Genomic DNA, 119,868 nt, shown 5'->3' with positions numbered 1-119,868 from the left:
ATTGCAGAATACGATAAGGATTAGGCCAACAGATTATGATAAGGATTAAGGACGACGTGGACCCTACGTAACATCCTGATCCAAGTCCTATAAATAGGGAGGGCTAATCGACGTTTGGAGGTAGACAAAAAACCCTAACTCAATATCTCGATTTCTCCAGGGAGATTATCATTCACACTTACTTATTCGTCTTTTCCCTATTCTGTCATTTTCCCTATTTCGTCTTATCTCCGTTTGTCAGTTTTTGGCACAACCTCACTTCTTGCGCTCGGAGTTGGTTTTTGACTTCACGTATCCTTATCGTGAGTGGTTTCCACGAAATACGTATCTTTACTTTTGCAAGAAAAGTACTATGGTTGCTCCCGGTGCCCATAAAGGCATAGATGCATAAAATCTTTGGAATTAATTTCATTTTTTGGGGTATTTTTCAGAAATATCTTTTGAAGATATTTTATTTCAGGGGCATCTAAGAAAATATCTTTTGGAAGATATTTTTATTCTAGGGCAGTTTCGCAGTTAACCCTTTTTGTAGGGCCCATTGTGCAATTAACGAAAGTTATTGCAAAATGTCTTGTCTGGAGCCTTAATCCTTGTACGGGATTCATTTTCACTTTTTGTTGACTTGTAAATTCATAGAATTCCATTCTGGTCGTTTTTCTCCAATTTTAGAGTTTCTGGACCCGGTTGCCGCCGAACTTGTTCGGAGCATAACTTTCTGCTCGGGACTTAGTTTTTGACGCCGTTTCTTTTGTTGTTCATATTTTCTCATTTTGAATCTTTTTCGTTCATGGAGTTTTACTATTTGAGCGCGTTTGTTCAAAATTCACTTTTCCGGACCTGGCGGGTCCCTTTCGGGGCACTTTTTGTGATTTACTATAAATAGGTGCCTTAAAGAACAAAAATCAGATTTTCTTCTTCTTCCTCCTCTCCTTGCACGACCAAAGGCAGCCATGGATGCCCATGGAGATGCCATCTTCTCTTTCCTCCTTTAACCTACTTTTCCTAAGTGAAAATCCTTCGGCCTTTGCATTTGTTGTTCGCCTCGTCGTACTCTACCATTACCCCTTATTAGAAACGATTTCTGACCAAATTTTGAATTTGGGATTTAGGCCAAGTTTGGATTTTCATGGGGCTTCTTGGAGATTCATATAGATCGTGTTGTCCCTGACAAAACCTAGGAGTTTCGTCAGATTCGGAGCCGTTTCGTTTTGATGGCTTTTGAGATTTTCATCTCAAATTGAGGTAGGGGGTGTTTTAGGATTATATTTGTATTGTATTGATGATTATATATGCTTATACAACTTGTATGCATGTTTTGTATAAATCTTGGAATTTAATTTTAATTAATTTCTTTATAAATGATTTAATGCTCAAGGATATGTATGACTTGGAATTGAATTGTAACATACTATAAAATTTTACTTGGATATGTTGGTTAACATATATTAAATTTGGCTCATTTGATTAAGAATTATAACTTTTATTTAATATTTATCTTTAGTGAGAGTGTAATTCACATGGTTGTATCAAGCATGAAATCAAGTTTTAATGTGGTATTTAAATAGGCCTTGGCATGTTCTCTAACATAGATTAAATTGAGGGCATTTGCAATTATTTAAAAATTTAGAGGAAATTAATTAATTAGCTTGATTAATTTTGTTTTAAGTGCTTTAATCACTTAAATTGTCATTTGATGTTATATATGTGATGACCATGACATGCCCTTCAATATATATTAAATTGAGGTTATTTGGGATTAACTTGGAATTTAGAGAATTTAACAGTTTATGCCTAATTAAATTCTATTTTATTACTTCATAGATTTAATTGCATTTTGGAAATTATTTTTATATTTAAATTATGGATTTGGATTTGGTGTATGTTCACTTGACTACTTTTGAGCATTGGATAACATAGTTGTTACTTTTATATTCATGAGAATATGTTTTTCCTTATTGAATAGATTGTTGCTATGTGTAAGGAATTGCACACTTTGTATTTGACATTTTTCATGCCACAGTAGTTGTAGACTTTGAGCATGTATTGTATATGTTTCAAAAATTGGGTTGTGCTTAGTAAATGGTTGATATCTTGTATATACATGTTGATATATATATATATATACGTTGTTGCACAATTTGTTGATTTTGGAAACTTGGGGATGTAGTTGTTGGCTACGGCTAGGACTTGGTTCTAGTACGGGGGATTGTCCCTCTATATAGTCTAGTGCGCACATAGGGAAGTTACCCATGGGCTAGTAACCCTAAAGTAACTATGTTGTCGGTCTGATCCGGCGTGACATCCGAGTATCCACTTTGTTTGATTTCGTATTTCATTTCAAGTTGATAACTAGATGATATCGTAACTTGTGGTTCCTTATTTGATTTTCTATTTTGAGCTTAAGATGTAACTTTGTGAAAGCATGCTTTGTGCGTTGTATTGGAAGTTCCATTGTCGGTTAAATTACATTGATATCATAAATTGTATTTTGATGTTCAAATGTAGTTTAGGAATGATCCTATAGATTCATTTTGAACATAGACGTTAGGTGGCATGACCCACTTTTGTTATTTTCGTATCTTGGGTTTCAATTTAAAGACTTTGAAAATCTATATCTTGTTGCTTTGTATAACATGTTTCTATGTTATTTGAATTGCATGAACAATGTGATTATGCTATAAATGATCTAGGTAGCTTAGGATGCTCCCTGAGTCTCACTTGACATAGACGTTAGGTGGCATGAGCTCCTTTAACATGTTTCACCCTAAGGTAATAAAACTGTAAAACGCTAGGTCGATGCATGCTCACCTCCTACGAGTAGTTTTATGTTACTCACCCCTACGTTACTGGGGTATATTTCAGGTACAGGACTCAAGACTTGAAGATTTCATTGCCTTGGATCGTTTGGTAGCTTTATGTATCAAACTTGTATTCTTTGATTCTACGTATGTAAAGTGTACATAAGTACACTCCTTTTAATGCATTTTACATGTATGACATGAGGCCAAGGGCCATTAACTTGAAAGGTTACAAGTATGTTTCCTCTAAAACTCAAGTATTGCCATTGTAGTTTATTTGTGAGAAATGGAGGCTTTGTATGCTAAAACTTGTTAATGGAATGTAAAGAGGTTTTAGGCCATGTTGGTACATCTATTTTATCATATTTCATGCACTTGCATACTCACTTTGGCGAACAACACCATTCTTGATGAAACAAAAACTCTAAGTAGCATTTTTAGGGAGTTTTACCCTATTCTGTTCCAGGGGCATTTCGGGTATTTCACAATACATTTTTTTCATTTTTCCTCACGAATCACATATAAAACTCAATTTTGAGGGGGGTTTCTTCTTTGTGTTTTTTCAAAAAATGCCATATTGGCCTTCAAAAATTCATATTTGTCCGGAAAATCCTTGCTGCCAAGTTTTGCAGATTTTTAGTGCAAATGTACTTGGTACTATTCATCGACTTTTTTTTGAAAAGTGTGACGACCGATCCGAAACTTCCGGGGGTCTTGTGGGTGTATTTTAAGATTGCATTTTCAAATTAGGCAATTTAAAAACCTCCCGAAGCCTTATTTCCTTTCTTTGGGCAGCAACTCGGAGAAATTTTTACCCCCTTGACCAGATTTTCTTGGGGGCATTCTGGGCATTTTACAATGCATTTTTTTTTTTTATTTTCGTTCGCTATCGGGGTAGGAAACTTGATTTTAGGGGAGGTTTCTTCTTTGAGTTTTTCCAGAAAAGTCCTTTTAGATGCCCGTTTTTACACTTAGTTGCAGCAGTAGTGGGTTGACGGCACTGTAGCTGTCACGGCCTTCGTCGGGCCGCCGCAACGTCGATTTTATTTTTGACCTTTCTCCCTCATCCGGACTCCAAATTAAGTGAATTTTTTTTTTTAAATTGATTAATTTTTCATTTTCTATCCAACGGTGTACTCAGTTGCACCCATATATTTTTAGATAATTACTAGTTTACCCCTTTTAGCTTTATTGCTCGTTTTTCTTTGTTTTGTCGTTTCTCCTTCGTCCGGAATCCGAATAATGAAATTCTTGAGTCCTTCATGATTAGTTTTTCATTGTCTTCCCAGTGGTGTGCTCGATAGCACTTGAATCCACTTTTTTGCAAAATGACCATTTTGCTCCTAGGTTCCTTTTTGTCCGTTTTTGAAACGACACTTCCGCATTTGTTTTCCTTTGGGTTCCATGACCTCATTGAGGGTCACATTGGTGTCTTAGAGATGCATTGTATCTCTAGAGACCATTGTTTCACCTTTCGCTTTCGCATTTCGAATCCGTTATCGGGTCATCTTTTGGTCATCACTGACGCACCGGGTTTACAAAACTTGGGCCGTCACACTTAGGGTGTGTTTGGTAGGGTTGATTTGGAGGGATAGTGAGAGAAAAGAAAAAAGAGGATAGTGTGAGAGTATGTTTGGGTAACTTGATTGGAGAGAAAAGAGAGGATAGGGAGGGATAGCTATCCCTCTCTATCCCTTATAAGCTTTCTCTCATAATTTTAGAAGATAGGGAGAGATAGGGAGGGATAGTAAGTTGTAAATTCTTAATACCAAAAACACCCTCCACAAATCAATATAAAGAAAAGTTATTCCATTTATGTCCTAATTTTGTTTTCATCCATTATTTTTATTTTTTTATTTTTTACTTTTGTTTTTACCCATTGTATTGAACTATCACAAAGAAACATTCCAAATATCCTATGTGAGATTTTGGAAATGGATAATATGTGAAGTGGTTATGAAAGGGTAGGATAGTAATTTGGTCACTATCCTTTCTTTTCTTTTCTCTCCTCTATCTTATCCAAATAAGAATAATTATCCTTTCTTTTCTTTTCTCCCCTATCTATCCAAACACGAATTAAAATTATTACTATCATTTCTTTTATTTTCTTTTCTCTCATAACTAATACTATCATTTCTTTTCTTTTCTCCCATGTTTATCCAAACACACCCTTATTAGGCTTTATTTGGATTGAGGGATTTGGAAAGAAAGGGAAGGATATTGAATAGGGTGTTTGGATGGGAAGAATAAAAGAGAAAAGAAATGATTGGGAGGGATTTGGAGGGATAGCTATCCCTCCAAATCCCTCATTTGGAATCCCTCCAAAATTTACAAGATTTGGAGGGATTTGGGGAGAAATGAAGCAAATTACAGAAGGGGCAAGAGAGTTGAGAGACAGCTGGCTGAAGCTTTGCGAACGGTGACCGAACTGGAACAGCGGGTGATGGAAACTAATAGATATGGGTTTTGAATTTTTTAACAATCTGAAATGATATGCGGATATGGGTGTTTAGCTTTTTTTTTTTTTTTTTAGGGGCGTGCTAGAGTCTTTCGACCCAAGGGGTTGGATAGTCAAACTTTCATTGGTGCTGACCGAATATGAAATCGGCCCTTAGTGAATCAGGCGACTGCTGGAAGGCAAGGATGACTCCTTCCTTCAGGTTCTTCAACGCCTCAATAAAGAGGACTTTCGACAACAAGGGCTGGAACTTGAGAAGGGAACAACAAAAATTTTTCAAGCGTTCTTCTATTCCAGATTTTAGAATAAACGGAGGAGACAAAACAAATTGTCCAAGCGTCCATCTAATCCAAGAAAAACTTATAAAAACAAAATGGAGGAGACACGAGATCCAAGCGTCCACTTTATTTAATAAGTAGTAGCCTTATACAAAAGTACAAGAATAAAAATTCTATTCTAACACTAGTCCTATGGAAAAAGAGAAGTACAAATAAAATTACATTGTAATAAAATGCAGTAAGAATAGAAATTGCAAAAACAAGAAATTTGTTGTGGCTGGGGATCTTTTGCACAGAGCCATCCAGCGTTATTTATAGAAGATTCCATCAGCGGTTGAAAACAGGTGCACCCTTTTTGAATTCAAACTCTTTGTTTGAATTCAAACTTGTCTGAAACTTATCCAAAGTTTTGTCTCTACGTAGGAAAAACTCAACTGCAACTCATTTTTTGTAAAAATATATAATAAGTAAATTATATCTCTCCAATCAGCTTATACCATGTGTTCCAAAGATAAGTTTTACATATGCCAATAAATTATTGTCCACATGATCAATCATTATTCACTAAACTATCACCATAATTCTTATTGCACTGTGAACCTTCTTAGTTTTTGTCACATAATCATAAATTGAATATTAACATATAGTGCAAATAGCCAGGTTGCCCAATAAAAAATAAAATTTTATTTCAGGGTGCAAACAATGGGTTTTGATTTTTACAGTTGCACAGAGAAAGAGGGAGGCTGAGAATGAGATGGAGGCTATTGGGGAGGCTGAAATATATATATATATATATATATATGTAATTTGCAGTTGGAGAGAGAGAGAGAGTTGCAAAACAAGAATTACAGACCTTGATTAGTTGATTTTAGAGAAAAAAAAAAATTAAAATAAAACCCATACGAGAATAAAGAGATGGACACACACACACACACACACACACCCACACACACACACACACACACATATATATATATATGTAGTTTGGTTTTGATTTTTGGAACAATCTGAAATGATCTGCCGATATGGGTTTTGATCTTCTGATTCTTGTAGATTTTGTAGTTCCAGTTGGAGAGAGAGAGAAAGGAGGATCTGTGAGAACGATGGAGGCGATTGGGAGGCTGAAATGATTTTGCCCTACTAACCCTACCAAAAAAGTTAAGATGGTAATTTCATTATTATCCTTTCCCTTCTTTTCTCTCATATGTGTTATCCAAACAACAATATTGTCAATTCCTTATCTATCCAAACATGAATATAAATTATAGTTATCATTTCCTTTCTTTTCTTTTTTCTTATAATCTTTTCATATTTTTTCTCTTCTGTGTATCCAAACGAAGCCTAAATTTAGAGTTCTTCTCTCCCATGACGGAGTTGTCTCAGTTTACCTAATAATGCTTTATGATGATGTATTATACACAGAGTGGAGGGCAAACAAATTTATCACGAATTAGAATGTTTACGTGATCTTTTTATTGAGATTATAAATGTGATGGCTTACATCTCCCTAATTTTTGTTGTTCTCCCTTAACAAAACTTGAGTCATTGTTAATAATCTTCATTATCAAAATTTTAGCTATTTTAAAAAAATTTAATAAATCAAAGTCTGAATCTGAAATATAAATAGAGCAGTAAATAAATCTAAGTAACAAATGAACTAATAAAAAAAATTAAAAAAAAAATTAAAAAATTTATGGCACGTAATCAGGAGGAATTGAGAAAAACTTTGAATTTTAGTTTTATCAACATTAGTTTATAAATAATAATACAACTAAAACATCATGTCTATTTTTGACAGATATTGCAAACTTATAGTTGCAGGTAATCGAAAGGTAAATAAAATTTATATTCTCAATTAAAATTAGTTACACAATACTAAATTAATCTTATATGCATGCTATGCAACTTTTTAATTTAGAATTTATCTCTCCCACGTGCGTATACTCAAAATATTCATGCAAGGCCCGCTTACTTAATGATGCTTACTGGAAGGTTTCACATATAACATGGGCAAACAAATTTACGCAAATTGAATATATTTTTTTTCAGGTAAAATATTATTTTATTTTTACTTTGTTTGTATTTGATAAGGGTTTACGTTGAGGTTGAGGTCAAGTCCATCGGGTGAGTTATATAAAATAACTTGCCAAAAATTTATGAATAATTTATTTTTGTTAAATTTTAAGATTTTTTTTCCTTCGTAAATATTTTACGACAACCAAACACCAGAAAATAAAAAAATATTTTACGTCCAAGCAAACGGAGCTTAAGTGCCACTAGTTTTTGTTGATTTCTATTATCAAAACTTTAGCTATGTAAAAAAAATCAATAAATTAAGTAGCCTGGATGTGAAATATAAACAGTAAAATAAATAAATCTAATTAACAAATGAACTAATAAATAAATAAATAAATAAGGCAAATAATCAAGAGGAATACTTGTGGCAAAAAACTAATAGATTTGGTATAACAAAATCAATATAATTAAAGGATTAATACACGGGAAAAGAGAAAAAGTATTCATGAACTGATTTACAAACAGCTACATTGTAACAATTCAGAAATGCATTCACTGTAATAAAAAAAAAAATTTTAAAATACCAATCAATTCATGAATTTCTAAAAGGACCTATTCTATATCAATTTATTCAATTAGGAGACGAAAATTCAAGACAAAGCAAAAATATTAGTCTTAAAAATGTTAGAGAGAGTGTATTATAAACAAGCATATTTATGTATTCATACAGACTATACAATATTATATACATTTTAATAATTATTCTTTAATTTATTAACATGAGGTGGGAATATAACCATAAAGTAATTTATCATATTATCACAATACACTAAGTAGACAAAATCTTAGTCAAGTCAGTCAATAACAAATGATTGTAAAGTCTACTACTAAGTCTTAAATTAATTTTTAAGTCTTGGTGGACTTTAATAAATAAAATCAAAAGTTTCTCTTTTCACTCGTAATATTTTAGAAGATTGCATTTACATTTCTTAGGCCTAGCCCATGTTTATGGTGTTGAGATACGGTGCAACAGAGCACAAATATTGTACTCGGATGGCTCGTAACTCAGACACGTGTAAGTTATGGATCATTCGAGTTATGAACACGGTCCAATATATAGTAAAATACATGTGCTCTATTGCACTGAATACGGGCTCATGTTTAAGATATGTACATATAATTATATATATACATATAATTATTTATTGAGATGGAATATAAGAAATAATATTCTAACAGAACCACTTACTTTGAAAAGTGCTGTGAATGCCTACTTTGTTAACTATATGTTCCAACTCTTGCACTTTGTTAATATTATTCTTTTAATTCAATATTTTCAGACCCAGTTAATGTTTAGTCTGTTATTATTTTCAAGGTTTAAAATTATAGATAATTTTTTTGAAGAAATATAAGGAAAAAAATTATCGTGGCTAGCAAGCTATATGGTATTATAACTCAACTTTTACTATGTTATAAAATGGTGAACATATTTATAAGTATAAAGTTTTTTGGTTTTTTTTTTTTTTTAAAAAAAACAATTTTATACATTTTCGTCTAAAAACTGCAAAATATAAAGAAAATAGAAGAATTGGTTCTCTAAAAAGTTGATAAAAATCCAATCTAATGCTACAACTATGTGTCCTTTAGTCAACCATTCATATTTGATGTTTCTGTAAAAAAAAAATTATAAATTATATTTGATATTGACATTTTTGTATGCACTCGAAGTGACCTGGTGCAGGATATACAAAGACCAAGTCAAGACCCTTATATATATATATAATATTATCAAGTTGATGGCTTGTGATCATCAACATTAGTTATTTTTCAACCTAATGTTTTATTTTTTATTTTTTTATTTTTTTAACTTTTTGTTTGATTGTAATGTCTGGTCTTTCAAAACATCTCATAATTTATTATCGAGTACATACCAATCTAGCTCACATGCAACGAGCAAAATAATATATTGAAAGAGTATAATTTATTAAAAAAAAATTTAAATTAAGTAATGAGAGGCATGCAAGATGCGAGCACTGTCCTAAACTTGGTTGGTCTCCTTAATACGGCTCTAAGATACAACTCATGTCCATTTCTCAAGGCATGTTCAAAGAGAGATAATTTGTATCAGTTTTGTCTTCAAAGTTGCCCCAAACACAATATAATATAGTCTCATAAAAAAATAAAAAGATAAAGAAAAAAATAAAAAGATAAATAAGTAGTTTTTCTAAGAATAGTAAGGTGTGAGTGAGTACCAACTAGGAAAAAAAGAATAGTAAACTCAGAACCTTACACAACTCTTAACCCAAAAATATCACACATTTGGGTTATTAACTTTTTGTATATAGGTGCACATGGTTCCGGTTCCGATTCCCAACAGTTCCTATGAATTGGAGTCGAAATAAGAATAGAAATCACTGAGACATAAAACCAGAACATAATCGAACTGGTTCTATGATTCTGGTTTGGGGGAGGGGGGGAAGTCAATGTATAGTAACAAAAATTAATGTACAATAGTAAAGGCTATAACAAGCAAACCGAAAAACAAAGCCTAATGTCACGGTTCTAGAGATTTGGCGCAGCGGCACGGCTCGTGCGGCACCAAGGCGTTGCTTCAGCTAGTGTAAGTGCCTTGGTTAGCCACCATAACTTGCCTTCCCAATGATACATGCTGACAAGTTTTGGCCTGCCTTAGCCTCGTCAGGGAAACGGCTCTAACTCTCGACCAGTTTGTGCAGGATGGCCAACTTCCTTATTCATAGTCAAGTCCACGACCAGCGACAAACATCTCGAACTGAATCAAGTCGACCTGCCAGAACTCTGAAGAGGTACCATCCTGTGGTACTACACGTCCCTTCCCTGGAACCATTTCCCAGTCAATCTGTGCTCTTTACCAAACAAATTGTGTGTCTTATGCTCATGGGTCATTAGGAATCACAACGTGACACTAAGCCCAACAACAGACAACAGAGAGCAACATACGCTCTACAAGCAAACACAACACAAGGCAACTAGCCATACAACCAAACCCAACACAAGGTACTTGGGCCACATTTTTAGCCGAACAAGTATCAATAGGCATAAATATATATTTTTAGTAAATATAGACACATATATATTAGTAATTATATAATTTTAAAAATAATATAAATAATTGTTAGAAAACAGTTTCGGTTCCGATTTCGGAACCGAAACTTTTGGAAGCGGAATCAGAACCGAAGTACCGGTTCTTTGTGCACTCCTATTTTTGCTTAGACAATAAAAATATATATATTTTAGTCCCTAAAAATGATAGAGAAAGGGGGACATTGTAACTGATGGGTTTAAGAGGTGAAATAATGTAATTAATTATTAGACAATAATGATCAATGAAACTTTTATTAAAAAAGAAGAAAAATGTTAAAGAAACAAAGAAAGGAACTTACACTTTTACTAGTATATAATAGATATATAATATATATATATATATATTGTTGGAAACGGCATTAGAAAACGCAAACTTTGGAAGGATTTTTAAAAAGATTCCGCTAAGAATTTTTTGCGAATCTATTGATGAGCGCGTTCCTCTCTGCGAGGAGATGAACATGGTATATTTATTTTCTCAAATCCGTTTCCGGGTGAATGAGAAATTGGCTCCAAAGTAAGTGATTTATAAAGCCTAAATGGGTGTGAATAAAGTGGGAAATGCTTGTCCCACATCGGAAAAGTAGCAAAGCAACCTTGAGTATATATATGTCTAGTATGGGATTTGGGTTTGGGCCCAAGGGCACCCAAGTTTTTAAGAGGGGGAGGACCTAGGCTAGCCTGGATCCGAACCAACTACCACACGCGCGCGCCGCCCGCCCGACCCGACCCGGTCCGGTCCGGGCTAGGGCGGGGCGGGGCTTGATTGTGAAATGGGTTTAACTTTTTACCCAAAGTTAGGATGGGCCTGTGTGGTAATTTTATTTTGTTGCTGGACTTATCAAAATGGGCCTATTTACTGGACTTATTTAAGTGGGCTTGCGGGTGGAGCACGCTGGGCTGGGCTGCCGAAGTTTGCTTGCTGGGCTTAATCTGTTTTGGGTTTAAATTCAAATCAAAAACTGTTTTTTTTTGAACCAAGGGTTGCACCCTTTACAAATTAAAAACCATTGGTCAACAATGGTTGCACCCATTCGGACTATGGGTGCACCCATTCAGAATAGGCACCAACAAGCCTATAAATACCCATCATTGGGTTCATTTCAATTTACACCAAATTCAGAAATCTTCTTCTCTTCTTCTGAATTTCTTCTTCTAATTCTTCTTTGTTCGGTTCAGCCACTGGTTTGGGTTCAACCTAAACTGGTTTGGATTGGGTTCGAACCTTGGTTTCCAAGTTTAGGTTCAATCTTGGTCTCCGAGTTAGGATTCAATCCTGGTCTCCGAGTCTGAGTTCAACAGAGAGTGCTACACCGAGTCGGTTCGCCTATTCCATTGGTTTGAAGTGCTACTACCAAAGGAAGAAAAGTCGTTGTATCCTGGGAGATAGACGCCGAAGAGTCCGTTAGCACCGTAGCGGGGCGTATCTGTCTTAAGGCTATAGAATTAAATTCTAGCCTCGACTTTATCAGGTTCTTTTATAGTTTTATTTTCTTGATATTATATAGATTATTATAATAAATATTATATTTACAAATAATATTTAAATAAATTATACTATAGTATATGATACATTATTAATTATTTTTGATTAACAATCTTAAGACAGATAACTTTATACTATAGTAATAATTATTTAATTATTATTCTTCTTATAATTAATTATAATTTGACTCGTGGTCTGTATATCAATATATAACAGACAAATGGCAAGTACGAGTATTACCGTGCCTAATGTTCCCGTCAGTCATGGGGAGAAGCCCGAAAAATTCAACGGGACAGAGTTTAAAAGGTGGCAACAGAAAATGATGTTCTACCTTACAACTCTGAATCTAAGCAAGTATCTGACTGAGACTGCTCCAGTGTTAGATGAGGGTGATACAGACATTACCAAGCTTGGAGCTGTTGATACATGGAAGCATGGAGACTTCCTATGCAAGAACTACATCCTCAATGGATTGGACAACACCTTATATAATGTGTACAGTCCAATAAATACTGCTAAAGAGCTTTGGGAGTCGTTAGACAAAAAGTATAAAACAGAGGATGCTGGATTGAAGAAATTCGTGGTTGGACGATTTCTGGACTTCAAAATGATAGACTCCAAGACAGTCGTGAGCCAAGTGCAGGAGCTCCAGCTAATCCTACATGAGATACATGCTGAGAAGATGACATTGAGTGAATCCTTTCAAGTAGCTTCAATCATTGAAAAGCTGCCACCTACTTGGAAAGATTTCAAAAATTACTTGAAGCATAAGCGCAAGGAAATGGGGCTCGAAGACTTAATTGTCAGGCTGAGAATTGAAGAAGATAACCGTACATCTGAAAAGAGAGCCGGAAATTCTTCAATAGTGTCAAAGGCAAATGTAGTAGAAGCAGGACAGAAAAATAAGAAGAGGAAGCACTCTGGAGAAGGTCCTAGCCAAGGAAACTACAAGAAGTTCACCGGGAAGTGTTTCATATGCGGTAAGCTAGGACACCGAGCTAAAGATTGTCGTAGCCGCAAAACACATCATAACCCCAAGAAGAAGACCACTGAGGTGCACATAGCTGAAGAAGATAAGTTGACAGCTGATGTATCAGAGTTAAATCTTTCAGCTGTGGTTTCTGAAATCAACCTGGTAAGCAACAACAGAGAATGGTGGGTGGACACAGGAGCTACTCGTCATGTTTGCTCTGAAAAGAGGATGTTCACTACCTATGAAACTATAAATAATGAAGAACAACTCTACATGGGGAATTCTTCTACTGCAAAGGTTGAAGGACAAGGAAAGATCAAGCTACTAATGACCTCAGGAAAAGAGCTCACTCTTAATAATGTGCTGCATGTACCAGACATCAGGAAGAACTTGGTCTCTGGGTCACTACTAAGCAAGAATGGGTTCAAGCTGGTCTTTGTATCTGATAAGTTTGTGCTGACTAAGAATGGGGTGTATGTGGGCAAAGGGTATCTAAGTAATGGACTATTTAAGTTCAATGTAATGACTGTTGTACCCAAAGCTATTAATGATAATAATAAAGCTAGTGCTTCTTCTGCTTATATTATTGACTCATCTGATGTATGGCATGGTAGGTTAGGACATGTTAATTATGATACTATTCGTAGATTGATTAACATGGAATCTATACCTAAATTTAATATTGATTTAAATCAAAAATGCCAAACATGTGTAGAAGCAAAATTGACTAGAACCTCATTTCACTCCATAGAACGAAGTACTGAACCTCTAGCATTAATTCACAGTGATATCTGTGAATTTAAATCTGTGCCAACTAGAGGTGGGAAAAAGTATTTCGTTACTTTTATTGATGACTGCACAAGATATTGTTATGTATACTTGTTAAGAAGTAAAGATGAAGCCTTGGAAATGTTTAAACATTACAAGAATGAGGTTGAGAATCAACTTGGAAAAAAGATAAAGATGTTTAGAAGTGATAGAGGTGGTGAATACGAAATACCATTCGCTGACATTTGTTCAGAACATGGTATTATTCACCAAACTACCGCTCCTTATTCACCTCAACAGAACGGTGTTGCTGAACGCAAAAATCGTACCTTAAAAGAAATGATGAATGCTATGTTGATAAGTTCTGGTTTAACCCAGAATTTGTGGGGGGAAGCTTTGCTCTCTGCTAATTATGTTCTCAACAAGGTACCTCAAAAGAAATCAAAGGTGACACCTTATGAATTATGGAAAGGTCAAAAACCTTCCTATAAATTCTTAAAAGTATGGGGGTGTTTAGCTAAGGTTGCGGTTCCTACTCCTAAGAAAGTTAAGATAGGACCAAAAACCTTTGATGGTATTTTCATAGGCTATGCACAGAATAGTAGTGCATATCGTTTTCTTGTGCATAAATCAGACATTCCTGATATCCATGTCAATACAATTATTGAGTCAAGGAATGCTTATTTCTTTGAGGATATATTTCCTTGCAAAAATCCTCTTAAAAGAAATTATGATACTGCTAATAGCAATATACAAGAGAATATAGACCAAGAGTCTATAGATGATGAAAATGAGGAAGAACCTAGACGTAGCAAAAGAGCTAGAACGTCTAAGTCATTCGGTCCTGACTTTCTGACATATATATTGGAGAATGAGCCACAAAGCTACAAGGAAGCTATGTCTTCTCCTGGAGCTAATTTATGGAAAGAAGCCATAAATAGTGAAATTGAATCCATCATGCAAAATCATACTTGGGAGTTGGTGGATCTTCCTCCTGGTACTAAACCTTTAGGGTATAAGTGGATTTTCAAGAGGAAGATGAAGCCTGATGGTTCAATTGAAAAATATAAAGCCCGACTTGTTGCTAAGGGATATAGGCAAAAAGAAGGCCTGGATTATTTTGATACATATTCACCAGTCACAAGAATAACATCCATTAGATTGTTACTAGCTATTGCAGCACTGCAAAACTTAGAAATACATCAAATGGATGTTAAGACTGCCTTTTTAAATGGTGAATTAGAGGAGGAAATCTATATGGAACAACCTGAAGGGTTTATAGTTCCAGGGAAAGAAAAGAAGGTGTGCAAACTTGTAAAATCCTTATATGGATTAAAACAAGCACCTAAACAATGGCATGAAAAATTTGACAAAGTGATGTTGTCAAATGGTTTTAAAATTAATGAGTGTGATAAATGTGTGTATGTGAAAAACACTCAAAATGGATATGTCATTGTGTGCCTATATGTGGATGATATGCTTATAATGGGTAGTAATGATGTTATAATCAAAACTACTAAAAAGATGTTGACCAAAAATTTTGATATGAAAGATTTAGGCATAGCAGATGTCATACTAGGAATTAAGATTTCTAGAACATCAGATGGTCTAGTATTATCTCAATCTCACTATATTGAGAAAATATTAGAAAAGTTTAATAAAGGGGATAGTAGTCTTGTAAAGACTCCTGTTGATGTAAATCTTCATTTATCGAAAAATACTGGTCCTAGCATATCACAACTTGAGTATTCTCGCATTATAGGAAGCTTAATGTATTTGACGAATTGCACACGCCCAGACATAGCATACTCAGTTAATAAATTGAGTAGATATACTAGTAATCCAGGAAAGAACCATTGGACTGCAATAATTAGGGTTCTAAGGTATTTAAAATATACTATAAGTTATGGATTACATTATTCTAGATATCCAGCAGTACTTGAAGGATACAGTGATGCTAATTGGATATCAGATACTAAGGATTCTAAATCCACAAGTGGCTATGTCTTTACTATTGGAGGAGGTGCCATATCTTGGAAATCTTCAAAACAAACTTGTATTGCCAGATCCACTATGGAATCTGAATTTATTGCTTTGGATAAAGCAGGTGAAGAAGCTGAGTGGCTTCGTAATTTCTTAGAAGATATTCCAAATTGGCCTAAACCGGTGCCCGCTATATGTATACATTGTGATAGTCAATCAGCAATTGGAAGGGCACAAAGTAATATGTACAACGGTAAGTCTCGACATATACGTCGACGACATAATACCGTTAGACAATTGCTCTCAAGTGGGATAATCTCAATAGATTATATCAGGTCAAAAGATAATTTAGCGGATCCGTTTACAAAAGGTTTGACAAGAGAGCAAGTATATAGTTCATCGAGGGGAATGGGATTAAAGCCGAAAGCTAACGAGTCATCTTAATGGAAACCCAACCTAATTGACTGGAGATCCCAAGATTTAGGTTCAAAGGGACAACAGAAATTCTGAATGGCTCACCAGAAGCACTGGGAAGATTCAATCTTCTACCCATTTCTATGATGAGACAGTGTTACCTACAGCGATGAATAGGATAAGCTATGCTTTTAATGACTCTTATACCTTGAAAATTCAAGTGGGGTATGGTAGGATACTCTTAATAAGAAGTCACCTATATGAGTGTGAAGTGGGGCCGCTTCTATGAGAACTTCTAAGGCTAAGTTTTCTAGAGCGCTCATGAAATACCAGGCGTTGTTCAGGGCCATATGAACACAACCGTGAGAACCGACTTTGTGTGGGAAGGAATTGTGTGTTTGCTATTGTCTTGGTTTACATCAACGGCTGAACAGTTCAAGACATAATGTTCACTGGTTAGCTAGTAAATCCGATAGTAATACACTAGGGAAGGTTCAAGGCCAAAAGCTACCTATCCCGATGTAGTAACCTTCCAATAGTACTCTCTATAGTGTCTGTATCTTCTCCTTTGTAATCTGCGAAAATTTTCATTCATGTGGGGGATTGTTGGAAACGGCATTAGAAAACGCAAACTTTGGAAGGATTTTTAAAAAGATTCCGCTAAGAATTTTTTGCGAATCTATTGATGAGCGCGTTCCTCTCTGCGAGGAGATGAACATGGTATATTTATTTTCTCAAATCCGTTTCCGGGTGAATGAGAAATTGGCTCCAAAGTAAGTGATTTATAAAGCCTAAATGGGTGTGAATAAAGTGGGAAATGCTTGTCCCACATCGGAAAAGTAGCAAAGCAACCTTGAGTATATATATGTCTAGTATGGGATTTGGGTTTGGGCCCAAGGGCACCCAAGTTTTTAAGAGGGGGAGGACCTAGGCTAGCCTGGATCCGAACCAACTACCACACGCGCGCGCCGCCCGCCCGACCCGACCCGGTCCGGTCCGGGCTAGGGCGGGGCGGGGCTTGATTGTGAAATGGGTTTAACTTTTTACCCAAAGTTAGGATGGGCCTGTGTGGTAATTTTATTTTGTTGCTGGACTTATCAAAATGGGCCTATTTACTGGACTTATTTAAGTGGGCTTGCGGGTGGAGCACGCTGGGCTGGGCTGCCGAAGTTTGCTTGCTGGGCTTAATCTGTTTTGGGTTTAAATTCAAATCAAAAACTGTTTTTTTTTGAACCAAGGGTTGCACCCTTTACAAATTAAAAACCATTGGTCAACAATGGTTGCACCCATTCGGACTATGGGTGCACCCATTCAGAATAGGCACCAACAAGCCTATAAATACCCATCATTGGGTTCATTTCAATTTACACCAAATTCAGAAATCTTCTTCTCTTCTTCTGAATTTCTTCTTCTAATTCTTCTTTGTTCGGTTCAGCCACTGGTTTGGGTTCAACCTAAACTGGTTTGGATTGGGTTCGAACCTTGGTTTCCAAGTTTAGGTTCAATCTTGGTCTCCGAGTTAGGATTCAATCCTGGTCTCCGAGTCTGAGTTCAACAGAGAGTGCTACACCGAGTCGGTTCGCCTATTCCATTGGTTTGAAGTGCTACTACCAAAGGAAGAAAAGTCGTTGTATCCTGGGAGATAGACGCCGAAGAGTCCGTTAGCACCGTAGCGGGGCGTATCTGTCTTAAGGCTATAGAATTAAATTCTAGCCTCGACTTTATCAAGTTCTTTTATAGTTTTATTTTCTTTATATTATATAGATTATTATAATAAATATTATATTTACAAATAATATTTAAATAAATTATACTATAGTATATGATACATTATTAATTATTTTTGATTAACATATATATATATATAGAGAGAGAGAGAGAGAGAGTGTACAACAAATGGGACTATTACTACCTCCGTCCCAAAATAGAGGTCCATTTTTAAAAATTGGAGTTTTTAAGAGGACATATATTTAATGCATTGTTCCCTTTTAAAATTACCGATTTATCCCTTCTAATTTAAATATACACTATATAATTACAAAGTTTGAATTTTTAAAAAAGATAAAGGACAATGATGAAAATATAGAATTTATTTACTTTGACTTTTTAAATAGGACAACTAATTTGAGACATGTAAAAAGAAAAAAAAAAGACTACTAATACGGAATGGATGGAGTATTAATTTTTTTTGGGATTGGGGTTGTGGAAACATGAACCATGGAATTTGTGGGTATTAAATATTTATTGGGAGTTAAAATTTGATGAGGTGAACATGAATCATTACGTGTTTGATGAGGCTCTTTAATGAAAAATTGTAAGATTAAAAATATCAAGAAATAAAGAAAATATATGAAAATACAATGAGATGGCTATCCAGGGCTCTTATGGGAATACGAAGACTCGCAGCACTATTAAAAGAGCTCTCTTATGAGTAAGACTAACTTTTTAATTTATTTTTATTTTTAAGGACTAAAATCATAAAAAATTTCTCTTATTTTTAAAATTTATCAATTAAAAAATTATCATATTACCTCTTAATGTTTAAAAAAAATTATCATATCATTTCCTTTTCGTTGCAATTATGACACTATAATTTTAGTTTAATAAAATATTAATATACTGTCAAAAATATTATTATCATTTCCTAACAATTTAACCGTTCCACGCGAAAAGAAGACAGCATTATAGTTTTTACTAATTTAGTAAGTTGTTTGATAATTGAAAGAATTATATGACTTTTTAAAGACAAGAGAGAAGTCTTATGAATTTAATCCTATTTTTAAATGTTCGTTGCCAAGAAACTTGACTTTTTCCTAAAAAAAGGGTGAAGAATTAGCAATGGATTCTCGAGGCCTTTCCTCGATGCCTTACTTTAATAAGACCCGTTACTTGGGATCCGAAAGTAACGTCAGCTCTCAAAAGCCACAATTTTCTACTACTTTTTTTACTAAAAATAATTTTAAGTAATGTTGTCGTAATTGTCACTCTTAATATTAAATATATGAGAAATATATAATTGCGCAAATTATATTGATGACATAGTATTATTAGTTTATTAAATATTGATGTGTAATGATAAGACGTATTGAAATAAAATATTTTTATTTATTTGGCAGGATATAATTGATTTATTGTACATGTAACGATGTATTAAAGGTGCTGATTTTTTTTTTCTTTTTTAAATATACATTGATTTTTTAGTTTACATTTTAATTCTTGTTATTAATTCCAATGGACCAGTTTTTTCCTATTTAATATCATTCTTTACAGCCTCCCGATACTACAGAATCAAATCTCTCATGAGCTTTCTTGTCTTTTGCATTCAAATCATATAATTCAACTGTGATTCTAAGTATATTAGAATAAGATGTTGATAAATTATTTTTATTTTTATTTTTATTTTTATGGGTTTAGTTAGGAAATGAAAATAAATAAATATTTTTTTGAAAACTTTTTATGGGTTTGGATAGCAGGGGAAAAGAAAATTTTGTGAAAAGTAACTTTTCATAACTACCTAACTTTCTCACAAAAAATTTCTACAAAAAAACACACTAAAATTTTGCCTTTTTGAGAAAAATAAATTGTACCCCTCTTTTTATAATAGGTTTCACCCTATTTAAAACATAAAATGGTAAATTTTTATTTTTATTTGTTTTGAAAAAATTTAGGGAGACAATATTCTCACTCCACTTTTCTCTAATTGCACTTTTGTCTTGTCAAAAGAGACCTAAAATCTAAAAAAAATGAAAGGTCAATTTTGTAATTTGAATAATAATAATAATTTACTTATAAAGTTAGAATTATAATTGTCATTTCTTTTAAAATGAAGTCTAAACGTGAAAAAGTGAAGAAGTGAAGAGTAACCAAAATTTAATACTAATCAAACACAAATGTAATTTTTTTTTCTCATTTTCTTTCACTTTTACTTTCCACTGTCAATTTTTATCTAAGCAAACACGCCCTCTATGATTTTTTTCTTAGAAAATGTTACATTTGCATTGAGTTAGGAGTTCTAAATAGCAAATTGATCTAGTTTAAAAGTTTATTTTTTATTTTGGTTGAATTAAGAAAAGTATTACATATACACTGGAAATCATTGTTTCGATACTTTTTAAATCAAATAATTCATTCGCTAAAGAAATTGAGCAAAATATTGAAAATCATTCTAACTCAGTTTTTTTTTTTTTTTTCTTTTTTTTTTAATTGTTCAAATTTGAACGAAAGAAATAAACATAATAAAATTTAGGTTTGTAAGAGAAGAGAATAATTTGGTATTGATTCCAAGATGATTAGTATTTTACTGGTGTGCTCACTTTGATGGGTTTCTTCTATAGTTCTATATTCTTACAATTTTTCAAAAATCAAACTGAATTCCAAAGCTTGAACAAAAATAATAAAAAAACTAAAGTTTAGAGTGAGTCCAATATGTTACTAATTTTATCAAATTAATGGATTATTTGATTAAAGAACGATAATTTGGTATTTAGGAATAAGAGTGAAGGGTGCTTTGGACCGAAGATGTAATATTTGTTTAATTAAACCAAAACACGATAAATGGGTTTATGAAATTACTCCCCAAAATCCTATATTTTTATGATTTTCAGCCTCTTTCCTGCTTTGAATGTGTATATATAAGGAATGTGTATATATAATGGACTTGAACGGTTATAAGGGTATATATGGTATTTTGTATTTTTACTAAGGCATACGGGTCACGTGCCATTACTTAACGTTAACTATCATATGGTCAACTAACGGACTTTCATTTTTTGCAATAAATAGGATAATATAGGGGGTTAAATGTATTCTTTAAAATTCAGGGGGGGTGTTTTGGAAAAGAGAAAAAAGTACAAGGAGTTTAGTTGGAAACGTTACTAATTTGATGTTTGAGAAGATGAATGAGCAAAGTTGCAAACGTTACAATGTCATTTCACTTGGGTTAACTGTGGGGTTGGAAATGACCAAAATTCCAAACTTGTCACCTGTTTTATTAAATAGAATAGTTTTTTTTTTTTTTTTTGATAACCCAGAACTCCCCACGAAGCGGTCCTTACAGACCCCAACATGTGGCACCAAACTGGAGGTGTAGGGCTGCCTCCACCATACACCGGGTGAGTCGAGAGAATCTTAACATAGGAGAAGGCTCGAACCTGGGCCGAGTGATGACCCAAGCCAACACCTTACCATCACTGCTAGGCCCCCGGGGGCTAAATAGAATAGTTTTGTTCATTTTGACGAGGGCATTTTTTTTCTTTTTTAATGTTAAAAAGGCCAAATACTATTAAGGGTAAAGTGCACTAAACTCCTTGTACTTTTTTCTCTTTTCCAAAAAACCTCCCCTGAATTTTAAAGAATACATTTGACCCCCTATATTATCCTATTTATTGCAAAAAATGAAAGTCCGTTAGTTGACCATATGATAGTTAACGTTAAGTAATGGCACGTGACCCATATGCCTTAGTAAAAATACAAAATACCATATATACCCTTGTAACCGTTCAAGTCCATTATATATATACATTCCTTATATATACACATTCGAAGTTGGAAAGAGGCTGAAAATCATAAAAATGTAGGATTTTGGGGAGTAATTTCATAAACCCATTTTCTTATCATTGATAATTGGAGTGTTGGTGTGTAAATCTGGGAATGAGGTAGCTATTTATGCTATTGAGTGAAAGATATAGAACTTTATAACTTGGGTATAACCATCAGGAAGTGAAGTTTTGATTGGATCCAATAATACAATAATAGGGGTCGATTCAGAACCGAAAATCTAAAAATCGGTTTTTGTAAACCAAGGTTGTGATAGCTTCACATCCGTAGCCAAACACTATTCTTCGTTCTGTGGAACCGGGCCGTAGCCAAACACTATTATTCGGTCTGCAGAACCTGAACCTGAACTCTGCAAACTTGGTTTTAGTAAACCAAGGTTGGGATAACTCCACATCCGTAGCCAGACACCGCTCTTCTTCTTCACTGTCAACGCCGACGAGGACCACAATCTGCTGCCGACAACAAAAAAGAAGATCTGAGGTCCAGAATGGAGAATCGAGACCACAACAAGTCAATTAACAGCCCTCTGCAAATCTCTCGGCTACAGCAAAGAACCACACTTAGTTTCAAACGAAGCCACCGACAACAAAATCAGTCACAACGGCGACTACACACGACAGCCACCGGCGTCAGCAAACGGAGGGGTCGTCGGTGGGTTACACAGCACATTCAATCTCTGCAAACTTCGGATCTGCACACTGGTTCCCGACGAAGGCACAGTGATGACAACAACTCCTCGTCGACAGTCTAAAAATGGTCGTCGATCAAGAAAAACGTCCACAACATAATTTCAACCGCAAGCCGAGTTCGTCGACGCATGGTGATCTCTTCACGAACTAGTACACACCTTAGCACCGCGGTAGCAACGTTAATGGCCGGATCTCTTCACGACCTAGTACACACCCAGCAATCATGGTTGAGAGAGAGAAATTGGAAGCAAGAGGGAAGGAAAATTACTGGAATTTTCAGACCGAGAGTCAACATAAGACTTGTTAGCCATATTGTTAAGCACTATTTTGGTACTTTTTGGCGCGAGAGAAGGACACGTTTGGCGCCCATTAGATACAACCGATGTTATTGATAAGGTTAGGTGTGTACGTGTCGCTTCTTTATTAGTTCTAGAGATTACAATGCCACATCATCATCTGTTGAACAAAAATACCACGAAGACGATGTCGTTCAATTAAGGGCTAAAAGGTAACTTCATTTTTCTGTTAACGGCTGCTTCACGGCTGGTCACTGAGTGCAACAAATTGATAGTTTAGGAATTTTTGCTTACTTCAGGTGGGTTTTTTGCAATAGGGTCATAGTTTAGAGGGGTTTAGTGCACTTTACCCCTACTACTAATAATATCATCTACTTTTATTTATTTATTTATTTATTTAATAAAATAGTAAAAAGGAAGATAACTTGAATTAGGAGGGTTCAAATACTTCCAGATGCTCACAATTTTTAAAACACATGTACACGATTAAAAATATCATAGTGTCATCGGGTAGCGATTTACTAAATGCATACAATCTTCCGCCACCATGTCCAGCCGCTGGTAGAGTGTCCCCAAAAAAAGAGGCCCCAAAGGAAGGGGAACACCATTGGCTATCTTGACAGCCACCTGACACCATCGACCCAATGATGCATCATTTGGAATCCATGAGAATACGCACTTGGACAACCAACACAATACATGAGCTACCAAATTGGTAGGATGCCTAATCTTGTCCCCATCAAATAAAAGACGCTTCGATTTGTCTGGACCCTTGAAAGAGGGTTACAGATCCTTAAAAAAATACCTTATCCAAGCGTTAGTAGTACTCTTCCTTCTCATTTTGCTCTTCTCGGCGCTTATCACACCACATGGACCAAAGTACGACCCATAACTTTTAATCTTCTGCTGCCCTTTCTTAAGGACCTCGAGCATTGTTTAAGGAAAAAAATGGCAGGCCCGTGGTCGCTAAGAGGGTCACCCAAAACGGCGAACCATTCCCAAATCCAAATGGTGTGGCCCAATTTCGGCAACCGACAATGGAGTAGATTGGGTCGCAAAAATGGGCCTAAATTGCTTAAAAGGCCACAATTGGACTTGCTATACCATGTCAAATATTTAATTAACATTTTAAAATCAATTGTCAAATATTTATACACACACACACATAATAATTTATATTTAAACTTTATCAAGGATATATACAAAATTACTTCGAAATTAGTAAATTTTTAGTAATAAATTAATCATTTTAAAAAAGGGTAGTTATAAATTTTAATTTTTTTTTTTTTTTTATCAAAAATTGATACTAATAAATAAATTAAACTAAATGGTATAATTAAAATTTAGATAAGAGAAAAGATAATAAAAAAAAGGATTAAAATTATAAAATCTCTATTAATTTCAAATTTTAATCATAAAATCTCAACTCGTTTAAGAAAATTCTTACACTTTAAAAAATTGATGACATTACCCCAATAACTGTTAATGGAGCTATAAAATGATAAATTTAACCTTGCTATTTAATATTAAATTAAAAATTATCTTTTCAAATTACAAAAAATATGTTTAAGAGGGGTGAATAATAAATTTAAAGGGTATTTTTGTAATTTTAAAAATAGTTTTTAGTTTTAAATTTAGTGTATAAGTATATACTCTCTCTGTCTGAATATAAGTGTCGCTTTTGGGGAGGAGTAATTTTTATCGGGACATGTGAAACATGCATGTTTGTCTAAAAAATTACTAACTTGCCCTTTTAATTTTGAGTATATAAAATTCAAAAGACATATCTGAAAAGCTGTGAAGTATATTATTTTAAAAAAGTAAGTGAATTATTATTTTAGGACATATCAAAAAAAATAAAAATAAATAATAAATGACAGTTATTTTGAGACGAGATGAGTATAAAAAAAATCTCCCAAGCCCTAATATGCAACCTTCCCTAATATCTCCTCCCCTCTCATAATACCTTCTCTCTGACGGCGAAGATCGAGGATGGCCAATGATGTTAAAGTCGGAGTCGGAGTCGGAGTAGGCGTCGACGGCGTCATTGGTTCTCGTCATCGATGATGATCTGGTACTTCCTCCACCTTTCCCTTTGTAATATGTATGTGTGAATATATTTTTTCCCCCTAATTGACAGTAAGTGTGCACGCGCGATCTTCTGCATTGATAGATAGCTTCCTATCTAAGAATTTCTATTTCAATCGAACCCAAATTTTTTTTTAATTTTGGGGCTTTGGTGCGGAGAAAAAATTTATGCATTAGAGCCAGAGAGATGATCATATTAAGAAATTTCTACTCCTATTCCTACTCGGATCCGAATACTATGAGGTCGGTCCTGTATATTTAATCTTTTCTGAAGCAGTACGGTGAAGATTGAAGTAATTGGCATACTATTATTTACGATGAGGATAAAGAGAAGAAGTTGCTTGCCAAATAGTAGATCAAGAAGAAACCGAGCCAGAGCCATGGTGGGGTTGAAGAATAAGAAGAAGAAGAAGGCAGAGATCATTGCAAATCATAAAGAAGAAGAAGCCATGCCTTTGCCTTTCCTTCCCGAACATCCTGTTGTCCAAATACTCTCGAAACTGCCTGTCAAGTCTCTGTTGCAATTCAAGTGCGTATCGAAACCATGGCGCTCTTTGATCTCCGATCCATGCTTCATCAAAACCCACCTCAGTCAGTCAGTCACAAAGTCCGTACTCATAGCCACGTCCCACCCTCCATACCGTCTCTACACCATAAGCTTCGGATCAGCCGGTAATGACATTGTGGAAGCAAAGGTTGAATTTTTATTTCAGAACATTAAGCCTCATCCCAGGTGTGAAATTATTGGTTCCTGCAATGGGTTGATAGCCATGGGCGTAGAATCCGATGATATTTACCATAAAGGAAATTATGGGGTTTCCATATATGTATTCAATCTTTCAACGAGGGAGTCCAAGGAAATACCAGATTGCGATTCCCCTGGTGGCCTAATTGGATTTGGGTATGACCAGTGCTCTGATGATTACAAACTGGTGAGCGCACGCAGCGATAGCATCTATGTATATTCACTGAGAATTGGTTCTTGGAGAAAAGTTCACGACTTTCCGGACCACTTTCATGTTGTACCTTATGGGACACAGCTGAATGGAGCCCTTCATTGGCTTCGTTTCAGAATGAACAACAATTTAGACATGACATTAGAGATTGCTGCTTTGAGTTTGGCGGATGAGAAGCTGTGGAAGATTCCTTTGCCTACTTCCTTCACCAAGTTCCAACTAAGGACATGCCACATGGGGGTGTTTGAAGGATGCCTTTGTGTACTATCTGGTTGTGGTGATGCAATTTGGGTTATGAAGGAATATGGGGTGAAGCAATCTTGGACTAAACTTGATATCAAAGTCCCCTTTTCACATAAATTGGAGCCGTTGGGTTTGTTGAGGAATGATGAAGCTCTGCTGTTGATAGACTACACTAAGTTAGTTTTATACAACAAAAGAGAGGGAACATGCACGGATCTTGTCATACACGGCATTGAAAAAGAAGAGGAAATTCATGCAACCATCCATGTAGATAGTTTGCTTTCACCCTTCATGAAAATGTGATAGAGGGTAGAAAAAAGTAAAGCCAAACAAAAGTGTTACTTTGATATATATGCCAGATGAACTTTTTATTTTTCACCCATTATGGCATTATAATGATTCATGTTGCATTGTCTCTATACTTTTGAACTGCCTTGTTTTCATTCATTGATTTTTCTTTCGTCCTTCTTTGAACATAGCAGTAAGCGGCCACTTTCCTGTAGATAAATATTCTCTAACAAGGGTAAAAAGCAAAAGGAGAGATTTAGCAACCCTATCTCAACCCTCTTTTAGGTTGAAAATACCCAAGAAGAGTGCCATTCACTAGAACAGAAAACCACAGCCACAGGACTAAGGGCTGGGATAATATTCTTGTTAATAAATTTTCATTTTATTGTTCTTCATTGCTTGTGAAAATATAGCATCCAGATATTACAATATGTTTAACATATGTCTTTTTAAAGTTTTCATAACTAATTATTTAAATTCTAAGAATGTAATTATTTGACAATGAGAGATGACAATCAACTTAATTGGCACTTTCTGAAACTGAGATTTGATCCTTTATGAGAACTGAAATTTTCTTTTTATATGAAATGTTTAATGGTGGAGTTCACCTTATATGATGTGCACATCATGAAATGCAGTGTCCAACAACCATAGTGTCACTCTCTGGAGATCAGTTCTTCTGGGGTGAGAGAATTTTTCAGAAAGGACTGGGACGCTCTCCAATCCCTATATCTCAGCGCAGCATTGAAAGCCTATCAGATGCCATAAGATTTATGCTCGAGCCAGAGGTAAATAAAACTCGTATTTGTTCACTTTTCGTTTTAAAGCAGATCAGATGTTTAATAGATTAGACCTGTCATTGTTTTCCTCTTCAAATATAAAGTGCAAGTTTAAGGCATTACAAAAATATCATTTAAAGGAATAATTACTTAACTTTACATCAGTTATTTATAAATTTATCATTCTGATAGTGTTTATGGCTGTAGTTGCACCTTTGATGTCTCACCAACAAAAAGTAATGTTTTTAGACAATTTCAGAATCAGCAGAGGCTAGGCAGCAAGTGGGAACCTCACCTAATATCAGTGCCAGTGATGCTCAGGAGGATTAAGAAGAGATGAACATAATTATTTTCTAATTACTTTTATTACATGATCTGTGCTTGACTGCTATACTTGAAAGTAATGATTTTGTTTATTTGATTTGATGAACACGATTGTTATTAAAGTTAATTTTACCCTTTTCTATTGTTAGGGGTTTGATAAATTGAGTTTGTGTGATGAGTGAATGTAGATCTAGAAGTTAGAACAAACAAATACTCCACAGAGTAGCAATATTTTCTTCTCATGGAGTGGTTTCTCATTATCATGGCTAAATACATAATTTGAACAAACTTGGGGGCAATTAGTGAAGATAAACCTGAGTTTGGAATGTTGGATCTATCAAACGCTAATTGTTTCTGCAAGGAAAATGTTGACTTGACGAAGGAAAAACCAAGAAAATTTATAGATTGGCTGGTTTCGCTTATTCTATCTGCTATAGTTTGAGAATTTTTGTTTTCATTTGTTTTATGTTCTAAACCTTCATGTGATGGCTGCTGTGTCCACTATGTCCATCCTGCTTACCATAGCTCTCTCTTGCTTGAAATGAGATATCACAAGTTTTCTGTACTTATTTTTCACAAAATAGTGCTTGATGGAACTTTGACTATCAGGTGAAATCTGTGTAATGGAAGTAGCGAAGTTGATAGAGAATGAAGATGGTTTTGCGGCTGCAGCTGATGCATTTCGCCGGCATTTGCCTCCAGAGCTATGATTACAAACTGAATCTTAAGAGGAAGATGATCATCCGTATCCTTTGCAGTGGCTATTTATTCAAATTGGGAAATTGTGTTCTCGTGGTTAGTAGGCTTTTAGTGGTAACCTGCTGTGTTGTATAGTTTTTTCTTTTCTTTTCTTTTCTTTTCTTTTTTTTTTTTCTTTTTTTTTTCAATTGTTTGCATATGTTCAATATTTCATTCATTTTATTCATGGCTTTTCTGTATGGTTTTAATAACAATAAAATACTTTACATAGTTTCCACGATCATAAAGCAGCTAGTGTAGGCTTCTTTTGTCTTCATTTCTCGGTCAAATGGGATCAATATTTGAGTGTATTAGACTTTTAAATTGTTATTGGTTATTATAATTCAATTCATGTTATTATAATTATATATTCTTGAATGTCTCGGAAGGATAATGGTTGAATTTGATAAAAGGGTAATAGACGCCCACATTTCAATTGTTATGTTATGATTTTAAGGGTAATTTGGATATATTGTCTTTTGCTCTTTTTTCTTTACCATTATGATTTGTCCTTCCTTGCACAAATTGAAAACAAAGGGTTTTTGGATCAATAAGGAAGTAATTACACATTTTGCATATTACAAGAGAGATTTTTTACACTTAATCCTTATTTATATTGTAAGAATATAATTACACGAAAAATAAGAGTGAATTGGTGCTTTTGAAATCGAGATTTGATCCTTATGGAAGCTGAATCTCTGTTTTTATATTGTACCCTTAATGGTGGAGTTCACCTTATATGATATGGGCATCATAAAATGCGGTGTCCAACAATCATAGTGCATCATGGGACTTGCAAATTTTTTTTTTTATCGAGTTGTTACTCACATAGTTTGCAATCGCGGTATTCGTTGTAATAATTATAGTGGTATTGATATAACGGACTCGGAGGAATATCAGTTCAAATTTGTCGAACTGAACAGTTCATAAATGTGTGTAATGATATAGGACCCTTGAAAAAGAGTTAAGAACTGAACAATATGTCTGTGTATCGGTCGATGACCATAATTTCTCATTATCGAAGCTATATCCAAAATTATTTCAAAATTAGTAAATTTTTAGTAATAAATAAATCATTTTAAAAAATAATAGTTATAATTTTTTTTTTCATTTTTATCATAAATTGATACTAATAAAAAAAATTAAGTTAAATGATATAATTAAAATTTAGATAAAAGAAAAGAGAATAAAAATAAGAGTTAAAATCATAAAACCTTTATTAATATTAAATTTAAATTATAAAATTTCAACCTGTTTAAGAAAACCATTTCATTTTTAAAAATTGATCGCATTATCTTAATATCTGTATCTGACCGTTAATTAGACTATGAAATGTCAAATTTAACCTTACAATTTAATGTTAAATTAAAAATTAAAAATTATTTTTAAAAATTATAAAAATACCCATTAAATTACAAAAATTATGTTTCAGAGGGAGTGAATAAGAAATTTAAAGGGTATTTTTGTAATTTAAAAATAATAATTTTTAGTTTTTAATTTAGTATATAAATATATACTAAAAAAAACATCTCCCAAACCCTAATATGCAACCTTCCCTAGTACCTTCTCTCCTCTCCAATAATACCTTCTCTCTGACGGCGAAGATCGAGGATGGCCAGTGATGTTAAAGTCGGAGTCGGATTCGACGGCGTCATTGGTTCTCGTCATCGATGATGATCTGGTACTTCCTCCACCTTTCCCTTTGTAATATGTATGTGTGAATATATTTTTTCCCCGTAATTGACAGTAAGTGTGTACGCGCGATCTTCTGCATTGATAGATAGCTTCCTATCTAAGAATTTCTATTTCAATCGAACACAAATTTTTTTTATATTTTAATTTGGGGCTTTGGTTCGGAGAAAAAATTTATGCATTAGAGCCAGAGAGATGATCATATTAAGAAATTTCTACTCCTATTCCTACTCGGATCCGAATACTATGAGGTCGGTCCTGTATATTTAATCTTTTCTGAAGCAGTACGGTGAAGATTGAAGTAATTGGCATGCTATTATTTACGATGAGGATAAAGAGAAGAAGTTGCTTGCCAAATAGTAGATCAAGAAGAAACCGAGCCAGAGCCATGGTGGGGTTGAAGAATAAGAAGAAGAAGAAGGCAGAGATCATTGCAAATCATAAAGAAGAAGAAGCCATGCCTTTGCCTTTCCTTCCCGAACATCCTGTTGTCCAAATACTCTCGAAACTGCCTGTCAAGTCTCTGTTGCAATTCAAGTGCGTATCGAAACCATGGCGCTCTTTGATCTCCGATCCATGCTTCATCAAAACCCACCTCAGTCAGTCAGTCACAAAGTCCGTACTCATAGCCACGTCCCACCCTCCATACCGTCTCTACACCATAAGCTTCGGATCAGCCGGTAATGACATTGTGGAAGCAAAGGTTGAATTTTTATTTCAGAACATTAAGCCTCATCCCAGGTGTGAAATTATTGGTTCCTGCAATGGGTTGATAGCCATGGGCGTAGAATCCGATGATATTTACCATAAAGGAAATTATGGGGTTTCCATATATGTATTCAATCTTTCAACGAGGGAGTCCAAGGAAATACCAGATTGCGATTCCCCTGGTGGCCTAATTGGATTTGGGTATGACCAGTGCTCTGATGATTACAAACTGGTGAGCGCACGCAGCGATAGCATCTATGTATATTCACTGAGAATTGGTTCTTGGAGAAAAGTTCACGACTTTCCGGACCACTTTCATGTTGTACCTTATGGGACACAGCTGAATGGAGCCCTTCATTGGCTTCGTTTCAGAATGAACAACAATTTAGACATGACATTAGAGATTGCTGCTTTGAGTTTGGCGGATGAGAAGCTGTGGAAGATTCCTTTGCCTACTTCCTTCACCAAGTTCCAACTTAGGACATGCCACATGGGGGTGTTTGAAGGATGCCTTTGTGTACTATCTGGTTGTGGTGATGCAATTTGGGTTATGAAGGAATATGGGGTGAAGCAATCTTGGACTAAACTTGATATCAAAGTCCCCTTTTCACATAAATTGGAGCCGTTGGGTTTGTTGAGGAATGATGAAGCTCTGCTGTTGATAGACTACACTAAATTAGTTTTATACAACAAAAGAGGGGGAACATGCAAGGATCTTGTCATACACGGCATTGAAAAAGAAGAGGAAATTCATGCAACCATCCATGTAGATAGTTTGCTTTCACCCTTCATGAAAATTTGATAAGAGGGTAGAGAAAAGTAAAGCCAAACAATTGTGTTACTTCGATATATATGCCAGATAAAGTTTTTATTTTTCACCCATTTTGGCATTATAATGATTCATGTTGCATTGTCTCTATACTTTTGAACTGCCTTTTTTTGATTCATTGATTTTTCTTTCGTCCTTCTTTGAACATCGCAGTAAGCGGCCACTTTCCTGTAGATAAATATTCTCTAACAAGGGTAAAAAGCAAAGGAGAGATTTGGCAACCCTATCTCAACCCTCTTTTAGGTTGAAAATACCCATGAAGAGTGACATTCACTAGAACAGAAAAAGTCGGTGTAATGATCAACTAACCAATTTTGAATCACTGATTGATCTGTAGAATAATAGCATTAGTGTTCACATGCTGTGTTTCTGAAAGAACCTGGTGCACCTGTCAGCCTCTCTCAGCCATAAATTATAGATTTCTGGGCTTAGAGAAGCTCTTCATTAGATATAGCCTGCTCCACTGTTCTTCTACAATCAGCTTTATTTTTATAAAATTCTAAATTAAATTTAAATCACACAATTGTAGTCCAAAAACGCTCACACCTTCTATAATTATCATTGAATTCTTCCACTTTATGGGTGACATATTGTTTATTAAATTAAAATGACAATTGTCATTCAAAAGCACTCACACCTTCTATAATTATCCTTATAAACTCCACTTTTACAGGGAAATTGTGTCATTTCATTTATTAGTTGTCAAAAAACAAAAAAGTGTTATTCATTTATCACGAAAAATCAAGTTAAATGTAGGAGGAAAAACACTATGAAGTTGGAGTAAAAATATCAAATTCTGTAGCACTGTTAAATGGAAATTTCAAATTATTTCGGAATTCATGATAAGACCCAAAAATTCCTAGTTATGAGCGTCTCGATGAGAAAGACCTAGAGATGAATTATTTATTTTGCTTATTTTTTATTTTAACTAAATTATTAACAAATAAGCAACCAAAACAAATAAATAAGGTTTAAAAGTAAAAGAGATGACAACAGAAATTTTTACTTAAAAAACCTCAATGAAGAACACCACGGAGATTGTTGTCTCAGGTGAACTCATCCCTATAAATGAGAAGTTTCAGTAACTTCAAAACAGTTCTTCACAATCCCTGATGCTCTGTGTTCTCCGATTTACGCCAACAAACACCTCATGATGAGTTGCTTCTAAAGTGATCAATCGCCTTTCTCCTTCCCTAAGAAGCACGGACATGGATAGACATGACACAGACACTGCGACATGTCAAATCCTAAAAAATTAGGACACGGTCTCGACGAATAATTAAAAAAATTGTGCTTTGCCGGGTAAAAGAGAGTGATAGAAAGAGGGTTAAGAAAGAGGAGAAACAAAGAAACATAAATATGCAAGAGTTTGAACCTTGGAACTAAATATAAAGCATAAATATATGATTGTTTAATATAAAATTGTTTTTTAAAACAATAACTTTTAAGTAATTAAATAATGATCATATTGTTAAAAACTATTAAACAACTCCCCATAGTTACACTTCAAACTTGCTTTCTTTCTAAAACTTTCTTAGAATCCCCAAGTGCCCTGCTTAATAGGGGCGGGGCGGGGCGGGGCCGGGCCGGGAACAAATTGCCATCCCTAACTGTTTTGGATTGCATCGAACCAGTAGCCTCATGGACTGGTGCAAGAGTGCACTGCTTAATTTCGTACTTGGTCAATTTTCCAACTTTTGACACTTCAAGGAAGGATGTTGTTTCGATACGAGGAATAAATTGAGAGTTGTCTTGACATGATAAATGGTGCAGGGACTCTATTGAAGAGTGTTCATGGAGAAATGTTTAACATGACTTTAATAAGGATGCAGCACTTAGTCAGCTGGACTGGTTGTGGCAAGCCACATTGCAATTGACATTTGTAAAAGCTTTAGCTAACTGGGAATTATATGTATGGATTGGATTCTTTGACTAAGTTTACCCGGCATCAAATGAATTTGTGTGAAGAGGATGCTAGGAGTTGTGGATGCATTTAGTTTGCTGTTTAGGAGAAAGTCTTCATTCTGAATTTTGAGGGAATTCTGGAAGAAGAGTTCGAATATCTCCTTGGAAGCTTAAATTTTACTGTGAAGTGATCATTAAATGTAACATGGGTTTTTGAGTGGTTGACTATCTAGTTAAAAATCGTTGGTTGCATATACTAGTATATAGAAAGATATTGCACCATACATCATTTTCAAATCCAGGATGTGCTGCACTTGAAGTCTGGTGTCCCATTTTCTCTTTGTTTAGAGTTGCTTCGGTAAAGCTGGAATAGTCTCTTATAAGGGTCAAGGGTGGTTGGTAAAGGTGTCTAGGCCTCATAACTGAAAGTTTGGAGAGCACTGCTCTACGCTAGATCCTCTGATGTATGTGGAAGGATCCTAATAAGATGATATTTCTAGATTCTTTACCACTGCCTTACACCTGAAAAATCTTTTTGTCCAAATTTGCACTTTTGGCTATTCACTGGAGTAAAGTGGAGATTACTGGTACTCTTTTGAACTAATCTCACACCTTTCTTTGCAATAACCAAATCACAGCTTGAAAATTAAGTCCAGGATCCGAAGTCAGCTGTCCTGTTTTTGGAGGGACCTTATTATCCTTTAATAGTTACTTATATAAGCTGAAGTTGCTTAGGGACCTATCTCCGAACTGTCTGATTTAATCGAAAGGGCCTATTTCTATGGTTTCTTGCAATTCTAAATTCTGAAAGGAGAAATGCTCTTTTTTCAAGGGGTCTTTGTTGCTTTAATGTTAGTTGGCATTGTTAAAGTGTCTTCTTTCAGATGGGTCTCAATTCTCACTGAAGTTAGAAGGCAAGATTCTCTTATTTCAAAATTTCAAAATTATTAGCAGCGAGTGTGGATTGCTCTGAAGCTGTCTCCTTACTTTTTACCTGGTACAAGTATTTCCTTCTTTTTTGGAGCATTGTGCTGCACAATATTACTAAATTGGCTTTTCAAGCATACTTTCATGTTCCCTCTTCATCAATGTGGTGGCTAATTATTTTAGACAACTCTTTTTTGGTATGCCACAAATATACTACTAATTTAACCTTTTTTGTGAGGTTGATGAACTTCAAGTCTTATCACTTGTTTGTTTTAATTCATCAGTTTGAGTTTCCTATACAAATTCTTTTTTTGTTTCTTTCCATCGCCATTGGAACCTCGTAGATGCACCAAATTTGCTATGTTTGAGTATTATGACTGCTGATTTTTTTTCCCCACTACTTATGCAACCTCTTGTATTTGCCATTTTTAGGTATTGTTGGATTACCAATATCAACGTCCTTTAATGATGGTTCATTTGTATGTTTGGGCAATAGGTTGAAGCAAACATTTTCTTCCTTTGATGATTTATTGACAAATTCTGGCAAACCCGCACTGGTTGACTTCTACGCAACTTGGAAAGTCCCCCCCCACCCCCCTCTTCTTCTCTTTCCCTCCCTCCCTCTCTATCTTCTAGTCTTATTTAATTGTCACCCTCTCTTAGCTAAATAAATCACAAATGGGGCCATTTGATAACAACCCTGTGCAGGCAGAGATCCTAGGTGAGTGTTTCCTGGAGACATTATGGTCTGGTGATTATTACCTGAGCTCTTATTTGCAGGTGTAGTTCATTTCAATTCATGGCTCCTATTCTTAATGAAGTCTGTGCTTCAATGAAAGATATGATCCAGGTGGTGAAATTTGATACTGAGAAGTACCCAAGCATCGCTGATAAGTACAAAATAGAAACATTGACAACATTCATCATATTTAAGGATAGAGAATCCTATGATAACTTTGTTAGTACAATAATCTTATTTTTTGCCTCTGGAAATTCCAGCTTATCTGGACTTTCATTTTATATTGAAAGATGCATACTTTTAATTTAGCTTGCATTTTTTTTCGTTCTAGTAAAATCTATCGTGAAAATGTCTGCGATGGTCTATCAAGGTGTATTCCTTACTCTAGGAGTCTTTTTGAATTTAAGTTGTTGAAATGTCTCTTCTCGTTTTCTGCAAAGTTTACTGAACGGTAGACTGCTTCAGCAACATTATCCGACAGGGAAATTGACTTTCCAAGTTATTTTATTTTTCTCAAATTTATGATTTTTTGGTTTTTATTAATTTTAGTTTTGAGTTATAATTCTTAGTAATTTCTGCCTAAAAATTTTCAGGAGGGCACTTTGACTTCAGGCCATCTCATCGAACGGATTGAAACCTCACTAAAAGTTAAGCAGTAGCTAGAAAGCCTAGAAGTTTTCATGTTGAGTCTTTTTTTCTCTTATCAGCTAAGTTTTTTGCATTCACTTTTGAGAAGGTATATTTTGTTAAAGACCCTTGCAGCAGTTCTTTTTTATATTTACGTTTTTTGGTTTGTGCTCAGGATAGACTGGGAAATTGATAATCAAACAATTACAGTTGGAATACTGGAGCTCATAGAAGAGGATATGCAAGGTGATCATTTCATCATCTTTTGAGTCACTGATATTGTATTTATGGAATCATTGTCAAAATTCATTTATGCAATTATGGATTGATCAAAGTAAATAAAATGATTACAGTTACCATTCTCCTCCATCTGACTTGTTTTAGAGTTGACCATGGTTGACTTTTCTCTCTTCTCTCTTTACCCTTTTTGACGTCGGAGTCTTTCACTCCGGCGTCTGTCGTTTTTTCTGGTTGTGCTTTCTGTCGTTGGATCTCTGGGTTGTTTGGCGGGGAATTGTGATATGCAAAGATCATATCTCAATGTGGCGACTCTACCACGCCTCAACTTCCATGGAGAAATGAAAAGCTGCTCCATCGGCAATGATATGGTTTTTAGGGTTGATCATCAAAGTATAACGGAACAAGAATCTGCCCTGCGATCATGTTTGGTTGGCCGTTTCGATCGTGACGTGGGGTGTATTGAAGGGATTGAGGCGTGGGCGACGAAATCTTGGAAAGTATCGAGTGGGGTGAAAGTTTCTTCCCTACCCGACGACCTACTCCTGTTCAGGTTACCATCGGAGGCCGAGGCACTAAGGGTATTGGATGAAGGGAGGAAGAGATGGGGCGATGCTATTTTATCCATGGATGTTTGGTATTTCGCGGTGGGTTGTTCTGCAGTGAAAGATCGAGAAATACGAAGGGTGATGTTGTTTGGTTTGCCCCTCCATCTTTAGTGTCACAAGTTGTTTGAAGCAATTGGAGACTGATTGATCTGTAGAATAATGTCCTTCGAATTCTGCAAAACATTAATAGCACTAGCGTTCCTATGCTGTGTTTCTTTTTTATGTACGATCCTGGTGCACTTGTCATGCTCTCTCAGCCCCAAAATTCTAGATTTCTGGGCTTAGAGAAGCTCTTCTTTAGATATAGCCTGCTTAATCTGAGCAACCTCCAACTCCTTTCTTGCCTTTGCTAGATTAATTTGAGATGTTGCCAAAATGATCTCTATTCCAACACTTGACAGCATCTTGCACATTACTCAGTCGCTTATGAAATCTCTATGTAATGGATTACCTGTCACCAACATATGCCAGGCATTGGCCACTATCTTTAGGTTCTGGGAAGCAGACGTCATAATAATCCCATGATCTGATAATATGGGAAGCAGACGTTATAATAATCCCGTGATCTGATAATCTCTCAGTATGCGCAGAAGCCTGAGCATTGGGGATATTTAGCTAACCAGAGAATGTTGATAAAAACTCTATCGAGTCTAACATAAATTATTTTCTGAACGCCTTTCCTATTGCACCAAGTCCAGGGAATATTGATTTCTTAATGGAAACGCAAACAACCTATATTTTATATTTTCCAAGCAAAAACAAATTAAATTCCTAACCTATCACTGCCTGTAGTGAGAGGATATTGGGATCTCCATTTTTGTATATAATCATGAAGGGAATATTTTCCTGCCATTTTTTTTTAAAAAAAAAATGATTGTGGATTTGTATAGAAATTCCTAACCATTAGATGCTATCGTAATTCCCTTCACATTGCGTCTTTGACACCATTATCTACATTTCTTCTTTATTAGAAGTATGATATTGTGGTCGTTGTGAACCCTTCATTAGTACTCTCTTGTAGCCCAATATATAAGGGCGTTTAGGGCTTGGAGTGGGATATTGAGAGACACTAGAAATTGCAGAAAAGAGAGTGAGCTAGAGTTTTGGGACTGAAACTTGTAATCTCCAGATTTTCGCATAGTGAATTCATTCGCCAGATCTTCACCGTGGATGTAAGCTTTTGCCAAACCACGCTAAATCTGTGTGTTCTTTGTGTGTGGTGTGTTTTCTTTCCATTGTGTTACTTGTTTGTTGGTTGGGTTCGTTGCGGTGGTTGTAACAAGAAGCATGCTCCCTCCCTTTTTCTATTGCATTTTCAAAGTTCCGAACAATGTTTTCCTCCTAGAGGATTGTTGTTGCAAGGGGTTCTTGTCCCAAATCGGATCCGGATGGGGAAGTGATTGGGTATATATGGGCTGGGTGTGAGCACCACTTAATAGCTTAAGCTTTTGGGTCAGAACGAAGCACCCAGCGAGTTTCAATTGTCCTCATGATTGGTTGTTTCCTCAATGTTCAGCTGTGGTGGTTCTATTTTACTCTACCTTCAAATTGGTGAACCTTTATTTATTTATTTTTATTCAAAATGGGTCCCGGCCGAGCACTACCAGTAAACTCTTGAAAATAGGTAATTGTGGATGCTGAGATGTGTATATAAATTTCTGGTGTGCAAAGTTATATAATTATCTTTTAATGAAATTGCAGTTATCTCTTCTAAATATAGTGTGAAATTATGGGAAATGCCGAAATGATGTATTAATGCATACATTTGTTAGCATTGTAAAATTACTGACCTGTTTATCTATCATTAACCAGAAGGTATATTTATCAAATATTCAGGTGCACCATGGATGTGCTGGAACCACAGCCACAGGACTAAGGGCTGGGATAATATTCTTGTTAATAAATTTTCATTTTATTGTTCTTCATTGCTTGTGAAAATATAGCATCCAGATATTACAATATGTTTAACATATGTCTTTTTAAAGTTTTCATAACTAATTATTTAAATTCTAAGAATGTAATTATTTGACAATGAGAGATGACAATCAACTTAATTGGCACTTTCTGAAACTGAGATTTGATCCTTTATGAGAACTGAAATTTTCTTTTTATATGAAATGTTTAATGGTGGAGTTCACCTTATATGATGTGCACATCATGAAATGCAGTGTCCAACAACCATAGTGTCACTCTCTGGAGATCAGTTCTTCTGGGGTGAGAGAATTTTTCAGAAAGGACTGGGACGCTCTCCAATCCCTATATCTCAGCGCAGCATTGAAAGCCTATCAGATGCCATAAGATTTATGCTCGAGCCAGAGGTAAATAAAACTCGTATTTGTTCACTTTTCGTTTTAAAGCAGATCAGATGTTTAATAGATTAGACCTGTCATTGTTTTCCTCTTCAAATATAAAGTGCAAGTTTAAGGCATTACAAAAATATCATTTAAAGGAATAATTACTTAACTTTACATCAGTTATTTATAAATTTATCATTCTGATAGTGTTTATGGCTGTAGTTGCACCTTTGATGTCTCACCAACAAAAAGTAATGTTTTTAGACAATTTCAGAATCAGCAGAGGCTAGGCAGCAAGTGGGAACCTCACCTAATATCAGTGCCAGTGATGCTCAGGAGGATTAAGAAGAGATGAACATAATTATTTTCTAATTACTTTTATTACATGATCTGTGCTTGACTGCTATACTTGAAAGTAATGATTTTGTTTATTTGATTTGATGAACACGATTGTTATTAAAGTTAATTTTACCCTTTTCTATTGTTAGGGGTTTGATAAATTGAGTTTGTGTGATGAGTGAATGTAGATCTAGAAGTTAGAACAAACAAATACTCCACAGAGTAGCAATATTTTCTTCTCATGGAGTGGTTTCTCATTATCATGGCTAAATACATAATTTGAACAAACTTGGGGGCAATTAGTGAAGATAAACCTGAGTTTGGAATGTTGGATCTATCAAACGCTAATTGTTTCTGCAAGGAAAATGTTGACTTGACGAAGGAAAAACCAAGAAAATTTATAGATTGGCTGGTTTCGCTTATTCTATCTGCTATAGTTTGAGAATTTTTGTTTTCATTTGTTTTATGTTCTAAACCTTCATGTGATGGCTGCTGTGTCCACTATGTCCATCCTGCTTACCATAGCTCTCTCTTGCTTGAAATGAGATATCACAAGTTTTCTGTACTTATTTTTCACAAAATAGTGCTTGATGGAACTTTGACTATCAGGTGAAATCTGTGTAATGGAAGTAGCGAAGTTGATAGAGAATGAAGATGGTTTTGCGGCTGCAGCTGATGCATTTCGCCGGCATTTGCCTCCAGAGCTATGATTACAAACTGAATCTTAAGAGGAAGATGATCATCCGTATCCTTTGCAGTGGCTATTTATTCAAATTGGGAAATTGTGTTCTCGTGGTTAGTAGGCTTTTAGTGGTAACCTGCTGTGTTGTATAGTTTTTTCTTTTCTTTTCTTTTCTTTTCTTTTTTTTTTTTCTTTTTTTTTTTCAATTGTTTGCATATGTTCAATATTTCATTCATTTTATTCATGGCTTTTCTGTATGGTTTTAATAACAATAAAATACTTTACATAGTTTCCACGATCATAAAGCAGCTAGTGTAGGCTTCTTTTGTCTTCATTTCTCGGTCAAATGGGATCAATATTTGAGTGTATTAGACTTTTAAATTGTTATTGGTTATTATAATTCAATTCATGTTATTATAATTATATATTCTTGAATGTCTCGGAAGGATAATGGTTGAATTTGATAAAAGGGTAATAGACGCCCACATTTCAATTGTTATGTTATGATTTTAAGGGTAATTTGGATATATTGTCTTTTGCTCTTTTTTCTTTACCATTATGATTTGTCCTTCCTTGCACAAATTGAAAACAAAGGGTTTTTGGATCAATAAGGAAGTAATTACACATTTTGCATATTACAAGAGAGATTTTTTACACTTAATCCTTATTTATATTGTAAGAATATAATTACACGAAAAATAAGAGTGAATTGGTGCTTTTGAAATCGAGATTTGATCCTTATGGAAGCTGAATCTCTGTTTTTATATTGTACCCTTAATGGTGGAGTTCACCTTATATGATATGGGCATCATAAAATGCGGTGTCCAACAATCATAGTGCATCATGGGACTTGCAAATTTTTTTTTTTATCGAGTTGTTACTCACATAGTTTGCAATCGCGGTATTCGTTGTAATAATTATAGTGGTATTGATATAACGGACTCGGAGGAATATCAGTTCAAATTTGTCGAACTGAACAGTTCATAAATGTGTGTAATGATATAGGACCCTTGAAAAAGAGTTAAGAACTGAACAATATGTCTGTGTATCGGTCGATGACCATAATTTCTCATTATCGAAGCTATATCCAAAATTATTTCAAAATTAGTAAATTTTTAGTAATAAATAAATCATTTTAAAAAATAATAGTTATAATTTTTTTTTTCATTTTTATCATAAATTGATACTAATAAAAAAAATTAAGTTAAATGATATAATTAAAATTTAGATAAAAGAAAAGAGAATAAAAATAAGAGTTAAAATCATAAAACCTTTATTAATATTAAATTTAAATTATAAAATTTCAACCTGTTTAAGAAAACCATTTCATTTTTAAAAATTGATCGCATTATCTTAATATCTGTATCTGACCGTTAATTAGACTATGAAATGTCAAATTTAACCTTACAATTTAATGTTAAATTAAAAATTAAAAATTATTTTTAAAAATTATAAAAATACCCATTAAATTACAAAAATTATGTTTCAGAGGGAGTGAATAAGAAATTTAAAGGGTATTTTTGTAATTTAAAAATAATAATTTTTAGTTTTTAATTTAGTATATAAATATATACTAAAAAAAACATCTCCCAAACCCTAATATGCAACCTTCCCTAGTACCTTCTCTCCTCTCCAATAATACCTTCTCTCTGACGGCGAAGATCGAGGATGGCCAGTGATGTTAAAGTCGGAGTCGGATTCGACGGCGTCATTGGTTCTCGTCATCGATGATGATCTGGTACTTCCTCCACCTTTCCCTTTGTAATATGTATGTGTGAATATATTTTTTCCCCGTAATTGACAGTAAGTGTGTACGCGCGATCTTCTGCATTGATAGATAGCTTCCTATCTAAGAATTTCTATTTCAATCGAACACAAATTTTTTTTATATTTTAATTTGGGGCTTTGGTTCGGAGAAAAAATTTATGCATTAGAGCCAGAGAGATGATCATATTAAGAAATTTCTACTCCTATTCCTACTCGGATCCGAATACTATGAGGTCGGTCCTGTATATTTAATCTTTTCTGAAGCAGTACGGTGAAGATTGAAGTAATTGGCATGCTATTATTTACGATGAGGATAAAGAGAAGAAGTTGCTTGCCAAATAGTAGATCAAGAAGAAACCGAGCCAGAGCCATGGTGGGGTTGAAGAATAAGAAGAAGAAGAAGGCAGAGATCATTGCAAATCATAAAGAAGAAGAAGCCATGCCTTTGCCTTTCCTTCCCGAACATCCTGTTGTCCAAATACTCTCGAAACTGCCTGTCAAGTCTCTGTTGCAATTCAAGTGCGTATCGAAACCATGGCGCTCTTTGATCTCCGATCCATGCTTCATCAAAACCCACCTCAGTCAGTCAGTCACAAAGTCCGTACTCATAGCCACGTCCCACCCTCCATACCGTCTCTACACCATAAGCTTCGGATCAGCCGGTAATGACATTGTGGAAGCAAAGGTTGAATTTTTATTTCAGAACATTAAGCCTCATCCCAGGTGTGAAATTATTGGTTCCTGCAATGGGTTGATAGCCATGGGCGTAGAATCCGATGATATTTACCATAAAGGAAATTATGGGGTTTCCATATATGTATTCAATCTTTCAACGAGGGAGTCCAAGGAAATACCAGATTGCGATTCCCCTGGTGGCCTAATTGGATTTGGGTATGACCAGTGCTCTGATGATTACAAACTGGTGAGCGCACGCAGCGATAGCATCTATGTATATTCACTGAGAATTGGTTCTTGGAGAAAAGTTCACGACTTTCCGGACCACTTTCATGTTGTACCTTATGGGACACAGCTGAATGGAGCCCTTCATTGGCTTCGTTTCAGAATGAACAACAATTTAGACATGACATTAGAGATTGCTGCTTTGAGTTTGGCGGATGAGAAGCTGTGGAAGATTCCTTTGCCTACTTCCTTCACCAAGTTCCAACTAAGGACATGCCACATGGGGGTGTTTGAAGGATGCCTTTGTGTACTATCTGGTTGTGGTGATGCAATTTGGGTTATGAAGGAATATGGGGTGAAGCAATCTTGGACTAAACTTGATATCAAAGTCCCCTTTTCACATAAATTGGAGCCGTTGGGTTTGTTGAGGAATGATGAAGCTCTGCTGTTGATAGACTACACTAAGTTAGTTTTATACAACAAAAGAGAGGGAACATGCACGGATCTTGTCATACACGGCATTGAAAAAGAAGAGGAAATTCATGCAACCATCCATGTAGATAGTTTGCTTTCACCCTTCATGAAAATGTGATAGAGGGTAGAAAAAAGTAAAGCCAAACAAAAGTGTTACTTTGATATATATGCCAGATGAACTTTTTATTTTTCACCCATTATGGCATTATAATGATTCATGTTGCATTGTCTCTATACTTTTGAACTGCCTTGTTTTCATTCATTGATTTTTCTTTCGTCCTTCTTTGAACATAGCAGTAAGCGGCCACTTTCCTGTAGATAAATATTCTCTAACAAGGGTAAAAAGCAAAAGGAGAGATTTAGCAACCCTATCTCAACCCTCTTTTAGGTTGAAAATACCCAAGAAGAGTGCCATTCACTAGAACAGAAAACCAAGAAGGCGGCAAACAAGCTCTTACGTATCTCATCAAGTTCTGCCCAAAACCCAAATTTATGAAACAATGGAAGAAACCGAGTCATATGCCTTTGTCAAGTCAATTTTGAGAGCCATAGCAGGATGCCTAGAATTATTGAAATTCCTCACAAGCTCATGAGGCATAATAATGTTATCTTGAATTTTTACTTATCAAAATAATAATAATAATAATGTTATCTTGAATTTTCCTGCCCCTCGAAAGCTAATTTCTCCATCCCAACATCTTTGGAAGTACTCCAGCAAGTCTATTAGCCAAAATCTTTGTTATAATCTTGTTAGTGATATTTCACAATCTTCTTTGAAATACAACAAATAAGGAACTGTTAATGCTCTGCATAAATCCCATCAGGCCTAGGAGCCTTATCTGGATGAAAAAATCTTCACTAGACGCATCAACTTCTAAACACTGATGACCTTCATCGCTACTATGAAAAAATACAGTGTAATAATCAACCAACCTATTTTAAATCACTGATTGATCTCTAGAAACCTGTCCTCTAGAATTCTGCAGAACAGTAATAGCATTAGCGTTCCTATGCTGAGATACTTTTTGATGAAAGAACCTGGTGCACCCTGCAATGCTCTCTCAGCTGTAAAATTTTAGATTTCTGGGCAAAGAGAAGCTCTTCATTAGATTAGTCTGCTCCGCTATTCTTCTAATCAGCTCTGCGTTGGAAGGAAGGTTGTTGCTTTGAAGCAAAATCTGAGCATCCTCCAACTCCTTTCTTGCCTTTGCTTAGATTATCTGAGATGTTGCCAAATGATCTCTATTCCAACACTTGATAGCCCCTTTCACATTCCTCAGTGGCTTTTGAAATCTATGTAATGGATTACCTGTCACCTCCACACGCCAGGCATTGGCCACTATCTTTCGGTTCTGGAAGCGGACACTATAATAATCCCATGATCTGATAATCTCTCAGTATGCACGGAAGCCTGAGCATTGGGATATTTAGCTAACCAGACAGAGAGTTAATAAAAACTCTTATCAAGTCTCTAGCATAAATTCTTTTCTAAACCCCTTGCCGCCGTTTGTGTTTCTTCCATTAAGCCAGCATCCAAAATGCACCGATCAAATTCATCTAGAACAACACCCCGAGGAATCAATCTTGTTTCAACCCATCCTGTGCCCATGAAATCGAACCACATTCCAATTCATGGCTGATCAACTAGACAAGCATACATCTTCAACTCCTTTCAAATATCTTTCCTTTCAGTCACTGTTTTTGCTGCAAATACAGGGCTTACCAGGAAAGATTCACCAGAATTAACATGTAGCACTTTAAGCAGCATACTCTCACTACCCTCAGAGATGGACCGAAACTCAGAGAACGTTAAAGGAGGATCCCAACCACACCAATTTCTTCCACAACCAATTAGGAGCTAATTTATTAGAATTAACAGAAAACTTTCCAACTCGTAACTCTAATCCAAATAAAATTCGAATAAAACTCAGCTACAACTCTGCTAACTTCCCCCTGCATTCTCGGCCTATTCAAGCCCCTAACATTCCACCTCTCAAGTCACCACCACCACCGACTTTGGGAGGAAACCCCCGTTTTACTCCTAGTCACTCCAGAGCTTTTCTTCAACGGCAACCATCTTTCCCTTCCTTTTCATCACCCATTTCTCTGCAACTTCCTTTTTAAAACCCTCAATGTGTTTTCTGGGCTATTTATCTTCTGGTGATCTTTCCAACTACAATATGTGCATATCAAATATCGCACCCCTATATATCTATCTAATTTGGTAAGAAGAGTTTTTAATTTGCCAACGTAATCTATTTTACGGTGACTTGAAGACGTATTGGTTTATTTTATTTCAGAATTTACGTATTGGTTTATTTTAATTCAGAATTTACCTCAAGGTCCACCATGTAGATGAAGGTTTCTTATATAACGTAGTAGGTAATTATTTTGGGGTAATGAGAATGTGAAAGGAAAAGCTAAAGGAAGGAGGCAATAATTGTGGCAGAGGAGAGAGATGACGATAGAGTGGATTTGCTTGCTACTTACAAGTTTTATTGCAAATCATATGTATTGCGATTGTTTGGTCCCTTCCCCTTGTAATTTTGGTAACCAAATAGTAGAAGTAAATATGCTATCTTAGGGTTCGTTTGGCAACTATTTTTGTTTTGCGATTTTAATTTCATACAAAGCAGAAGCAATGTTTTTGTTGTGCTATAATTTATTATAAAACAAAAACATGTTCGGTAACTAAATTTGTTGCACAATGTTTTTCAAAAATTTTATAAAAAGAAAGAAAGAAAGAAAAAGAAAGATGTTTGGATGTTTGTAAAAAAATATGGCATTTACACATTATATTGGATCTTTTAAAAGAATCTCTTCACAGTTGTTGTTCAACTGTAGCAAGCAAAATCAAGTTAAAACATATTTTTCTAGCTTCCAAATTTGGGCCTTTTTTTTCTGAAGCAGATTCAATACCGTGCAAAAGGCAAGAAATGTTGTCAAACATGTTTTTGCAATTTCCTTGTGTTAACCGATTTGGCAACAAAATGGGGCAACAAAATCACAAAGCAAAAGAGGTTGCCAAACAGGCCCCTAATGTTTCCTTGCTAAAGCAACAATCATTTAAGGTTTTGACATGTACCGGAGGAAGGAGATGGGAGGAAAGTCCACAGAAAGATTTATACTTCATAGTAGTATCTAATTACTACTATTGTAAATTGACTACTAGCCAATGGGACTTACAAACTTTGGATACTCCCCTTAAAAAATGGGGTTTGAATTTCATTAATGAAAAAAAAAAAGAAAAAAAAGAAGAGTACGACAGCTACATAAAATTGAAATCTTGAAATTAGAATTTAGTCGAACATGACTATATTAACTTTGAATTAAACTTTTCTTCAATTCCATGCAATCGAACTTGATTCAAGAGAAATTAAAAAAAAAAAAAAAAACTCATTTCCACCTGAGGCCATAGAAAAATGACTAATTAAAGAAAACAAACATAGATAAAACTAAAAAAATACATGAAAAATCAGATACTAAAATATTCAAAAATGTCACAGCCTCCAAAAAAAAAAAGACATATAACAGCAATGGCAAATACTGAATTTCTACAGGCAATAGCATTCTGCATTTGAAAGAACAAATTTAAGAGAAAATTAGCAAAACAACCATATGCAAAAAAATATAATAATAATAATGAAAGGGAATACAAATGCAAAAACAAGAACTTGCAGAACATCAAGATAGACTTAGTAAAGCAAGACACACGACAGAAACGAAGAAGGGTAGTACAAAGGCAATAAGCAAGTATCTAACATACTTATTCATGGCAATAAAATCATTCCAAACACTTTGTTGGTCTCCTTGGAAAACCGGGAATAAATCCATGAAAATACTATTGTAAATCCCCATCACACGTGTTCAAAGAATGACAATCAATGACTACTACCACATTAGGTAACAAAGGAAGGTTTTAAGAAGCTGCAAAAGTAGCAACAGCTATATGGCTTTGTTGGGGGACCAAAAATATACAGCACTAGAACAACTACCAAAGCAATTATAAGACGTCTAGCCGTCAGATTGTGTGTGATTTAGCCAAATCAAAATTTCCTCAAATCCATGAACTGAGCAACAAAAAGGTTAAAACCAGCCACATGAAGCCAAAGATAAGCGCTTCAGTTCAGATCGCCCTCACTCTGCAAGAGAAATAACAAAAAAAAATGTGTTAGAAGGAACACACACTATCTACTCTTTATAAAGAAAACAGACTGTCAAAACCAAAATGCAATCTAAGAAAACCATGCATAACCAGAATGGCAATTGAGAATTCAGAAGGGCAGCAACAGGCAGTAAATTACACTTCCAGAAGAAAAAAATTATAGACTGACCCCTTTAATGGAGGTAAAATGAACAAGTTAACACCCCATAATAATAACCCGAGTCTCTTCTATCTCTTCCTCATCTCTTTATATTCTCTCCTCTTCCTCTCCTTCCTCCATAACCACCCGCTCCATGCCTCCACCACCACCCGCTCCATGCCTCCACCACCACCTTTCTCTCTCCTCTCACTTTTCTACTCTATAGGCTACTGCCGCCACTCCTTCACCATCACCACTTTTCCCTCTCTTCTCTCCTACCACTTCCTTTACTTGATCAATTTCCACACTGTTGCTTTGCTCGAACTCCAACAAGCTGGCTCTTACCACCCTTACTTTCACCTTTAGCATATCTATATATACACACACACACACATGCACGCACGTGTGTGCACACACACGCAAACAGAAACAGAAAGATCTGTATGCGCGCGTGCACACATAAATATATGTATATATACAAAAAACAGAAACACAACATATAGACATATATGTGTATATAAAAATAGATTCTAGTTTAAAATTATTTTCTTTTCCCTTCACTTTGGGTAGGTTATGTCCGTGGCAGCCATGGAGATTCTCCCACTAAATTACAGTGACCACACTTCCTCTATAATTTCTCTCTAAAAGGGAATTAAAGTGATCTAATTAGTATCACCATCCCCTCTCTCCAAGTGGGTTTTTTTTTTTTATCTCTAACTGAGTCTCTCCCTCTCTTCTTGAATTAGAAATCAACTAAATCTATATATTCAAAACTCATAGGGGTCTTAATAGAATATGAATAGTGGATGGTGGCATATGAATGGGAACCTACCTCAATGACAAAACAAACTGAATACCAATAAGGTGAGGGGTAGCACCGTTGAGTTTAAATTTATTGTGAAGCTTTGAAGTTCAAGAGCGTGAATGCACACAAAACAAACATAAACTCTGTCCTCCCTTGATAAGAGTCCCACTCTGGGACCCCAACTTTTGAAGGGGACATGCACCTAATGCATTGTCCTCCCAGAATATTACAAAACCCAACAAATTTTAAACATTCACGTTATTGATTTGAAAGGGTTTTCAAAAACTAAGGACAATATGGGAATTTTAAAATTTGAAACAGGAAAGTGAATACTTATTTGGGACATCCCAAAAAGAAAGCAGGACATTTAAATGGAGTGTATTTTTTGAATGATTTGACAAACTTTTTTCATACAATGCAATGAAGCACGAAAACTAAATACAAAGATTCACACATAAAAAACAGAAAACAAAGTGATATGTTTTAACAAACCCGATTAACCAAGTTAAATACACGCACCAGACACAGTATTGATGCCACTGTGGTTGGTGCCGTATGACTATCACAAAAACTAAATACTGGACACCAACAATATAAAGAACAAAATTGAACATATGATAGAGACACTTTCTCATTTTTGACAGGGCATTGTAACTAAAAACCCTTGAGCATTTTCTTAAGAAAAATACTTCGTACTCAAAGAAATTCAAACAACAAACAGAAAAATGTATTGATTCTAGCAATGAACATCTAATTTGTCATTGTTACATCAAAATTTAAAGATAAATTGAGCAAAACCTATACACTTGTGTATGTATGTAGATATATATATATATATATATATATATATATATATATATATATATATATAATATAGCTAAAGAAGTTTGATTGAGGTGTGGGCAGGGATGACAAGAAGAAGAGTAACACAAGCTCCAGGTTGAACAATATGAGTTCAAGCCCAAACCAAACCGGTTCTTGAGATCTCCTTAGTTACTTTAACAGAAACAATAACAACATCATCAACCCCATCCTAGCCCCTCTTTACCACTCTTCTGTCGCAGGTTCATCCCACCTCCAACAAACTCAAACCCTTATCGAATCGCACAACTCGTCAAACCCATCACAGAAACATCAAAAAAAAAAAAAAAATTCAATAAAAAACCAAAAGAAGCAAAATTAAATCAGTTGTTCCAAAATGCTTATCATGTGAATTACTAATTTCACACAGAAATCAATCCTCAAGAAAATTGAGTACAGATTAAAGTAGCCATGTGAAACGTGTTCGCAAAGAGAGAGGGAGAAGCGATCGGGATGAGTAAAAGGGTAAACCCGAAACAAACAGATATCGAAATGGCCTGCAGGAGTGTACACGTTATTTCATGGAGCGTGGGGTTTCAGTGTTAGAAGACGGGCAATCTTCTGGTATAACGTGAGGTTTCTGTCACGCTAGGGTTTGGGAAGAAGAACACGGTCTCTTTTATCGGGACCAGGTTGGCATTTCATTTTTTTGCTGGGTAATAAAAAGGGTGTAGTTGTTATTTTGAAAGTTTCATTAAAACATCAGCTTCCCGTGTCTTTCAAAAGAGTGTTTTGGAGAAGCCAAGTACCCCCTAGCTTCTCCAAAATGCTCTTCTAAGACACAAAAGCTCTTTTTAAAAATTAGCCGAACACTATTCAAAATAGCTTTTGAGTTTAAAAAGCCAAAAGCAGCATGTAAAAAGCCAATTCAAACAGGGCCTCAATAAGCTAAAGTTGATTACGCAATGGTGGAGAAAGAGAAGAACCTTGGGGATCAATCAACTTAAACAGAGAAATGACCTAAAAATACAAGCTACAAACTCCTACTTTTGCAGCATCAGAGCTTAAACCAGCCCAGACACATCAGACCTAAAATACAATGAATAAGCAACCCCTCCACTACTTGCATATTTTTCACAAACTGTACCAGGTTAGACTGACTTGTAGTTGATGGCTATATAGCTGACATGCATATTCCAACCGAACCAGACCATATTGCCTAAGAAATGTTCAGGATGAATGGTAGAATGACAAAGTAAATAATATTTCACAAACTGGACTATGTTAGCTTCCATCTCCTCCATTTAACGGTCACATCTTTTAAATTCCTATTGTAGTTCATTTTTCATGCTTCTTGTTCATTTGCATTGAATAATCACTTTATCAACCCCCATCAAGTTTCAGCTCTGCGTATAACTCAAGTATCATCAGTAGCATTCTGCATAGTTGCTTTTCAATTTTCTTGCACAACCAACATATATTTCGTTTTCTAAATTCTTTGAATGAAAATACTAAAATTATCTCTTGCTAACATCGACTCTAAGGAGAAAGTAAATCCCCATCTCCAGCAAGACTCCGGCTTTCTTAATCCAGAGGAGAGTGAAATGGACAGGGAAATTGGGAGATATTGAGTAGCTTCGTAAGTCCTAAATCAGCTTTTACTACTTATAGCAATCTTGCTATACAAGTCCCATCTTCCTTCATTAAAGAAACACACGCACAAATAGACAAGTTAATGAGACTCTCCATTCTAATGCCCTTCGTACAAAAGAAACTAAGTAAAGAGGGATTGACCTGGACTCATTAAGTCAGCATAAGTGACAACCACATCCCATTTCTCTCTCACACAGGCTGTCCTTCCCTTGCTAATTAGGCATAAGCGTAAAATTTTGTTTGCTAAACTATATAAATTCAGTTTTGAACATTAAAATAAAATTTTTGCTTAGTGAACTACGCAAATTCTAATTTCTAAATGTTTACTAAACTATTAGTTTTAGTCAAAGAAGTTTGGGTCCTATCCTTGATTCAGCAGTAGCAGTGGCATACCTGGCAACACAACATCTCTACTAATACAGATTACCACTATTATGCATGCCAAATAAAAACCACAAGTTATCGGTCACGAAAAGAAGCGAGTAGATATGTTCACCCCCCTACTATAAGGAATCACTAAATCAAACTATATCAACTGTTCACTTCCTCATAGCGCAATTCTCAAGATCTTCTCAGAAGATTTCTCCATGAATTTCTCCCCTACCTTTTCTCTATTTTCCCATTTAAAAGAACCCTAGTATATAGATTGAAATTTAAATGACTTTGAGATAAATTAGGAAGTTTTTGGAGTTGTAATTAAATAAAAAGACATCAAATAGAGGTAGTGGTGATGGATCAACTTTGGTGGTCGGCAGTGATGGAGGTTTTTGCTCTGTTACTCCACTGCCACAAGCAAAGATTCAAGATAAATCAGTTGCAGTTGAGAAAATTGACGTTCAATCTGGTTCGATTGTGGTTGAAACTACTCCAACGACTATGAATTGGTCTCAGATGGCTGAGGAAGGTGAGTTTGTTCCTGAAGAGGCTCTGGATCTTGAAAGACAATATGGTTCGTTCTCAGCGGACACTTCTTTCTTTTTTTTTTGCAAAGTCTATTTCCAAGAAAGCCATTCGAAATGTCATAAATCACAGAACTGGAGTTGGAAATGGTGTTGCTGGTGGTCGGAAGACTCGGAACCATGGGAGCATGGCACTGAGGGTTGATTCCACGGTGGCACGTCAAGCTCACGTGCATGAGGAGCATGAAGAGGTAATTCCTGTAACAGACTCTGTTATCTTTCCACCTCTTAGTCACATGAGGCCATTAAGCCCAAATGCCCAAATTTCTACTCCTGACCGTCCACGCCAAAATTCTAATCCTGTCCATTCTTCTGTAATGACCAATGTGGAAATATTTAAACAACCCAACAAAGGTTTGTCTGACGCGGGGAAAAACAAATCCTAGAGCTCTGTTGTTGCTTCAGACTCCCAGCCTCGTATGGTATTGGAGTATATTGACCCTGTTACATCAAAGATAAGAGATTCAAAATCTTTCCTCCAGAAGATGCTGTTTCTGATAAACGGAAAACTACCCTAGTGGGATATTTCATTGGCAGAAACTTGCTTCTCTCTTTGGTCAAAACCCTTGCCATGAAATTGTAGGGAAAAGCTGAGTTGTGTGATGTTTTTCCTCGTAGCAGTGAATTTTATTTGTTTCAATTCTCTTCTTCTCCCAATGCTCGATCCATTCTAGAGAGTGGTCCTTGGGTCCTTGCCAGTTGTTACTTGGTGCTAAAGCAATGGATGCCAAAGATGAGTTTAGTGAAAGAATCAATGGAGAAGATTCCTATTTGGGTTAAAGTTTTAAACCTTCCTCTAGAATATTGCACTGCTAAAGGCTTTAGTTGTGTGACAAGTGCCATTGGAAGGCCGGTATATGCTGATTCTGTCACTGAAGCCATGTCTAGGATCAGTTTCGCCAGAATTTGTGCCGAAATTGATGTGAACTGTCAATTTCCAGAATCTGTTGATCTTATGGTGGGAGAAAAGAAGTGTGTGGAAGTTAAGTTTGAATATCGGTGGGCTCCTAAACCCTGTGATCATTGCCAGATACTCGGTCATTCCTCAAAGCAGTGCTCGAAAGCTCCTGTTAGGTGTGGCGGCCAAAGAAAGCTGAAACTTCTGAGAATGGAAATGTAATTGGAAAGGGTAAGGGTGTGGCAAGTGATATTAATTTGGAGCACCAGAATGGTGAATGTTAAAAGACCCAACAAGTCCCCATCGCTATTTCAATTCAGTCGCAATCTGATACAAGTGATGAGTCAGTGGATGTGCAGTATAATCAACCTACTATTACTACTGGCAAGAGCTCTATTTCTGTCAATAGTAATTCGAACAGATTTCAAATTTTGGATAATCTTGCTAATGATGAACAGAATAAGGTTATAGTGGACCACACGAAGGTATTCTTGAAGGGTATGTGAGGGATAAAGTTCAGAAGCTATACTCTCTGCCTTTGCAATCTTCAGATGGTAACGCCAACACAAAGGATTAAATGAAAGGGCTGAGTACCTCTCCAAATGCAAAGAAGAAAACTTCAGTTCAGGTTATGGAAGAAGGTAAAGCTGAAAATGATGGTCCTCCTCTTGCTAAATATCAGAACAAACATACAAGAGCAAGGAGGAAAATTATGAGCTCTTCTAGAATTACTAGGGCTATGATAAATGGGGGTGCCCCAACTCCTTCTTCCTCTTCTATATGTTAGGCAGTTGGAATGTTAGGGGGTTAAATAGACCCTCTATGCAAAAAGAAGTTAGAAATTGGATTGGTATGTGCTCTTTAAATTTGTTTTGTCTTTTAGAAACCAGACTTAGAAGTCATAAAATTGAAGGTGTTGAAGAGAAGTAACTCATATTGGTGCTGGATTAACAACAGTAGTTCTCACCCTCTTGGCAGAATTGTGGTGGGATGGAATCTGAATTATTTCAGGTTTTGCAAGAAGGGGACCAGTGGATGCTTCTCAAAGTGTCTCAATACTCTGATAATAAATGTTTCTTCCTGACTCCCATTTATGCAGCCAAATGTGTTTCACAGAGGAAAAACTTATGGAGGAGCCTAACTCAATGTAAATCACTTGTTGATGGACCATGGGTTATCATTGGTGATTGGAATCTTATCAGCTATCGAACAGAAAAGAAAGGGGGTGTTTGTGTCCCTCATAATGTGCTGATGGAGTTAATGAGGTTCTTGGGAGGTTCCACACTAGTGTTACTGCTGAATTGGGTGGTTTGGTATTCACACACTGTTTTTATGCTGATGATCTTTTTCTGATTGCTAAAGCAAGTGTGAGGTCAGTGAAATGTATTTTGAATAACTTTGACAAGGTCAAAACCCACTCTGGTCTGGATGTGAAGTTTGAAAAAGTAAGGTCTTCTTCTCTAAAGCAGTTAGAAGGAAAAGAACTCTATGCAGAATCTTGAAGATGAATTGTGGTTCTTTACCTCTTCAATACTTGGGGCTTCTTATGATTGATAAAGCTTTGAAAAAGAATGATTGTAAAGCTCTGATTGACTAGATTTCTACAAAACTCAATGGGTGGAGTTCTCTTAGTTTATCACTTGCTGGAGGATTGAGCTGATAAGGTCTGTGATCTATTCTATTGTTCATTATTGGTGTGCTGCCTTCAAATTGCCAGCTGCAGTTGTTGCTATAATTGAGAAAATGATTAAAAACTTCATTTGGGGTGGTAAAATTAATTCTAAGAGACTTCCTCTTCTTAAATGGAGTAAGCTTGCTTGTCCAAAATCTGAAGGAGGATTTGGTTTAAGAAGGGTTGCAGAAATAGATAAGGTCATCAAGTGCAATTTATTCTGGGATTTCATTCAAGGAAAGGATAAAATCTGGATACCATGGTTGAAGAATCTTTATCTTAAGCATGATTCTATTTGGTCCTGTTCATTGATGAATAATAACTCCAACTTCTGGAAGAACCTGTTAGAGGTAAAAGAATTTATGTTTGAAAATGTCAATTTTTTTATTGGGGATGGGCAGTCTCTGAAATTTTTTTAAGACCCCTGGATTGGTACTTCCCTAGTTCAGACTTATGGACACAGGATTGTCCGATTGTTTGATATTCCTAAAACAGCTAAGATCAGTTCACCAATTCAAAACGTAGAGCATAAATTATGGCAAATGAGGTTACTGAAATATGGAATCAGATTACTCATGTTCCAATCAGTCAAGGCTCTGATTTCATTAAATGGAAATGTGGTCAAGCTTCTTTTAAGTCTTTCTGGAAATACTATAGAAATTTTTCATCTAAATGTAAAGAGGGTACAATTGTTGACTAAGAAAAATGTCAATCACTTTGCTGATTTTACATCGCAATTTAAGGTTAATGACATCTTCTCAGTCCGTCAATGATTAAATAGTAATCGGTCCTTCCTAGTTTTCTGGTCCTCAAGTGTCAATCTCAATGTGGTTTTGACAACAACAAAACCAAGCTAGTTAAGTTACTAACAACCTACCCAGACTTCATTTCAACAAACAAGCAACCTAGCTACCTCTTATATTAAGAATGCCACATAGCTAAGAACCATGAAACACAAATAGCAACCACCAACAAAAGATTTCACATACCACATGTATATACACGAATCAGAATTCACATATATGGCTACAAAAAGAAATACATGAAAGAATGGGAAATACTAACCTGCAAAGAACTTTTTCCAGTACTTTACGTCTGCGTCACAGCTATCAGTACCAAGGGGGTTGTCCTTCCAATGTGCAACATCAGCTCGAAAAACACCGATGGTGCTGGACACCTTTTTAAGGTGTGCATCAAAAGAGTTACTCATTCTGCGACTTGGGTAGAGTCTGTCATTCATTGTTGCCAAAACCCCTTTTAGCTCTTCTACTCTGCGAGAGAGATCTGCCTTCTCTTCCTCAGTCAACGGGTCCTTCAACCGGACAATCATCTCATTTAAGTCTTTAGCATGCATTTCCATATCACACAGCTCACTAAGTAACCCAGAGCAGTTCACCTTATCCGCCCTCTTCCCAACAATGTCAATTTTGTCACGTAGCAAAATCAAAGGGGAAAACCAAGTGTATCTATAGACAGAATTCCGGCGAAATACTGCACCACTAGCCTCTCTATCTCTGCAAGGAATCGCTGCCGCCAACGCCCACATAGCAAAAAAAATTACATAACCCATCGAAAAAAGTGCATGGGCAAGACCTCCAGTTTTAGCAATCTGAACTTGTGTGGGGGTTACAAAATGCTTGCCAAAAAGAAATAATTCTCGTGCCACGGAGAACTCTTCTTCAGTGTGCCAAGTGAATAATCTGTATGGATGCAACCCCAGTCTACCTTCAATCCTAAACCTTTGAATAGCTTTATTGCTCTCTTTCTCGTGATTCATAATCTCCATAAACTCATCCAAGGAGGCTCTTGCACTCAGAATGGTATCAAATTTTTTAACATCTAAAACAGAGCAAAAGACTTCCAAACTAGCTTTGCTATGTCTTATGAATATTAGTCCGTCCAAAGTAGCTTTGATCACCATCAAAGCTTTGTCGCACCTTAGTTTATGAAGCCAAATCAATTGCTTCATTTCTATTTCTTTCAAATATGACCTGTTATCAGAAATTAGAGAGTTGAATTTTCCCATGATCAAGACCAATGAATCTAACAATTTTTGAACCCAGGATATACAAAGAAGATCAGGGCGGTCCAGCAATTCACGAAAGCATGCAGTGACGTATTTTTGGAAGGCCTCAAGCCCTTCTTTTAGGGCTGCCATATTCTGGGGATGAGAGAAAGATTGAATGAACAAGTAATAAAATTAAATAACTAATTAGGGGGCAAAATATCCGATTGATTGTGAAAAATCAAAAAAAAAAAATGAAATCTAAAAACAAAAAAAAAAATATCAAAAGTATAGTAAATGTATGGTTGAAAACATAACAAATTGCTTACCGTAAAGAACCCAGAATTCTGAAAGACGACCACGATGAACTCAGAATTCACGATGAATCCAGAACTCTGAAAGACGATCACGATGAACCCCCAATTCTGAAAGACGATCACGATGAACCCAGAATTCACGATGAACCCATAATTCTGAGAGACGATTACGGTGAACCCAGAATTCTGAAAGACGATCACGGTGAACCCAGAATTCTGAAAGACGATCACGGTGAACCCAGAATTCTGAAAGACGATCACGGTGAACCAAGAATTCTGAAAGACGATCACGATGGGGAGAGAGAGAGAGAGAGAGAGTGAGGGCAGAAGAGGGCAACGGTGGGAATTTTCAATTTTTGAAATGTAATAGGAGCGAGAAGGGGTTTTTAGGAATCACACGAGGACGTCACCTCTCTCTCTCTATATATATATATATACCCAAAATGTTTGTTTGTAAATGATTACTTTGGTGAAAAAAAATAAAAATGTAAAACTTTGAATTTTAATTTTACTAAGCATATTAGTTTTAAAATAAAAATGTAACTTAAAACACGTATCAAGAGTGTTTTTGACACATATTACAGGCATATACACACATATTATATAACTTTGAGGCTTAGTTTGGATAAACATGAGAAATATATATATATATATATATATATATATATATATATGTATGTATATTATATAATAAGGGTTACAGATTACGATAAGAATTGCAGAATACGATAAGGATTAGGCCAACAGATTATGATAAGGATTAAGGACGACGTAGACCCTACGTAACATCCTGACCCAAGTCCTATAAATAGGGAGGGCTAATCGACGTTTGGAGGTAGACAAAAAACCCTAACTCAATATCTCGATTTCTCCAGGGAGATTATCATTCACACTGACTTATTCGTCGGAGCCTACTCCACCGGTAACACACCGGTGTTTGTAGGATCACTTTTTCTTCTCTTTATTCAGGAAGTCAGATCAAATCCGGGTTGCGCAGAATCCATCTTCAACAATAACTCTTTTATAAAATATTATAAGATGATAATCAAATGCCATTAGTTTCGGAATTATAAAAATATTACTTATTCACTATCATTTTCTCTCTAAAAATCTTCTCATTTTTTTAAGGATATCACACGAGGAATTTGGAGGGATTAGGGATGGCAAAGGAGCGGGTTTACCTAAATCCATCCCCGCCTCGTTTAATCATTGGCAAGTCCAAGCTCGCCCTGTGTCCCGCAACGAGTTGAATATTCATATTCATCCCTGCCCCATCGGAGAATGTTGTGCCCCGTGCCCGCCTCGCGAACAAAAATTTTCACTAACTTTATGATTTTTTAATGAATAAATCTACTAAATAAAATATGGAATTTCAAGATTTGCAGATTTATAATTTTTTTAAAAAATAAAATAATTGGCAAATTTTGTTTAAATTTAATATTTAATACAAGCAGAAATATTAAGAAAAACAATAAGCCCTCACCAGTGAGGATCTACACCATACTCACTATTGATGTGAACCAATAATAAATGGACATGTCATCTTTAATTACCAAATTGAATTTGATAGGTAAATATTCACTTACCAAATCAGATATGATGATTTGATTACCATTTATGATTTTATATTTAAAATAGAATATGTCAGTTTATTATTGGTCCACATCAGCGGTGAGTATGGTATAAATCCTCACTAGTGAGGACCTTAGTATTGTTCATATACATAATGTTATATATCACAAGAACATGTCTTCATCTGTGAAATTAATGAACCATAAATGCATAATTTACATTACAAATTAAAGAACAATTTGAAGATTGCAACTTAGAAAGCCAAAACTATATATAATTAGGGCTTAGCGTTGGAAGATAAAGAAAGATTGCCTAAACAGTACTGCCTAACTTTGCTCCAAGTTTTTGTTTCACCGCCAACCAAATGATATGTTAAGGCGAGAGCAACCACAAAGATTGTGTGACCAATTACAATATTAGAAACACAAGTCATGAGAGAGATAGTGTGTAAGAGAGGACAGATTACTTGATGCGCGGCTAGTATAGTATCACTTTAGTTAGGATTGAAACTTTTATATATATATATATATACACATATAAGTTATTAATATTTTATATAATATATATATTAAATAGAATTATATGTTAGCAGGGCGAGGCGGAGCGAGTGGATATGTATCAGAACCCGTCCCTACTCCGTGACCCATGATGGATTCAAAATTTATATCCATGCCTACTCCAATGGTATAAAAATTGTTTCTATATCCGTTATTAACGAAACGGTAAAAATTGCCAACCCTAGGAGGGATCACAATTTTTTAATTTTTTCTTCATTAAAAGTTATTCAAACACAATTTTCACTATCTTTCTTTTCTTTTTCTTCCCCCCCCCCCCCTTTCCCAAAATCCTTTCAAATCACTCAATCCAACAAACCCTTAGTGTAATGACCCGGTCATTTTATTCCTTTCCCTTTTTTCCTCAAATTTTGCGGATAAATTTTTTCCGTTGTTTTTTATTTTCTGTGGATGATTTTTTGTCGCTTAGTGTCATCTCGAATGCTCAGAATTTATTTCTGAGACTCTTTTATGTGAATTAACAACTTTCTTTGAGTACCGAGTCATTTTCGCATTTTTCGTTTTTGGACACTATGCGTTATTTCGTCTTTTCCCTATTCTGTCATTTTCCCTATTTCGTCTTATCTCCGTTTGTCAGTTTTTGGCACAACCTCACTTCTTGCGCTCGGAGTTGGTTTTTGACTTCACGTATCCTTATCGTGAGTGGTTTCCACGAAATACGTATCTTTACTTTTGCAAGAAAAGTACTATGGTTGCTCCCGGTGCCCATAAAGGCATAGATGCATAAAATCTTTGGAATTAATTTCATTTTTTGGGGTATTTTTCAGAAATATCTTTTGAAGATATTTTATTTCAGGGGCATCTAAGAAAATATCTTTTGGAAGATATTTTTATTCTAGGGCAGTTTCGCAGTTAACCCTTTTTGTAGGGCCCATTGTGCAATTAACGAAAGTTATTGCAAAATGTCTTATCTGGAGCCTTAATCCTTGTACGGGATTCATTTTCACTTTTTGTTGACTTGTAAATTCATAGAATTCCGTTCTGGTCGTTTTTCTCCAATTTTAGAGTTTCTGGACCCGGTTGCCGCCGAACTTGTTCGGAGCATAACTTTCTGCTCGGGACTTAGTTTTTGACGCCGTTTCTTTTGTTGTTCATATTTTCTCATTTTGAATCTTTTTCGTTCATGGAGTTTTGCTGTTTGAGCGCGTTTGTTCAAAATTCACTTTTCCGGACCTGGCGGGTCCCTTTCGGGGCACTTTTTGTGATTTACTATAAATAGGTGCCTTAAAGAACAAAAATCAGATTTTCTTCTTCTTCCTCCTCTCCTTGCACGACCAAAGGCAGCCATGGATGCCCATGGAGATGCCATCTTCTCTTTCTTCCTTTAACCTACTTTTCCTAAGTGAAAATCCTTCGGCCTTTGCATTTGTTGCTCGCCTCGTCGTACTCTACCATTACCCCTTATTAGAAACGATTTCTGACCAAATTTTGAATTTGGGATTTAGGCCAAGTTTGGATTTTCATGGGGCTTCTTGGAGATTCATATAGATCGTGTTGTCCCCGACAAAACCTAGGAGTTTCGTCAGATTCGGAGCCGTTTCGTTTTGATGGTTTTTGAGATTTTCATCTCAAATTGAGGTAGGGGGTGTTTTAGGATTATATTTGTATTGTATTGATGATTATATATGCTTATACAACTTGTATGCATGTTTTGTATAAATCTTGGAATTTAATTTTAATTAATTTCTTTATAAATGATTTAATGCTCAAGGATATGTATGACTTGGAATTGAATTGTAACATGCTATAAAATTTTGCTTGGATATGTTGGTTAACATATATTAAATTTGGCTCATTTGATTAAGAATTATAACTTTTATTTAATATTTATCTTTAGTGAAAGTGTAATTCACATGGTTGTATCAAGTATGAAATCAAGTTTTAATGTGGTATTTAAATAGGCCTTGGCATGTTCTTTAACATAGATTAAATTGAGGGCATTTGCAATTGTTTAAAAATTTAGAGGAAATTAATTAATTAGCTTGATTAATTTTGTTTTAAGTGCTTCAATCACTTAAATTGTCATTTGATGTTATATATGTGATGACCATGACATGCCCTTCAATATATATTAAATTGAGGTTATTTGGGATTAACTTGGAATTTAGAGAATTTAACAGTTTATGTCTAATTAAATTCTATTTTATTACTTCATAGATTTAATTGCATTTTGGAAGTTATTTTTATATTTAAATTATGGATTTGGATTTGGTGTATGTTCACTTGATTACTTTTGAGCATTGGATAACATAGTTGTTACTTTTATATTCATGAGAATATGTTTTTCCTTATTGAATAGATTGTTTCTATGTGTAAGGAATTGCAAACTTTGTATTTGACATTTTTCATGCCATAGTAGTTGTAGACTTTGAGCATGTATTGTATATGTTTCAAAAATTGGGTTGTGCTTAGTAAATGGTTGATATCTTGTATATACATGTTGATATATATATATATACGTTGTTGCACAATTTGTTGATTTTGGAAACTTGGGGATGTAGTTGTTGGCTACGGCTAGGACTTGGTTCTAGTACGGGGGATTGTCCCTCTATATAGTCTAGTGCGCACATAGGGAAGTTACCCATGGGCTAGTAACCCTAAAGTAACTATGTTGTCGGTCTGATCCGGCGTGACATCTGAGTATCCACTTTGTTTGATTTCGTATTTCATTTCAAGTTGATAACTAGATGATATCGTAACTTGTGGTTCCTTATTTGATTTTCTATTTTGAGCTTAAGATGTAACTTTGTGAAAGCATGCTTTGTGCGTTGTATTGGAAGTTCCATTGTCGGTTAAATTACATTGATATCATAAATTGTATTTTGATGTTCAAATGTAGTTTAGGAATGATCCTATAGATTCATTTTGAATATAGACGTTAGGTGGCATGACCCACTTTTGTTATTTTCGTATCTTGGGTTTCAATTTAAATACTTTGAAAATCTATATCTTGTTGCTTTGTATAACATGTTTCCATGTTGTTTGAATTGCATGAACAATGTGATTATGCTAGAAATGATCTAGGTAGCTTAGGATGCTCCCTGAGTCTCACTTGACATAGACGTTAGGTGGCATGAGCTCCTTTAACATGTTTCACCCTAAGGTAATAAAACTGTAAAACGCTAGGTCGATGCATGCTCACCTCCTACGAGTAGTTTTATGTTACTCACCCCTACGTTACTGGGGTATATTTCAGGTACAGGACTCAAGACTTGAAGATTTCATTGCCTTGGATCGTTTGGTAGCTTTATGTATCAAACTTGTATTCTTTGATTCTACGTATGTAAAGTGTACATAAGTACACTCCTTTTAATGCATTTTACATGTATGACATGAGGCCAAGGGCCATTAACTTGAAAGGTTACAAGTATGTTTCCTCTAAAACTCAAGTATTGCCATTGTAGTTTATTTGTGAGAAATGGAGGCTTTGTATGCTAAAACTTGTTAATGGAATGTAAAGAGGTTTTAGGCCATGTTGGTACATCTATTTTATCATATTTCATGCACTTGCATACTCACTTTGGCGAACAACACCATTCTTGATGAAACAAAAACTCTAAGTAGCATTTTTAGGGAGTTTTACCCTATTCTGTTCCAGGGGCATTTCGGGTATTTCACAATACATTTTTTTCATTTTTCCTCACGAATCACATATAAAACTCAATTTTGAGGGGGGTTTCTTCTTTGTGTTTTTTCAGAAAATGCCATATTGGCCTTCAAAAATTCATATTTGTCCGGAAAATCCTTGCTGCCAAGTTTTGCAGATTTTTAGTGCAAATGTACTTGGTACTATTCATCGACTTTTTTTTGAAAAGTGTGACGACCGATCCGAAACTTCCGGGGGTCTTGTGGGTGTATTTTAAGATTGCATTTTCAAATTAGGTAATTTAAAAACCTCCCGAAGCCTTATTTCCTTTCTTTGGGCAGCAACTCGGAGAAATTTTTACCCCCTTGACCAGATTTTCTTGGGGGCATTCTGGGCATTTTACAATGCATTTTTTTTTTTTTTTTTCGTTCGCTATCGGGGTAGGAAACTTGATTTTAGGGGAGGTTTCTTCTTTGAGTTTTTCCAAAAATGTCCTTTTAGATGCCCGTTTTTACACTCAGTTGCAGCAGTAGTGGGTTGACGGCACTGTAGCTGTCACGGCCTTCGTCGGGCCGCCGCAACGTCGATTTTATTTTTGACCTTTCTCCCTCATCCGGACTCCAAATTAAGTGAATTTTTTTTTAAAATTGATTAATTTTTCATTTTCTATCCAACGGTGTACTCGGTTGCACCCATATATTTTTAGATAATTACTAGTTTACCCCTTTTAGCTTTATTGCTCGTTTTTCTTTGTTTTGTCGTTTCTCCTTCGTCCGGAATCCGAATAATGAAATTCTTGAGTCCTTCATGATTAGTTTTTCATTGTCTTCCCAGTGGTTTGCTCGATAGCACTTGAATCCACTTTTTTGCAAAATGACCATTTTGCTCCTAGGTTCCTTTTTGTTCGTTTTTGAAACGAAACTTCCGCATTTGTTTTCCTTTGGGTTCCATGACCTCATTGAGGGTCACATTGGTGTCTTAGAGATGCATTGTATCTCTAGAGACCATTGTTTCACCTTTCGCTTTCGCATTTCGAATCCGTTATCGGGTCATCTTTTGGTCATCATTGACGCACCGGGTTTACAAAACTTGGGCCGTCACACTTAGGGTGTGTTTGGTAGGGTTGATTTGGAGAGATAGGGAGAGAAAAGAAAAAAGAGGATAGTGTGAGAGTATGTTTGGGTAACTTGATTGGAGAGAAAAGAGAGGATAGGGAGGGATAGCTATCCCTCTCTATCCCTTATAAGCTTTCTCTCATAATTTTAGAAGATAGGGAGAGATAGGGAGGGATAGTAAGTTGTAAATTCTTAATACCAAAAACACCCTCCACAAATCAATATAAAGAAAAGTTATTCCATTTATGTCCTAATTTTGTTTTCATCCATTATTTTTATTTTTTACTTTTGTTTTTACCCATTGTATTGAACTATCACAAAGAAACATTCCAAATATCCTATGTGAGATTTTGGAAATGGATAATATGTGAAGTGGTTATGAAAGGGTAGGATAGTAATTTGGTCACTATCCTTTCTTTTCTTTTCTCTCCTCTATCTTATCCAAATAAGAATAATTATCCTTTCTTTTCTTTTCTCCCCTATCTATCCAAACACGAATTAAAATTATTACTATCATTTCTTTTATTTTCTTTTCTCTCATAACTAATACTATCATTTCTTTTCTTTTCTCCCATGTTTATCCAAACACACCCTTATTAGGCTTTATTTGGATTGAGGGATTTGGAAAGAAAGGGAAGGATATTGAATAGGGTGTTTGGATGGGAAGAATAAAAGAGAAAAGAAATGATTGGGAGGGATTTGGAGGGATAGCTATCCCTCCAAATCCCTCATTTGGAATCCCTCCAAAATTTACAAGATTTGGAGGGATTTGGGGAGAAATGAAGCAAATTACAGAAGGGGCAAGAGAGTTGAGAGACAGCTGGCTGAAGCTTTGCGAACGGTGACCGAACTGGAACAGCGGGTGATGGAAACTAATAGATATGGGTTTTGAATTTTTTAACAATCTGAAATGATATGCGGATATGGGTGTTTAGCTTTTTTTTTTTTTTTTTAGGGGCGTGCTAGAGTCTTTCGACCCAAGGGGTTGGATAGTCAAACTTTCATTGGTGCTGACCGAATATGAAATCGGCCCTTAGTGAATCAGGCGACTGCTGGAAGGCAAGGATGACTCCTTCCTTCAGGTTCTTCAACGCCTCAATAAAGAGGACTTTCGACAACAAGGGCTGGAACTTGAGAAGGGAACAACAAAAATTTTTCAAGCGTTCTTCTATTCCAGATTTTAGAATAAACGGAGGAGACAAAACAAATTGTCCAAGCGTCCATCTAATCCAAGAAAAACTTATAAAAACAAAATGGAGGAGACACGAGATCCAAGCGTCCACTTTATTTAATAAGAAGTAGCCTTATACAAAAGTACAAGAATAAAAATTCTATTCTAACACTAGTCCTATGGAAAAAGAGAAGTACAAATAAAATTACATTGTAATAAAATGCAGTAAGAATAGAAATTGCAGAAACAAGAAATTTGTTGTGGCTGGGGATCTTTTGCACAGAGCCATCCAGCGTTATTTATAGAAGATTCCATCAGCGGTTGAATTCAAACTTGTCTGTTTGAATTCAAACTTGTCTGAAACTTATCCAAAGTTTTGTCTCTACGTAGGAAAAACTCAACTGCAACTCATTTTTTGTAAAAATATATAATAAGTAAATTATATCTCTCCAATCAGCTTATACCATGTGTTCCAAAGATAAGTTTTACATATGCGAATAAATTATTGTCCACATGATCAATCATTATTCACTAAACTATCACCATAATTCTTATTGCACTATGAACCTTCTTAGTTTTTGTCACATAATCATAAATTGAATATTAACATATAGTGCAAATAGCCAGGTTGCCCAATAAAAAATAAAATTTTATTTCAGGGTGCAAACAATGGGTTTTGATTTTTACAGTCGCACAGAGAAAGAGGGAGGCTGAGAATGAGATGGAGGCTATTGGGGAGGCTGAAATATATATATATATATATATATATATATATGTAATTTGCAGTTAGAGAGAGAGAGAGAGTTGCAAAACAAGAATTACAGACCTTGATTAGTTGATTTTAGAGAAAAAAAAAATTAAAATAAAACCCATACGAGAATAGAGAGATGGACACACACACACACACACACACACACACACACACACACACCCACACATATATATATATATATGTAGTTTGGTTTTGATTTTTGGAACAATCTGAAATGATCTGCCGATATGGGTTTTGATCTTCTGATTCTTGTAGATTTTGTAGTTCCAGTTGGAGAGAGAGAGAAAGGAGGATCTGTGAGAACGATGGAGGCGATTGGGAGGCTGAAATGATTTTGCCCTACTAACCCTACCAAAAAAGTTAAGATGGTAATTTCATTATTATCCTTTCCCTTCTTTTCTCTCATATGTGTTATCCAAACAACAATATTGTCAATTCCTTATCTATCCAAACATGAATATAAATTATAGTTATCATTTCCTTTCTTTTCTTTTTTCTTATAATCTTTTCATATTTTTTCTCTTCTGTGTATCCAAACGAAGCCTAAATTTAGAGTTCTTCTCTCCCGTGACGGAGTTGTCTCAGTTTACCTAATAATGCTTTATGATGATGTATTATACACAGAGTGGAGGGCAAACAAATTTATCACGAATTAGAATGTTTACGTGATCTTTTTATTGAGATTATAAATGTGATGGCTTACATCTCCCTAATTTTTGTTGTTCTCCCTTAACAAAACTTGAGTCATTGTTAATAATCTTCATTATCAAAATTTTAGCTATTTTAAAAAAATTTAATAAATCAAAGTCTGAATCTGAAATATAAATAGAGCAGTAAATAAATCTAAGTAACAAATGAACTAATAAAAAAAAATTTAAAAAAAAATTAAAAAATTTATGGCACGTAATCAGGAGGAATTGAGAAAAACTTTGAATTTTAGTTTTATCAACATTAGTTTATAAATAATAATACAACTAAAACATCATGTCTATTTTTGACAGATATTGCAAACTTATAGTTGCAGGTAATCGAAAGGTAAATAAAATTTATATTCTCAATTAAAATTAGTTACACAATACTAAATTAATCTTATATGCATGCTATGCAACTTTTTAATTTAGAATTTATCTCTCCCACGTGCGTATACTCAAAATATTCATGCAAGGCCCGCTTACTTAATGATGCTTACTGGAAGGTTTCACATATAACATGGGCAAACAAATTTACGCAAATTGAATATATTTTTTTTCAGGTAAAATATTATTTTATTTTTACTTTGTTTGTATTTGATAAGGGTTTGCGTTGAGGTTGAGGTCAAGTCCATCGGGTTAGTTATACAAAATAACTTGCCAAAAATTTATGAATAATTTATTTTTGTTAAATTTTAAGATTTTTTTTCCTTGGTAAATATTTTACGACAACCAAACACCAGAAAATAAAAAAATATTTTACGTCCAAGCAAACGGAGCTTAAGTGCCACTAGTTTTTGTTGATTTCTATTATCAAAACTTTAGCTATGTAAAAAAAATCAATAAATTAAGTAGCCTGGATGTGAAATATAAACATTAAAATAAATAAATCTAATTAACAAATGAACTAATAAATAAATAAATAAATAAGGCAAATAATCAAGAGGAATACTTGTGGCAAAAAACTAATAAATTTGGTATAACAAAATCAATATAATTAAAGGATTAATACACGGGAAAAGAGAAAAAGTATTCATGAACTGATTTACAAACAGCTACATTGTAACAATTCAGAAATGCATTCACTGTAATAAAAAAAAAAAATTTAAAATACCAATCAATTCATGAATTTCTAAAAGGACCTATTCTATATCAATTTATTCAATTAGGAGACGAAAATTCAAGACAAAGCAAAAATATTAGTCTTAAAAATGTTAGAGAGAGTGTATTATAAACAAGCATATTTATGTATTCATACAGACTATACAATATTATATACATTTTAATAATTATTCTTTAATTTATTAACATGAGGTGGGAATATAACCATAAAGTAATTTATCATATTATCACAATACACTAAGTAGACAAAATCTTAGTCAAGTCAGTCAATAACAAATGATTGTAAAGTCTACTACTAAGTCTTAAATTAATTTTTAAGTCTTGGTGGACTTTAATAAATAAAATCAAAAGTTTCTCTTTTCACTCGTAATATTTTAGAAGATTGCATTTACATTTCTTAGGCCTAGCCCATGTTTATGGTGTTGAGATACGGTGCAACAGAGCACAAATATTGTACTCGGATGGCTCGTAACTCAGACACGTGTAAGTTATGGATCATTCGAGTAATGAACACGGTCCAATATATAGTAAAATACATGTGCTCTATTGCACTGAATACGGGCTCATGTTTAAGATATGTACATATAATTATATATATACATATAATTATTTATTGAGATGGAATATAAGAAATAATATTCTAACAGAACCACTTACTTTGAAAAGTGATGTGAATGCCTACTTTGTTAACTATATGTTCCAACTCTTGCACTTTGTTAATATTATTCTTTTAATTCAATATTTTCAGACCCAGTTAATGTTTAGTCTGTTATTATTTTCAAGGTTTAAAATTATAGATAATTTTTTTGAAGAAATATAAGGAAAAAAATTATCGTGGCTAGCAAGCTATATGGTATTATAACTCAACTTTTACTATGTTATAAAATGGTGAACATATTTATAAGTATAAAGTTTTTTGGTTTTTTTTTTAAAAAAAAAAAAACAATTTTATACATTTTCGTCTAAAAACTGCAAAATATAAAGAAAATAGATGAATTGGTTCTCTAAAAAGTTGATAAAAATCCAATCTAATGCTACAACTATGTGTCCTTTTGTCAACCATTCATATTTGATGTTTCTGTAAAAAAAAAATTAGAAATTATATTTGATATTGACATTTTTGTATGCACTCGAAGTGACCTGGTGCAGGAAATACAAAGACCAAGTCAAGACCCTTATATATATATATATATATATATATATATATATAATATTATCAAGTTGATGGCTTGTGATCATCAACATTAGTTATTTTTCAACCTAATGTTTTATTTTTTATTTTTTTAACTTTTTGTTTGATTGTAATGTCTGGTCTTTCAAAACATCTCATAATTTATTATCGAGTACATACCAATCTAGCTCACATGCAACGAGCAAAATAATATATTGAAAGAGTATAATTTATTAAAAAAAATTTTAAATTAAGTAATGAGAGGCATGCAAGATGCGAGCACTGTCCTAAACTTGGTTGGTCTCCTTAATACGGCTCTAAGATACAACTCATGTCCATTTCTCAAGGCATGTTCAAAGAGAGATAATTTGTATCAGTTTTGTCTTCAAAGTTGCCCCAAACACAATATAATATAGTCTCATAAAAAAATAAAAAGATAAAGAAAAAAATAAAAAGATAAATAAGTAGTTTTTCTAAGAATAGTAAGGTGTGAGTGAGTACCAACTAGGAAAAAAAGAATAGTAAACTCAGAACCTTACACAACTCTTAACCCAAAAATATCACACATTTGGGTTATTAACTTTTTGTATATAGGTGCACATGGTTCCGGTTCCGATTCCCAACAGTTCCTATGAATTAGAGTCGAAATAAGAATAGAAATCACTGAGACATAAAACCAGAACATAATCGAACTGGTTCTATGATTCTGGTTTGGGGGAGGGGGGGAAGTCAATGTATAGTAACAAAAATTAATGTACAATAGTAAAGGCTATAACAAGCAAACCGAAAAACAAAGCCTAATGTCACGGTTCTAGAGATTTGGCGCAGCGGCACGGCTCGTGCGGCACCAAGGCGTTGCTTCAGCTAGTGTAAGTGCCTTGGTTAGCCACCATAACTTGCCTTCCCAATGATACATGCTGACAAGTTTTGGCCTGCCTTAGCCTCGTCAGGGAAACGGCTCTAACTCTCGACCAGTTTGTGCAGGATGGCCAACTTCCTTATTCATAGTCAAGTCCACGACCAGCGACAAACATCTCGAACTGAATCAAGTCGACCTGCCAGAACTCTGAAGAGGTACCATCCTGTGGTACTACACGTCCCTTCTGTGATACCCCCTAATTTTGGAACACGGGTTGATCAAATCCGCGCACAAAATCAAGGGATATCAAAACAATTTAAGTATTTAACAAGCACAGAATACAAAGATGAATAATAAAGAAGAAATAAACCGCTGAAGAAAACTAATAAATAAATATTACTTAATGATTCTCCAACAATTACAATTCGGAAATCCCATAACTCAAGGACCCCTTAAAACATTATCCAATAGTCCAATACTATTTAAAAGTACACAAGATGAATAGACGAATGACAGTCTCCCAGCTGCGGATCCTCAACCTCGAGACTGGAACCTCTAATAACCTGAAAAATAAATCGTGGGTTAAACCCTACGAGCAAGTTCACTCTACCAGGCCTCTGAAAACCAATAAGCAGATCATCTCTGATCAAAACCAAACCTAATAAAGTTTTAACTTTAATAAAGCACGATATACATGTCTATATATAATTATATATACTATACTAATCACATCCATTAATAGGTTTATTAAATTTCCATACCTATTAAATAATTATTAAAATAATATTCATACCTAGACCAATCTACCATTTCATTTTATAAAAACTCCTTTGACCTTAATCCCATCCTAGTCAGTTGTTTAATCATTTAAACAACAAATTATAATAAAAGAAATACTCTATTTAATCCCAACCCGATAATGATTTTAATTGTTTAAATCACATATCCAAAATCCAAGTTTTGACAAATCATCCACGTCTTCCCCAATATTATTTTATTAATGGAAAATAATACACTAACCAGTAAGTACTAAACTATTCTCATTTAAGAATATCTAACCCTAATCCAATCCATACATACAACAACCATAGATGATATTTTAATCATCTAACACATAACAACGTAATTATGCTTTGGCAAATCAACCATGCCATTGTAAATATTTTTATTTATATATTGGCAATTCAACCATGCCTCCATAAGTATATTTATTTATACATTGGCAATTCAACCATGCCTCCGTGTATGTATATTTATACATTGGCAATTCAACCATGCCTCCACAGGTATATTTATTCATACATTTAATTAGCAATTCATCCATACTTTCCATATATGTATTCTATTCATACAAATATTTAGGTAATATATTTAATCATTTGACAATTCATCCATGCCCACACTTTAACCATGAATTAACTTTAAAATTAACAATACGCTAAATCATACATAGCCATCACATGCATATTATACGCATATCATTAATTTAACAACCAGCCTATTAAGATATGCCAAATAAGAATGATAATATTAATCATCTTAAATGATTTTTATATATATATACCTACACATATGTTATTTAATGTATATATGTGTTTAACACCTTCTTTAATAATCCTTGATTATTTAAAATCAATATACATACATACATACATACATATATATATATATATATATATATATATATATTCATCATTCCATACAACTCATAGACAAATTAAACTATATATACACATATATAAATAATTATATATATATATATATACACATATATAAATAATTATATATATATATATATATATATATATATATATATATATATATATACACTTCCTTCCATAACAAACTATTAATTTATTATATTTACACAAATTAGTGCAACTAAATATGTCAGAAATAGTTTCCTTTAAATACTCCATATTGGTTTAAATAGTTTTCCGATACCGTCTCACTAAAACGTAAATATCTCTTATTAGGATAAGAATCTGATAATGAAATTGGTACCATTGGAAAGAGGACGAAAAATCCTTGAATTTGAGCTCAAGAATGACCCAATTTCGATTTAAAATAATTAAGTTATGACCTTTTAAATTTTGAGTAACAAAACAAGAATAATAATAGGTTGAGCTCAATGGTTACTGTGAGCGCGCCCACACCGGATTATATCATTGAGCTCACACAAATGCACCACACCAGATTAGCTCACTTGAGCTCACATGTATGCATCCACACCTAATTATCTCACCGAAGCTCACATGTATACACCCACACCAGATTATCTCACATGAGCTCATATGTACCCATCTACACCACATCAACTACCCATGAATCAAGACCCATCAGAGGCCCAGATTCCATGTGCACCGTGATAGCATGCGCCGCATCACACCGAATTACTAACCTATTCTTTTTATGCCGCCGCTACAGAACCTCATATTTGTATATATATATATATATATTTGCCCAGAATATATATAAATAATTCTAAATAATTCCAGAAAAATATTAAACAACTCTACATTTTTTTTAAAAAATTACAGAAAATTCTCAAAAAATTCTATAAACCCTAAATAATTCTCTTGGGTCAAAGATCAAGCATAAACAGTTGATATTAAATATATACAACCTATATACATAATTAAAATCCTACAATTCCAAAAAATAAAAATAATAATCAATCATGCTTTTAATACTTCAATTTAATCATGATTTAACCAAATAAAATTAACTTAATATTTTTGTTATTAACTCCCTTCTAACCATGATTTAAATTAACAATTTAATTAAATTAAAGCCTTAATACTCAAGGTGAAATCCTTATGGGTTCTAAGAGGAAAGATAGAAAAAACTCGCCTGAAGGTTTCGAAACGAAACCGACGCTTTAAGCTTAATTATCTCTTCCAATTCCGACGTCCTCCTTTTCAGATCCGACCTCCTCCTTGTCAGCCCTTCTTCTTCCTCTCTCTCTCTGTCTGTTTTATTTTTCTAACGTGTAAAACCTTTAACCCTAAAGCCTTATGTGTATTTTTATACACCTTAAATTCCAAATCCTATTCCAACTAGTATTATGAATTAAAATAATAATCTTTAAATAATTTATATCTATAAACATATATATATATAAATACATATTCCTTCCATAATTAACTCATTAGTTAATTAAATCATATATACTTATAAATATCAATAAATATATATCTATATATATATCTTTCCATAACAATTATTAATTAATTATATTTATATATAATTATATATATATATATATATAATTGATACAAAAGTGATCATTTAAATAATTAAATAACCACGGACCTTCATTAATTAACCCAATAAGGTTTCATACAAGCCCAAGACCACATCTTTTGGTCCAACTTTCCTTAAGCCCAATCCAATTAATTTAAATAAATAAGATAATTAATTAAATACAGAAATTAAAATAACTAATTACATGAAGCACATAAACAAATAAGAATTTACAACTAAGTCATATAATATCAATAAAATCAACACACCAATAATTCAATCAATAATCAACCACACAAACAATCAATCATTATACATAATCACGAAATATAACTTAATTAAAATAAGATAATTAATTTAGCACTCAATAAAATAAAATAAATCATTGAAAAATAAAATAAAATAATTAATCCTAATTAATAAATCTTTTAAAATTATCGGGGTATTACACCTTCCCTGGAACCATTTCCCAGTCAATCTGTGCTCTTTACCAAACAAATTGTGTGTCTTATGCTCATGGGTCGTTAGGAATCACAACGTGACACTAAGCCCAACAACAGACAACAGAGAGCAACATACGCTCTACAAGCAAACACAACACAAGGCAACTAGCCATACAACCAAACCCAACACAAGGTACTTGGGCCACATTTTTAGCCGAACAAGTATCAATAGGCATAAATATATATTTTTAGTAAATATAGACACATATATATTAGTAATTATATAATTTTAAAAATAATATAAATAATTGTTAGAAAACAGTTTCGGTTCCGATTTCAGAACCGAAACTTTTGGAAGCGGAATCAGAACCGAAGTACCGGTTCTTTGTGCACTCCTATTTTTGCTTAGACAATAAAAATATATATATTTTAGTCCCTAAAAATGATAGAGAAAGGGGGACATTGTAACTGATGGGTTTAAGAGGTGAAATAATGTAATTAATTATTAGACAATAATGATCAATGAAACTTTTATTAAAAAAGAAGAAAAATGTTAAAGAAACAAAGAAAGGAACTTACACTTTTACTAGTATATAATAGATATATATATATATATATATATATATATATATAGAGAGAGAGAGAGAGAGAGAGAGAGAGTGTGTGTACAACAAATGGGACTATTACTACCTCCGTCCCAAAATAGAGGTCCATTTTTAAAAATTGAAGTTTTTAAGAGGACATATATTTAATGCATTGTTCCCTTTTAAAATTACCGATTTATCCCTTCTAATTTAAATATACACTATATAATTACAAAGTTTGAATTTTTAAAAAAGATAAAGGACAATGATGAAAATATAGAATTTATTTACTTTGACTTTTTAAATAGGACAACTAATTTGAGACATGTAAAAAGAAAAAAAAAAGACTACTAATACGGAATGGATGGAGTATTAATTTTTTTTGGGATTGGGGTTGTGGAAACATGAACCATGGAATTTGTGGGTATTAAATATTTATTGGGAGTTAAAATTTGATGAGGTGAACATGAATCATTACGTGTTTGATGAGGCTCTTTAATGAAAAATTGTAAGATTAAAAATATCAAGAAATAAAGAAAATATATGAAAATACAATGAGATGGCTATCCAGGGCTCTTATGGGAATACGAAGACTCGCAGCACTATTAAAAGAGCTCTCTTATGAGTAAGACTAACTTTTTAATTTATTTTTATTTTTAAGGACTAAAATCATAAAAAATTTCTCTTATTTTTAAAATTTATCAATTAAAAAATTATCATATTACCTCTTAATGTTTTAAAAAAATTATCATATCATTTCCTTTTCGTTGCAATTATGACACTATAATTTTAGTTTAATAAAATATTAATATACTGTCAAAAATATTATTATCATTTCCTAACAATTTAACCGTTCCACGCGAAAAGAAGACAGCATTATAGTTTTTACTAATTTAGTAAGTTGTTTGATAATTGAAAGAATTATATGACTTTTTAAAGACAAGAGAGAAGTCTTATGAATTTAATCCTATTTTTAAATGTTCGTTGCCAAGAAACTTGACTTTTTCCTAAAAAAAGGGTGAAGAATTAGCAATGGATTCTCGAGGCCTTTCCTCGATGCCTTACTTTAATAAGACCCGTTACTTGGGATCCGAAAGTAACGTCAGCTCTCAAAAGCCACAATTTTCTACTACTTTTTTTACTAAAAATAATTTTAAGTAATGTTGTCCTAATTGTCACTCTTAATATTAAATATATGAGAAATATATAATTGCGCAAATTATATTGATGACATAGTATTATTAGTTTATTAAATATTGATGTGTAATGATAAGACGTATTGAAATAAAATATTTTTATTTATTTGGCAGGATATAATTGATTTATTGTACATGTAACGACGTATTAAAGGTGCTGATTTTTTTTTTTTTTTTTTAAATATACATTGATTTTTTAGTTTACATTTTAATTCTTGTTATTAATTCCAATGGACCAGTTTTTTCCTATTTAATATCATTCTTTACAGCCTCCCGATATTACAGAATCAAATCTCTCATGAGCTTTCTTGTCTTTTGCATTCAAATCATATAATTCAACTGTGATTCTAAGTATATTAGAATAAGATGTTGATAAATTATTTTTATTTTTATTTTTATTTTTATGGGTTTAGTTAGGAAATGAAAATAAATAAATATTTTTTTGAAAACTTTTTATGGGTTTGGATAGCAGGGGAAAAGAAAATTTTGTGAAAAGTAACTTTTCATAACTACCTAACTTTCTCACAAAAAATTTCTACAAAAAAACACACTAAAATTTTGCCTTTTTGAGAAAAATAAATTGTACCCCTCTTTTTATAATAGGTTTCACCCTATTTAAAACATAAAATGGTAAATTTTTATTTTTATTTGTTTTGAAAAAATTTAGGGAGACAATATTCTCACTCCACTTTTCTCCAATTGCACTTTTGTCTTGTCAAAAGAGACCTAAAATCTAAAAAAAATGAAAGGTCAATTTTGTAATTTGAATAATAATAATAATTTACTTATAAAGTTAGAATTATAATTGTCATTTCTTTTAAAATGAAGTCTAAACGTGAAAAAGTGAAGAAGTGAAGAGTAACCAAAATTTAATACTAATCAAACACAAATGTAATTTTTTTTTCTCATTTTCTTTCACTTTTACTTTCCACTGTCAATTTTTATCTAAGCAAACACGCCCTCTATGATTTTTTTCTTAGAAAATGTTACATTTGCATTGAGTTAGGAGTTCTAAATAGCAAATTGATCTAGTTTAAAAGTTTATTTTTTATTTTGGTTGAATTAAGAAAAGTATTACATATACACTGGAAATCATTGTTTCGATCCTTTTTAAATCAAATAATTCATTCGCTAAAGAAATTGAGCAAAATATTGAAAATCATTCTAACTCAGTTTTTTTTTTTTTCTTTTTTTTTTAATTGTTCAAATTTGAACGAAAGAAATAAACATAATAAAATTTAGGTTTGTAAGAGAAGAGAATAATTTGGTATTGATTCCAAGATGACTAGTATTTTACTGGTGTGCTCACTTTGATGGGTTTCTTCTATAGTTCTATATTCTTACAATTTTTCAAAAATCAAACTGAATTCCAAAGCTTGAACAAAAATAATAAAAAAACTAAAGTTTAGAGTGAGTCCAATATGTTACTAATTTTATCAAATTAATGGATTATTTGATTAAAGAACGATAATTTGGTATTTAGGAATAAGAGTGAAGGGTGCTTTGGACCGAAGATGTAATATTTGTTTAATTAAACCAAAACACGATAAATGGGTTTATGAAATTACTCCCCAAAATCCTTTTTTTTTTTTTTATTTATGATTTTCAGCCTCTTTCCTGCTTTGAATGTGTATATATAAGGAATGTGTATATATAATGGACTTGAACGGTTATAAGGGTATATATGATATTTTGTATTTTTACTAAGGCATACGGGTCACGTGCCATTACTTAACGTTAACTATCATATGGTCAACTAACGGACTTTCATTTTTTGCAATAAATAGGATAATATAGGGGGTTAAATGTATTCTTTAAAATTCAGGGGGGGTGTTTTGGAAAAGAGAAAAAAGTACAAGGAGTTTAGTTGGAAACGTTACTAATTTGATGTTTGAGAAGATGAATGAGCAAAGTTGCAAACGTTACAATGTCATTTCACTTGGGTTAATTGTGGGGTTGGAAATGACCAAAATTCCAAACTTGTCACCTGTTTTATTAAATAGAATAGTTTTTTTTTTTTTTTTTTGATAACCCAGAACTCCCCACGAAGCGGTCCTTACGGACCCCAACATGTGGCACCAAACTGGAGGTGTAGAACTGCCTCCACCATACACCGGGTGAGTCGAGAGAATCTTAACATAGGAGAAGGCTCGAACCTGGGCCGAGTGATGACCCAAGCCAACACCTTACCATCACTGCTAGGCCCCCGGGGGCTAAATAGAATAGTTTTGTTCATTTTGACGAGGGCATTTTTTTTCTTTTTTAATGTTAAAAAGGCCAAATACTATTAAGGGTAAAGTGCACTAAACTCCTTGTACTTTTTTCTCTTTTCCAAAAAACCTCCCCTGAATTTTAAAGAATACATTTGACCCCCTATATTATCCTATTTATTGCAAAAAATGAAAGTCCGTTAGTTGACCATATGATAGTTAACGTTAAGTAATGGCACGTGACCCATATGCCTTAGTAAAAATACAAAATACCATATATACCCTTGTAACCGTTCAAGTCCATTATATATATACATTCCTTATATATACACATTCGAAGTTGGAAAGAGGCTGAAAATCATAAAAATGTAGGATTTTGGGGAGTAATTTCATAAACCCATTTTCTTATCATTGATAATTGGAGTGTTGGTGTGTAAATCTGGGAATGAGGTAGCTATTTATGCTATTGAGTGAAAGATATAGAACTTTATAACTTGGGTATAACCATCAGGAAGTGAAGTTTTGATTGGATCCAATAATACAATAATAGGGGTCGATTCAGAACCGAAAATCTAAAAATCGGTTTTTGTAAACCAAGGTTGTGATAGCTTCACATCCGTAGCCAAACACTATTCTTCGTTCTGTGGAACCGGGCCGTAGCCAAACACTATTATTCGGTCTGCAGAACCTGAACCTGAACTCTGCAAACTTGGTTTTAGTAAACCAAGGTTGGGATAACTCCACATCCGTAGCCAAACTCCGCTCTTCTTCTTCACTGTCAACGCCGGCGAGGACCACAATCTGCTGCCGACGGCAAAAAAGAAGATCTGAGGTCCAGAATGGAGAATCGAGACCACAACAAGTCAATTAACAGCCCTCTGCAAATCTCTCGGCTACAGCAAAGAACCACACTTAGTTTCAAACGAAGCCACCGACAACAAAATCAGTCACAACGGCGACTACACACGACAGCCACCGGCGTCAGCAAACGGAGGGGTCGTCGGTGGGCTACACAGCACATTCAATCTCTGCAAACTTCGGATCTGCACATTGGTTCCCGACGAAGGCACAGTGATGACAACAACTCCTCGTCGACAGTCTAAAAATGGTCGTCGATCAAGAAAAACGTCCACAACATAATTTCAACCGCAAGCCGAGTTCGTCGACGCATGGTGATCTCTTCACGAACTAGTACACACCTTAGCACCGCGGTAGCAACGTTAATGGCCGGATCTCTTCACGACCTAGTACAAACCCAGCAATCATGGTTGAGAGAGAGAAATTGGAAGCAAGAGGGAAGGAAAATTACTGGAATTTTCAGACCGAGAGTCAACATAAGACTTGTTAGCCATATTGTTAAGCACTATTTTGGTACTTTTTGGCGCGAGAGAAGGACACGTTTGGCGCCCATTAGATACAACCGATGTTATTGATAAGGTTAGGTGTGTACGTGTCGCTTCTTTATTAGTTCTAGAGATTACAATGCCACATCATCATCTGTTGAACAAAAATACCACGAAGACGATGTCCTTCAATTAAGGGCTAAAAGGTAACTTCATTTTTCTGTTAACGGCTGCTTCACGGCTGGTCACTGAGTGCAACAAATTGATAGTTTAGGAATTTTTGCTTACTTTAGGTGGGTTTTTTGCAATAGGGTCATAGTTTAGAGGGGTTTAGTGCACTTTACCCCTACTACTAATAATATCATCTACTTTTATTTATTTATTTATTTTTTTAATAAAATAGTAAAAAGGAAGATAACTTGAATTAGGAGGGTTCAAATACTTCCAGATGCTCACAATTTTTAAAACACATGTACACGATTAAAAATATCATAGTGTCATCGGGTAGCGATTTACTAAATGCATACAATCTTCCGCCACCATGTCCAGCCGCTGGTAGAGTGTCCCCAAAAAAAGAGGCCCCAAAGGAAGGGGAACACCATTGGCTATCTTGACAGCCACCTGACACCATCGACCCAATGATGCATCATTTGGAATCCATGAGAATACGCACTTGGACAACCAACACAATACATGAGCTACCAAATTGGTAGGATGCCTAATCTTGTCCCAATCAAATAAAAGACGCTTCGATTTGTCTGGACCCTTGAAAGAGGGTTACAGATCCTTAAAAAAATACCTTATCCAAGCGTTAGTAGTACTCTTCCTTCTCATTTTGCTCTTCTCGGCGCTTATCACACCACATGGACCAAAGTACGACCCAAAACTTTTAATCTTCTGCTGCCCTTTCTTAAGGACCTCGAGCATTGTTTAAGGAAAAAAATGGCAGGCCCGTGGTCGCTAAGAGGGTCACCCAAAACGGCGAACCATTCCCAAATCCAAATTGTGTGGCCCAATTTCGGCAACCGACAATGGAGTAGATTGGGTCGCAAAAATGGGCCTAAATTGCTTAAAAGGCCACAATTGGACTTGCTATACCATGTCAAATATTTAATTAACATTTTAAAATCAATTGTCAAATATTTATACACACACACACATAATAATTTATATTTAAACTTTATCAAGGATATATACAAAATTACTTCGAAATTAGTAAATTTTTAGTAATAAATTAATCATTTTTAAAAAGGGTAGTTATAAATTTTAATTTTTTTTTTATTTATCAAAAATTGATACTAATAAATAAATTAAACTAAATGGTATAATTAAAATTTAGATAAGAGAAAAGATAATAAAAATAAGGATTAAAATTATAAAATCCCTATTAATTTTAAATTTTAATCATAAAATCTCAACTCGTTTAAGAAAATTCTTACACTTTAAAAAATTGATGACATTACCCCAATAACTGTTAATGGAGCTATAAAATGATAAATTTAACCTTGCTATTTAATATTAAATTAAAAATTATCTTTTCAAATTACAAAAAATATGTTTAAGAGGGGTGAATAATAAATTTAAAGGGTATTTTTGTAATTTTAAAAATAGTTTTTAGTTTTAATTTTAGTGTATAAGTATATACTCTCTCTGTCTGAATATAAGTGTCGCTTTTGGGGAGGAGTAATTTTTATCGGGACATGTGAAACATGCCTGTTTGTCTAAAAAATTACTAACTTGCCCTTTTAGTTTTGAGTATATAAAATTCAAAAGACATATCTGAAAAGCTGTGAAGTATATTATTTTAAAAAAGTAAGTGAATTATTATTTTAGGACATATCAAAAAAAATAAAAATAAATAATAAATGACAGTTATCTTGAGACGAGATGAGTATAAAAAAAATCTCCCAAGCCCTAATATGCAACCTTCCCTAATATCTTCTCCCCTCTCATAATACCTTCTCTCTGACGGCGAAGATCGAGGATGGCCAATGATGTTAAAGTCGGAGTCGGAGTCGGAGTAGGCGTCGACGGCGTCATTGGTTCTCGTCATCGATGATGATCTGGTACTTGCTCCACCTTTCCCTTTGTAATATGTATGTGTGAATATATTTTTTCCCCCTAATTGACAGTAAGTGTGCACGCGCGATCTTCTGCATTGATAGATAGCTTCCTATCTAAGAATTTCTATTTCAATCGAACCCAAATTTTTTTTTAATTTTGGGGCTTTGGTGCGGAGAAAAAATTTATGCATTAGAGCCAGAGAGATGATCATATTAAGAAATTTCTACTCCTATTCCTACTCGGATCCGAATACTATGAGATCGGTCCTGTATATTTAATCTTTTCTGAAGCAGTACGGTGAAGATTGAAGTAATTGGCATACTATTATTTACGATGAGGATAAAGAGAAGAAGTTGCTTGCCAAATAGTAGATCAAGAAGAAACCGAGCCAGAGCCATGGTGGGGTTGAAGAATAAGAAGAAGAAGAAGGCAGAGATCATTGCAAATCATAAAGAAGAAGAAGCCATGCCTTTGCCTTTCCTTCCCGAACATCCTGTTGTCCAAATACTCTCGAAACTGCCTGTCAAGTCTCTGTTGCAATTCAAGTGCGTATCGAAACCATGGCGCTCTTTGATCTCCGATCCATGCTTCATCAAAACCCACCTCAGTCAGTCAGTCACAAAGTCCGTACTCATAGCCACGTCCCACCCTCCATACCGTCTCTACACCATAAGCTTCGGATCAGCCGGTAATGACATCGTGGAAGCAAAGGTTGAATTTTTATTTCAGAACATTAAGCCTCATCCCAGGTGTGAAATTATTGGTTCCTGCAATGGGTTGATAGCCATGGGCGTAGAATCCGATGATATTTACCATAAAGGAAATTATGGGGTTTCCATATATGTATTCAATCTTTCAACGAGGGAGTCCAAGGAAATACCAGATTGCGATTCCCCTGGTGGCCTAATTGGATTTGGGTATGACCAGTGCTCTGATGATTACAAACTGGTGAGCGCACGCAGCGATAGCATCTATGTATATTCACTGAGAATTGGTTCTTGGAGAAAAGTTCACGACTTTCCGGACCACTTTCATGTTGTACCTTATGGGACACAGCTGAATGGAGCCCTTCATTGGCTTCGTTTCAGAATGAACAACAATTTAGACATGACATTAGAGATTGCTGCTTTGAGTTTGGCGGATGAGAAGCTGTGGAAGATTCCTTTGCCTACTTCCTTCACCAAGTTCCAACTTAGGACATGCCACATGGGGGTGTTTGAAGGATGCCTTTGTGTACTATCTGGTTGTGGTGATGCAATTTGGGTTATGAAGGAATATGGGGTGAAGCAATCTTGGACTAAACTTGATATCAAAGTCCCCTTTTCACATAAATTGGAGCCGTTGGGTTTGTTGAGGAATGATGAAGCTCTGCTGTTGATAGACTACACTAAATTAGTTTTATACAACAAAAGAGGGGGAACATGCAAGGATCTTGTCATACACGGCATTGAAAAAGAAGAGGAAATTCATGCAACCATCCATGTAGATAGTTTGCTTTCACCCTTCATGAAAATTTGATAAGAGGGTAGAGAAAAGTAAAGCCAAACAATTGTGTTACTTCGATATATATGCGAGATAAAGTTTTTATTTTTCACCCATTTTGGCATTATAATGATTCATGTTGCATTGTCTCTATACTTTTGAACTGCCTTTTTTTGATTCATTGATTTTTCTTTCGTCCTTCTTTGAACATCGCAGTAAGCGGCCACTTTCCTGTAGATAAATATTCTCTAACAAGGGTAAAAAGCAAAGGAGAGATTTGGCAACCCTATCTCAACCCTCTTTTAGGTTGAAAATACCCATGAAGAGTGCCAGTCACTAGAACAGAAAAAGTTGGTGTAATGATCAACTAACCAATTTTGAATCACTGATTGATCTGTAGAATAATAGCATTAGTGTTCATATTGTCACGGGCTTAGAGTTTCAGCACCACTCTAGCTGCTCCCGTGCGGCACCAAGACGTTGCTTTCACTCTCGCAAGTACTTGGTCAGCCTAACTCCCGTGCACACCTTAGCCAACACACTCCCCTCGTGCGCTTACTAGTGTTGTAGTTGCCCTCGCCCTCTCCTCACTTGGCTTGCACACTCACACACACTAAGGCACTTAAGTTGGCAAGGAAAGAACACTTCTATTACTTCAAAGAATGCTTTGTACAAGGCTAGCACTCAAGCTCTCTACAAGGCTCTCAAGACTCACTCTAGGACTTGTTGCCTGCAAAATGAAGTCCTACCTCTATTTATAGGCATCCCCATCCCTAATGGACGGCTAGGATGCATTCTAACCAACGGTGGAGATTGATTATCTAGAATCTTCTCCCACCTTCTTCACACTTCCATACTTATCTACTAGTATCTACAACATTCTAGAATTCTCCATACTACTCCACACAACTCTGGAGAACTCTAGAACCTTCCACACACTTCTACACATTTCTACACATATCTAGAATCTTCCACATAACTCTAGACTATTCCGGAAGACTCTAGAAACTCCACTTGCCATGCAGTTGCCATGCAGCGTCCTCCTCAGCGTCTGCGTGTCGCCTGCGTGGCACAACCTCCATAGGCGGGGCGTGACATTCTCCCCCACCCATTTCCGTGACGCCCTCGTCACGGTTTCTTCAGCTGACCCAGCCTCTCGCAGGTCATCAACACTTGCGCATATGTCCTTGGCCCAAACGTACGAGCGCCCTTCGGGAGATGTGAAGTCCTCACGAGCTCCATCATGTTGACTGCCACCTCGGGACTCTCCTTCCTGCCCACGAGCGGCACCATACATGCGGCCTTGCCTTCCTCGCCTCCAAGTATCATCAACGCACCAAGGCATGGTAGTGGCGCGGCGTTGTTCCTGTCCATGAACTCCAGCCCCAGCACCATGTCGTGGTCGTCCATCTCCGCAACTTGGAAGTCAGCCTTGCCCTTCCATCCTTGCATGCATAGCTCCACCTCCTTGCACACTCTACTCACGCGTGCCTCCTCGGAGTTGACGGCCTTGATCCAGCCCTCCGTCTTGCGCATCTCCAGGCCAAGTCGTTGCGCCTCCTCCGGGGTAATGAAGTTGTGTGTAGCACTCGTGTCTACCAACGCTTGCACGGCTTTGCCACCAACCTGCGCATCCACATAGCGCACCCCAGCTACCTTCTTTGCCTTGCCCTTCTTCTTGGTGTCATGCGCCATGCTACTCAGCATCTGCATAGCCCCCATGCACCTATCTTCATCGCTGCCCGCATCGTCCACCCTGCCCTTGCCCTTATCCTTCACAAGGGCGCTCATGGTCTTCTTGTTGGGGCAGTGTCGCAATATGTGCGGCCCTTCGCACAAGTAGCACTTCGGCTCCCACTTGCCCTTATCGCGGCGCTCCCCTTTGCCACTAGCCTTAGACCTCTCTCCATGGTCCTTGCCTTTATCATGGCGTGGGCGTCTCTCCTCATCGCTGTGCTCATCATCACTTGACTTGGGCGAGCCCCTTTTCTTGAAGCGACGGTCTCCCCCACCTTTGCCGTGGTCCCTCCTGGGAGACGTGGCCCTCTTGTCATCGCGCCTAAAGTCTTCGAGGCGCTCCGCTATAGCCATCGCGGATGCCAAGTCTCTAGGCTCCCTCCTCCTTAGCTCCGTGGCCACCCAAGACTGCAGCCCATCAATGAACAAGCACACACGTTGCCGCTCCGGCATCTCTGGGATCTCCAGCATCAAGTTGGAGTACTCCTTCACATACTCCCTTATGCTGCCCCTCTGCTTCAGGCGTCTTAGGTTGATCATGGCGAGGTCCTCAACGCACTCGGGATAGAACTGCCTCTTGAGCTGCCTCTTAAACTCCTCCCATGTGTCAACTGCTCTTGCGCCTCTACCGGTGAAGCGCTGCCTCCACCATAGAGCGGCAGTGTCCGTGAGGTACATAGTGCCTGTCTGCACCTTCTCCTCATCATCCTCGATCTCCATGCACTCGAAGTACCGCTCCATGTGCCAGAAGAAGTTGTCAATCTGGCGCGCATTCCTCGCCCCATCGTACTCCTTGGGCTCCGGCGCCTTCTTCTTCCTTGGCTTCACCACGACCTCGCGCGCCTGGGAGAATTCCTTCTTGCACTCGGCAATCTCCACGCGCAAGTCGTCTACCAGATCATGCAAGTCCCTTTCCTTCTCTTGCGCCTTGTTGGCGATGCCATCAATCAGCTCGTAGAGCTCCGCCATCCTTCTCTCGAGCCTATTAAACTTAGTCTCCGTGTAGACCAAGTGTGTGGCAAGCTTCTCCTCCAAGCTCTGCTCTAAGATGTGGACTTGGTGGTCTCCTCCGCTAGCCATGTCTACTCCAACAAAGCTCCCTTGACAAACCTGGCTCTGATACCATTCCCGACCAGTTTGTGCAGGGATGGCCAACTCCCTTCTTCATAGTCAAGTCCACGACCAGCGACAAGCACCTCGAACTGAACCGAGTCGACCTGCCTGAACTCTGAAGAGGCCATGGCAGGCCGAAACCAGTCAGCATGTATCCTTGGGAGGGCAGGTCGTGGTGGCTGACCAGGGCGCTTGCGCGAGCTGAAGCAACGCCTTGGTGCCGCACGGGCCGTGCCGCTGCGCCAAATCTCTAGGCCCGTGACAATATGCTGTGTTTCTGAAAGAACCTGGTGCACCTGTCAGCCTCTCTCAGCCATAAATTATAGATTTCTGGGCTTAGAGAAGCTCTTCATTAGATATAGCCTGCTCCACTGTTCTTCTACAAGCAGCTTTATTTTTATAAAATTCTAAATTAAATTTAAATCACACAATTGTAGTACAAAAACGCTCACACCTTCTATAATTATCATTGAATTCTTCCACTTTATGGGTGACATATTGTTTATTAAATTAAAATGACACAATTGTCATTCAAAAGCACTCACACCTTCTATAATTATCCTTATAAACTCCACTTTTACAGGGAAATTGTGTCATTTCATTTATTACTTGTCAAAAAACAAAAAAGTGTTATTCATTTATCACGAAAAATCAAGTTAAATGTAGGAGGAAAAACACTATGAAGTTGGAGTAAAAATATCAAATTCTGTAGCACTGTTAAATGGAAATTTCAAATTATTTCGGAATTCATGATAAGACCCAAAAATTCCTAGTTATGAGCGTCTCGATGAGAAAGACCTAGAGATGAATTATTTATTTTGCTTATTTTTTATTTTAACTAAATTATTAACAAATAAGCAACCAAAACAAATAAATAAGGTTTAAAAGTAAAAGAGATGACAACAGAAATTTTTACTTAAAAACCTCAATGAAGAACACCACGGAGATTGTTGTCACAGCTGAACTGATCCCTAGAAATGAGAAGTTTCAGTAACTTCAAAACAGTTCTTCACAATCCCTGATGCTCTGTGTTCTCCGATTTACGCCAACAAACACCTCATGATGAGTTGCTTCTAAAGTGATCAATCGCCTTTCTCCTTCCCTAAGAAGCACAGACACGGATAGACATGACACAGACACTGCGACATGTCAAATCCTAAAAAATTAGGACACTGTCTCGACAAATAATTAAGAAAATTGTGCTTTGCCGGGGAAAAGAGAGAATGATAGAGAGAGGGTTAAGAAAGAGGAGAAACAAAGAAACATAAATATGCAAGAGTTTGAACCTTGGAACTAAGTATAAAGCATAAATATATGATTGTTTAATATAAAATTGTTTTTTAAAACAATAACTTTTAAGTAATTAAATAATGATCATATTGTTAAAAACTATTAAACAACTCCCCATAGTTACACTTCAACCTTGCTTTCTTTCTAAAACTTTCTTAAAATCCCCAAGTGCCTTGCTTAATAGGGGTGGGGCCGGGCCGGGAACAAATTGCCATCCCTAACTGTTTTGGATTGCATCGAACCAGTAGCCTCATGGACTGGTGCAAGAGTGCACTGCTTAATTTCGTACTTGGTCAATTTTCCAACTTTTGACACTTCAAGGAAGGATGTTGTTTCGATACGAGGAATAAATTGAGATTTGTCTTGACATGATAAATGGTGCAGGGACTCTATTGAAGAATGTTCATGGAGAAATGTTTAATATGACTTTAATAAGGATGCAGCACTTAGTCAGCTGGACTGGTTGTGGCAAGCCACATTACAATTGACATTTGTAAAAGCTTTAGCTAACTGGGAATTATATGTATGGATTGGATTCTTTGACTAAGTTTACCCGGCATCAAATGAATTTGTGTGAAGAGGATGCTAGGAGTTGTGGAGAAGGTACAAGTATTTCCTTCTTTTTTGGAGCATTGTGCTGCACAATATTACTAAATTGGCTTTTCAAGCATACTTTCATGTTCCCTCTTCATCAATGTGGTGGCTAATTATTTTAGACAACTCTTTTTTGGTATGCCACAAATATACTACTAATTTAACCTTTTTTATGAGGTTGATGAACTTCAAGTCTTATCACTTGTTTGTTTTAATTCATCAGTTTGAGTTTCCTATACAAATTCTTTTTTTGTTTCTTTCCATTGCCATTGGAACCTCGTAGATGCACCAAATTTGCTATGTTTGAGTATTATGACTGCTGATCTTTTTTCCCCACTACTTATGCAACCTCTTGTATTTGCCATTTTTAGGTATTGTTGGATTACCAATATCAACGTCCTTTAATGATGGTTCATTTGTATGTTTGGGCAATAGGTTGAAGCAAACATTTTCTTCCTTTGATGATTTATTGACAAATTCTGGCAAACCCGCACTGGTTGACTTCTACGCAACTTGGAAAGTCCCCCCCCACCCCCCCTCTTCTTCTCTTTCCCTCCCTCCCTCTCTATCTTCTAGTCTTATTTAATTGTCACCCTCTCTTAGCTAAATAAATCACAAATGGGGCCATTTGATAACAACCCTGTGGAGGCAGAGATCCTAGGTGAGTGTTTCCTGGAGACATTATGGTCTGGTGATTATTACCTGAGCTCTTATTTGCAGGTGTAGTTCATTTCAATTCATGGCTCCTATTCTTAATGAAGTCTGTGCTTCAACGAAAGATATGATCCAGGTGGTGAAATTTGATACTGAGAAGTACCCAAGCATCGCTGATAAGTACAAAATAGAAACATTGACAACATTCATCATATTTAAGGATAGAGAATCCTATGATAACTTTGTTAGTACAATAATCTTATTTTTTGCCTCTGGAAATTCCAGCTTATCTGGACTTTCATTTTATATTGAAAGATGCATACTTTTAATTTAGCTTGCATTTTTTTTCGTTCTAGTAAAATCTATCGTGAAAATGTCTGCGATGGTCTATCAAGGTGTATTCCTTACTCTAGGAGTCTTTTTGAATTTAAGTTGTTGAAATGTCTCTTCTCGTTTTCTGCAAAGTTTACCGAACGGTAGACTGCTTCAGCAACATTATCCGACAGGGAAATTGACTTTCCAAGTTATTTTATTTTTCTCAAATTTATGATTTTTTGGTTTTTATTAATTTTAGTTTTGAGTTATAATTCTTAGTAATTTCTGCCTAAAAATTTTCAGGAGGGCACTTTGACTTCAGGCCATCTCATCGAACGGATTGAAACCTCACTAAAAGTTAAGCAGTAGCTAGAAAGCCTAGAAGTTTTCATGTTGAGTCTTTTTTTCTCTTATCAGCTAAGTTTTTTGCATTCACTTTTGAGAAGGTATATTTTGTTAAAGACCCTTGCAGCAGTTCTTTTTTATATTTACGTTTTTTGGTTTGTGCTCAGGATAGACTGGGAAATTGATAATCAAACAATTACAGTTGGAATACTGGAGCTCATAGAAGAGGATATGCAAGGTGATCATTTCATCATCTTTTGAGTCACTGATATTGTATTTATGGAATCATTGTCAAAATTCATTTATGCAATTATGGATTGATCAAATTAAATAAAATGATTACAGTTACCATTCTCCTCCATCTGACTTGTTTTAGAGTTGACCATGGTTGACTTTTCTCTCTTCTCTCTTTACCCTTTTTGATGTCGGAGTCTTTCACTCCGGCGTCTGTCGTTTTTTCTGGTTGTGCTTTCTGTCGTTGGATCTCTGGGTTGTTTGGCGGGGAATTGTGATATGCAAAGATCATATCTCAATGTGGCGACTCTACCACGCCTCAACTTCCATGGAGAAATGAAAAGCTGCTCCATCGGCAATGATATGGTTTTTAGGGTTGATCATCAAAGTATAACGGAACAAGAATCTGCCCTGCGATCATGTTTGGTTGGCCGTTTCGATCGTGACGTGGGGTGTATTGAAGGGATTGAGGCGTGGGCGACGAAATCTTGGAAAGTATCGAGTGGGGTGAAAGTTTCTTCCCTACCCGACGACCTACTCCTGTTCAGGTTACCATCGGAGGCCGAGGCACTAAGGGTATTGGATGAAGGGAGGAAGAGATGGGGCGATGCTATTTTATCCATGGATGTTTGGTATTTCGCGGTGGGTTGTTCTGCAGTGAAAGATCGAGAAATACGAAGGGTGATGTTGTTTGGTTTGCCCCTCCATCTTTAGTGTCACAAGTTGTTTGAAGCAATTGGAGACTGATTGATCTGTAGAATAATGTCCTTCGAATTCTGCAAAACATTAATAGCACTAGCGTTCCTATGCTGTGTTTCTTTTTTATGTACGATCCTGGTGCACTTGTCATGCTCTCTCAGCCACAAAATTCTAGATTTCTGGGCTTAGAGAAGCTCTTCTTTAGATATAGCCTGCTTAATCTGAGCAACCTCCAACTCCTTTCTTGCCTTTGCTAGATTAATTTGAGATGTTGCCAAAATGATCTCTATTCCAACACTTGACAGCATCTTGCACATTACTCAGTCGCTTATGAAATCTCTATGTAATGGATTACCTGTCACCAACATATGCCAGGCATTGGCCACTATCTTTAGGTTCTGGGAAGCAGACGTCATAATAATCCCATGATCTGATAATATGGGAAGCAGACGTTATAATAATCCCGTGATCTGATAATCTCTCAGTATGCGCAGAAGCCTGAGCATTGGGGATATTTAGCTAACCAGAGAATGTTGATAAAAACTCTATCGAGTCTAACATAAATTATTTTCTGAACGCCTTTCCTATTGCACCAAGTCCAGGGAATATTGATTTCTTAATGGAAACGCAAACAACCTATATTTTATATTTTCCAAGCAAAAACAAATTAAATTCCTAACCTATCACTGCCTGTAGTGAGAGGATATTGGGATCTCCATTTTTGTATATAATCATGAAGGGAATATTTTCCTGCCATTTTTTTTTAAAAAAAAAATGATTGTGGATTTGTATAGAAATTCCTAACCATTAGATGCTATCGTAATTCCCTTCACATTGCGTCTTTGACACCATTATCTACATTTCTTCTTTATTAGAAGTATGATATTGTGGTCGTTGTGAACCCTTCATTAGTACTCTCTTGTAGCCCAATATATAAGGGCGTTTAGGGCTTGGAGTGGGATATTGAGAGACACTAGAAATTGCAGAAAAGAGAGTGAGCTAGAGTTTTGGGACTGAAACTTGTAATCTCCAGATTTTCGCATAGTGAATTCATTCGCCAGATCTTCACCGTGGATGTAAGCTTTTGCCAAACCACGCTAAATCTGTGTGTTCTTTGTGTGTGGTGTGTTTTCTTTCCATTGTGTTACTTGTTTGTTGGTTGGGTTCGTTGCGGTGGTTGTAACAAGAAGCATGCTCCCTCCCTTTTTCTATTGCATTTTCAAAGTTCCGAACAATGTTTTCCTCCTAGAGGATTGTTGTTGCAAGGGGTTCTTGTCCCAAATCGGATCCGGATGGGGAAGTGATTGGGTATATATGGGCTGGGTGTGAGCACCACTTAATAGCTTAAGCTTTTGGGTCAGAACGAAGCACCCAGCGAGTTTCAATTGTCCTCATGATTGGTTGTTTCCTCAATGTTCAGCTGTGGTGGTTCTATTTTACTCTACCTTCAAATTGGTGAACCTTTATTTATTTATTTTTATTCAAAATGGGTCCCGGCCGAGCACTACCAGTAAACTCTTGAAAATAGGTAATTGTGGATGCTGAGATGTGTATATAAATTTCTGGTGTGCAAAGTTATATAATTATCTTTTAATGAAATTGCAGTTATCTCTTCTAAATATAGTGTGAAATTATGGGAAATGCCGAAATGATGTATTAATGCATACATTTGTTAGCATTGTAAAATTACTGACCTGTTTATCTATCATTAACCAGAAGGTATATTTATCAAATATTCAGGTGCACCATGGATGTGCTGGAACCACAGCCACAGGACTAAGGGCTGGGATAATATTCTTGTTAATAAATTTTCATTTTATTGTTCTTCATTGCTTGTGAAAATATAGCATCCAGATATTACAATATGTTTAACATATGTCTTTTTAAAGTTTTCATAACTAATTATTTAAATTCTAAGAATGTAATTATTTGACAATGAGAGATGACAATCAACTTAATTGGCACTTTCTGAAACTGAGATTTGATCCTTTATGAGAACTGAAATTTTCTTTTTATATGAAATGTTTAATGGTGGAGTTCACCTTATATGATGTGCACATCATGAAATGCAGTGTCCAACAACCATAGTGTCACTCTCTGGAGATCAGTTCTTCTGGGGTGAGAGAATTTTTCAGAAAGGACTGGGACGCTCTCCAATCCCTATATCTCAGCGCAGCATTGAAAGCCTATCAGATGCCATAAGATTTATGCTCGAGCCAGAGGTAAATAAAACTCGTATTTGTTCACTTTTCGTTTTAAAGCAGATCAGATGTTTAATAGATTAGACCTGTCATTGTTTTCCTCTTCAAATATAAAGTGCAAGTTTAAGGCATTACAAAAATATCATTTAAAGGAATAATTACTTAACTTTACATCAGTTATTTATAAATTTATCATTCTGATAGTGTTTATGGCTGTAGTTGCACCTTTGATGTCTCACCAACAAAAAGTAATGTTTTTAGACAATTTCAGAATCAGCAGAGGCTAGGCAGCAAGTGGGAACCTCACCTAATATCAGTGCCAGTGATGCTCAGGAGGATTAAGAAGAGATGAACATAATTATTTTCTAATTACTTTTATTACATGATCTGTGCTTGACTGCTATACTTGAAAGTAATGATTTTGTTTATTTGATTTGATGAACACGATTGTTATTAAAGTTAATTTTACCCTTTTCTATTGTTAGGGGTTTGATAAATTGAGTTTGTGTGATGAGTGAATGTAGATCTAGAAGTTAGAACAAACAAATACTCCACAGAGTAGCAATATTTTCTTCTCATGGAGTGGTTTCTCATTATCATGGCTAAATACATAATTTGAACAAACTTGGGGGCAATTAGTGAAGATAAACCTGAGTTTGGAATGTTGGATCTATCAAACGCTAATTGTTTCTGCAAGGAAAATGTTGACTTGACGAAGGAAAAACCAAGAAAATTTATAGATTGGCTGGTTTCGCTTATTCTATCTGCTATAGTTTGAGAATTTTTGTTTTCATTTGTTTTATGTTCTAAACCTTCATGTGATGGCTGCTGTGTCCACTATGTCCATCCTGCTTACCATAGCTCTCTCTTGCTTGAAATGAGATATCACAAGTTTTCTGTACTTATTTTTCACAAAATAGTGCTTGATGGAACTTTGACTATCAGGTGAAATCTGTGTAATGGAAGTAGCGAAGTTGATAGAGAATGAAGATGGTTTTGCGGCTGCAGCTGATGCATTTCGCCGGCATTTGCCTCCAGAGCTATGATTACAAACTGAATCTTAAGAGGAAGATGATCATCCGTATCCTTTGCAGTGGCTATTTATTCAAATTGGGAAATTGTGTTCTCGTGGTTAGTAGGCTTTTAGTGGTAACCTGCTGTGTTGTATAGTTTTTTCTTTTCTTTTCTTTTCTTTTTTTTTTCTTTTTTTTTTTCAATTGTTTGCATATGTTCAATATTTCATTCATTTTATTCATGGCTTTTCTGTATGGTTTTAATAACAATAAAATACTTTACATAGTTTCCACGATCATAAAGCAGCTAGTGTAGGCTTCTTTTGTCTTCATTTCTCGGTCAAATGGGATCAATATTTGAGTGTATTAGACTTTTAAATTGTTATTGGTTATTATAATTCAATTCATGTTATTATAATTATATATTCTTGAATGTCTCGGAAGGATAATGGTTGAATTTGATAAAAGGGTAATAGACGCCCACATTTCAATTGTTATGTTATGATTTTAAGGGTAATTTGGATATATTGTCTTTTGCTCTTTTTTCTTTACCATTATGATTTGTCCTTCCTTGCACAAATTGAAAACAAAGGGTTTTTGGATCAATAAGGAAGTAATTACACATTTTGCATATTACAAGAGAGATTTTTTACACTTAATCCTTATTTATATTGTAAGAATATAATTACACGAAAAATAAGAGTGAATTGGTGCTTTTGAAATCGAGATTTGATCCTTATGGAAGTTGAATCTCTGTTTTTATATTGTACCCTTAATGGTGGAGTTCACCTTATATGATATGGGCATCATAAAATGCGGTGTCCAACAACCATAGTGCATCATGGGACTTGCAAATTTTTTTTTTTTATCGAGTTGTTACTCACATAGTTTGCAATCGCGGTATTCGTTGTAATAATGATAGTGGTATTGATATAACGGACTCGGAGGAATATCAGTTCAAATTTGTCGAACTGAACAGTTCATAAATGTGTGTAATGATATAGGACCCTTGAAAAAGAGTTAAGAACTGAACAATATGTCTGTGTATCGGTCGATGACCATAATTTCTTATTATCAAAGCTATATCCAAAATTATTTCAAAATTAGTAAATTTTTAGTAATAAATTAATCATTTTAAAAAATAATAGTTATAATTTTTTTTTTCATTTTTATCATAAATTGATACTAATAAAAAAAATTAAGTTAAATGATATAATTAAAATTTAGATAAAAGAAAAGAGAATAAAAATAAGAGTTTAAATCATAAAACCTTTATTAATTTTAAATTTAAATTATAAAATTTCAACCTGTTTAAGAAAACCATTTCATTTTTAAAAATTGATCGCATTATCTTAATATCTGTATCTGACCGTTAATTAGACTATGAAATGTCAAATTTAACCTTACAATTTAATGTTAAATTAAAAATTAAAAATTATTTTTAAAAATTATAAAAATACCCATTAAATTACAAAAATTATGTTTCAGAGGGAGTGAATAAGAAATTTAAAGGGTATTTTTGTAATTTAAAAATAATAATTTTTAGTTTTTAATTTAGTATATAAATATATACTAAAAAAAACATCTCCCAAACCCTAATATGCAACCTTCCCTAGTACCTTCTCCCCTCTCCAATAATACCTTCTCTCTGACGGCGAAGATCGAGGATGGCCAGTGATGTTAAAGTCGGAGTTGGAGTCGGATTCGACGGCGTCATTGGTTCTCGTCATCGATGATGATCTGGTACTTCCTCCACCTTTCCCTTTGTAATATGTATGTGTGAATTTATTTTTTCCCCGTAATTGACAGTAAGTGTGTACGCGCGATCTTCTGCATTGATAGATAGCTTCCTATCTAAGAATTTCTATTTCAATCGAACCCAAATTTTTTTTATATTTTAATTTGGGGCTTTGGTTCGGAGAAAAAATTTATGCATTAGAGCCAGAGAGATGATCATATTAAGAAATTTCTACTCCTATTCCTACTCGGATCCGAATACTATGAGATCGGTCCTGTATATTTAATCTTTTCTGAAGCAGTACGGTGAAGATTGAAGTAATTGGCATACTATTATTTACGATGAGGATAAAGAGAAGAAGTTGCTTGCCAAATAGTAGATCAAGAAGAAACCGAGCCAGAGCCATGGTGGGGTTGAAGAATAAGAAGAAGAAGAAGGCAGAGATCATTGCAAATCATAAAGAAGAAGAAGCCATGCCTTTGCCTTTCCTTCCCGAACATCCTGTTGTCCAAATACTCTCGAAACTGCCTGTCAAGTCTCTGTTGCAATTCAAGTGCGTATCGAAACCATGGCGCTCTTTGATCTCCGATCCATGCTTCATCAAAACCCACCTCAGTCAGTCAGTCACAAAGTCCGTACTCATAGCCACGTCCCACCCTCCATACCGTCTCTACACCATAAGCTTCGGATCAGCCGGTAATGACATTGTGGAAGCAAAGGTTGAATTTTTATTTCAGAACATTAAGCCTCATCCCAGGTGTGAAATTATTGGTTCCTGCAATGGGTTGATAGCCATGGGCGTAGAATCCGATGATATTTACCATAAAGGAAATTATGGGGTTTCCATATATGTATTCAATCTTTCAACGAGGGAGTCCAAGGAAATACCAGATTGCGATTCCCCTGGTGGCCTAATTGGATTTGGGTATGACCAGTGCTCTGATGATTACAAACTGGTGAGCGCACGCAGCGATAGCATCTATGTATATTCACTGAGAATTGGTTCTTGGAGAAAAGTTCACGACTTTCCGGACCACTTTCATGTTGTACCTTATGGGACACAGCTGAATGGAGCCCTTCATTGGCTTCGTTTCAGAATGAACAACAATTTAGACATGACATTAGAGATTGCTGCTTTGAGTTTGGCGGATGAGAAGCTGTGGAAGATTCCTTTGCCTACTTCCTTCACCAAGTTCCAACTTAGGACATGCCACATGGGGGTGTTTGAAGGATGCCTTTGTGTACTATCTGGTTGTGGTGATGCAATTTGGGTTATGAAGGAATATGGGGTGAAGCAATCTTGGACTAAACTTGATATCAAAGTCCCCTTTTCACATAAATTGGAGCCGTTGGGTTTGTTGAGGAATGATGAAGCTCTGCTGTTGATAGACTACACTAAATTAGTTTTATACAACAAAAGAGGGGGAACATGCAAGGATCTTGTCATACACGGCATTGAAAAAGAAGAGGAAATTCATGCAACCATCCATGTAGATAGTTTGCTTTCACCCTTCATGAAAATTTGATAAGAGGGTAGAGAAAAGTAAAGCCAAACAATTGTGTTACTTCGATATATATGCGAGATAAAGTTTTTATTTTTCACCCATTTTGGCATTATAATGATTCATGTTGCATTGTCTCTATACTTTTGAACTGCCTTTTTTTGATTCATTGATTTTTCTTTCGTCCTTCTTTGAACATCGCAGTAAGCGGCCACTTTCCTGTAGATAAATATTCTCTAACAAGGGTAAAAAGCAAAGGAGAGATTTGGCAACCCTATCTCAACCCTCTTTTAGGTTGAAAATACCCATGAAGAGTGCCAGTCACTAGAACAGAAAAAGTTGGTGTAATGATCAACTAACCAATTTTGAATCACTGATTGATCTGTAGAATAATAGCATTAGTGTTCATATGCTGTGTTTCTGAAAGAACCTGGTGCACCTGTCAGCCTCTCTCAGCCATAAATTATAGATTTCTGGGCTTAGAGAAGCTCTTCATTAGATATAGCCTGCTCCACTGTTCTTCTACAAGCAGCTTTATTTTTATAAAATTCTAAATTAAATTTAAATCACACAATTGTAGTACAAAAACGCTCACACCTTCTATAATTATCATTGAATTCTTCCACTTTATGGGTGACATATTGTTTATTAAATTAAAATGACACAATTGTCATTCAAAAGCACTCACACCTTCTATAATTATCCTTATAAACTCCACTTTTACAGGGAAATTGTGTCATTTCATTTATTACTTGTCAAAAAACAAAAAAGTGTTATTCATTTATCACGAAAAATCAAGTTAAATGTAGGAGGAAAAACACTATGAAGTTGGAGTAAAAATATCAAATTCTGTAGCACTGTTAAATGGAAATTTCAAATTATTTCGGAATTCATGATAAGACCCAAAAATTCCTAGTTATGAGCGTCTCGATGAGAAAGACCTAGAGATGAATTATTTATTTTGCTTATTTTTTATTTTAACTAAATTATTAACAAATAAGCAACCAAAACAAATAAATAAGGTTTAAAAGTAAAAGAGATGACAACAGAAATTTTTACTTAAAAACCTCAATGAAGAACACCACGGAGATTGTTGTCACAGCTGAACTGATCCCTAGAAATGAGAAGTTTCAGTAACTTCAAAACAGTTCTTCACAATCCCTGATGCTCTGTGTTCTCCGATTTACGCCAACAAACACCTCATGATGAGTTGCTTCTAAAGTGATCAATCGCCTTTCTCCTTCCCTAAGAAGCACAGACACGGATAGACATGACACAGACACTGCGACATGTCAAATCCTAAAAAATTAGGACACTGTCTCGACAAATAATTAAGAAAATTGTGCTTTGCCGGGGAAAAGAGAGAATGATAGAGAGAGGGTTAAGAAAGAGGAGAAACAAAGAAACATAAATATGCAAGAGTTTGAACCTTGGAACTAAGTATAAAGCATAAATATATGATTGTTTAATATAAAATTGTTTTTTAAAACAATAACTTTTAAGTAATTAAATAATGATCATATTGTTAAAAACTATTAAACAACTCCCCATAGTTACACTTCAACCTTGCTTTCTTTCTAAAACTTTCTTAAAATCCCCAAGTGCCTTGCTTAATAGGGGTGGGGCCGGGCCGGGAACAAATTGCCATCCCTAACTGTTTTGGATTGCATCGAACCAGTAGCCTCATGGACTGGTGCAAGAGTGCACTGCTTAATTTCGTACTTGGTCAATTTTCCAACTTTTGACACTTCAAGGAAGGATGTTGTTTCGATACGAGGAATAAATTGAGATTTGTCTTGACATGATAAATGGTGCAGGGACTCTATTGAAGAATGTTCATGGAGAAATGTTTAATATGACTTTAATAAGGATGCAGCACTTAGTCAGCTGGACTGGTTGTGGCAAGCCACATTACAATTGACATTTGTAAAAGCTTTAGCTAACTGGGAATTATATGTATGGATTGGATTCTTTGACTAAGTTTACCCGGCATCAAATGAATTTGTGTGAAGAGGATGCTAGGAGTTGTGGATGCATTTAGTTTGCTGTTTTGGAGAAAGTCTTCATTCTGAATTTTGAGGGAATTCTGGAAGAAGAGTTCGAATGTCTCCTTGGAAGCTTAAATTTTACTGTGAAGTGATCATTAAATGTAACATGGGTTTTTGAGTGGTTGACTATCTAGTTAAAAATCGTTGGTTGCATATACTAGTATATAAGAAAGATAATGGACCATACATCATTTTCAAATCCAGGATGTGCTGCACTTGAAGTCTGGTGTCCCGTTTTCTCTTTGTTTAGAGTTGCTTCGGTAAAGCTGGAATAGTCTCACACCTTTCTTTGCAATAACCAAATCACGGCTTGAAAATTAAATCCGGGATCCGAAGTCAGCTTTCCTGTTTCTGGAGGGACCTTATTATCCTTTAATATACTTATATAAGCTGCAGTTGCTTAGGGACCTATCTTTGAACTGTCTGATTTAATCGAAAGGGCCTATTTCTATGGTTTCTTGCAATTCTAAATTCTGAAAGGAGAAATGCTCTTTTTTCAAGGGGTCTTTGTTGCTTTAATGTTAGCTGGCATTGTTAAAGTGTCCTCTTACAGATGGGTCTCAATTCTCACTGAAGTTAGAAGGCAAGATTCTCTTATTTCAAAATTTCTAAATTATTAGCAGCAAGTGTGGATTGCTCTGAAGCCGTCTCCTTACTTTTTATCTGGTACAAGTTTTCCCTCCTTTTTTGGAGCATTGTGCTGCACAATATTGCTAAATTGGCTTTGCAAGCATACCATCATGTTCCCTTTTCATCAATGTGGTGGCTAATTATTTTATACAACTCTTTTTTGGTATGCCAGAAATATAATACTAATTTAAGCTTTTTTATGAGGTTAATGAACTTCAAGTCTGTCACTTGCTTGTTTTTATTCATCAGTTTCCTATACAAATTCTTTTTTTCGTTTCTTTCCATCGCCATTGGAACCTCGTTGATGCACCAAATTTGCTAAGTTTGAGTATTAGCAGCAAATGTTCTTTGTGCAGTAGTTCTAGATTTTAGTCTATGCATCCAATATTGCTTTTAGTTTTACAAAGGCTGAGCAACTCTTGAGGCAAGAACCTCTGCCCTTTTGCCAATCTTCCCTTTGTGTAGCATTAGAATCAGAATTGAAATTCTACCATTTCTGAGATGATAGATGCATATCTGTATTTTATTAGATGGTTGCTTCAACCTTCACATAATAAGAGTAAACACCATCAAAGATACTAATTTGCTACAGATAAACTTCTATAGAAAATCATATAACGTTCGAAAGTTGTACAGATGTATCCTCACTTTTTTTTTTCTAATGTGAGGTGGGAATGACATTATCATGATGATATCATGATAGTTGACGTCATGATGGCTTTTATCTGTACTCACATGAATGCATGACTTTCGAACTCGTAATCACGACTCAACTTTTATTCCATTTTTTCGCACTACTACTAGCTAATATGGCTATAGAGAAACTTCCATCATCAGTTTTTATAAATTTTAATAGCTCTCCACCTTGATTCCATGTAGTGGCTTGAATCATCTGGTGCAGCATAAACTCCGCATTTGAAGTACAAATTTCCTGGCCATTTATCATTGATGTCAAATTTTTGGACACCATTGATGAATACTGTCGACTTCCCTTTATCGCAGAACACTTTCTAGGGTTCACGCAGCAAGGCGATTCACAGTGGTCTTCTTGTCACCGCAGTGGGGTTGAAATCGACGACACTGAATCAGATCTGAAGGTCGTCTTCTTGGAACGAAAAAGTTCCTCTGCTGCTGCTTCTTGTTTTCGTTGTGCTCTGTCTAACATTTTTTACGTTGTTTGAAGATCGGGCTTCAAATCGACCATGTTTGTATGAAGATTTGACCTCCCTTTGTCTCACCTCTGCATTTTCCGGCGAACCCAAGCTTCGCCGCTGCTCTCTGCACTCTCGGTTTACCCCTAGCTCTCTCTCTATTTCCTCATTTCTCTCATCTCGGTATGTTGAGATTTCTTACAAATCTTTTAACCCCTTGTTCTCTAAAATCTATCCCCACTTCATTCGTGCTAACATTTACTGGTATGTGCCCCATCACTTTAAAAGTTTCTCCAACAATTTTTTGGATAAACTCTAGTTTGATTGTTGACTGTCTATCAGAATCCCTCTATTCTGATTTTGGATGAAGCAACTTCTGCTTTAGACAGCAGGCCCGAGTTTTTGGTGAGACAAGCATGATATATATTAATTAATTGAAAAAAACTGAAAAAGAAAAAAAAAAATCATTCACTGCAAAAGAGTTCTTGAAGAAAAATATTTAATAAAAAGAATGAACCAGAGGATTTATGATGGAGTTTAAATTCAAGCAAAAACATACATAAAATTTACTAATAAGAGAAATAAAATTGTACTTATATAAGGGCAGATAATAAAATTTATTTTGGTTGGATATTGAAATAATATTGTCAAATAATATGCAACATTAATAGGTTTTACAATTTAAAATATATTTTATTAGTTTTTATAATAAACTAAGATAAATTTTTAACTATATATATATATTAAAAGTTATATCAATTGTATATTAAAATTATACAATAATTAATTTTTAGTTTATATTTAATAAAGTTATAAAACATGTATTGATGATAACATTATTTAAAAATACTAAATTTAATTATTTTATTTTTACTGATTTTGGTTACACTTTTACTCTGCCAAATATGTTTTGTTCTCATATTTCTTGGAACGAAATACATTGCCAAACATGTTCTACTATGTTTTTGTTCCAAAATTCTCAGAGCAAATTTTCATCGCCAAACATGTTTTGTTTTCATTTCAGAACACCACATTACAAAACATTTGTTCTGTTCTAGGATAGAATATTACATTACACCACAGAGCACACCAAACGGGCCCTTATGAAGCTACTCTTCTGTGGGTTGTTGGGACTTTCAAATTGTTCAAAATAGAGTAGTACTCTTGTGTGTGATTGTTTGTAAAGCTCAACCACTACCCTTCTGAATGGTACATGGATACTAACATGCAGTCAATTTTTTCAGTCTGTCCTTTCACACACACACATCAGGTCTGCGCCCCTGTCAATAAATGATGCTAGCATGTTTGTCCATTTTTCCAGTCAAAGTGCAGACGATTCCGGTGTGGGCATGGTATTTTTTTTTTCAATTTTTATTTATTTATTTTTTGACTTGTAGGTTTTTTTCAATTCAAGTGCAGCTGATTGATTGTGATTTGTTTTGTGTTGCGATTGTAAAATTCGTAATGTTGCTAAGGAACAGGCCAGATCATGGATTTCTGAAAAGCACTAGGTAAGGAGATGTCCAAGCAGCATGAGAAACCAGAAATAAAACAAAACATTAATCCTCAAGTACTGAAACCGAGTGTATCTTTTTAACTTGTTTGAATATTGAGTTTTCACTGTTCAGAAATGTCGAATCTCTATCACCAGAAATAAAACAAAATATTTATCTTATTTTAAACGAAATTATTTTTTTTAATTGTTATCCCAATTATGTTATTAAAAGTGCTTAAATTGAATTATCATTTAATTTATTCATAATTAAGTAGTGAATTGAATTGTCAAACATTATTGAAGTCAATCTCGCCATCACGTACTTTCTCACAATTTCTTGATCTAAAAAGAGAATACAATTAGAATAAGATCTCAAAATTTTGCGGTTTGGACAAGAGATTTATGTATGAAAAAAACACTCACCACAAATAAATTGTTTTATTTTTTAAAAAAAGATAAGAGAAAAAAAAAAATTAGACAGTATGCTATATTAATGTATTTACAGACGAGCTTTTAGAAATAGAGTAAATTACACTCCATCACCATGAAGGTCATTCTAATTATTGTTGAAAATAGGGTCATCTCTTTCCGTGTTAAATAGAAAAGGGTAACACTACTTCTTTCTTTTTCTTTTGAGTTAATTACAATGACACCCATTGAAGTTTGTCCTAATGACAATTATATACAAATTAATCTCTTTTTGAACAATGAGATCCCCTTGTGTTTGATAAAGTTAACAAGAACACCCCCCCTCCCCCCACAAGCTAAAATGACCTTAATGCCCTTTCACTTGTGCATTAACCCATTTGAATTATAAAATTACCTTTTTAACCTTTCTAATCATTTCAATTGACCAATTTAGCCCTCAAACCTCCACTAAAGCTGAGAAGCCCTTACACAGATTTAATCAGCTCTGCGATCATGGATTCTCCATCGGAATTTCAGTTCACATCCCTGTTCTCGACGATATCAGCCTTCCATCATCTCCATCCTCCAATAACCCATCAAGCAGCTCCTCCTTAGTCGTCGCCCCGATTGCGACTGACACATTCACCGCAGGTCCGGTGGTTCCCTGACGTCATTAACGCCATCGGCATCCCGGGAATCATCTTCAACGGCAGTTATTGCTTCGCTCGTGTCTGCGTAGGCGAAGGTCGAGTTGTTGGCAGCAGCAGTGAACCCCCAAATTGAGGTGTGGTTGCCCATGGCAAATCACGATGTCGTCACGGAGATGAAAGTCATCGCTAAAAGATCCGGTGAGTCGAAGAACGAGATCCTTCCTGACGCCGACCTAGCACTGGCTGCAACAACTCCAACGACCGCTTATCCTGCAACACCGGCGGCCGCCTCGAGTGCATTGGCCTCGGTGGCGCTACCCTCGCCCATACCACAGGTGTATCAAGTGACCAAATAATTTTTTCCCTTTCTCCCTAAGTTTTCTCTGTTCTCTCCATTGATTCGATGGGTTTGGGTTAGATAGAAGGTGATGAGTGAAGAAAAAATGGGTGGCTGGTATTGATCTCACACAAAGGGCAATTTGGTCTTTAAAGAGTTTTGATATTTTATCATTAATAGTAATAAAATATTAAAGGACAATTTTGACTTTTCATAACCTTTTAGGGGTTGTTTGGATGCAATTTTTGATAAGGGGGTGTCATTGTTCAAAAAAGCTCCAACTTGTATATAGCTATCAATATGACAAACCTCAGGGGGTGTCATTGTAATTAACTCCTTTTTTTTTTCTTTTGTTATTTTATTTTATTTTATTTTTAAATTACATTTTTACCTTGGACTGTCATTTCTCTCTTCTGAAAAAACAGCCCAAAATTCACAAACTTAACTCACTGTTACATTTTTCATTTGTTACTGTTAAAATAGATTAATAGTAGCAAACTTTAGTAATGGGTACGTGTGCACACACACACAAAAATAAAATATAATATAATAATAATAATAATAATAAAATTATGCTCAATATCTATCTATTTCCCTGTATAATTATTGCTCTTTTTTCTCTTTCTCCTGTGGAGCAAGAAAGGCAGTGTCCTGCTTGAAATTGGAATTTACTTTCTCCCTAGAGTTAATAATGTTTGGTTATAAACATAAAAAAATAAAAAATAAAAATAAAAAAAAATAAAATTCGGGCAAGAGAGAATGTTAGTATTTTTCAAAGAATTTAGAATACCAAATATATGGTGGTTGTGCATCAAAAGCAACATGCAGTGCTGCTGACAATACTTTTAAGTCATATGCTTATTTTTTTTTTAATGTAAATGATAAAAGAAGCATGAAATTTAAACCACATTATTATAAAGAGTTGGCATAATTAGAAAAGACTTTAACTTCGTATCTCATCAAATATCGAGTTTCAGAATTGATTTTTATCAGATACAAACAATTTCTAAAAAATTTGAACCACAGTAGAACATATTAATGGAGGTCCTCCTCATCCAGGAGTACAGAGGTCAGAACAAATTAATTATGCAAGATCATTCTTAACTTCGGTTAATCGCACATTACATTGATTTGTATGCTTTTATGCAAGATTATTCTTAACTAGAATGACCTAAAAAACTGATCGCCTGGTTGACATAATGAGCAAGAGCTGAAACATCAAAAGACTTAGATGACATGAGAAATTATTGAGCAATAATAGAATCTTGTCGAATACAAATAAATTAAGGAATAAAATTAAATAAATGAAAAAAATCAACTGATATTAAATTAGATCTGTATTCCTAATTGTCTCAGCCTTTTTAGACTTGTTAAAAATTTCAACAAACATATAAACTAAAGCTTTAGTTTTGCAATGGTGGTTTTACAATTCGTTGAACTAAAATACTCTCCTTAGTGAAGTTCGTATTTTAATTGCGTACTTAAATTCAAATAGGATTATAGGACAAGTGGATTGGATACATTTGGCCTCAACTTTTGGAAGCCATTAATTTGGATTATTGGGCCCAATTTGGAAAAAGAATGTTGAAAATTGAGAAATATATATATATATATATATATATTTTCAGTTTTATTAACACAACAAAAAATTGGGCTAGTAGATTGTAGAATTGGTCTAAATTTTGTGAATTTCTTTTAAAAGCTTCATGGTTGAAGAATTTCAATTTACTGATAGAATCAAAAAGTCCAAAATATGGAAACGATGAACTTGATTTGAATATCAAATGAAACAAATTATATATATATATATATATATATATATATGGGTCAAGTGCAAATAATTTCTTGAACTTTTAGCCAATTGTACAAAACTCCCCTGAATTAACAATTGCCCCGTTGAACTATGATAAAGTTGCAGTTAAGGACATCAGGTGAGGTTCCGGCATCGGAAAAAGAAGATTACAATATTACCCTTAAGTGAAACTACGTCGTATTAGTACGGTCTTAACTCAAATCTTAATTATCCAATAAAATTGTGACAACACATCATTGCCTTATCACCTCATCCTTGTCACCGCCAAACACGGCCTTATACGCAAGGCTTTCTCTCTCTACGCTCTATTTTTCCCATCGTTGACGACGTTTGTCGACCAAAAAGGTTTCGCCTGGTCTATATGATGCTCACCAAAAAGGTTTGTTGGCTGTAGCCTGTATCTGTTTGTGTTCACCGGAATGAGACTCCACTGGTTTGTTCGATTATGGAATTTAAGGTTGGGCTCTCGTCGGTTTCATTGCTTATTGATTTGTAGAGCTTCTCATCGGCGTCGGCAGTCATGGAGTTTGAGGTTGAGCTCTTACCTGTTTTAATGAAAAAACCTTCATTTTGATTGGAGTGGTCGGAAACAGTTCCAGTGTTATCCCCTTTGGCGGGCACTGTGCCACCCTTCAATTCTCTCTTGCTATTCACAAGATCGTCTCTTTAAATTCGCCTCTTTAAATTCGCCACATAATCATTTGTTAACTTATTACCTTTCTAAAACAATCAATTACTGAGTTTGAACTCATAAAAACACTTCGATCTTGGGAATACAGGGATAAACCAAGAGGCAGCAAAGACTGATTGTATCAATTTACAGGATGTAGGCCATGGTGAGAAACGTGGCGGTGCCGGCTCAGAGCTCCATCATCAAAGCGGTGCCGGCTCGAGGACTCAGCCGCGATGGAGGGGTCGGCTGTGAAGAGGTCGACCGACTGAGCAAAGAGTTGAAGCGGAAGGACGGCGGTGGGGAAAGGACGGCAGTGAAGCGGTGGTTGGCACGGTCGGCAGAAATTGCGAAATCTGGATAGAAAAAGTTGGGATTTTCTCAAGAAAAATTTGGATATATTTTCCTTTTTTGCGGGTCAGTTTGTTGGTAAACAGGGATTTGGGGTATCGGAACGAAGACATGGAAACTCCGTACATCGGAGTTTGGAAACTCCGATTTCACAGGGCGATTCAATTCATCGGAGTTTGCTACGTCGTCGGCGGAACAACTTATGGGTTTGGTTTGGTATGGTTTTGTTCGCCGGAAGTTACAAAGGTGAAACTTCATTGTTATTTGTTGTTGGCTGAAAATTGCAGAGTTCAATCCGGCAAGAGTACAATTTCAACGAAACCCAGAACAATGAAACTGAGATCCAGTCACGATGACCATCCAGTGAGCTCCAAGACATACGTGCGACTCCGGTTCATCTTCTTCCGGTAAGCTTGGTCTGACCTAGCAGTGAGTTTTGGTCCGGCAACCGAACACTTTGTTCGTCGTCCTACTCCTTTCTCTCTCGAGTCTTTACCCCTTTCTCTATATTACTATATACATACAGCGACCCACTCACCACCGTCGCCGTCTATTCACTTTGGATGTGCTCGGGATGGTGACACTGTATTGCAACGACCCACCCACCACCGCCGTCAATTTGGGAATGGAGAGAGAAGCCAAGGGTATTGTTGATGAGTAGATATATGAATGTGCTTGGGAAGACTACGCTGTATGGCAGCGACTGCCGGCGGCTATGCAAGAATTTTTTTTGATTTTTTATACCTTTATAATCATAAAGGGCTGTTTTGTCATTTTTTATTTTCTGTAATTGTGCGTGAATAACACACCCCCATTTAACGGTGAGAAATAGCCGAAACTTCGCCGGTGGGCATTTTTAGCAAAAAAATTGATAGTTCAGGGGGTTAAGTGTAAAAAAAATAATTCAGGAGTTTTTTTTATGGAGAGAGAGTAAAGTTCAGGAGTTTATTTGCACTTTACCCTATATATGTATATTACCAAAATACCCTTCATGATATGTCAAAATAATACTTCATGCTGATGTAAGCATCCAACCCTTAAAACGACCGGTGTGCTCCTAATTCATCGTCCCTGACATACTCTCTCCCCAATATTGCCCCTCAGCACTGCTCCCCCTCTCTGCTGTCGCCGCCGCTGCCGCCACCGCCACACCCCACCTCTCTCTCTTTCTCTCCCTACCACCCCCCCCCCCCAAACAGTTCCTTCTCTTCACCACCACTGCCCTTTTCCACTCCACCGCTCACTCTCTCTCGACGCTTCACCATCTCTCTGCTATCATCATCACCTATCTCCAATAAAGGTTTGTCGATCGAATTTTTTTTCCAGCTGACTTGTTTATGTATATGTATGTACCTCTATACTTGTATAAATATATTAATTTATGTTAACACTAGTTTTTTTTTTTTTTTTCGAAAGGTTTATGTTAACACTAGTTTGTGGTAGCAGAGATGTGAACCTAACCAACTAGATACAGCAACTTGAGTAAATAATAAGTCTAAATCTGGTGGTGCCATCAATGGTGGTGGAACAATGGAGTTTCTGTTAGGGTTTGAAGGAGAAAATAATGGAAAAGGTGTTGCGGTGGGCTGCAGTGGCGACCGAATGATGGAGTTGCAATTGGGATTTGAAGAAGGAAGGAGTGGATATAGAGAGGGAATGGGAACAACAGTGGTGGTGGGATGGGTCTTGATCAGAAGACATCTTTACCTCCACTGACCTCCAGTGCCATCGAATGAAGTAGGGCTTGAATTGGATGGAAACTCGTATCTGAGTGGTTGTCGAACGATCTCTCTGAGGAAGGAGATGGGGGTGGTGCAGGTGAAAAGAGGTGGCAGTTGTTGCGGTGGTGGAGGTGATGGCTACTGGTGGGGATTTGTTGCTTATATGAATATTATGATGTATATGTTATATAATTTATGAATATATGTAATTTATGCTGAATTTTTTAATATATGTATAATTTCTTGTATATTTGTTTATTTCTTATATGTATATGTTTCAATTTTATTTATGTATTAGTTTTGCATTTATAAAATGAATTTACCTTGCAAATTTGCAAGGTAATTATAAAATTATTGCCAAGTGTTAAAATATCAAGTCTTATCTAATTCAAAAATTACCAGCAGGTGGAGGGTTTGTTATTTAATTTTGTAAATTTTTCACTTAAAGCAAATTTGCATGGTAATTATTATTACCTTGCAGAGATTATGTAATTTTTATAAGATTATGTAATAGGTGATTTTTGCTTAACGTAAATGTACTATTATTTATAATCAAGTATCTCTAGAGAATGTGTTGCTCTTGTTATTCTAGTTAGAAAGGAGCATTACATGCACTACAGTTCTTTTTTGTTTTTCTTTTTCCTGTCACAGTTTCAATTTTCATATCCTTCTTTCAGTATTTTATTATTTTATTTTATTTTGATTGTCTTGTCTGGAATGGAACTTTCAATTATATATATATATGTATATTCCTCAATAATATAATCCTGATTGTTAAGAAAATTGAAACAATGGCAAGTTTGTTCACTTTGTTGTGGCTATTGGTGCCTGCGGTTCAGTATGGAAACACTTTTCTTCTTTTAAATTTTATTTACTTTAAAATTCAAAATGTGCAGTTCTTATTACTTCTGCAATTTCATTATTTATTCCTGAGATATATGTTTCTGTGCAGTTTTAGGGAGTCAATTTTGACATTAACAGAACATGACGACAAACAGGTACACTCTCTAAAATGTCTTTCTTTCACAAGGTTTGTGATATTATAAGGTGTGCATGCATGTTGGTGTGAATGGATGTATGCTAGATTTTTCTAGTCATTGCGGTGTACAAAGGGAATATTTCTTCAGTAATGGTCTACCATTCTTATGTGCCCTCTTTTTAAAAGGTTCTAACTGTCTAAAATTTTCATTTCATCAGTTGTTAAAATATTAACCTTGATTTTTTTTTTTTTTTTGATAATTAAGATTCACTAAAAGCGTTCAAAAGGGGAATGCATCCCTAAAAAACTACACAAGGCCAAATAGGGCATCTAAATCCTCAACAAATCCAAAAACTCTACAAGCTCATCCAAGGATTTACAAGTTCTTCCTAGGACCCAACAAAAAGGGGTGCTAAGAATGGAGAACTTCAAGGACCCAATATGGAAGCAGCTTTCAATCTTCATTATTTTATTCCCCCTTTTGTTGTCTTCCCTACCTCTTAAATTGTTAGGATCAATTTTCTTTTCTTGTTTTATTTCTTAAAGCAAGCAACGTTTGCGTCATTGCAATTTTTTCTGCCATGCTATCAGTATATTGGAATTGACATTGCATATAATGATGCATCAAGATACAACTGTTAAGGCAACACATCAAAGGCACTTGCATCGTGTAATGAAATATGAAATCGGTGGTGCATGCTATATATTGATTAGACGGACTTGAGAGCATCTAAATTCATTATTGGTTGTCAGGTTGGATGTCAACTGCTGTTTGGATTGTCAAACTTTGACTATGCATATCAACCTGCGTAAATACCTTTTTCTTCTGTGCTTGGTTGGATTCAAGTTTGGTTTCTTGGTGCTCATATTAAAAGAAGACTTGGGTTGATCTACCCTTTTTCCCATTTAGCAAGACCTTGAAAAAATAGATCGTGTGCATTATAGTCTATAGGCATATAAGCTGTGAATTTTTAGTTTGGGTGAAAGCATAATATTATCTTTATCTGAATATGGTTTTTTTACGGTTATTAGGGATTGGTGCATCATTACGTGTTTTTTCTGTGCTATTTTTAATTTTTTGGCTACATTTTACTATCACCAGAACTTACAATAGATGTCTTGTGCACTTTTGTGCTGGTTTATTAGTTTTTTACTTTTTAATTTTATTTTTTTATTACGATTTTAGATTTATTTTGATATTTTAAGTAACTGAACCATTAGGAGATCTCCTCTTTTATATTCCTATTTCCGGTTAAATATTGTTTTTGCCTTTAGATGTGATTATTGATTTAATGCATTTTACTGGATGGATTCATTGTGTTGATTGTTTACTGCACGTACAGGTCCATCAAATTGCACTGAGCTTCCGAGACAAGTGGTTTCCTAGACAACGTGCCAAATTTAGCTGCATGGAAATGGATGATAGTGGGATGGAATTTCACCGGGGTTTAAGCTGCAATAGATTTTCAGAATCACACACTCATGGGCGTGATCAAGGTGTAAGGCCTATAAAAACAACAGATTGCATCAAGCCATCAACAATTCCAACAACTCCAGTTGATAGTGATACCCCGGGGAGCTTCTCTGCTTCTTGTAGCAGTGGTTGTACAACCAATGTTACAAAGATGCTCAAGCGTAAAAGCCGATGGGATCAGCCGGCAGAAACAAACCCACTAACATCTCCTGAGCGTCAGGAACCAAAGACTCAGCCTAATTTGTTCAAAAATTCGTATTCAAGCACAAAACCTGAGGGTGATGAAGTGGGGCTAGGTCATACAGAAGGCAGAAGCAAAGAGGGACAAACTAGCCCTAGTTATGTGCACAATTTCCCTCGACCACTTGAAGCTGATAGGGCAGATGAAAGACAGCAGAATATTGACGAGGATGTTCCTCCTGGATTTTCGCTGCCTCTTAACAGACGTCTGGTTTCATCTAATGCTTCAACTGGTATTGATCTCCATGGAGACGAGGTTAGACATGCAAAGTGTCCTGTTGAAGTGGTTATGGGGTATCCACAGGGGAGGTTCAATTCTCGCAGGTCTGTCTCATATGGAATTCTGTTATCCGTTGTGCAGCAATTTGGGACACCTCATGAAGAAACTGTTGAGGGTTGGGTTATTGCTCCAGGCATGCCTTTCCAGCCTTTCCCACCGTTGCCCCCATATCCCCGTGACAAGAGAGAGACTCCTGCTTGTGCTGCCACTATGACAATGAGTAGGCCTGCAGAAAAAGTTGAACAGGAAAGCCGTGATCCTGCCACTTTCCCGTCAGATCAAGGAACTCCAACCACATCTGGTGCGAGCTCACCATATATGGATATTCAAGGAGCAAACATCCTGCATAATTCTCAACGAGTAAGGGACTCCAATAGTTTGGGAACGAAGAACTTCAGGCAGCAAAAGTGGAATAATTCAAAACTGGGGCCTCCCTGGCTCAGGAAAAGAAATGGTTGGGGATCCACGGGAAACAACTCAAGAAGTGGCATGTGCGGCATAGGCGTAGGAACCATAGGAAACGAGTTTAAAAGTCCAAACACCCCATACAGTTCAGAATATGTAGGCACTGCAGTGGAGAGTCCTTACAGTACATTTCAGCGGCATCCACAGCATCAAAATTAACATTGATTCATACTCCGAGAAGCTTTTAAACTTTCTTTTATGCTCAACCTGCTGTATTTTCAATTCATTGTTTCGGTTTTTTTTTTTTTCCCCCCTTTCACTCACAATGGAGAATTGTTTACTTTTCACTCCTATTCTTAAAGTCAATATTTATAGTTCAGGGGTGAGGTTACTTTAATTTGGCAATCTTCTCACATGGATATGGATATATACACCTCAAAGAGGTAAGCATTCTTCATTTTATTCCATTATGAAAACTAAGAGATTTGTGAAATAAAGCATTTGATCAATCTCTCTGTGTCCCCTTCACTTGATTATATGCATGTGCTCCAGACTCTCTGTTTCTTTTATACTTGATATGAAGAGTATGATGAAGAAGGGAACTTGTTTGGGGTTTGCATATTTAGTTCTGCAAAATATTCCACATTCATACTAGGTTTTTAGCATTTAGAGCAGGAAAAAAAATGCAGTTTTCTTGGATTGTCAACTACAGTGAACTGGTAGTAAATTTTGGATACCACACAGCAATGGGAGCACCGAATCGGTTGCTTGAGGAACTAAGGACAAGAAATTTCTTGGTTTTGAAGGAACAAAAAATTTCTTAAAATTCCATCTAATTTTTTTTTTTTTCTTGGTTTTGAAGGAACAAAAAATTTCTTAAAATTCCATCTAAATTTTATTTTTTTAAAAAAAAAATGCAATCCTGATGACTGGAAATTTTCATGAATAATTCATCGTCCAGTCAAGCTAATTCTTCTTGAATGCCTTATTTAGATTCAATGCCAATAATGATGGTTCGAGTCCACATGAACCCCTATAACACCATATAGATGGAAAAATATACACCGTCTTCCCATATAAACCAGCATAAAAGAGAATGAATCTTTCTGCTGCTTTTTAACGCTCGAAAAAAATCACAAGAAACTTCAAACACCTCACACCCCAGAAATAAAGGCAAAAAGCAATTTTTTAGTTGTATCTTCGCACGAACTTGTGACCTGGTGCAACCTTTACCGTTGGCACAATGCTAAGATAATTTGTTTGCTAAGATAATTTGTTTTCTGAGATGTGTATCTTAGATAAACTTTAGTAATGGGGACGTGTGCACATAGGGCTGCAATCGAGCCGAGTCAAGCCGAGCCGAGCCAAGCCGAGCCCTAGCTCAGCTCGGCTCAAGTGATAGAATGCTCAAGCTCAGCTCCAGCTTGAGCGGAGCCGAGAAATTTTGGTTCAAGCTCGGGTCGGCTCGGCTCTGTTCAACAAGCCTCGAGTCGAGTTCGAGCTATTTAAATTTTGCTTTTTTTTTTTTTTTTTTCTCTTTCGCATCTAACTGATCCACAAAAAAAAAAAAAAAAAAATGAGAGAAATAGATTTGCAGCAATAAAAAGAGAGACGTTTGAGAGAAAAAGAGAAAGAAAGTGATAGATTTGATCGAAAATTAAACTTCCCAGAGTTGATTTTGATGGAAGAAGTTGAGAGATGCACAGATCAATAGTAAACCCCAAAATCTATATTAAAAATCAGTTTGGATGAAAGACAATTAATACAAAAAAAATCAAATATGAGAAGAGAAAGAGAGAGAAGTAAGATTCTATGACAGAATGCAAATTGTTGAGTGTGTTGCCGCAGCTGCTTGGGCTACCGATAATTTTAGAAAAAGGACAGATGATTAGGGTTAGACATAAGACATGGGTTGGGTTTCATTGTACGGATGGGCTTGTGTTTGATTGTACAGATGGACTTGTTTAAAAATGAATAAATGATAAAATTGGGTCTAAAACATAACTAAAAAATTTAATGGGCTTGTGTTTGATTGTAGAGATGGGCTTGGGTTTTGTTTTAAAATGAATAAATAATAAATTGGGTCTAAAACATAACTAAAAAATTTAATGAGCCCGTGGACTAAGCCTTCATAACATAAAATTATATATTATAATTGGATATGTATATATATTATAATCGAGTATGTTTGCGAACGCCTTATCGAGCTCAGTTCGTGAACGGTTCATGAACAAATAAGCCGAGCCTACTGATGTTCAAGCTCGGCTCGTTTATGAATCAAGCTTCAAAATTCGGCTCGAGCTCGGTTCATTTATAAATGAACCGAGTTCGAGTCGAGTAATTAATAAGCTAAGTCCGAGTAGTTCACGAATGGCTCGGCTCATTTGCAGTCCTATGTGCACACAAAAAAATAAATAATAATAATAATAATAATAAAATTCTGCTCAATATCTATCTATTTCCTGTATAATTATTGCTCTTTTATCTCTCTCTCCTATGGAACAAGAAAGCCAGTGTCTCGCTGGAAATGGGAATTTACTTTCTCCTTATAGTTAATGTTTGGTTATAAACATTGTTGGAAATCATATCTATAAATTGACTGAATGATTATGGCAGATTTATTGGGTCTTCATTATAGGCTAATGTTTAGGCTTTTGTTTAAGGATTTGATTTTTATTCTGATTTGATTTTTATTTTCTTTCTATATTTGTAATTTTACTCTTGTATATAATGATAGTCAGGCTCTCAAATTGAGTATGCCAATTTTACCGAATTACTTTTTGGTATCAGAGTTTCAAACCTACGCCTCTCCTTCTTTCTCCTTTTCACTGCCTGTTTTCAATTTCTCTCTCTATCTCGTCACAGCCCCTTCCCTCTTTCTTTTTTTCTTTTCTTCACAGACTCTATCTCTTCTTCAAGCTACTGTTGTGACAGTCCTAGGGGGAGCCAATCTCCTCTAGGTTTGACCCCTGTAGGGGTATTTCCTTAGTCTTTCTCATGCACTGAGAGTCAGAAGACGTGTTTGCATTTTTTTGGGACTGTCGGGATATTCGGCAGCATTTTCGGATCAGACCGCCGTGTCTCCGGCTTCTTGGTTTGATCAAAATCAAGCTTATTTCTTATTTATTTGAAATTATTGGTGATCTGTTGAATTATTCTATTTAATATTATGGCTGATTCAAGTAATAATAAAGAAACTCTCTATTCGGCGCAACACACACCGTCTCAACGAGTTACTAGTGTGCTGTTGAATGGCCGTAATTTTGCATCCTGGACTATTTCCTTCCGCCTTTATGCTGGTGGAAAAGACAAATCAGGGTGGTTATTTTGCACTGAAAAGATGTCAGATATTAAAGGTCCTAATTATGCTCAGTGGAATATGGACAATTGCACCATTTTAGGATGAATGTTTAATTCTATGGAGGAACGAATTTATAATATATTCATATTTTATGAGTCTGTTCATGACTTGTGGATTACTTTGAATCAATTGTATGCTCATTCTAGGAATAATGCTCGTATTTTTGAGTTATACCAAGATATTGCTAAGGCCTCGCAGGAAAGCCTGAATTTGTCTATAGCTAATTACTTTGGGTATTTGAGATCTCGTTGGGAGGAACTGGCTCAATATGAGTCTCTCAGTTAATTTCCTCCCGAGGTAGCCTCTCTTCTAGTCAAACGTCTTGATCCTTAGCATACCTATCAGTTTTTTATGGGATTACGCCCAGAATTTGAACCACTTAAGTCTCAGATCTTGAATGCATTACCAATGTCATTCCTATTGGAAGCCTTTGCTACTGTTGATAGTGAAGAATGCATGCACCGTTTAATTCAGCCCTCACTTGTTCCTCTACAAGTGTCTGAGCCTGCTGGGGATAGTTTGGTTTTTGCAGCCAACTTTGGATTATGTACTTCTGGTGGTCAGATTATTTGTCATCATTATGGAGGGGTTGGACATGTTAAAGCTCGCTGCTTCAAACTTCATCCTGAACTGAAGCAGAAATTTTCTAGGAACTGTTTATCTAGAACTGGTTTTTCTCGTACTGCTGTTGTTGCAGGACTCCTGTTACTACTAGTGGATCTACTATATTTCCTGGACTGAGCCAGTTTCAATCTCAAATTGGGCAGATCCAAGACCAGCTTGGCTCCCTTGCTTCTAGAGTTGGTGCTCCTTCAGTTGCTCCCACTGCCACTGCTGCTACAGATACTCCTATTGCATTTCATGTTAAGGCCAAACAGCCTACTTGGGTTCTGGATTCTGGGGCCAATGATCACATAACTAGTGAGTTATCAGTTTTTTCTTCCAATGTCATACCTGTTACTCAATCTGTGTATCTTACGGATGGCTCTACATCTTACATTCACAGTAAGGGTGATGTTTGTTTGTCTCCTGATATTACTCTTTCATCTGTCCTTTATATACCTAAATTTGCCTTTAACTTTTTATCTGTTAGTCGGCTTGTAAAAAACCTCCAGTGTGCAGTTATATTCTTACCAAATCATTGTCTGTTGTAGAACCTTTGTTTGAAGAGGATTTTTGGCAGAGGTTATGAGCGTGATGGGCTTTCCTACTTTGGATCCCACCAGGAACGGGTCTTCAAGCTTCTGTCCTGCCTGTTTCTAGTGCTTATGATGTTTCTTTTCGCACTTTTAGTCTGTGGCATGCACGTTTGGGGCATGCCAACTTTTAATATCTATTTTTATTGTTTCCTTCGTTAAATAAAGCATGTAAGGACCATAAGTTTCAATGTGAAGTTTGTGATTTTTCTAAACATTCTAGAACTAGCTACATTTCTCATATGAGTTGTGCTCCTAGTATGTTTGATCTTATTCATTCTGATGTTTGGGGCCTATAATATCCCTAATTTTAAAATGATAATCTCTGTAGTTTATTTTATGGTTTTATTGTCATTTTTGCATTTTTATGTGTTTATTTGGCTATTTGCTTGGTTGTTGTAATTGTTGTTAATTAATTGAGTTAATTGCAGTATTTGTTTTATTTAATTATTTGATTTAATTGTTTTCTTTAATAGAATTTATTATTTCCCTTTAATTGAATTAATTGTTAAATGGTTTAGTTAAGTATTAATTGGTTTATTATAATTGTTTAATTGTGTAATACGTTAATGGGATTAATTTAGGATTTTGTTATTTTTCTTCACATGTAGCCGACTTAGTTCTCCGTATCATATTACACTTAGGCTTAGGTTTAAGGGTGGCTTATAAATATGTGTTAAGGTCTGCCTAGGGTTTTAGAACCCTATTCATGGCATAGTGAAGGCAGAGAGACGTTTAGAGAAGTCTGGGAGAAAACAGAAAGGGAAAACAGAACGTTCGCTGGAGAATTTAGGAAGACGACGGTGCAAGGTGTCGGATTGAGACCTAAAGGCAAGTTCTATTTCTAACTCTCTCCCTTTGGCTTATGTTCTTTACATGCCTAGTACAACTTTAGGAATAAACAACGATTAAAATTAATCTGGATTGCATGTTTGAGATGCTTTAAACATGACGTGTTTACAAGTTGTTTATTGTTTGTTTTAAATTCGTCCTTGCGTAACTCTTGATTTAATTCATGTCAATTGATGTATAAAGAGTTTAATTAGTCTGGAACAGATTGGGTGATACTAAAATTAATTTGGTTTGCATGATTGAGTTGCTTAAAACAGTGGGTGTTTAGGAACGGCTAATTGTTCGGTTTAAATTCTTATTGCATAATTCATGTTTTAAGCGATGTTGGTAATTGAATAAATAATTTATTTGTTTCTAGAACATACCAGAACCTAGTTCAGACACCTAGGAACCCTAGGAATGGAGGATAGTCGTCTGGGAAGTCGCTGGACTTGAAGACAAAGAGGGAACAAGAGGAGAGCCGGCTCCCGTTGGAAGGGAGCAGGCTCCCCAAATCAAAGAGTAGGATCCCTCAAGGAGGGAGCCGGCTCCCTCAGCCGGCTCCATGCACTAGGGAGGCGGCTCCCTCGTTTTGTTTTTATTTTTCGGTTTTTCTGTGACCGGTTTGGCTACGGTGCTTGGATTTTTGAGTTTTCTGATTCAGGTAGAAGGTATAATAGGGGCTTTCAGTAATGTCTAAGGCCATATTAAAACTTCCAAGGATTGGTTAATGTGTAATGAAACACTAGTGCTTATAGCGGAAACAGTATATAAATCTTTAGAACAAATTTGCATACTGTTGTTGGATGTGAAGGACTTTAATTGCTTTTGATTAATTTAGCAGCTTCTTGTGGATAGTTATACCACTTTAATCATGTATCAGTGGTAGGATTAAGCATGTTTAAATCTGTATAAAACTTGCTAAGGATTGGTTGATGTGCATAAATTAACTATTTAGTTCATCAGTTACTGGACTGGTATGAAATAAGCATGTGAATTTATATTTTTATGCTTTCTTGGAAATTAGTTGATGTTTACATGTGTGTTATGTATTATCAATTATTGGACCATGTGGAACAGTGTGGAATAAGCCTGTTAAATTACACAATGTTATCATGCTTAGTATGAAACAATTGATGCTTATATTTAATATTTCTATTTTCAATTGTGGGATTTATGGATTAGTTGATATTTACAGTTATAAACTGTATTATCAACCACTGGATGTTTGGATTGTATGTACCGGTATGGGACAGTGGCATACTAGGAATGGATTAGCTCAAATTGCTAAGTCCTACCTATTTTGGAATAAGGGTACGGATCGTCAAAATAGAATCCTCCTTATATGTTAGTCTGTACGGCTGAACAAGCCGAACGACTAACTGGATTTCTTATTGATGGATAGGATCGGACTTTAAATATATATTTATGGTACTGCGACATGAGCTTGAGTCTCAAAGTCGACGGTTAAGGAGCGTATATGCAGTAGGATGCGTAGCTGGTTATGTTGGTTGAGGTATACCCTGTTAGGCTTAGGTAGTCATGCCCACTCAGGTGCGTTTTGCATGTTGTCTTCTATTCAGGTTGAGACCCTCATCATAGTCCAGTAAGAGTCCCGTAGTATGGATATATATATGTACGGACTACATAGCTATTGTTGAGTTGGTTAGGATGTACATGCTTACTGAGTCTCTGCTTGGATTGTAGTAGGATAGAACTTGTTCGTGGGCCTGACCCACTTCTATTTTTTAGGTATTCGCCAGTTCTAGACTTAGACCTGATCGTGCTGAGTAGAGACTACCACTCACTCTTCCGACGACGTAGGATTCCTCTCCGTGGTTTCATTCTAGATGTTTTTTTTAATTTATTTACATTTCAGTTTGGATTTTCGTATTAAGGGTCTAATGGATGGATTCCCGAGTTGTTTAACTTTGATGTTAAATATTTAATTTTAAAGGATTATATTTTAGATTTCTTTTAGCTTTGAATTATTTATTTCATATTCCGTTTTGTAATTTGTATTCGACTTAAAATATTAATTGTTTGATATTTCCCTTGGGTTTGGGCTTGGGCCTGATCAACCCATGTCTCGGATCCGAGGGGTATCACAGGGCCCTTCCCCAGTTACTGCTTTATCTAGGCATCGATATTATGTGATATTTATTGATAATTATTCTCGTTGTACTTGGGTTTATTTATTGAAAAAGAAATCTGATGTGCTTATTTTATTTACCCAATTTCTTCAAATGATCAAAACCCAGTATAACACTATTGTCAGTAATATTCATTCTGATAATGGACGTGAATATGTTTCGAATGAGTTCCGGACTGAACTTAATAAAAATAGGGTTTTACATCAACTCACTTGAGCAAAATGGTGTAGCTGAATGCAAAAACTGTCATCTTATGTCTGTGGTCCGATGTCTTTTGAGTGGTATGCATATGTGATACCCCTCAATTCTAGAGCCACGGGTGATCAAGTCCGAGCACAGATCCGAGGGATACCAAACAATCAATATATAAACAAGCAGAAATAAAAACTAAATTAAGAATAAAAATAATAATACGCTGAAAGAAAACTAAAATAAAAATCCTCAAACTCTAAATAATAAATTAATATTATTTAAATCTTTCAAATCCGTACAACTCAGGAATCCATCCAGTAGACCCCTAATAATTCCAACTGATAAATAAATTTAAAGAATAAATATCCAAAACTAAAATAAGAAAAGAAATCTTATGTAGTCGGAAGAGTGAGTGACTGTATTTGCATCACCACGAACAAGCCCTAAGTCTGATACTCACGAACACCTGAAAAATAAAGATGGGTCAGGCCCACATGCAAGTTCCATCATACTACAATCCGTACATAAACCCGATACGCAGATACATCTTAGATAGCTCGGCAATATCTAAATAGTCTGTAAATATAAATATATTCACACTACAAGACTTTCCCTGGACTACAGGCCTGTCTCAACCTGACTAGCAAACCTAGCAGGGCACACATCAAACCATCATAGCCAGTTATGCATCCCAATGCATATACGCTCCCTAACCATCGATCCTGAGACTCAAGCTCATATCGTGGCATCATAAATATATATATATATATATATATATATATATATATATATATATATATATATATATATATATAAAGTCCATCCAAAACCAATGTAATGCCGCTCAACTATTCATTACCAAGACACGACATTTACTTAGGATTTAAATGTTTCAGTTAAATCCCTATCCTTCCTACTGCAGAAAAATAAAAAGCAAACATCCATTATGTCGTTCAACTATTTTTGTTGACAAGACATACATCCATGTAGGATTTAACTGTTTTAGTTAATCCGTTTCTTATGTATGAAGGGGTAGGACTTAGCTTTTTGATCTAATCCATCCCTGATATGTCACCGTCCCATACCGGTACATATAATGCAAATGTTCCACAAGTGACGCACATTCATTAGAACATCAAATATATCCAGAATCCAACATAATAGAAATCAGTTATTAATAAGTTCTTATTATGCATCCAGTATATGATTAGAATCATAAATCCTCCAAATAAATTGTTAAAGTAATGATAAATAATTTATATTATTCATATCCATACAGTTGATAAACAAAAATTAAAACCGTTCATCAAATAACTTCCATAGCATGATATAATGTTTATCAGGGTTATAACCGAGCACATTATACTAAAAAAAACCAAAACCAATCCTTTCCTACTAGTCCATTAAAGTTAACCTAACCAGACTAGCGACTTAAACATTCCACAATCCTTAACACCATGCAAGTTATTACATGAATTTAATGATGTTCATTAAGTTTTTAACTATGAACCCAAAGCAAGACATCCTGATGCTCAGAAGTATATACAGAGCACCTACACTCCACTCCCAAAATACACTCCCATCAGTCTGTTTTCCTTCTTACAACGACTAATAAAATTAACTTCCAAGTTTTGTGACTACATGCAAGCTATAACGACATGTCATGAAGTCCGTTAACCCAATAAATTGACCTTCCTAGCCTCCATTAAACTTTATATATACTCATATGACATCCCACAAACAATTGAATATCAGTTCATTTTAATTCCTAAAGCAAACTTGAAATTTAAACCTTCCTCCTTCCTTGACAACATTGCACATTTATATTTTAAAATTGATGTTGTCCATTCCTCTGGCCTAAACCAGTAAATCCTAAGTCTTAAACATGCTTTATACATTATTTAAAAACCCCATGAAACTCCAGAATTTCACTTCAACCCCCGAAGTATCAGAAAATTACCGAAAATACCCCCGAAGGGGTTCTATTCAAGGGAGACGGCTCCCCCCACATGGGAGTCGTCTCTAGGACTCCCAGAGACGGCTCTCCCTTATGGAGAGCCGGCTCTCTCTTCATGGGAGCCGGCTCCCTCCATTAGGGAGCCGGCTCTCCCTCTGAGAGCCCTTTCCAGACTTCTCTGTTCGTCTTCTTCTTCCACGGCGAACTTCAACCTTTTGTTCCCAGTTTTTTTTTGTCTAGAGTTTTCAGAGTTCAAACAAGGTCTAAACAGCCCTAGAAATTCTTTGAATTCCATTACAAATTTATTTACAGAGGTTTAAATCCGAATCGTAGCAGTCTATATAAGAAAGCAAATACAGTTATTCCAAAAACGTAGAACAGATTTCAGTTTGATTCATTATGCATAAATATTCATTTTAAAATTTAATTACATTCCTAGGGTTCTGTCTAAGTTCCTAAAGTCCTAGAAACTCTTCACCTTCAACAATGAATTAATTT

The 119,868-nt window shown here is 35.4% G+C and overlaps 10 protein-coding genes across 29 annotated transcripts; 9 read left to right on the top strand and 1 right to left on the bottom strand.

Annotated features, from left to right (window-relative positions):
• Positions 1 to 24,741: 24,741 nt before the first annotated feature.
• On the top strand, positions 24,742 to 40,273 carry LOC132274342 (sterol 3-beta-glucosyltransferase UGT80B1-like). Of its 16 annotated transcripts, XR_009470396.1 has the most exons (6): positions 29,776 to 29,932; positions 34,745 to 35,033; positions 35,645 to 35,698; positions 35,854 to 35,924; positions 38,692 to 38,841; positions 39,766 to 40,273. XR_009470396.1 is itself a non-coding variant. In XM_059775599.1 (3 exons), exons 1-3 carry the CDS (start codon positions 29,873 to 29,875, stop codon positions 39,160 to 39,162), a joined length of 291 nt encoding a protein of 96 aa, XP_059631582.1. In that variant the 5' UTR covers positions 29,775 to 29,872; the 3' UTR covers positions 39,163 to 39,298. The 16 variants fall into 16 exon arrangements, 4 of the variants coding, with proteins under 4 accessions (XP_059631579.1, XP_059631582.1, XP_059631583.1 ...); XR_009470393.1 differs by lacking the exons at positions 29,776 to 29,932; positions 34,745 to 35,033 and adding an exon at positions 24,745 to 24,909 and having other exon boundaries at positions 35,645 to 35,733; XR_009470389.1 differs by having other exon boundaries at positions 35,645 to 35,924.
• Positions 40,274 to 41,416: 1,143 nt separating this feature from the next.
• On the top strand, positions 41,417 to 100,544 carry LOC132274339 (F-box/kelch-repeat protein At3g06240-like). 2 transcript variants are annotated; one of them, XR_009470387.1, is made up of 3 exons: positions 41,417 to 41,576; positions 100,102 to 100,209; positions 100,333 to 100,544. XR_009470387.1 is itself a non-coding variant. In XM_059775593.1 (2 exons), exons 1-2 carry the CDS (start codon positions 41,566 to 41,568, stop codon positions 43,095 to 43,097), a joined length of 1,236 nt encoding a protein of 411 aa, XP_059631576.1. In that variant the 5' UTR covers positions 41,426 to 41,565; the 3' UTR covers positions 43,098 to 43,172. The 2 variants fall into 2 exon arrangements, 1 of the variants encoding a protein (XP_059631576.1); XM_059775593.1 differs by lacking the exons at positions 100,102 to 100,209; positions 100,333 to 100,544 and adding an exon at positions 41,873 to 43,172 and having other exon boundaries at positions 41,426 to 41,576.
• Positions 41,913 to 43,097, top strand: LOC132272830 (F-box/kelch-repeat protein At3g06240-like). The gene has a single exon (XM_059773910.1). The coding sequence runs from the start codon at positions 41,913 to 41,915 to the stop codon at positions 43,095 to 43,097; it is 1,185 nt and encodes a 394-aa protein (XP_059629893.1).
• Positions 46,698 to 56,806, bottom strand: LOC132274341 (protein BYPASS1-LIKE-like). 2 transcript variants are annotated; one of them, XM_059775595.1, is made up of 3 exons: positions 56,406 to 56,806; positions 55,137 to 56,062; positions 46,698 to 47,121 (listed from the first exon to the last, which is right to left on the bottom strand). In XM_059775595.1, the coding sequence occupies exons 2-3, from the start codon at positions 56,038 to 56,040 to the stop codon at positions 47,117 to 47,119; spliced, it is 909 nt and encodes a 302-aa protein (XP_059631578.1). In that variant the 5' UTR covers positions 56,041 to 56,062; positions 56,406 to 56,806; the 3' UTR covers positions 46,698 to 47,116. The 2 variants fall into 2 exon arrangements, with proteins under 2 accessions (XP_059631578.1, XP_059631577.1); XM_059775594.1 differs by having other exon boundaries at positions 55,137 to 56,232; positions 56,406 to 56,805.
• Positions 79,960 to 81,705, top strand: LOC132274337 (F-box/kelch-repeat protein At3g06240-like). Its single transcript, XM_059775591.1, has 2 exons — positions 79,960 to 80,113; positions 80,405 to 81,705. The coding sequence occupies exons 1-2, from the start codon at positions 80,103 to 80,105 to the stop codon at positions 81,627 to 81,629; spliced, it is 1,236 nt and encodes a 411-aa protein (XP_059631574.1). The 5' UTR covers positions 79,960 to 80,102; the 3' UTR covers positions 81,630 to 81,705.
• Positions 80,445 to 81,629, top strand: LOC132272829 (F-box/kelch-repeat protein At3g06240-like). The gene has a single exon (XM_059773909.1). The coding sequence runs from the start codon at positions 80,445 to 80,447 to the stop codon at positions 81,627 to 81,629; it is 1,185 nt and encodes a 394-aa protein (XP_059629892.1).
• On the top strand, positions 86,297 to 92,120 carry LOC132272828 (thioredoxin Y1, chloroplastic-like). The gene is made up of 6 exons (XM_059773908.1): positions 86,297 to 86,336; positions 86,699 to 86,842; positions 87,047 to 87,225; positions 87,600 to 87,879; positions 90,647 to 90,796; positions 91,721 to 92,120. Exons 1-4 carry the CDS (start codon positions 86,297 to 86,299, stop codon positions 87,663 to 87,665), a joined length of 429 nt encoding a protein of 142 aa, XP_059629891.1. The 3' UTR covers positions 87,666 to 87,879; positions 90,647 to 90,796; positions 91,721 to 92,120.
• Positions 93,389 to 95,128, top strand: LOC132274338 (F-box/kelch-repeat protein At3g06240-like). The gene is made up of 2 exons (XM_059775592.1): positions 93,389 to 93,531; positions 93,828 to 95,128. The coding sequence occupies exons 1-2, from the start codon at positions 93,521 to 93,523 to the stop codon at positions 95,050 to 95,052; spliced, it is 1,236 nt and encodes a 411-aa protein (XP_059631575.1). The 5' UTR covers positions 93,389 to 93,520; the 3' UTR covers positions 95,053 to 95,128.
• LOC132272827 (F-box/kelch-repeat protein At3g06240-like) lies at positions 93,868 to 95,052 on the top strand. Its single transcript, XM_059773907.1, has one exon. The coding sequence runs from the start codon at positions 93,868 to 93,870 to the stop codon at positions 95,050 to 95,052; it is 1,185 nt and encodes a 394-aa protein (XP_059629890.1).
• A 3,314-nt stretch (positions 100,545 to 103,858) lies between the features above and the next one.
• LOC132274335 (histone-lysine N-methyltransferase ASHH2-like) lies at positions 103,859 to 110,191 on the top strand. Of its 3 annotated transcripts, XM_059775590.1 has the most exons (4): positions 104,855 to 105,881; positions 105,998 to 106,446; positions 107,255 to 107,300; positions 108,625 to 110,191. In XM_059775590.1, exons 2-4 carry the CDS (start codon positions 106,385 to 106,387, stop codon positions 109,897 to 109,899), a joined length of 1,383 nt encoding a protein of 460 aa, XP_059631573.1. In that variant the 5' UTR covers positions 104,855 to 105,881; positions 105,998 to 106,384; the 3' UTR covers positions 109,900 to 110,191. The 3 variants fall into 3 exon arrangements, with proteins under 3 accessions (XP_059631571.1, XP_059631573.1, XP_059631572.1); XM_059775588.1 differs by lacking the exon at positions 105,998 to 106,446 and having other exon boundaries at positions 103,859 to 104,988; XM_059775589.1 differs by having other exon boundaries at positions 104,855 to 106,446.
• The last annotated feature ends 9,677 nt before the right edge of the window (positions 110,192 to 119,868 follow it).

Source organism: Cornus florida, unplaced genomic scaffold (genome assembly GCF_030987335.1).
Source record: "Cornus florida cultivar Cherokee Brave unplaced genomic scaffold, ASM3098733v1 CherokeeBrave_3.0.0_Hap2_Chr09, whole genome shotgun sequence".
NCBI lineage: Eukaryota > Viridiplantae > Streptophyta > Magnoliopsida > Cornales > Cornaceae > Cornus > Cornus florida.
Note: the sequence above shows the minus strand (reverse complement) of the source record. Positions and strands in the feature narration are given on the sequence as shown.

What these genes read in the sequence shown, in the direction of transcription:
- LOC132272828 (XM_059773908.1), top strand. Translation starts at nt 86,297, where the DNA reads ATGAATTTGTGTGAAGAGGATGCTAGGAGTTGTGGAGAAG. An exon ending in GGTTGACTTCTACGCAACTT is followed by an intron (nt 86,843 to 87,046) that starts GGAAAGTCCCCC and finishes CTCTTATTTGCA; the next exon opens with GGTGTAGTTCATTTCAATTC. An exon ending in GAGAATCCTATGATAACTTT is followed by an intron (nt 87,226 to 87,599) that starts GTTAGTACAATA and finishes AAAAATTTTCAG; the next exon opens with GAGGGCACTTTGACTTCAGG.
- LOC132272829 (XM_059773909.1), top strand. Translation starts at nt 80,445, where the DNA reads ATGAGGATAAAGAGAAGAAGTTGCTTGCCAAATAGTAGATCAAGAAGA.
- LOC132274341 (XM_059775594.1), bottom strand. Translation starts at nt 56,229, where the DNA reads ATGGCAGCCCTAAAAGAAGGGCTTGAGGCCTTCCAAAAATACGTCACT.
- LOC132274335 (XM_059775588.1), top strand. Translation starts at nt 104,693, where the DNA reads ATGGAAACTCCGTACATCGGAGTTTGGAAACTCCGATTTCACAGGGCG. An exon ending in CTCCGGTTCATCTTCTTCCG is followed by an intron (nt 104,989 to 107,254) that starts GTAAGCTTGGTC and finishes GTTTCTGTGCAG; the next exon opens with TTTTAGGGAGTCAATTTTGA. An exon ending in CAGAACATGACGACAAACAG is followed by an intron (nt 107,301 to 108,624) that starts GTACACTCTCTA and finishes CTGCACGTACAG; the next exon opens with GTCCATCAAATTGCACTGAG.
- LOC132272827 (XM_059773907.1), top strand. Translation starts at nt 93,868, where the DNA reads ATGAGGATAAAGAGAAGAAGTTGCTTGCCAAATAGTAGATCAAGAAGA.
- LOC132272830 (XM_059773910.1), top strand. Translation starts at nt 41,913, where the DNA reads ATGAGGATAAAGAGAAGAAGTTGCTTGCCAAATAGTAGATCAAGAAGA.